The sequence below is a fragment of the Scomber scombrus genome, chromosome 9 (assembly GCF_963691925.1).
Source record: "Scomber scombrus chromosome 9, fScoSco1.1, whole genome shotgun sequence".
NCBI classification, from domain to species: Eukaryota; Metazoa; Chordata; class Actinopteri; order Scombriformes; family Scombridae; genus Scomber; species Scomber scombrus.
Genome location: NC_084978.1, coordinates 14,223,016 through 14,336,022, shown reverse-complemented (window position 1 = coordinate 14,336,022; position 113,007 = coordinate 14,223,016). Strand labels below are relative to the sequence as shown.

Sequence of the window (113,007 nt, the reverse complement as noted above, 5' to 3'; positions counted from 1 at the left end):
TGAACCTCGGCCAATGTGTGGGGTGTCTGTGTGTGGTCATTGCAATAAGGGACAAGCCAGGGGGGCACAGTTGGTCTATCTAGGGGGTCGTGAGTGTCACTTTTAACAACACCCCTGTAATGACAGCTGTCACCACCCAGAACCACAAGACAGATAAACAATCTCTGCCTAAGTAGAGGTTTTTACTCCAAAACACTTTGGGGGGAAAAACAGGAGAAAAATACAGTAATAACTCCCATCATTTTAAAAAGTGCATAATTGTACTGTCTAAAAATATAAAGATTAGTATCATTATTAAAAAAAGATAATAATATATAATTAGTGTTACATCTCCAAGCCAATGTGGGAAATGTGAAGTCATTTACAGTCGGGTCAGATTTAAAGTAATAAAGACAAATGTGGGTTAAGCAACATCCTAACACGTTTGCAACATAACAGACTGCAATTACAAAAAAAAAAAAAAAAGATACTGCAGGAAATGATTCCAAGTGCAGTAATGATTAGTCATGTACAAACACAGCAGAAAAGTTGGTCAAGAGTAATGATAGTAGTTTATTTTCAGTATTTTATCCCAGAAAGCGCCACCAGTTTATTATGTGAAATAGGCGGACAAATTTTTCCGAGTAGGTCTCCCTGCACACACACACGCACTCTCTCTTTAACTCTCTAATTTTTGTCCACATTCCATTAACTTCGCTCTCCCTGGCTATAAATATCCTGCATGTCAGATTGGACGAGAGCGAGAGTTTTAGTCGCTTTATGGAAAAAGAAAAAAAAAAAAAAAGAGGAAAAGATGGGGGTGGTAAGTATAGATAGATGGGGGGTAAATGGGAAAAGGGAGGGAGCAAAGGGGTGGGAGAGCTTGGGGCTTTTGCGGGGGTTTAGTTTAAATGAAACCAGGTGTGTTGTGGGACTAGTAAGAGGGGGCATTGGGTAGGGGGGGGGGGGGGGGGGTGTAATGTGTGTGAATCTGTGAGTTGTTGTTCCGCCTGCGATTTAGATGGATTTGGAATTTTGGTATTTGGGCCGCAGACCAGGAATTTGCATCCTGGGGGGTCAGAGAGAGGGGGTTTGGAGAGTGGAGGATGGCAGTGCAGGGGGCCAGAGGGGGGGTAAGAATGGGCTGTCCCTCTCTCCTCCCTCTCTCCTCCCTCCTCGTCTCGGCCTCTCTCTCTCTCCTTCTCTCTCTCTCTCTCCCTCCCTTTGCATGTGTTCAGCTGTTCCAGCTGTCTCCCCACTCACTCTCTCAGGGTCATGCAGGCAGGAGTTTAAGGGACCACTTCTGTACGCCAACTCAGCCGGGACGACAGCAGTCAGCAGGACACACTGGCCAGAAAGAGACTGAGACTCATCCGGAAAGACTCGTCTGTGAGTACTTTTTTGCCTTTCTTTTATGTCTGACATCAACGTAAGAAAGGATTTGTGCCAAAAAGGGAACTAGTGGATGACTTATTAACTTTGTCAGCACATTAGGAGAAGTTAGGGAGGTGAGATGTACCCTCTTACCTACTTTTCTGGTACAGGCCATACACGTCACAGCTGCACCATTGCTCGGCTCTGCTCTCTCAGCTACACTTGGCTCCTCAGAGGAGCCAAGATAACGTGGCCCACAGTCTGTGTAGTTTGCCTCTTGGCTCTGTGTTTCAGACACTGTAATAGGAGGGTAGACAGGAAGAGAGGCAGTGAGTCACAGGGCATGTATTATTGTACAGTATATTGCAAAATTCTTAACTCTTGTACAACTTTTAAAGTGAGTGTCACAATCTCAGTTTAGTCACTATTGGCTAAACTAAAGAGAAATGTTAACAGCATGTATTCAACAAGAGAAACAGGTGTCAGCTACAAACACACACATCCTGAAACCTGGATGCCATCACATTGCAAGATAGCCCTTTTCATTGCTGTTTGCAGAGTATACTGCTAATAGTTAGCATGTGACAGCTCCAACGTCACTGTAATGACTCCGATGGGATTATAAAAGCAGGAAGGACCACGGATCCCTGAAAACAGCCCATCATCCGGTGCCACACTGTCAGCACACACTAATGCATCACAGCCCTTTTGACACATTAACCGAGGCAGACAGAACAGCAACACCACTGGGAGAGCGCAACAGCTCAGGAGGGATTTGTACAGTTACAGTGTGTGAATTCCTCTTGCAGTCTCACTATCCATCATTGACTGTGGAGCTTCCCTGAACAGGAGTTAAGCTGTGTGTGTGTGTGAGATGGAGACCCCGCTGGTAGTGGATTTGCAGGTTCACTGCCACAACGGCAGCAGAGCGCAGCTGTAGCGCACTGGGCCACCGTGTTCTCAGGCTGCTCCATGCGCAACCGAGCAGAACTACACAAAGCTAGCTATGTATACACTACAAGATATGACGGCGTGTGTGTGTGTGTGGTCTAACTGTGTGTTTTTCCTGGTCCCCATGTGGTCACTTTTAACAGCTGCCTGACATTTTGATTGTTAAACTGTGCTGACTGTGTGAATTTAAAAATGGGTCAATGTGCCGTTACTGAAGCTGAGGCCCATACAGAAATTATGTGAGATTTTAATTATTTTATTGTGAGAGGTATGTGAATACAATACACAACAGGTGTTGGAACAGTATGTTGAGGCTTCAACTGTGATACTGATGTTTCTTTACATCACCAGTCATCCAAACCCAGATGATGAACTTCCGCACTAGGGACACATTGTCTGACATCCTCCTACACAATGAGGAGAGATATGAGAAGTTTAGGGCAGTGGCTGGAGGTTTGGCACCAGCTGTCCTCTTATGCAAACCATGGGGGGTTTCCCAGAACCTGATACTCTGGGAACCACTGTTGTGGCAGGGCATCCCAGCTGAGAACTGGCGCCCACATCCTTGCCACGGGCATTCCAGAGGTCCACCGCCACTTGATCTGCAGTGGCATTCAGCAACACCCACGCATCACTGCTGGCCACACTCAGTAGCCATCGAGTGACTGGACCCTGGACTGATGGTCAGTTTGTTTTTGGGTGGTTTCGGATCACATTTTTGCTGGTTGTAAGTGTCCCCAGAGCCAAGTCAGAGAGGTCACGTACTGCGGCCGTCTGATTGCACGGTGGTATGTGTTACCGTCTGTGCGTACAGGGTGAACGCATGTTTTGCTACTTTTCACCAAACAAGGGTCACAAATGGCCAGTGATGTCACCCATCTAGTATTTGAGGGCATCCAGGTCACTCTGCCGCCTTCTAGTTGTCTCAATGTGAAATACAACAATAAGCACTGCCTGCAAATGTGGCATGATGAATTTATATCTGAGCGTGTGTGCGTGCACGTAGACAGGCAGTGATTATAACTTTCCTGTCATGTATTTTAACTGGAGCTCACTGACTTTGCAAACAACACTCACTTAAACTTTTCTTTTCATTTCTTCAATTGGCCTGCTGTTTCCATGATTTTGGTCTGTGGGAGCTGGAATAGATGATTTGTTTATGTTTAGAGTCAGCTTAAACTCTTATAGCTTCTCTCCAGGAACATTAACTGAAGGATGGTTTTGTCTCTTCTGAGAAAAAGGCCCTAAAAAAACTCAGCACACATAATTTACTATAAAAAAAATACACTACACTGTGCAGAACACTATGACAAAGACAGATGCCCTCATCCATTACAGAGAAATAACAACAACATCTTCAGATGTCACAAATTAATTTGAGGTTTGTCTCAGAGACTGAAGTAGCTGAGCAGCAGATGTAAAAGGTTGTAAAATGTGCAAGCAACAACCAGAATTTATGTGCTCCCACCGACGCTGCTCTGATACACAGTAAACTGAACCTCTGGAGGCAGTGCTCAGCGAGACTATCATTCCAGTGAGTTGTAGTCTGCCAGTCTGAAGACACAGAGGGCTTTCTGTGAGCAGCAGTTAATATGAAAGTATTCCTGTGATGTTGACTTTGTTATTTTCAGCCAAAGGAGGGAGTACGTCACGATGTTTATGTTTTTACCTGGCAGTGGTTCATTCAATTTATTCTTGCTGTGATCAAGGGGGAACTGTTTGGTCGACAAACAGTGAACCAAGTCCAAGAAGCTAACTGTTTGTGTTCTGACTGACTACTTAAAAATTGGCTGCCGCACTTTACTTCAAGTTGATTTATACATTTCAGCTGTGGGAACAGCTTACAGAGCCGAGCCCGAAAGCATAGCACAAGTTTGTTTTGTGTCAACTAAATCAAACTATTTTTTGATTTCTGAGTTTCTAACATGACCTTTTAAATGTTTTTTTTCCACTTTCTTGTCTTTCTCTGAAATACAGATACCACTTGGCTGCTCGGCACATCACAAGTCGGCTGCCTCTCTCATCTTTAAAGCAGCTCTACCTGTCTTATAGCTGTGTGTGTGTTTGTTTGTGTGTGTCTGTGTGTTTGTGTATTTGTGTGCATGTTTTACGTGTGTTCCTGTCCCATCTCCCACCAATTAGTGCATTAGTATGCAGGGTGTTTGTGTGTCAATCTTGTGCGTGTGCATATGTGTGTCTGTGCTCCTCCGCAGTGCTATTTCACAGCCACATACAGAAAGTGACACCTACACGGTAAGGATGGATGAATCTCTCTTCCTCCTTCTCTTTTCCTCTCTCTCCCTTTCTTTTCCTTTGCATTTTCTCTTCTTTGCTTCCTTACCATATATCATACCTGCCATACTAGTTTTTGTGTGTTGAAATGTCGGCCTCAAATCCTCCATCTGGTTTGATATTCCACAGCAATGTTTGCTTTCCAGTCTTTTATGGTAGTGCTAGCTGGGGGTATTTTTGGTTTTAATTCCATGTTTCTCTAGGCCTAGGTTTTCTTTCCATGAAGGTCACAGCACTATTTTTTTCCAGAATAATAATAACCCTTTTTCCAAACAGTGGCCTTAAATCGTTTGAGATTTGTCATTTAGAAGTGACATTTGGCTCTAGGACAGCTGTTTAAAATGTCACACATCCTTTAACAAGCAGCAGACTTTTTGTCTTTCTGGCTCAGCACTGTTACACAAATACAGAGGAAACAAGTTTCCCTATCCTCTGCTCTTTTTTCAAGTCCCACTACTGGGGATTATGTATTATGAATATATTATGCAACTGCTTGGCTCATAAGGGCTGTTCACATCTTTCTTTCCATCATTTTCTCACACTCTCTTCCTCTCTGCTGCTTTTTTGCAGGAATGCACAGATGGGTATCAATGGGACCCTCAGACTGAGCACTGCAAAGGTAAAACACATTTAAACATATTTATGATCCACCTCAACACCTGTTACTTATGGATAGTAACAGCTTTGATCATCCTTCTGCTCTCCGTGGTCTGTCCTGTCTTTTTGATTTGTTCTTAACAAGGACAAACAGTCTGCACTTCATGTTCAGTGTCTAACTATGTGTCTCTGTGTCTCCCATCAGACATAAACGAGTGTGAGACTATTCCAGATGCCTGCAAGGGGGAAATGAAGTGCTTCAACCACTATGGAGGGTACCTGTGCCTTCCTCGCTCTGCGTCAGTCATCCCGGCTCCAGAGGCCCCCATCACGCCCACCGAGGCCTTTAACCCCTGCCCCCTGGGCTACGAGCCGCAGGGAGACAGCTGTGTGGGTGGGTGTCCGGTTTTGTAGGTTTGGGGGTTGAAGGTAGACAGGTGGCCACAGGATGAATGATCATTAAGCATATTTGTGTGTGTGCGTGTGTGTGATTGTGTACATTTATTGTCAGTGGCCACAGATTGTGAGGGACAGGTGGCCGTGGCAGGTGTTGGGACTGGAGGCAGCATGTTGGTGCAATCAGCGTGGGTGTTAGTGAGTATGTGTCCACGGGGGGCAGCCAGACAGTGTAGGAATTTGGAGGATTTCACACGAAGACAGCTGCAGTGTTTTACAAAACCGGACTTGCAGCGAGAAAAGTTACTGGTGCCGGAGGACAGCGGCGAGGTGTTCATCTGCATGAGACAGCAAACATGATTCAACATGATGTGATATTCTCAGCTGTCGGGTGCAAATGAGGGGAACAGAGTCGCCCACCGTCTGCCCTCGAACAGTCACACTGTTGTCATGTTGGATGAGGATTTGTTTGCTCACAATAACCACTTTTTTTTTTTTTGGCATGTTGTGTCCTTGTGTCACATCACCCACAAACACAGATGTCGATGAATGTGAGCGAGACGAACATGACTGTCAGCCCAGCCAGGATTGCGTTAACACACTGGGTGCCTTCAACTGTCAGTGTCCCGATGGTTACCGCAAGGTTGGCACAGAGTGCATTGGTGAGATCATCTTGAGTTATCCTTTAACAAATACAGCTAAGCAGTTTGAGATATACTGTAGCTAATTTGAAAAATGTTTCCTGGGGTGGGATCAGTTATATCCCTTTGCTGACTCTTTCCTCCTCTGCTTCCTCTCAGACATCGATGAGTGCAGGTACAGGTACTGCCAACATCGCTGTGTCAATGTGCCCGGTTCCTTCTCTTGTCAGTGTGAACCCGGTTTTCAGCTGGCAGGAAATAACCGATCTTGCATTGGTGAGTCAACGCCCTCAGATTATGAGACTCAACTGTCACAAAAAACACATTCATTCAGCATTCAACACTCACATCCAAAGTATTTCCATTTGATGGTACTTCTACTCCACTACATTTCAGAGTGAAATAATGTACATTTTACGCCACAAAATGTTTTGGCAGCTATAGTTACTATTTTTTTTGTACAGTCAAATTTTACATGATGCATTTTTGCAGATTAAACTAAGAAATAGGTACAATTAGCTTGTGGAGTTTAAAAGATGTATGCATTTAACAGGAGGGAGTCTAACAAATACACACTATGGACTTGCATTATGGTAATGGTAGGATTCAGAGGTTTTGGATCTTATCAAGAAATCTCTGCTTCTGCTGCATCAATTGGGACCTTACTTTTTAAAAAATGCACCCCTTGTGTCCCCCAACCATATGGCAGTACAATACTAAATCCCTGCAGGACTGCTTCAACATGTTGCTCACTTAATTCTTTAGAAAATGTAATCAAATATTTAGATTATTATACCACTATGAAGGATTCAGCTCTGCATAACAAGTAGTTCCCCCATCGATACTATGGTAATACTTCTGAGCTTGAATGCAGGACTTTTACCTGTTATGGAGTATTTTAACTGTGTGCTATTGCTATTTTTACTTAAGTAAAGGTTCTGAATATGTCATCCTTCTCTGTCCATTCAATCCTCTCAGATGTGAATGAATGTGATATGGGTGCTCCCTGTTCTCAGAGGTGTTATAACACTTATGGCACCTTCCTTTGTCGCTGTGACCCGGGTTATGAGTTGGGGCCTGATGGCTTTGTTTGTAACGGTAAGAGACCTCATTTGATTAATGTGTTCAACAGTCAGTAATACCATGTTTCTTTACTGGGATTAAGCTATGTTTTCTGTTCCCTTTCTACATTTCATGTTGGGCAATTTATAAACCCTGAACATGTCACTTGACAGACATTGATGAGTGCAGCTATTCCAGTTACCTGTGCCAATACCAGTGTGTCAACGAACCGGGAAAGTTCTCCTGTGTGTGCCCAGAAGGATACCAGCTGCTAGGCACAAGACTATGCCAGGGTAAACACACCCGCCTCCATTTCCTTCCACAACTAACACCTTCCTCTTTGTGCTTTCAGAGTCACAAATGCAGCACTAACTTGATCCTTATTACTTCTTTGACAGCAGCTAGACTCATGTACAATCCTTTTTTGTCCCGTTCAATCACACATCATGAGCTGTTTGTCCTCCGCAGATATAAATGAATGTGAAACAGGGGAGCACCAGTGTACTGAGACGCAGACATGTGTGAATATCCACGGACGATACCAGTGTGTGGACACCAACCGGTGCCAAGAGCCTTATGTACAAGTGTCTGAGAAGTGAGTGACATCTCATGAAAGCTTGTGTGTGCTCATACACATAAAAACAACACACTTTTACACACGCACACGCCTTTTCCCAATTACTAAAATATGTATTTGCCATCAGCCCAGAATATAATCAGCCCCTTTACTGAGTATGGTTTAAACTGCAAGATTACTCCAATTACTTTTTCCATGTATGAGTCCAACTTTGCAACCTTTTCTTCTGAACATGTTCCAGTGTAATAAGACAACTGTTACAGTTGTGAACAAGTGTTGGATTGGTCACAGGTTTGGGTCACTATTAACATATCCCAGATGATTTGGTGGTATAAAATGTATTTTGGAGAAACATGAAGGATAAAAAATGGCTACTGTACAATATTTATTCAGATTTGAGGAGAAGAGAACTTTCCGCTTGGTCATGTTACCCCCTCTGCTGGCCGATTTATGTACTGCTGCATGAAAATTAAATCACAGCATTTAAATGTGATGATTATAACTCATTAAAACTCACTGTTAGTTTTACAAAGATTTATCTTGATCATATATGTGCATGTATTATTCAGCTGAACTCTGTGTTATTGCTTTAGCATACATATTGCGATGTTTACATATCAGTTATTGATGCTTTCCTGCACCAAATATCACCCTCTCTGCCAGCCGCTGTGTATGTCCTGTCAACAAACCCGCCTGTAGAGAGCTACCTTTCTCCATTGTCCACCGCTACATGAGCATCACCTCGGAGCGCTCTGTCCCCTCCGACATCTTCCAGATTCAGGCCACCAGCGTCTCACCAGGGGCTTACAACACCTTCCGCATCCGCTCTGGTGACGAAAACGGAGACTTCTACATCAGGGTGAGAAGAGATATGATGTATCACTGACTTTGACATCTTTTATGTTTGAAGTGCACTGACCTTTAGAAACACTTTTATTTAGTGCTACATGATTATATTAGGAAAACATTGTCTATCTATTAAACATTGGTCAGTTATTGGTGGTGTCCACTTAATAAGATGGCAGTTCCTCCCTGACCAAAGTCCTTTAACACATTCCACACATTCATATCAGTGCATCTTTACTAATTCATTTCTCTTACAAAGGTCAAGGAGTTTCTTTTAGCGTTGATTTAGAGTTGCAGGTCAGACTGCATTAAGTTACTCAAAAATTACAAAAACATTGAATTAGCCCGAGTTTCCAAGGAAAGCTTTAGTGTCAAAAGATGCTTTTGTTGGGGCTTTTTGCTAAGAAAAACCAAATCTATGTTTCTGATGTCTTCATAAAACAGTTCAGGTGTGTTCTTTAATGAAGACACATTTAAAATGTTGTTTTCTCTTTGTTTACTACTATGTATAGTCCAACCTTACTGTTAGCTTTAATAATTAGAGACCAACCTCTCTGCTACAGCTTCTCATTGAAGACAGTGTAAATGATACATTATCTTTTTTTAAATAAACTCATATTATATATAGATATAGTCAGCCATGTCTGTATGTACTGCTGATAAAGAGAGGGCTAAACATTTTGTTTAAACCCACTTACATCTGCGCCTATAACAAGACATAAAGTCTGTTACATTTCATAGGAAGCACGGGTTGTGACCTCATTTAGTCGATACAAGTCTGTCTGACTGACTGTATATTAAATATCCTGATGTGAAAATAAGATTTAACTTATGTTAAAATACAGACTTAGCTCGTATTGAAAACAATGAACCTGTCCTTTGTCTTAAAAAATTCTACACACCGACAGTACCACTCAAAGGTTTGGACACATTTTCTCATTGATGTGAATGGGAACGTGTGTCCAAACTTTTGACAGTTTTTTAAAACTTATTCTTACTGAGTAGACCTCCTGTCAGGACTGTGTAGGTTTGTACAGGCTTCGTTTGATTGACATTTCACTCACTGTCCTGCTAAGGAGACCATATCAATCACATTTCCAGGTCTATATTTTTATTCTACTCAACTGGAATATCTTCTCATAATTTACAGTTTCTTATTAACTCCTTATTACAGTGTAGGATATACTGGTCTTTTATGCAGCCCCTCAATTCTGCCTCTGTCTGAAACAGGCCGTTTTTAGCTCTCCTGATGAGCCCAGAAGCTATATAAATAAATAATAGTAGTCAGATTTCACTTCTTTTCCTCATTCTTTACTCAAAATGTAAACTTCTCAAATATATTAATTCATGTTTGGGCCCAAATCCGAGCTGAAATATGAGAGTGGACAACCTGAACAACCACTTAAACAACATTAAATACAAAGGCTACAGAACTTACAGCTGTTTTTAGGCGTAATTGAACAATTTCACGTCATCACGAGGAGGAATTAGAGGTAACTTTACAAACCAGCATTTAGAACAGGTTGAAGCCCTGTTTTTCCTCTCGCAGGGAGCATTTTACCTTCATTCACTTTAAGTTTTGTAACTTTGACCATGTTTAGCATAAATGTCCAACATCATAACAGAATAAAAATAACAGAAAACAAAAAGTATGTTATGTCCCATTTATGTTTGTAGCACATGTTAAGATGGGATAGCCTACACCTTTATCATTCTTACTGTTTGGGTACGCAGGGCTTTCAAAGATTCATGTTATCCACACACACTGACCTTAATTTCCTCTGCAGCAAAAAAATGTGCTCAGTAACATTTCTTTTGTCTTTTCCAGCAAATCAATAATATCAGTGCCATGCTGGTGCTGGCCCGTGCCGTGTCAGGGCCGAGGGAGTACACGTTGGACCTGGAGATGGTGTCCGTAAACCCGCTGCTCACCTATCAGGGCAGCTACCAGACCAGCTCTGCCCTCAGACTCTCCATCTACGTTGGGCCATACACCTTTTAAAGAAGGAGGAGAGGAAGAAGAGTGGAGGGACACAGAGAAAGATGGAGAGAGAGAAACGCAGATGCAAAACAAGTGGTCAATGCAGTTCAACCAGTCACTGTGATGTTACACTCGTAGCTTTTAGTCTTCCAAGACAAGTCACACATTTCTTAAGTGTAAGAATATTCATGCAGCACAGTATACAGATACACAGCTTTAAAATAATTAGTCGAGTCAAATGTGTTCCCTTGTGTTTAATCTGTCCATTTTCACCATTATTTTTTCCACTTTACACATATCTGACAGCCTCATTCTGTGGTCAATGTGTATAAAAAGGGATTGTACTCATTTGTTCAGGGTGATAACAAATCTGTGTGACATGTTTTTTTTATGTCTACCTTCAGATGGAATGATTCACACCCAGCATCACTTCATTAATCAGTTTTTTCTAAACCAATTTTACACCCTTATCTTTCGGTTCCTCTCTGTTTGTCACTTTATTTTTGTCAGTCCCCGTTTCCTGTTGACAGACATGATTCAGTAACCACTCAGTTCAGACCTCAGCATCCACACTCCTCCTTTACCCTCCGCTGTCCATTCCTACGTTCCAGCTCTCCGTCACTGCCGTTTGTAGGTTCGTCACATTGCTGATCGTGTTGTACTTTGTATTTTTTTTTGTCTAAGATTTGAACCCAAATTAAACAATATACCTTTTAAACTGTGTGACTCAGTGAAATTCTTTCATATAGACCTCAGAGGACATGTTGACATGCCAGAATAGGAAAAGCACAGGTGTGAATAATACAAGTAATGCTTCAGTTTCAGGATCCTTTCAGGGTCCTAGTTTTTTGACTATGACAAGGTTAAAATGTTGCAAAAATACCCCAGAATTGAACTACTTTTCTTTGATTTGTGAGTGTAAACTCAATATTTGTGTGTTGCTCGGACAAAACAAACAGGTTGAAGATGTTACTTTGGACTCTGGGAACTTTAAGTGAACATTTTTCCACTGTATTCTGACACTGGGCTAAAATGTACTTTAGCATTTTGATACTTATGTTACATATATTTATTATCTCTGAATTTTCATCCTTAATGTTTATTTTTTATTTTTTTTGTGTCATCTTTTTGTCTCTTAATAGTTTTCTTAAATTCAGCATTTATTGATTTTTTGGGGTTAGTCAATCAAACATTCAACATGGAATAATTCACACTGCCCAGGAATATCAAATCTCCTCCCAGCCTCATTGTCTTGCCTTGCCCAGAAAAAAGAGAGTGTACAGGATTAAGTCTGTGGAAAAAGAACAAAATAATAATAATGGTAAAATGTATCAAATAAAAGTCACAGTGACAGTTTAATAGTAATACTAATAATTAAATACTAATACAGTGTTTTTGTGTCAAAGTGTGTAATTCTTCTTATTTTAATTGGACCTGATATTGTTGATTGCACACTTGTCTTTTATCACAACCTTAAAGGATAGGTTCACAGTTTCTCAAATCTGTCCTAACACAGCAGTCAGGTGCCCAAATGAACACTGATACATGTTTTTTGTTTTTTTTGCTGTAATTGTTCCTCTTGTTCATACTGACCATTAGAAGATCCCTTCATAATGTAACCACAGTGTAAGTGATGGGGGACAAAATCCACAGTCCTCTGTCTGTGCAAAAATGTATTTAAAAATTTACTAAAACTAATTTGAAGCTTCAGTCATTCAAATGAGTCAAATCAAGAGGAAATCTTTCAATGTTACTGTCTTTTTAGTTCCAAATTCCCTCTTTTTGTTACAATCCTTTATACAGCCAAACAGAACTGTCTGTTGAGACTGAATGAGGGAAATGCTTACTAAAAGGACTGTAAGTGTGGAAGATATCCACTTTATTTGACTAACTCAGACAGAACCTTCTAATGATCAGTATGAACAGGAGGAATGATTACAGCAACAAAAAAACAACGTGTCGGTTTTCTTTTGGTATCTCACTTTTGTTTTAAGATAGACCTGAAATAATGTGAACTTGCTATAGCCCTATTTCTATTTATCTATGTCCTGTCCAAAATGACCTCTACATTACTTCGTCCCAAGCTGAACTGCATATTAGTATGACAACAAAGAGACAGAAAGATCACTGACCCATTTTGATTTCTCTCTTCCTCACTAATAATATAAAAATGCTTTACTTCCGTAGTATGAAGGACTAGATTAAATCTTATACTCACATCCTAACATCCTTACATTAGGAAGGGAAGGAAGCAAATGGCCGCAGTTTCAATTAAACAGGACTGAAGCTCTGCAGCTTTCTGATCTATTTCTACTGCTACAGTCTCTCTGCTTGTGTGCTAACTGATTCTCCTGACCCACAAAAAACTGAGGAAAAAGAGAGAGAGAGTGGGAGAAAAAGAGAGAGGGGAAAGCCCTTATTTCACAGTCCACTGCTGTTTGCTCCGCCCAGTCCTACACACAAACACACACAAACACACACACACCTCCCATCTGTCCTCACTGGGGGGTGATGACTCACACACACAGCTCTTGTTTTATGTAATCTGGGCAGACCACTTTCAGCCACCAGGGGGCAGCAAATCACACAGATCTCTTCCAAGCAGTCTAAGAATAGCAACAACCTGAGGAGAGAGTGTTAGTTTTATAATCTGATTGACTAGTGAGCCTACATTTTCTCCAGTTTTTTCCATGAACTCATACACCTGTGGGAGGAAAAAGTGATGGCAACTTTGTTTTACTTTTTGCAAATAAAGTACAACACAGCAACTAAAGCGCATAGATACACTCCAAGCTGTAGTATAGATTTCTTTTCTTGCATAACTTGGCTTCTTGTCAGCGTTTCAAAGACTATGAAGGCGAATGAAAATGACAGAGTCTGGTGACGGTGTTAAAGACTGCAGTAGGGGAGGATGTCTGAGTGGCATAAGTCCCCTGGCATTTCCTGTTGGCGCCCAGACATGAAGAAAACCCTGATTCTGTGTGTTTGCATCCAGTATCATGTGTACGTGTTTGTCTGTGTGTGCCTCTGTGTGTGCAGGGTGTGGGTGTTTACATAGGAGAGCATGTGTTTGAGAGTGGCAGTGCCCACACAGACGAGTGGGAGGAGTGTTTCAGGTGGCAGAGGGCAGTGCTGGAGTGCCTGCATGGGCCTCATTTCTGGCACCTTCGCCCGAGTATGATCTAATTTCTGGGCAAGCCTTGCCCTTGTAGGACGCAGTGGGGGGAATGGCGTGGGACCGGAAGCAGAGAATCGAAGGCCCATGCATGCAGAGCAGAGCAGGGCAGAGTGCACCAACACACCTTTATCACTTTAGAGGACTTTACACTAGTGGAACAAACATGGTGGACAGAAAAAAAACAGAAAACACCTCCTCTTTTCGGTCTCTCAGTTTGAGCCACGCTGCCATGATGGAGGAGCAATCTGTTCCCGATTTATTCTCCTCCTACTGCATTACAAAAGCTCTCCACCCCCCCCCCCCCCCCCCCCCACCCCACCCCACCCCACCTCCCACTACACCACAATGCAGGTATTATTTTTATGAATGGAAGAGTGAGGTGGAGTGTCATTTCCCTCCACCCACACCTACTGAACAGCGAGATTAGTTCATTAACGAAAAGAGCGGGCAGTGGAATCTGTGGGACATCAAAAACAGGCTTGACAATACAAAGAGGGCCAAGTGATTAGGGAGTACAAATTAGTGAGGGCATGAGGCAGGAAATAGCTCTCTCCTCTGGATATTTCATGCAGTATATAAATATATGGAGAGGGTGATAGGAAGGAGAAAACAATTACGCAATGCTATATTAGCACATTAGTGTCCGCCTGAGTTTGTATTCAATGTCTACTGGTTTTTACAGACACTATATTATATACAATGTGTTTATTTTTCATAAACACATTCAGAATCACACAATAGAAAAAAAGGACAACTCAAGCTGCTCTCTAAAGGAAAATGAACAGTTACTAAAATTTATAATTTTTACTGACTGTCTTTAGATTACTAATATTACTAATAGTGTTTGTTGAGGCACTTTTAGTCATGAAGTCCTCCAGGGCAGTGTTTACCAGCCAGGGGTGTCTCTGTACTTGCTGGGGGATCATTTGAAAGACAGTAATGTATATCAACTTAATTAAGCCTACATATTTATATTTAGTGTATTCATTTATGACCAATAAACTACCAGCTACCATGGGCGAAAGCACAGGGTGAGTTAATTTTAATTTTAATACCATTACATTAGAATAAGTTAGAAAGCCAGTTAAAGCCGGTTAAAACTTTAAGCTTTTGCCACTCCAAGTGTTAGAAATAAATGCAAACTTAGTAGTATAAAGCAGTATCAAATAAAAAAGAGACTAAGCTTCAGCATCATCATCTCCAGGATCAAGACTGTGTCCAGGAGTATTTTGTATAGTTAACAATAACATTATTACATACTGTTTAAAATGGATATAAATTGAGCCCATTTGGAACATGATGGGTTGGTGTTGAAGGGGCATTTGAGTTCATGTAACATGGCTGTGGGGACATATCAGAGAAAAATGTCTAATTGTAATTATTATATCTTACTTACTAATGCTAAAAAACATACGTATCTACAGTATAGGCTAATCTAAACAACTGATTAATGCTAACTCCAGCGTAGTTACTGTGACATGCTGATGTTTAATAGGTTTAGTATTCACCACGTTAGCATTGACCACGTTAGCATTATGCTAACTGGCACTTAAGTACAGCTGAGGATGATGGGAGATAGTTTTGCTCGTATTCAGTCATAAAGCAAGGTATTGGACAAATGGAAAATTTGATGCCATTTGAGGAAAAGTCTGGACACCATTAGAATTCGACCTGAGGGTGACATGAATATGGTCATGGTAGCAGATTTGTGAGTCTGTAATGCTCATTGTGAAGAAAACCCAATTGTTAGATAGACTTAAAAAAAAGAAAGAAAAGTAGATTAGAATTTTGACCTGATGATGGCGCAACATGAAACGTCAGGGAAACATACTGTAAGTTTAGGAAGATCATGAATATCTGTGTGAAATTTCCCACTCAGGCTGTGGAGACATTTCACTATAAACCATAACTGTAAAGCTCGTGGTGGTACTAGCTGAAAGAGATTCATCATCTGGGGATCATGAATGTCTATACAACATTGAATGTAAACCCACTGAAAAGTTGTTGAGATATTTCAGTCTGAAAGAGGTGGACCGACCAACATTCCCATCCTCATAGAGCCACGCTGCTCGCATGGATAAAAGGCAGCCGGCATTTACATGTAAATCTACTGGGACTCACATGTTTGACTGTCTAACAGGATGAATAATTTTTCACACGTAATGGATTTTGATTGGATTTTGTATTACTTAGTAATAAATCCTGTGGGTTTAAAAAAAAAAAAAAAATTATGAGCATTTATCAGAGCAGAAGTGACCTTGACAAATCACACAGGAGCTTACATGTGAAATGCTCCCTGAATTGAACTGTAATACAACAGGAGTCGTTTCCTGTTAGCTGTGGAAATAATTAGCTTATCAGTCTGGTCCAATTACAGGTTCAATTGCTGGGTATGTTCATTACCTCGGGTCAGTGTAATCTTCTGCGAACACCCTGGGAATTTAGTGCAGGGCGTCACAGTGAGCAGGATATTGGGTCACATTTCAGTAATTAACAACAAAGTAATTAAAAATATGACTGTTCATGTGTCTGAGAGGATGACTGCACATAAAACATGCACCCTTTTCACTGTCTATGTTAAGATTCAGGTGCCTAGAGAGCACTTCCACAACATTTCTCTCTGACTTTGTCATTCAAACAAACAAAACTGGGGCTGAGACGCTGCATAACACACAAGAGTTGCTGAGACTTCAGGTCCAGATGTTGATCTCTTGTTTCTCTGGAGCCTTGGATGGATTTATATAAGGCTCTAAGCTCGACTCATGCCTACTCTACCTTCAATTTCTTTACTCATTGCGTAAATGTGGTTACCAAGAAACGACAACGTGTTGCTAGGGGTGTGTGGGTGTATAGCTGCAAAGGAACCTATGCTGAAAAGACATTCAGCCCTGAGAAAAAGAACAGAAATGGAAAAACCGAAAGGTATGCGGACGCCAGAGAGCAGAAGCTGGAGTGGCATTTTGTGAATCAGAAAACACAAACTGATTGTGAAACAGATATTTGGTGTGTGACTTTTTTTGCCGAAAGATGTTCTCTCACCGTGGACTCATCAGAGTGATCTCTCATCCTAGTAAAAATATTGATTGTCCGCCAAAAGGTTGTTAGTCAAGTTGCCTAAATAAGCAACGCAGTCACACCCAGGAGCCCTCACATCTGTTCAAAAACCAAGAGGTCAAGAAAGTTACTAAGAAAGTTAAAACCAGGGAAGTCTTGATCACATTTTTGCCACTGATCCTTATTAGAGTCTTTAATATTTATATATTGAGTATCTGCCAGCCAAATCCAATCATTTTTTATTACAGCTGCACAGCATACTGCGGCAACAGTAACGTTTCATTAAAACACAGTAAAATTAGTAAAGCAATTTAAATCAGAACAGCAGAAGACTGTGGCACCACCACACCACATATAGGTGGTGCAAGAAAAGGTGTTATTTATTAATAACATTCTTAATGAAACAGAGGCAAAAATAGAAGAAAAAAAGCAAAATAGAAAAAATCTGCAGGCTCACAGAAAGAAGCCTGCTCCTCTCTTCCTTCGGACAGTGGGTCACATAACCTTATAACAGGTTGTAATCTTGTAAAACAAAAGGGAAACTACACACGCGAGACAAGCTTGTGTTCTTGTCGTTACAAGCTTGCTGATGAATTAATTGATTAACAGAAACGTTAAAAAGTCTGAAAAGTAACGATTTAACACACAAAACAGTGGTGACGTTGTTGAAAAGGGTCTAGAGGAATGAAAGAGGAGTGATCTGTTCTTGCTGTATCTCAGCCTTTCTTTAATGTCTTCCCATATAATTTTTTTATGCTGTGCTGTAATATCTTTGTAGAGGAAAGTCTGTGTAGATCTGAAGCTTTGCACAGGAGTCAGTCAACTAAACACTTAAATTCAGGTGAAGTTTTGAACCAACAGTAGCACCTGAGAGCTGTGGTTCACTTGAAAAAAGTCACCAACGCAGACAGAAAATGACAACAAACATGCATCATCCTAAAATAAGCTGAATTCCCACTGGAGGGTTAACACATAACAAATCACCCACAACAATCAGGCTGCTTAACAGGCAATAAAAAGACTGCAATATTGCAATTTGGTGATATTTCTGAACCTGCTTTTTATAGTCATTTCTAATTTTGTGTTCTGTTAACAAGCCAGTACAATAATAAAAACCAGTGAACGGCTTCCTTCCTAAAAAAAGAAAGAAGGTTAATCTATAACCTGTTACCTGTTTTGCAGCTTGTTGACACCACACAGGTCTTGTTTGTGTAAATGTATTTTTGGAGCGCTATAGATAGAAAGCAGGTTTCAATGTGGGGGGGAAAAAAACTAACAAGCCAAAGCTGACAAGTAGCTTATTGACCCCCATCCATTCATGAATCAGCCCAGGATGAATGAATCTGTAAATTGCTCGGGACAGCAGACACAGAATGGGAGAAATAAAATGAAGTAAAGCCGTAATGTGAAGGATGTCATGTGAGCGGTTTCGAAACACCTGGTCAGTAGTGGTGTATTTTGAGCCCCATTGCACAAGGACAGAGAGGGAAAAGAGGACAAATGGACCAAGTCTAAGAAAAGAACAAGGTACAAACGTGGGTTATTGGTTGGTAATGAAGCCCATTCAGCACATCTGTTCCTCCCTCCACTCTCGCTGTCTCTGTCAGAACATCAACCCACTCTCTGCGTTTATGCAACACCTCGCTACGCTGCTCATCTTGAACATATGTCCGGATGTTATACATTCAGATCAACACTTGAGCTGAACCAAACCCATCCACACGCTCTGTCCGCGTTCTTTGATCTGTGATCGATCTTTTCTCTAAAAATGGGGGTGAGAGTTAATTGAGGGGGAGCGAGACAGAGAGAAACAGGGATGGGGTGGTGGGGGGTAGAAGATAAGGAGGGGGTCTCAATGAAAGATCTGCTGCTCGGAGGTCTCTCATGATGTAACACATCTACATCACGTTACCATGGCAACCCTGCATCAGCACCAATTTACTGTGGGGAGAAAGAGTCAGTGTCTGTGCTGGTATGTTACTGTACAATGCTCTGCATGTGTCCATCACAAAAAGACAATACTTAAAAAAAAATGTAAATACCAACATTAAACACTAAATTAATATTTGCTAGTGACCATGTGCCAAATTGAATATATTGTCTTCTGTTAGTCAGATGTCGCTGCAGTACATGTTTCACCTATAAAAATGAACACAAACACATGTTCTCATACCGATCTTATCCATGTGCACGAACACCTCCAGTCTCACACTGTATAATAAAGCCTCTTGTGGCAGACTCCATCCTTAATAGAAATATCTTGGCTATTTACTGAGTTATTGTCCCTATGTTCTCCTGTGAGTCTAAGTATAATCCAGCGACCTTGGGGAGACAGAGAACTTGAACACAACTAAGAGCACTAGTGAAAAACTTCTGCTCCCTGTTCTGTGCCTTGGCTGCTAAAAATAAACTGGATATTGAAAAGCGAAGAAAAAGGTACAAGGCTACTGGCTCACAAAGCCAAAACCGAGAGAGGGGAGGCAGCGAGTGATGGATAAAGGCAGGAGGTGAAGAGCAGCAGTGTGGGTGGAGCTGTATGTGTGTGTGTGTGTGTGTGTGTGTGTGTGTGTGTGTGTGTGTGTGTGTGGGTGTTTGTATGGCTCATATTCACAGGTTGCGTCTGTCTGTCGATGGATCCATCAGGCTTCAAATCTGACAAAGCGACATGAAGTTAGAAGGTGTCAGAGTGCGAACTGAGCAGCTGATAACATGCATGTTAAACATTATGATTACACGCTGGAACATTTAGTCCAGTTCTTCTACTATGTACATGTGAAAATGACTAACAGCCTTATAACAAAGTCACTGCCATCGGCCACTGTGTCTATTTATCTATTATTTATCTATTTATATTTTACATAGTCCCTTTTCTGCACAAATGATAATAACTGTTTATATTGTTTATCCATATCAACCTATTTTGCACAGTTTTTGTGAGTCTTACCTCTCAGGTTGATCTATTTATCTTGTGTTACTTCTTAAAATGTATATAGTGTATATACTGTACTTGAATACTTAACCTTTACCATCATCAACAGTTCTGGACTAACAGCATCATCACTTTCAGTCACAATAACTTGAATGTTTGTTTTCTTAGATTTAGTTTCATCTTTACATTGGCTTTTGTTGCTATTTATCTCTTGGTTGTGTTGTGCTGCTACGACATCATTTTTCGTCTGAATAAAAAAAGAGTATCAGTCTTTCAACCTGGAAACATGTCTGCATTAATGAATCTTACATTTTCTATACTGCTTATTATTATTATTTAGGTTCATGAGGGGGCTCAGCATGTCCCACAGCAACATTTTGAGTGACAGAAAAGGGAGTCTTTGCTTTTCTCTTCTGAATTACTGGATAATTTAACTTAATCAACACTCTTAAAAAGACAATGATTGCGCCCTCCCCCGGTGAGAGGAGGGCTCAAGTAGAGATTTGTTTATTTTGAAGGGACTCAAGCCAAAAAGGTTGGGAACCACTGACCAAGAGTTTCAAATTCACCGGACATGTGTCTCCAGAGTGTGAGAGGAGCTGAGGCCTGCTGTTTAATTCTTTAACAAGTTCTCAGTCTGAGCATACTGTCACACTGATACTGGACTTCAAGAATCTACAACAAGTAAAGTTGTTCTTAACTCAGTGCCTTTGGGTGTACTATGACCTGGATGACTGACCTCAGACATCTATAGCATGTCAAAAATAAAGGCAAAACCCACCCCAAAATAATCTTAAAACAGAGAGAAAATCTGATAAATATTCAATGAATTTCTTGATTTCTTTGACTTTTCTTTTTTGTCATTGTTCAAAACTGTTAAGTTAAATAAACCTCTTTTAAAATGTGAAAAAGGAGATGTCATAGTCGAATGGTGTTTTTTTGTCCCATTGACTAGTGGCTGAACATCAAGAAGGCAGGACTTATCTAACATATGCTTCTATTTAAATGAACTCTGAGCCATCAATGCACATTTTGGCGACAAACCAGAGGACACCAGTCTGACCCAGCATGTGTATATATATATGATATATAAATGTAGCAACAGCTAACTCAAACATAAGAAAGAAAGAAATCTTGAAAGTGTCACATTTAGTCTCAGTGCAGCAAATCGAATAACAAATGAATTAATCTTAATTAAAGTTTAGCTTCTACATTTCCATTTTTACACAAATAAAATCCAATTTAGATATCAAGTATATATAGATTCTTGAATTGGCTGTTGAAATCTAGTTTTTTTTATTTATATATCTGGTGGTTATTTCACAGGCACAATACACATAAACATTGTTACACAGGGAGAAGCAGTGCAACAGATGTTATGTACTACTTTGGACATCTATCAGAAGCTAATTTACAACCCTAGTTTCTGATTTAAATTCAAGTTAAAACAACTAAACAAACACATTTTTAGAGTGTGTGTGTTTCTTGCATGTATTCATATATTAGCAGGAGTGTGTGTGTATAAGTGTAAGTACACATGTATGCAGTATTTTATCTTTTAGGATGTGCTTATTCAGATTTTATAAACTTAATGTCCAATTCAGATCTCTGTGTTCCCAGTTGTCTGTCTCTACCTCTCTGTGTCCCCAAATTTCTGTCTCTTTTTTTTTTCTCCTCTCAACTCTCCTTTTTACTCCACATCCTCTCTTGCTCCCGCTCGATGCAGGAGTGGGAGGTGTTGCTAGGCAACAGATTAGCTCCTTCCTTTCAAGAAGCAGAGTGCAGACCTTGACTCTCTGGGTGTAAAAATAAATAGAAAGAGAAAAGACTTAGAGAAAAAGGACAAGTAACTTTCACCTCTGGCATGAGAACCACACTTTTTTTTAAGGTTATGTATGTATTTCTTTTGGCTTTTTTTGGCCTTTACCGGACGTGAGGCAGTGAAGGGTCAGATGGGAAACAAGGGGAGAGGAAGATGGGTATGATATGCCATGGGGGTCCCTGGCTGGGTTTGAGCCAAAGATGCTGCTTTATGTGACCTTTGCTGTACTCATTTGGCTACTGGGGCACTTTTTGTTTGTCCCTGAAAGTAAGTCAATACAAACCCCCTCCCCTCCACCCTTTTTACACCCTCATTTCTGGCACTCCTCACCCTGAAGTAGTCCAAAAATAATTCACTTATTTATATCCTGTTTTACATTTGAGACGAACACAGTCTACCACCATCATCATCATCATCATCATCATCATCATCATCATCATCATCATCATCATCATCATCATCATCATCATCATCATCATCATCATCATCATCATCAGTACAATCACTGACATTTTGTTTGTTATAAACTTCCATAACTCACACCATGATGGAGCTGTTGTAGAGACAGATTATCTATCCTCTCTGTTCCCTGTGATGTGATGACTAAGGTTGTGGAGGAACATGCAGCTCGTCCCTCATCCACAGTTTCAGTCGCTGCCAACGGCGACCGGAGCTGTGAAAGTCACACCTGTTGGTGAGCCAGCTGCCCGCGACTGTACGAGTGTTTGTGGACAGAAAGACCCAGAATATTCCTGCCCTTTGTACATCAGCTCAGTGTGTGAGTGAGTGAGTGAGTGAGTGAGTGTATGTGTGTGTGTGTGTGTGTGTGTGTGTGTGTGTGTGTGTGTGTGTGTGTGTGTGTGTGGAGGACAGTGACAGAATGTACGTGTTGAATTACTGAGCAAATGAGAAATGTGACTGAATGTGTTAATGTAAAAAGGTGAGCGAGGTGTGTGAATGAGTGAGTGTTATATGCTTGTAAAGTTCTTTAAGGGCAAATTTATGATCTGGGGTATCAGGCTGTATAAACAAAACTGACTTAACAAAATTTGATTAAATGATAAAGGTATGAACGAGTGAGTGAATATGAGTGAACAAGACAGTGAAGTGACAGAGTGAAGGTATGGATAACAGTGAGTGAATGACTGTTAGAAATGTGAGTAAATGGGCTAGTGAATAAGTGAGTGATTGATCCATTTTTGAGTGAATGAGTTAATGTGTGGGTGAATGAGTCTGGGTGAATAAGTGAATGTATGACTGAACAAGTGAGCAAGTGAAAGAGTGAGATCTGAGTATTAGCGAAAGAGTGAGTGAGTGAGTGAGTGAGTGAGTTAGTTAGTTAATGGATAAAAGAGAAGGCGAGTGAGTGATTTTATATGAAATCTGTGTGAATGAGTGAATGTATTAGTTAAATTGAGATTTAAACAAGTGAGTGAGTGAGTGAGAAAAAGAGTGAATGTATAAAGAAAAAGAATGAGAGAGTTAGGGTGAATGTTTGTGAAAGATTGAGAGTGTGCGAGTGATTGAGCCGGTGAATGAAAGGTAAATGTGCAGATAAGAAAAAAATTAGTGAGGATCTGAATGTGTGTGAGAAAGAGAATGAGGGAGAGAATGAATGTATGACAGTGAAATGGTTGAAGGTGTGAGTTAGTGAGCAAATGAATGTATCCATAAGAGTGAGTGAGCAGATGAGTGACATAGTGAATGTATGATAATAGAAAACAAGTGAGAAACTTAAATGAATGGAAAAAAGTGATGTGTCAGTGCATGAATGAGTGAAAATGGGCGGGGTCAGGGCAGCAGTGACACTGGTCCTTGAATGTGATTGGTTGTTACTCATATAGAATATGATGGTACTACTATGATCTATAACCTTTGATTTTCTTAATACATTTTTCCTGCAAAAGCCTGTCTTAGTCCTTTTCTCTGTGACTAAGTGAACAGGTGAGTGAATGAGTGAGTGATAAAGTGAACAAGTGAGGGAAAAATGGATCCATGAGTGGGAAAATGAGCGAGTGCGTGGCCGAGTTAATGAGCCCGAATAAGTGATGGTGCTAAAGAGGGATTGAAGACTAAATGAGCCTCCACATGAATATTGAGACAAACAGGAGTTTCTGGCACAAAGACGGCCCACTAATTGGATTCATTTGAGTCCATTTGCTGTCAGGGAGATGAGGCACTCATCCCTCCGACCCCTTGCTCTTCACAGATCCGCCTCTCCACAGCCATGTTCTTCTCCGCCACCCACCTATGATACCAACACAGGACCGTCTCATAATGGCAGGGATTATCATGACAACCGCAACAATGGCAGCGCTTGAGACAACAGAGTGTGTGGGACACCGGGACAGCTTAAGTACCTACGAGACTGCTGGGTGGAAAAAAAACAAACAACTTTGAGTGTTTTTCTTCTGGGAGCTCCTGCATAAAGATGTGTGCTATTTTTGCCCAGAGAAAAGTCTGCCAGCGCTGCTTTTCTTAAGGCGTTCTCTGAAAACACTACATCTTGAAGAAAGTGGCGTCTGCTTAGTCACATAAAATCCAATTAAAATGAGACTCACATGTGCAGCAGCACACTGGAGCAGGGTGGAGATGTAAAGCTCAGTTACGCCTCAGTTACATAATAATAAAATGTATATATTTATGTGTTTTGTGAAATCTGGGGAAATGTCAGAACAAACACAAACAGGGATTTCTCCTCTAAAATGACATTAACTTTGGAAAACATCGTCTTGATTTGACTTATTCAGGCTGCTGAAGCCTCAGTTTACACTAACTTCAGATACATTTTGGATTTTTACACAGACTGACTGGATTTTGTCTTACATTGCTTAGTTTGAATGATTACAGTAAGGAAAAACTGTTTCAGTCCTTAAATGGGAACCAGTCTGTAGTTTTAGGACAGATTTGAGAAACTATCCTGAACCAGAAGTTAAGTGTTGTTGTGATTTAACTGCATAAAGCTAGACACATACAGGCACTAATTTCCTTCAAATTTACAACAGCAATTTGGTTTCTTGGCTTCAAAACTGGTTTCTAGAAACCCTGAGTTCATTTTTAATAATTAATAATTATAAATTGTATTTATATAGTGCTTTTTGGGGCACTCAAAGATGCTTTTTAATTCCCAGTTGAACTAATAAACATCTTAGTTAGTTGCCCCCCCCACACCCCCCTTTCAAAAAAAAATCTATTGAACAATGGTGACTGTGTGTGGAAATTTCCAACATTTCCGGCATTAAGCGAACTTCAGGCAGCTTAAATGCCTGCTAGGAAAATATGTATCTCCTTTTTTCATTTGATAGCAAGACAGTGGGGGAGCAAAGTACAACAACACTTAGCACACCTGAGTGAGAGTCAGAAAGTTCAGAAAAACATTCCCGTAAATCGGAAAAAGGATGTAGAGAAAGATCCAATGAATATGTGGTCCAGTAAATAACACAAACCATACACATGACAATCTAACACTGGCATGGTCCTTTAAGGAAAATTAGCGGTTAAATATTGTTGTTTGTCATTTATTTCTTTAATGATGGCCAAAATGAGATGAGGCAACAGACTTAAAGGCCAGTTTATGATGCAGTGGACTTAAATTTGTGGTCTATGTAATTTATTGTCAGTTTGTTTTTTGTTTTTTTTACAAGAAAAGGAAACACTGGAGTGCTGATGTTCAACAGTGTGAACATTTTTACTATTTCTAATGATGTGAAGAAGCAGAAGACTGTGAACAGTTTGTTTCTACGAGCGCAACTTGTGGTGTATAATTCAATAATTTACTGAAGCCAAAGAAGCTGAAATATAAAGAAATCACGGAAAATCTGTGTAATTCTCAGCAGGTGATGGGTGAAAGTTTTTTCAAACAAGAGAAACGAAAGAGGAAATGCCATAATGCAGTGTGGAGCTTTTCCTGAAGAAAATGTCAGGAACCTGAGAGTTTAGTGCTGCGAGAGACAGAAGTGAATTCACAGCAGCAAGTATGAAAGTTAATCCAACATCATTACCCACTCTATACACACATACATGTAATAATCAGCATTTGGGAGTGATTTTAAATGGTGACAAAGTGACGCTAAAATCCCAAGAATGACCCCTGAAGACCAGATTTGATAACATGCAACTGTTCACTGAGACCAGAGTTCCAAAGCAGAGAGAACTTTGTGGAAAGTGAAGTTTAGTTAATATAACTATAGATTAATCTCATGATTAGTTTGTTATCTTAATTAGTTTATTAATCAGTTAGTCAAAATATCTTCAAAAACTTGTCCAAACAGTCCTAAACCAAAATATATTAAGTTCACACAAGAGAAAGTCAATCTGCCACCAAAGAATATTTGCCATTTTTGATAATTACTTATGATGAATGAATGATGAATTTTCTATCATCTATAGTTCTAGCTCTAAGGGAGATGTAGGGTAATCTCTCATATTATTTATTGTCATGCCCTCTAACAATAATCACTATTATCTTTGGAAATAAGAGTCCATGTAAATATTCTCTTGTAACTCTCTTTGACTCTTGTAAGTAATTTAACTTGCTTGTCAAATCATAAGCTATCCTATCTGCATCCGTGTGGTGTTATTGAGACTAACTAAAAATAACCATTTTAGTGTCTGCAATGAACTCAACAGGTATTTTAAATCTCAAGAAAAGCAATGTGAAAGCAGATGTATGAGACACACTGTAGTTTAGTTTTGCTCTTTGGACATCTTCACCTTAGTGCATCACAGTGAACCCCACCTGTGGCTCTTTCACTCTGTAGTTCAGCACCCAGACTCAGTCCATCACATCCAGAAGTAGGAATATTCTCTGGATCTTTGACACCACGCTGGAGCAATATCAAATCAACTCAAAGGTTGTTTGATGCACCTGAAACAAAGAGCTAGACCCAAGTTTAGTCCTTTTTTAGTGTCAGTTAAAAATCCTCTGAGTGGACAGGCTTATGAACGAGTGTGACGCTGCACCCACAATGGCCGAAAGGAAAACTGATGTTGCTGTCTTGACACATTACAGTTTCCGCTTTAGCAACAGACCAGTGTTTAATGTATTTGTCTTTGCTCTAGGGGCACTGCTCTGCCATGCAATGTGCAGCAGAGATGACAAACTCATGTCTCTCATTTCTACAGGACCTGCAGGATGCCAACTAAAGATAATGAAAACTGTACAGATTGATTAAGAGAGCTGAGAGTATTTTTTAGAGGAAGAAAAATGCTATTCAACTGTACTTTCAGGTGCAAATTCATCACTCCCCTCTGATCATCTGGTAACACTCTGGTTGCCTTTGGGTCATTACCAATGATGAAAATACAGCTACAGAAGAGGAAGCAGAGACGGCTGAGTCATCCAATAAGAAAACCAAAGAAATACGACACAAAAACAGCCCACAAGCACCTGAGCAAGAAGCAAAGAAAAAAGATTAGACACAGACGGACTGAAACAAGCAATGCTGAAGGTCTCTAACAAGAAGCAGGATGATTCATCAATGAGTTGCATATTATAAAATGTCAAAGTAAGTAAACAGTGGCCAAAAACTAATCAACATATTTTAATAAATGTGTCCTTGTCCTGTTGATTCTTCCTTCATCAAGTTGAGGTAGAATAGATAATAGATCAGGTTCTGTATCCTTTCAGAAATATTTTGTTGTATTATTTGTTGTATTGTGCACATAAATACTTGTTTCCATCAGTGAAGGGGGGTATCACATTGACTTTAATTCCCTAGAGGCAAGTCTTAATGATGTTGTAGCTTGTAACTTTAATTTCAGCCCCAGAAGGGAGACAAATTCCCCAAAATATGATGTTATGAGACATCTCACACACACACACGGGGGGGGGGGGGGGGGGGGGGGGTGCTTTATAATCATACTGAGTACATGTATGTAAAACAGAACATAGCCTGGATGGGTCTAAAACACTGGAGGGGGGGGGGGGGTGCTTTATAATCATACTGAGTACATGTATGTAAAACAGAACATAGCCTGGGTGGGTCTAAAACACTGGATGTGTCCATAATTCCTAATGGCTGACCTGGACTAGAAGCACTTTGTCTGGGCTGGAGGTACCATTATGTCAATTGATTTTAGTGTGAATTCCTATCTGCAGTTCTTGGACGGGAGGCTGCTTTATTTTTTGGGAGGGGGGGGGGCTCCAATCTAAATCTTTTGGGGATTCAATGTAAAACCTCGCCTAGGGCACAGACAAATTCAGGACCGGCCCTGCTACACATCTGAAGCACATACTACAAATCTATTTCTGGGCTAAGACTGAAATCTCCTTTCTATAAATAGGACGATTGGAGCTAAATGCGGGGGCGCGCCTCGCAGTCCTTGTCTCGGTCACCAGTGAAATCTATTTTTAGCAACAACACGGCTTACCTCACGTGAGACTGGCGACAGGTTTGCAGGTTGCGCAATAGCCCACTGCCCGCTGTGCGCGCGCGTCAAATTATTTATGAATGTCATTCATTAAAATGACTTTACTTTTCATTAAGCTCTTGAAGATCCTCTCTGTAAGTTTGAAAACAGAAAGAGAGATCAAGGTGCACACAGCTCACATATAAACGCCATTTGTTAAACAGTAGACAGCAATATTAAAATGATCATATTTTACAATGGCTGCTGCTTTTTGATGGTCTAATCGAATCAAATCGTCTAATTTGAGGATCATATCAGACTCACTGGTGCCTTACTGGTCAAACTGGTGTACCAGCAAAACTGTCTGGTCGTTTTTTTATGATAACATGCTTTTTATTTATATTTTATTTTATTTTATTTTTTTTTTCTACTGCTATGAATGCATTATCAAAATCAAAACTCACCTCCAAATTAATTCAGTTTGTCTATGAATATATTGTTCTATTGATTGTCATTTCAGTCTACTTCGCATCATATTTAGAAATTAAGACGTTCATAAAATTAGGTTTTCTGAACGGAAAGAAAAAAAATGTAACTGCGGCTAAGGATCGGGAAATGCGCCGAATTCATGTCTGCCAGCCTGAAAAACGGGCAGCTCTCGGAACATTTCTGTATAGGATTATGCAGTCATTATTGTTTTCAACTGCTCAGACCTGATTTCCATTCATAAAAGGCGACGGAGAGACGGAGCGATATGAAACGCCATCCATGTCCGCCTCCTGTAACAGCAGCTCGGTGACTGAGCATTTTGTGTTTAGCAGCTGCTCAATCCATCTCACATGTTTAAGATGTTGACAGTGAATGTGCTCAAAATGAATTGGTGAATCGCACCTAACAAGCACCTGTCGTGTTTACTGACAGGTCCGGGGCAAACAGTGACAGGTAGCCTACCTCGGGTGCCAGACATATAAACACAGAGACCTCTTTCGTATGCAACCCAGTCTTCCCATCCCCCTTCCTGAACCCCTCACCCCCCTCCTCCAATACACCGGAGTCCGGTGACTCCGTTTACGTTTTACGCTTGCTCCACCCCTTACTCGGTTTTGTCCAAATCGGGCTTTTTGCGTCGCCGGAGCTCCCGATTTCATCCCTACGTCATCACCGAGTAGAGGGAAGAGCTGACGTCGAGACAGAGTCACCGAAAGGAGAGGGCACAGGAGAGGGAGGGGGAGTGTTTCACCATTGCAAACACTGATATGAGACATATCTCTCCCCCTTCGGCCCCCCCTTCTTCTCCACCCCCCTCCCTCCGTTTTACGTCGGTGTTGGTGCGTTGGGAGCCCCCCTACTCCGGCGGAGTCCCAGGCTATATAAGGGACCCGCGAGCAGAGTCCCTCAACCAGATTTACGGGTTCCGGACTTCAGTGCGAGAGACGGCTAGCCCAGCCGCCTATTCACCTGCACCTCCAAAGGGGGACAGACATCCAGCAGCCGGCCAAACCTCCAAGCTGGACGCCGTGGCGAAGCTAAAGCAGACGGAGACAGGACAGGAGAAGGTTTTTTAAACCTTGCTCTGGAAGAAAAAGAAAATAGCTGAGATGAAAGTCCAATAACACAACTCAGAGCTTCACCACTTTGACAACCTCTCTTCTAACACACCTCGGAGACAGGGCACCCCGACTTCAGCCGAGGCACGACGTCTTACAACACTCCGCTCGCAACTCTCCAACTCACATCTGGAGGAATTTCCGATAGTTCACCGCAAACAACCGGCCACAATGTACCGCTCAACCAAAGGAGCATCCAAGGCTCGACGGGACCAGATCAACGCTGAGATCCGGAACCTGAAGGACTTGTTGCCCATATCCGAAGCAGATAAAGCGCGGCTCTCATACCTGCACATCATGTCTCTTGCCTGCATGTACACCAGGAAATCCGTCTTTTTTACTCAAGGTAAGCGCGAATGTACTCTGAATAAAACGACCTGTTGATGAATCTCTTGTAGCACTGCTGCAAAGACCGACTGCAGTTCCTCACAGTGGTGGAATCAACAAGTGTTTTACTGACACTGCAGGCAATTGGCTTGATAAAAATGGGATTTTGTGATCAAATACTTAACTATTTGTCGTTAATCATCAACGTAGAAGCTGAAAAATGTGTTTAAATAGCATTATTCGCTGTCCATGGTGCTGAAACGCTTTAGCACCAAAAATCAGCCGCACCGCTGTCCACGGTACTGAAACACTGCAGACACTATTTTTCTACTGCGGGGATCGCGTATAATGTGTTCTTACTTATCAGATCAACCTCTTGTTAACTAATGTGGCGCTTTTGTGTGCTTTCCTTTCGTATTTTTCCTCTAGAAGCGGGAACTGCTGCTGGTGTTGAGGAGAGTGCACAGTTTCTGTCTTTCTACGAACTGTCGGAGTTTATGCAGACGCTGCCGGGGTTTCTGATGCTGCTGACCGGGGAAGGGAAGCTCCTGTACCTGTCAGAGAGCGTCACCGAGCACCTCGGACACTCCATGGTGAGTACACTATTTTGATTTATGCAATATTTCTCAAAGACGTGTTCGAGCTCCACTTTGGGCTTCATAAATAACGTTTTCGTTTGATTTTTTTCAGGTGGATCTTGTGGCACAGGGAGACAGTGTGTATGATATAATCGACACCTCAGACCACTTAATCATGAGGACCAACCTGTCAACCTCTACATCACTTGAAACAGGTAAGATAAAATGATGATATATGAAATTCAAAAGCTTTCAGATATTTTTTTCCCAGGAGTATGAGTTTTAATACATCTCCTCCCACCGTCTTCTTTGCAGATCGTCTCTTCCGCTGTCGTTTCAACACCTCCAAGTCCGTGCGGAGGCAGAGTGCTGGGAACAAGCTGGTTCTGATCCGAGCTCGCTGCCTCATCCCCCCCTTATCCGCTCCTACTGCCGGGTCATACTGGACCTCCAACCCTGTCTGGGTGTGTTTCTGTTCTCCTCTGGAGCCCCACCCGACCCGCACCGGCCCCGGGGCAGAGAGGGAGTCAACCTCTACCCCTCCCCTGACTGACACCAACTTGTTCCTGGCCTGTTTCCACTCGCAGCACGGCCGGGACTTGAGGCTGCAGACTGCCCAGGATAGGTGAGTTCCTACAAATAACGCCCTATCACCCACCTGTTGATTTAATATGAACTGATAATCTGTGTATGTGATAACTAAACGGGTAAAACGTGATCCTGCTAACACATCACCACCCACTCTCCCCTGCAGTGTGAGCGCCTATCTTGGCTTTGATGTGACAGCTTTACGCTCTTGCTCCTGGTACAGCCTCCTCCACCCACAGGATCTGTCACATGCCTCTGCTCAGCATCGCAGCCTATGTAAGTGTACTTTTCTTCAAACGTACCTACCATCACACACCACATTACAACCGTACATGCCCACACATTTACACACATTGTGCCCACAGGCAACATCCACACAGTGAAAAACACTATGATGATTAATAGGATTGCAAAACAAACTGATGCCAACTTGTGCTGTGACTGTTCCTCAACAGTGAGAGAAGGAGGAGAGGGCAGAGCTGAAATGGTGGTGCGTGTGCAAGCTCAAGACCAGTCGTGGGTTTGGCTCTACATGGTGCTCCAGCTGCAGCCTGGAGAATTCCCCATCAGCAGCAACAACTACATCATCAGGTATGTACTGCCTCTTTGAACAGCACAAGACTCATCAATTTGGAAACAAAACACTGATAAACCCCCCCCCCCCCCCCCCCCCCCCCCCCCCCACAAAACTAACTCAATGTTTCTCCTCTTTTTCCTTTCATCTCTTAGTGAGTCTGAGGCTTGGTCAGTGCGTCAGCAGCTCAGCTCAGAGCAGACCCAGCTGACCCTGGTTCTGAGTTCCGGTACCTCCCAACAGGAAAGTCTGAGCCTCCAGTCCCCAGAAACCCTGTCCAGCCCAGACCAGGTCTTCACCCCTGGCAGCAGCGGCCTATCTGCCCAGTCCTTTGACTTCAGTACTGCTGGCTGCAGCGTTGGCTCCTCTGATGAACCAGGAAGCTCTGCTGCTGAAGCCATGAGGCTGGAGGGTGACCCTCGCTCCAGTATCTCCTCTCTGGAGGAAGAAAGCTTATTTCAGCAGCATCCCACTGAAAGCCCCTCAGCTGCCTCCTCTCCCACTCCAGTCACTGTTGAAACAGTAGCAGACTTAGACTTTTTAACCCAGAACATTCTCCTGCCACCCTCCTTCCAGCTCGACCCTCCACTGCCAGCTCTCCCCCTGCCTCTCCCTCCTGTGCCCACCCCACAAGCTCAGCAGAGCAAAGAGTTTGTGTGCACACCACCCTACACACCACAGATCGGTGGGGCTAGCTTCCCATTTGGTGAACCCCTCTTCAGCTTTGACCCCACCGGTACAACCACTCCTCCTCCCTCTGCTACCACAGCAACTGCCACCACCTCCGTGGCCCCCGCAGCTTCCTCCACAGCCCCACCAACTACCGCTTCCAGCCCTTCTCCCCCCACCACCCTGTCTACCAAACTCGCCCTCGCACTACCAAACCTCACCACTGACCTCCTCTTCCCTATTGACCCCTGCAGTGGCTCTCTTTATGAGAAATTGCCCCCTACACCTGACAGCCCTGGAGATGGTGACTGCACAGTGATGACCCTTCCCGAGGTACGGGGTCCTCTGTATGTAGATGTGCCACTAAGGCCCCTCCAGTGTCCCCCTGAGGGCCTCCTCACCCCTGAAGCATCACCTGGTAAACAGCCCTGCCTCTCCTTCTTCTCCCTAGAACGAGAGAGGGAGAAGGAGAGGGCAGAAATCTCCCTCTTAGCTCAGCATATCAGCTCACTGGCAGAGGGATTCTACCTGGATCCACTCTTGTCCAAAGTCTCTCCTTCCTCCATGTCACCCTCATCCTCCCCTCCCTCCCCCTTCCTGTCTCCTGCCATAGAGACCACTGATGTTGATTCAGTCCACATGCTTAGGGAGTTTTATCCCATCAAAGCATGGAGAGGTCTGGACATTCCCATGTTCCTCGATGATGATGACTCTCTGTTTGAAGAGAGCATCCTAGAAACCCTCATCCAAGACGACTTTGCTCCTCCCCAGTCCTCCATCATCTCCTCCCCGTCCCCCTCATCCTCCCCGATGCCCAGTCCCTCCAGCCCAATCTCTCCTCAAACCCCAGTGTACTGGCTCCAACCCTCCCAGTTTGAGGGAGTGGGCCACTTCTGTAGCGTCCAATCGGCGCAATGTAACTCCATGGCTGGGTGCGGGGCGAATGTGGCTGCTGAGGCCGGGGCAATGGCGGAAGGGGAGGGGCTAGCGGAGGAAGCAATGGAGATTGAGGTGGTGTCATCTCCTGTGTCCTCTTGCTCCTCCATCCCAGCTTCCCCTCCCCTCATTCTCACTGCCTCCCAAAGCCCTGCCACCTCCACGCCCATCGCCTCGCCCATGCCCACCGTGTCTTGCACTCAGTCCCTCCTGGAGGAACTGGCCGTTCTGGAACCCATGTTTGGGGCAGGTGCCTCGATCGCCCCTGGCTTAGGGCAACAACCTGAGTTGTATCAACTCCAATGTCATCCATCGCCACAGTGCTTCCATAAAGGTGAGTTGGCCTCTTTTCCCCCTCATTTTTAGTAAATTTTTGTTAAATGAAACGAGAAAACATTTTCTGAAGATGCATTACTTATTTCTTTTCTCTCTCTTTTCCATTTTTTGTCTTTCAGATGGGAGTGGAAGTGTTCCTCCGTTCTAAAATAAGTCTGTGACTTACTTCATTAAGTATGGCATATTGTCATATTTTGTGGAGCCCCTTTTACTGAAAAGTAAAAAATAATTAAGTGTATAAATATACATAATGTATATACAACTTAAGGACTTTAACTCCTACATGTCTCCTAAGAACAAAGATTGGCTTTATATTTTTGTTCAGTCATTAATCTGTATACTACAAAACTGGTGCAACATTTACAAGATGGTGCAACCATATGGACCCATAACTGACTGGGTTTTGAGTCCATGTGGTGTCTTCTCAGCTTCTCTGTAACACAAGCTTCAGATATGATCAGACAGAGAAACCTCTCTGAAATTGTAAAAGCGCTGTTTAACTTCCAGACATGCATTTGTATTCACTCATAGTGAAAAATCAGTTGTGAACAAAAAAATCATTTCTTGCTATTTCAATAGGGAGATGAATTATAGCACTTTTGCCTGACATGCAGCAACGCAAACCCAAACCTCAAATGTATAAGAAGTCAAATGTTTACAGATTTTTTAGATCCTTAAGATGACCTGTATCTATCAGTACATCAAAATAAGAAAGATTTCAAGATTCCTTGCTAAGAACTCTTCTATCCAGTCTTCAGAGTCACTTCAGCTCTGATTTGGTTGCATTCCTTTCTCACAGCCTTAAAGGCGACATACAATCTCATGAATAGTATTCAATTTAAAATTTCAGATACTTTGAGCTTTGAGTTTGCGGCTTCAAAACCTTTAACATTCCATATTTATCTCTCCATCTAAAATCTTGTGTATCAATGTGATGTGCAAAAAAACTAAAAGAAAAAAAGAAAAAAAAACATGTAAAGAGATCCTGGCATGTGATGATCTCATGAATGTTGAAGGTGTCCATTGCTTTACGAGATGCAACACCAATCAAGAGATTGTCTGGAAGTTTGCCGGAGCTCTGATCATGCCACAAATCCACTGCTACGTTGTACTGTACATTAGACTCTGAATGTGGGCTCTTCAGGTCACTCCAGGCCTGAGGGCAGTCAGCTGGATATTCTTGCAGCATCAATATTTGCAATGCTGGCAGCTTATAGCGGCTCCTGTGTGCCTGAAACGGTCCTGACCTGCTGAACTCTGAACTCTTTATCCATGTCCATTCAACATGGACAGTTACATCGTTGCTCCACTGGAGTGCGGTGCAATGAGGCACAATTGACTATGTGAATGAGTGATTCTTCTTTTTTGAGAGGGGTTAGAATACAAAAGTTTTGTTTTAAAAAATGAAAATAGGGATGGGGTGCTATTTCTATTCAGTTACCAAGCGACACGGGTTGAGAATGGTACTATTCCCATGGTGTCGACATGCTCACGTAGAGTTGTCTACGGTCAAGTAAAGGATTGATTCCTACGTTCTAGCTATTAAAGGCTAAGTTAATATACATGTGTAAAATTATATTATTGTACGTGTGATATTTGAAAAAGATGTTAATGCATATGCATTATGTCTGTGGATATAGGCACATGTTATTTTCAGAAAGGTTGTACACATTTGTACATTTGTATGAAACTGTTATTGGTCTGTATATATATGACAGAGATTTTTATTGCATTTGATGGACTATATTCAAAACATCTTACTTACTGCAGAATGGACATTGTGGACCAGTGTTCTATTGTGTTGCTTATAAGTGTATTTGGTTGTCATACAAATGCATTTATATTAAAGTGCACTTAATGCGGCTGATGCATTTGTGTCGTCATAGTCAGGCCCCCCTGTTCCTCCCTCGACCTCATCATCATCATCATCATCATCATCATCATCATCATCATCATCATCATCATCATCATCATCATCATCATCATCATCATCATCATCCCACCATCCCTGCCTCTTTTCCTCCCTCCCATACACTCTCCTCCATTTCTTCCCCTGGAGCGAGTTTCGCTCAGCAACAGCACTGACGCACACACATGACGAGACAGAATGAGACACTATCTGACTCAGACTGACGCACACACTTGGCGTCGAGGTTTTTTTGCGTGCGAGCATGCGCACGCACAGGCACACAAAGATAGCCTCCCACTTATGATGATGCACACACACACGCACACACATGATAGTAGGCATATGACCCCCCCAGCACCTCTTTACAAATCACTGTTTCCCACATTCACTCCATGTACCTGCGACTCTATCAGCACTCAGTGTGGTGTAAGACTCCATATATAGGCATTCCTGCTCAAGAGCTCTTACTGAAACAGCCTCCCATCTATTCTCAGCCTCCATTCAGAAGGCTCAGAGAGGGGAGGGCTGGAGAGAGAGAGGAGACAAAGAAAGAGCAAGAGAAGGCTAAAATTAGAGGTACAGTAAAGAGGGATGTGGGACAAATTGATACTCTGTCCCCACAGGATGGACGGGCTGGACCAAATCAAAACAACATCAAAACACACACATAACCCATCTTCTGTCAATCATGATAGATAAAAGATATATTGGTTTTATGGACTGAGGTCTATAGTATCTTTTTAGCCAAAACTATTGCATAGTCATCACCTGTGCCACAGAACAGATATTTAATCATTCATATCTGAAGAGGCAAAACCCTCAAAATGATACCGTTTCTCTGCAAGTGAACATTTTGTTCCATCCCTGCTGCAGTGTCTGAGCTGGAATGAAGATGAGCAGTGGAGGGAGTGATACATAGCTGACTGCTGCTATCTGCTGGCTAAGAGAAGCACTGCAGCACAAAGGGGCATTTGTTGTGTAAGAAGCCATGTTAGGAAAAGGGCAGCCATAAGGACATTCTTCTGAATTTTATCTTAGCTTGACCAAATAAAATTCAGCATCTAATAAAGATAAAATTGGCTCTATTTGAGGTGTACATGAAGGTACAGTCTGTGTAGGGCTGGGAGATATGATTAAACTCATTAATATCATCATATTAGCAGGAGCATTTTATAGCAGTATCAGTATCATGATATGGAAAATGAAATATAAAAAATTCAATAAATAAATAATAAATTCAAATATAAAATAATCTTGCTGTTCCAGGACATGAACCGTGTTTCATTGAGGATTGCTGTTGATTATTGATATTAGAGCTGCAACAAATAGTTCAATTAATCAATTAGCTGCCAACTATTACATCAGTCAACAACTGTTTTGACAATCAATTAATCATTTTGAGTCATTTTGAAGAAAAAAAAGGCCAACATTATCTGATTCCACCTTCTCCAACAAATATAGTATCATATTAATTAATTATTTCTGGTATCTGTCCTCTGTGACAGTAAACTGAATATGTGGACAAAAAAAAGAAGACATTTAAGGATGTCAGCTTGGATTTTGGGCATTTAATAAATAAACAACTAATGGATTAAGAGAAAATAATTGACAGATTAATTGATAATGAAAATAATCATTAATTGCAGCCATAATTGATATTATCGATTAATCTGTCAATTTATTTACTAATTGTCCTAACTCAAATGTAATAAATTGCTAAAAATAATCCAAGCTGACCTCTCCAAACTGATCATTTTGTCTGACCAATGGTCCAAAACCAAACGACATACAATTTCAAATGATGGCAACACAAATTCTCACATTTGATGAGCTATAACCAACAAGCGGTTGGTAATTTTTACTTAATAAATGACTCATTGGTAATCAATTACACAATTATTCTAACTCAAGCTATATTTTGTATGTCTTACAAAAGACCAAAGTTGAAAAGTGTCAGTTCACTGGATCTATTTTATGGACCGAAAAAGACAATGCTAATTTTTTTTTCCCTCATGAAGACCCGGTGAAATTGAAACTTTGCCTTTTTCACTCAGCAAGACTTTGGGAGCTACAATCCAGTTTGTGGACAATCCTTTTTTCTCCCATTTGTTTCCTGCCTAACAATGAACTAAAAATATGGTATGGGATCTGTTACACTGATAACCTGTTAATTATATTATGGCTTGGCATCATGAATCTGAGCAGAAGTTTTTTTTAGAATAACGTGTTATGATTCCACCAAAAATACATTAGTGATACTACTGAATTATCACGCAGCCCTAACCTATGTGATGAATGCTTTATATTCCAGATTGATGTATGATGTGCAGAAAACCATCTGCCAAAGCTGACAAACAGCCAAATTGCTTCAATAAGTGTTAATAATAGATAACAACATCAAAGAGGCTGAAAGTACAAATCCTTCCAAGACAGAGAAATTACAGTTTCATTAGCTTGGCTCGGTGGAAATGAAACGCTCAGGATCATAAATATTTTCAAAATGTTAGTGGTTGTTTTTGCTGCCAAGATGCAGGGTGTGATGTAAAATTGTTATTCAAATGTCTGAAAATGCTGAAAGCACAAATTGATTCAGAAAAACAAAGACTGACAGGAAAATTCACAGTTTTTCCAATGGATTGTTTATTAGATCCGGCGTACACAACATTAACAGTGTATTGTTACGAATGTAGTACACGTATAAAGTCAATATAAATAGGAATGAGGGGTTCAGTACTGGATTTTGCAGGTCTTCACCTTTTCTTGCCCGTTGCAGGTCTTCACCTTTTCTTGCCCGTTGCAGCTGCCGCTGCAGCAGCTACTGCTGCTGCTGCATCAGCTTTCAACTTCTCTTCTCTCTGCTCCATGAAGACTTTGTACTCATCAGCTGAGAGGCTGAAGAGGAAGATGGGAAAGAAAGAAAATCAGGATAATCAGCTACTCAAATTGTCTGACTTACCATTACAGGAAAATCTAACAAACAACAACACATTAACAATGTTTGAAATTTTCACTCCTGGGAAATTTTGCTGTTCAATATTGACTAAGATCCTGTGTAGATATGATGATATTTATAGCAGAAATTTCAACTTGACAGCAGAAAATCCTTCAGCTGTAGCTGTCTGAAAGTTGAAATTTAAACATCATTTTTTGGCATCAGTCTCCCAGAATCAAAGAGCAATAGTTTCTTTCTGGACTCACCGCGGTGCGGCAGTGTTCAACAACTATCCAGGGACAAATTCATTGTAAAAGAGGCAGAGATTCCAATTTCTCCACTAACAGTACTCTCAATAAATCATAATGCACTGAAGCTGCAACATGTGTTAACTTTTAAGTAATGTGGAGAGAGGGATTCTGGGGAAAGTACAATATGATTAACTGAAGTATGAACTGAAGGAGCAGGTTGAGGGAGTGTGGTTCTGCTCGAATACTAAACTATAGCAGTTCAGGGGAAAAAATAACTGAACATCACCAATGATAAATAGTAAAAGTGTGAGCGTAAACACAGTTGGATCTGTAAGTTCACAGAGTGTAAGCAGGGGGATGTTACAGCTGTAATAAAATATAATACAATATAATATAAACTGCAATGTAATACACAAGACGTATAACCCCTGTGAAACATAATGTAAAACCTTAGTTGACACCATGTTAGATAGCTGCTGATTCTTATATTTGTAAAGTAATATTTGTTTTTTTTGCACTTTTTGCTTTTATTGGATTGTTCAAATACATTTTTAAGACAGTTCAGTTGCAGTTCTTGGTGTTGTTGTTCTGGACTGCTTGTTAATGTCAGTGTTTATATTTATGTATATTTATTTATGTATAAGAGGAGGGGCGTGCAAAACAATAAATATAATATGATGCAATCGGTTACATCTGCATTACATACTTAACAGTCAAACATACAAACAAAGGTATCAAAGCAGCTAATCACATTAGACACAACAACTAAAATTCGGACCATACATATTAATATAAATTTAGATACATTTAGAAATTCTACTATTACAATAATTATTCATTTTCAGTTTTCTTTGACACTGTCAGAGAGGTGGTGGTGTACGGTGCTACAGTGTGTATATATACAGTATATAATGTATGTATACATGCACTGTATAATGACTGTGTCTGGCAATGTACTGTGCATTGGTTGGGGAAATATTGCAAATAAATGTATAATTTGCAAAATGATATTACAATGCAGTACCTTACTTTTTGGTATTGTGGAAATTAACATAGTATCACAGTAATTAATATTCTCTTCTATAATCAGAGCAAAAATGAGTTTTTAATTTTCACATAGGTTGATTTTATTCCAGGGCTTCTGTATCCATTTAAATCTAATTATACTGTATAATGCAGCTGTTCACATTGTGTCCAATCACTCACTTTTTGTGATTGTATCTGACCTCTAGTGGCCGTTCAGGGTAGAACAGTGCTACAGATGACACTGAACCAGCATCATTCAAATGCAACACCACAGGACTGTATGAGTTTTTGAAACCATGTGTCCTTGCTCCTTTGAAGAGCTTCATGCATAATGATACCAACAGTCTACTTGCATCAGCAGCTTCTCACACTACTGTGTTTATGACCGTGAGCACAGGAGCAGGACTTACTCGTGGACAATCTTGATACCCAGCGACTGGGCCGAGCCGATGATGCTTTTGACGACAGTCTCGAGGGAGGCATTTCTCATTTTGAAGCAATCGTCCTGGGCTTTCACCTGGGCTATTTCATACACCGTTCTCACTGAAACCATCCCCGCTGTCTCGTGACCTTCACACACACAAAAAAGAGACAGTACAGTATGAATGAAGCAAATGCAAAATTCAATAAACGCACACAAGGAAAAGTTTGACACAAAAGAAGACAAAGCAGCAGTATGTGGGTGTGTTGTAGAAGATGCAGGGCTGGTATTAGGAGTCAATGACTGAATCGAGGCTGGAGAAACTATAGATCAGAGCATAAAAGTGGGAAATCCATAATTCTCTTTCCTTAACGCACCACTGTTGCCACTTCCTTCCTCTGCTCCAGTGCTCTCGCATGTCATGAATATAACATCAATCAGAGCAAAGCTCAAGACTGAGCTGATGGAGAGGTGTGTGTCTGTTACATGATGGGCTCAGTGGGTGAAAATTGGGAGTGAGAGCAGATACAATCATCTCACCTGACTTTCCAGCCCCTTTCTCAATGCCCGCCGCTTGCTTAAGGAAGTAAGACACTGTGGGCTGGCCGATCTTCAGGTCATAAGTTCTGTCAGGCTGCAGAGACAAAAAAGAATTTAAATTATATGTATGAAAATGTTACCGCAGTGTCCTCAGTGGTAGCCAAGAACCTGTCCATGACTCCTGATGATGACAGAAATTACACACAGATCTTCAAACAAAATGAAACCATAATTTACTGAATAAAAGCACAGTCATGGGTCTTTACTTTAAGGTAAAAATCTGACAAATTTCTGTATGTTCCTAACTGAACTAGGAACCTTGGACCTAAAATCCACAAAAATTGAGCTTTTGTAAAAGCACTTTGAGAGAAATCCAGTGACTAAGCCCCTGAAAATCCTTTATTTCTGTAATAATACAAGCTTCCAGGTTTCTCTTAATTCAACCAGCCTGATGTGAGAACTATTGAAGAACACAAAGTTACAGAACGCCTTGAAAGTCACTCTAAATGTATAGATGGAGCAGAAACACGCATCTCTAATGCTGAGGATCTGAACACTGAATTACAGGCAAGACAAGTCAACAGCTGCAAAAAAGAACACTGTACAGCTTAATGCAAAGTTAATCGACATGGAAGGACGCAGACACAGGGTTAATATTAGATTTCATAGATTAAGTGAGAAGATGAAGGGTGATGATCCAGTGCGCTACTTTGAATCATAGCTTCGTTCCTGTAAATGGAGACTAAACGAGGCATTATTAAGATTGACTGGGTGCAACGCAGGTTTGAAAGACTCGGGTGGTTGTTATCAAGCTTCATAAATGTACTGACAAAGCTAATGTCTTGGCCACAGAAAAGGCAAAGAATGAGCTTTATTTAAAATAAAAGCAAGTTAATATTCTCATCAGATCTACCAGAGTGAAGTTTGCAAGCAGCTGATTGAGAGGAATATATGCTTCTCCATACAGTACCCTGCTATTCTTGGACTGAAAAGATACACAAATTCAGATCCCCCAAAGATGTTGAAAATCTCCTGGATAAGACGGACTAAACTTGAACGCTGAATGGTATGATGTGCAGTATATTTCCCTCTTACAGCCTTTTACATGAGCAAAGAAAATGTCAGAAAACTTGTACGAACACTTATGGATACTTGGACTTGTGAAAGTGTGGCTATTAGCCTATTGTTATTTATTTATTTTTTAAGACTGCACATTTCGTGAATAGGCGGCAGATCTATTTGGCCTAACCCTTGATTGGATCCCAGTTAAATGAGTAGCAGGGGATGGAGTTACATAAAATTGATTAGGAGTTGAGAGGGAAAGTCTGGTGATTGGTTTAACCCTTTTTGGTGAGAATAGCCTTTTGTTTGTTCCTTTTTTCTACTTTTTCAGGCTTCCCCTTGTTAAACTTCTCTTGGTATTACATATACTAGGTTACATTTTTTTTTTACCTCTTTTTGTCACTAAATGCTGGTGTGTGTATTATGAGTTTACATGTGTGTCTCACAACGGCCATTTGCAATGCATTTCATATTCTACCCTGCATGAGACACAAATGACTTTTTTTTAATACTAAAGCAATTATTGATTAAATGATTGTATTATATAATTGTATTATTGTGATTAAAATCAAAGTTACTTCACTTAATGTAAGGTTGTATATAAAGCATAAAGAGGTTCTTTGTTAAAAAAGATATTACTCAAATTTCCCTACTTCAAGAGACACACTTGAATGATTCAGAACACCCGAAGCTATAAAAATAGCTGGTCTGGTCGAGTAGCTATCTTCTCTTTTTCTTCAAAAAGAAAAGGTGCGGCCATATTAATACATAAAAGTCTGCCTCTCAAAATAGAAATCATTGTAGAGGATGAAAAGGGCTTTGTTTGCATTTCTGTTTTTTAAATTTTATTTGAGAAGCACTTTAGTTTTGGTTGGGTTATTTTAGGAGGCGACTACAACTGTGTCTTGAATCCTGTAGTTGATTATTTCCTTACTTCTAGTATCATATTGGACAGAACTGGGAGCCCTACAATTGGCTCTAGTACACAAAGCGACCACTCACCTATTTTTATTAACTTTTCTCCACCATACAGAGACCCTTTCAAGAGGCACTGGCAGCTGAATCCGTCTCTCTTGAGTAATGATACTTTCTATACTTATCTTAACGAGCAATTTACGAGAAAGCAAAAGATAGAGACGGTGACGGTGACCCATCCATGGAATGGGAAGCTGCCAAAGCATTTATCAGAGATTCTATTATATCTTTTGTGGCTGAAAAGAAGAGGGAGGAACTGGCAACTCAGCTCAAGCTTGAATTTGAATTAAAAGCCCCAGAAGCACAAATTAAAGTGAGGCCGACTAAAGCGCTCTGCAGGCATGTAGAAGCCACACGGTCAGCGATGAATCAACTTCTTAATCAAAAGAAAAAAGAAATTTGAGGGCATTATTTTTTGTACAATGCAGATTATTAAGAAATTACAGTATACAAGCGCCTGTTGTAAAGATATGGATAAAGTAGATACCTTTTTTAACATAAATTACCATTTACCAATTACACCTGAAACCGGAAACAAGACGCTTGGGGTAAATATACAGTATCTGGTCTTATGATGAGAATGTATGTTGACTCTTTCAAAAAAAACAGGCAACCTCAAACCTTAACAGTGGCTGATATCCCTTTGATACCATCCAATTTAAGTAGCTTTTATAGGCCTGTCAGCCTCATTAATGTTGACCGAATTGAGCAGACTATTCCTAAAGTCGTAAAGCCAGATCAAACAGGCTTTCTTAAGCAAGGAAGGTCTAATCAACATAATACATCAAGTTGAAGTAGCCTCAACAAAAAATATTGTTATCTCTCTCAATGCTGAAAAAGCATTCAATAAGTTTGAATGGAATCACTTATTTGCAGTGCTGAACAAGTTTGGGTTTATTAAGTGGATTTGGCTTTTGCACCCTGCACCATGAGCAAGGATTATTGTGAATGGAGTACGCTCACAGGATTTTCTTCAGGGGAGAGAGGAACAAGTCAAGGCTGTCCCCCTCTCCCCACTACCGTTTGCCTTGACTATTGAACCACTTGCAGAAGCCATAACTGCTCATGATGATGATGAGGGTATTAACCTGGGCAAAAGCATTTACAAAATTGCAATATAAGCAGATGATATCTTATTTGTATCAAGCCCAGAAAAATCTATAAATGCTATTCTGAAGATTATACATGTATTTTAGCTCTTTTTCAGGTTATAAGATAAACCTTCACCTTGGTTTATCTGGGCTTGTACGAGGACACTGCTAGTCTTATAAAAACTAAATTTAAGTTGTCTCTCAGTGGTTTATCTTGTCTTGGCATATTTGTCTGCCCTAATGTATGTGCACTGCACAAATTAAATATGAATCCTCTCTTAAAAGTTGTGAAGGCAGACTTGGAACGCTGGGTTAATCTCCCTATTTCTTGGATGGTAGGATAAGCTTAATTAGAATGAATATATTACCACATATTCTTTATCCAACACAGATGATACCGCTTTATATGGATAAGAAAACAGGGAAAGAGGCAGAATTTTGTCGATGTTCATATGAAGAGAGAGAAAGGCAGGACAGATTTACAGTTCTGCAATTACCCAAAATGTCTGATGGGCTTGCATTACCAAATATTCTGTTTCATAACAGTGCAAATCATGCCAAAATTGCTGCACAGCGGCTTAATGAGTACTTGGAAATAACTGATAGTTGTGATAGCTGCTGCTGCTGTACTTCTTTTACTATGCTAAGTCTCCTCACAAAGGATATCACTGAAGCACCAGCAGCTATTACTCAAAACTCTTTGATAAGTAGTACTATACGTTCCTGGCACGATATTATGAAATGCCAGGGTAGAAATAACAAGATGTCTTTCCTCACCCTTATAATACAAAATTCTGAATTTTTCACCAGGTATAGATTGCACTGTGTTTAATTGGTGGCACCGTAAAGGCATTAGGATTATTCATGATGCCATTTCATCAGACTCAGACTAAATATTGAATACTTTTATAACATTTTTTGAGAGGAACTTGGGAATATGTTTTGACCTGTGGCGGCTCAGTGGTTGGGCACTAACTGGGCACAGTAAATAGCCCACATGCTTGTTTTGTGGTCTGTAGAGACTCAGGCCTACAGGGAGTGAAGTCATTGCTGATGTAGCAAACCCATTTTGTTTTTGTGCTTGCTGTTTCTCGTTTTGTCCACCAGAGGGCAGCTTGCATATTGCCGAACAAAACAAAGCCATTTGACTAGGAATGATTGAGCTAAAGGTAAAACATTAAAAGTTTAAGGTAAACAAAGGAAAATAAGGTAACAAAGCAGAAACGGCAACTTAATGATATAAATGTTGAAGGCTGAGTGTATTTAGCAACCCCCCGATCATTAACCATTTATTATGGACAGAAGTGGAAACCGAAATGTGACTGCTTTGTTTCTTTGTTTTGTCAGTTCTCACGTATGCTACAGCTGAAGCTGAGCAAAAGGAGAAAAAAAATCTCTCTTAAAGCGCCGGCACGACTACAATACATAAACCAAAAGGCGGTGCACAGCAAAACAAAAATGAATAACTATAAGCCTGCACCCAAACTCATAAGATACTCAGCACAGAATGAGGATGAAATCTATACTGTATGAATAAAATCTCTTGTTGCAGATGAGTTACTGTATCTGATCATTTAGACATATGAAGTTGGATTATTTTCCAAAAAATACCCAATGTTGTGTCATAGGGTTCAGTGGGATGGAGTATAAGAGAAAGCCTGATATTGTATGTCCAAAACAAAAACAAGTCAGGCCATTTATTACAAATGATAGACGACTGGACTGACTTTGCTCAAGGTTTCCCAGCATGAAACATCAATCAATTCAGTATTTCTGAGAGCTATTTAAGGTTTTTTTTTTCTCATTTTGCTAAAAAAACCAAAACAATGGCATTGGCACATAATGGTGGTTAATATCTGTGATAGTTATTCTTTGTTTGAATAAACAAAAGCAGTCTCATGGTCATAGCACCACCACATTGTTATGAGTGTTAGTATTATTACAAAAAAAGGAATAAGACCAATATGTGTCTGCTTTACACCATTTTTTCATTGGGATCTTTCACAAAAAAGTGTGCCTTGAATTTTCTGAGAATTTTTTTCCTTTTCTTGTAGTATTTCTTCTGCCCCATAAATCAGGAGCACCTGGTTTATGTTTCATCCCTCCCAGATCCAAGAAGTGCAATTTTTTATACCTCGAGCCTAATTCCTTACAGTGTTGGCTGTCAGTTTCTGTAGTAGTGACTGTACCATTGTGTTTTATTGAAGCTTAGATAGTTTTGTGACTCGACTCTAAACAAAAAAATTGTTTATCATTTTGTGGGCAGTGCAACAATCTGTTAAAACAAAACAGACATACTATCACCCGCTAATGTAGTTTTGGTGAACGCTGAGGCAAATAGCTGTCTATGAACACAGCAGATACAAATAAACATTAGCATTCATTTGGAGTCGTGTTTCTGGCCACCTGGCAAATTTAAGTTCTACATGCACTCTGCTTTTAGCTGCGTCTTTGATCTCCAGAAACTCTGGAGGGAAATGTTTAGCTAGTGCTGGGCAGCATAGAGTTGGTTTATCTGCAGTGTTCAAAAAGATGTTTATCAGACGTTGAATGAATAAAAACAGTAAATTTGCCAGCTGGAAAACTAAAACAAAGAGCTGTCATATGCTACAATGCTTACAGAGCGGAGGGAAATGCAGAGGTGGATAATAGTTTTTCAATTTGTCACTTTAAAGAAGACCGACCAAATAATATGAACACATTAGAAAATATTTTAACTGTATTTTGACGAAACCATTCACGTTAAGTGTTCACATTATTTTGTCCAACTTCTGTGTGTTCAGCTGTGTGCTGCTGCACATCTGCTCTCCAGCCTCATTCCCTCGCCCTCTCCATCCTCCCCTCAGGGCCAAATAAAAAATAATCTCTTCAGCCTTGCCGACTTATTCTGACCCTTTTATTTAATTTAGATTCATTCTCTGGCCAAACACCTTTATTAACTAAAATCTGACATATCGATCCAATCAATAAATCATCTGAAGAAGGTTTTCTTTGGATCATCTGTTTCCTATCACATGAAAAACAAACAAAAAACCATGGAAATAAACTGCAGGCTGAGCTCAGAAGGGACTACAGCGCAGGTGATTTGTCATCAGAGTCACGTTATCTAACAGAGGTGACCTTTCGACAAGGCAACAGAATTTTTTCTCTATCTATGAAAAGCTTTTGGTTGTAAAGGTCCAATGAGTAGCTGTTGTTTTTCTCCTTCTGTTTAGAAGATCAAACACATTTAGTGCATCAGCCTTTTTCTGACAGGCAAAATGAGAAAGAAAAACTGACACTGAAAAACAATTATTGGAGAATATATGAAATTAACAGTTTGGTATTTTGGGAAATACGCTTATTCACATAAATTTATAAATATTGATGATAACAGTAAACAGTGTGTGACAGCAAAGCTATGTTTTGTAGTGTCATAATGTAATAAAAATGGCAATGGAACATACATTTCCAAACACAGTTCAGGTATGGCTCCATCGGCCGAATGAGCACATCTGCCTAATCAAAGTCGACTGGACATCGCACTGACACAGGGAGCGTACGCTTGAATTCGGTCGTGCTTCACCGGAACATTTGCAGGATGGACGTGTAATGTGACTGGACCTTTACCGGCTGTTCAGTTAATTCCTCAACAATAGTGATTATCTGATTAGCTTAGCATCAGTAACAAGACAAGGTCTGTCAACAAGACAACAAGCTTTCTTCTGAACCAACTCTGGTTCAGACCAATGCACGATTTTTGTGATTTTCAAATCCAGCTGTCTGGCCAGGTAAGACGATGATAGACGGATGGTTCATTCAATCACCTGCCAAGTAATTTCTGAAAGTGCACATCCTTTCCAAACAGTTTCTCAAATGGTTCTGTGTAACAAACCATCTGGCATGTTAGGATAGAACCGGTGTGCATTAGGCTTTAGTAAGAGTGACACTGTTCATTAAAATAATCTAGCTGGCTGCACTTACGTTTTTTGTCTTTCCAAAACCTTTAACTCCAGCTGCAAATGTTAGCATATCCGGCTAACTAGCTTGCTACCTACAGTAGTAACCAAGTGTTCCTGTCAAGGCAAGAGTTAACTGACTACTACTATCATTAACTGACTACAATAGCTTGTGGGGTTATAGGTTATATTAAGATCGAGATTAAATTAAAAAATGCCTTTGAAAGCCTTTTAGATCACATCCCCTGTCATACTGTGCATTTAACAAAATGTGATAAAAAAAATACAACAAAGTCTATTTCTTTGTATTCTTATATCAAAGTCCAATCATGTTTTCTTCCTGTAAAACAAAGTATGAAGTGTGCATAGGCTTGAACCAGCCAATTTCAACCAATATCATGACATCCACCCATCAATCAATCTTCAACTTTTAGGGGCACAGAGCTAAGAGTCATTATGATGCATCTACTTTCAATGTTCAAATCAAATTCCTCCCAATGTTATGTATCAACTGTCTAACCTGTGTCACTCGGAAATACATCACGATATGGAAGTTAGATACTCTCAAAATGCCGTTTCACTTTGACTTTTAGAAAGTCCTGCTAAACATGGCTCTGTTACTAGTTATACACTGCAACACAAGAACAAGGCAGTTTCTTTATTTCCTCGTCTCCTTCACAGATCATCACCAGATGAAGACAGACTTTTGTTAATTTCATACATATAACTCAGGTGACTGAAGCCTGCAGCTCTGCTCAGTATGAAATATTACTGTTTTAGTATGGATTACACAACAAGATACAATCTTGTTGAAACAATGATGTTAATTAGTGAGCTTCAGATGTGTTGGAAGATGTATTTTTTAACTTTGGAGAGAGCCAGGCGGGCTGTTTTCCCCTCTAGCGTCCATTCTTTATGCTAAGATAAGCTAATCACCTCCCGGCTTCAGCCCCATAGTTAATCACAGACATGGCAGTGGTATTGATCTTTTCATCTCAATCTCAGCAAGTGTATTTCTCTAAATGTTGAGCTGTTTCTTCACAGTGAGATGAGAGGCGTTGTGAGAGGCGCTAAAAGCTACTGATGAGGCGGAGGTGAAAGGCATAAGAAACAGAAACAGCCATCTCAGATGCAGGAACATGTTGCACGCCCACATTAAACATCACATACAAAGTATTTAGAGTACAGTGTGAACAGAACAAGCGCTACACTGCAAACCACCAGCAGATGGCACTGATCGGCAGCAGCGAGGCCCCGTGATGTGATGGCAGAGCTGTTGCTGGATATTGCATGTCAAAATAAATTCATGCTTTTTACAGGATTAGACTTCCACTCCTTACATCACAAACCTCATTACAACACACATTTATTCAGCTCAAAGGATACAACTCCTGATTTGAGACAACGCACAAACTGGTGGTGGTGGGGTAGTCAAACAATTTGTGGTTGTGTTAAAAAAAGCCAAAGTAATGGGTAATTCACATCTCTGGAATACACTTAATGCTTCTTGACTCTTAGTTCCTCTGGGTATTGCTTCATTAATGAATACAAATGGAAAGGCTTACTTTAATGGTAGAGTATGAATAATGGAAGTGCTCTGGTAATGTTATGCAGCTGGTGGAATTAACCACAGTAGTGGGAGAGAGGGGTACTAAGTGTGAAAGGTCATGAATGGGTTAGAGAGACCCACACAAACGCAGACGCACCTTCACGTTGATCTTGACTGTGAGCGGAATGCCCTCCTTCAGCTCCTTCGTTTTCTCATTGAAGTCCTTGCAGAATTGTCCAATGGGGATTCCTCTCTAGATGGGAAAAGAGAAAATAAACACGGAAAAAATGAAGCATGGATTTATTTAAAATGTATGAGGAGTCTGAGCTCGCAAACATTTCAACTGAACGTCACTCGTGTCACACCGTGCTGTCAGAATACAGATGCCTGGGCAGCTGTCAGTCAATCAATCATAGAGCTTCAGAGAGATCTGACTATATTTGCACACATGAACGGCTCGGGGAATGGGCGTCTGACGGGATGTTAGTGTGACTAGCAGGAGTGTGCTTATGTGCCATAACATTTGGGTGGAGATATTTTTATACTTCATGTTAGTTTTTCTTGTTATATTCACACTGAAATGCATCTGTGTGAGTGCAGTTTTCTGTTGTTCCAGACAAAAGTGTTTGTGTGTGTCTGTCACTCGAGCTATGACTGAATGCATGTTTGTGCCCAGAGCCAGAGAAACCCAGTGATGAATGAGCCTCCCATTTTCCAGCTCCTGCGAGGCCAACCAGAGCGAAAGCAAAATGGATGGGTGACATTAAGTCAACACCCGGCCAACACTGCTCCTTTGCACCATTCCTCTTTGGAGATGAATTCAGTGGCAAAGACTAATAAAGAATCTAATTATTACTGCTGAAATTTACACTGACCTTCACCCGCCATCCTTCCCGAAGGCAACACACTGATTGAAATGTTCATTTCTGAAATGAGGGAATGAAAAAAAGAGCTTTTATACACATTTTAATGGACTCATGAGCTTCTATTGCTCCACGACGGAGCACACTGAGCAGAGCACAGCCCTCTGATTCAAATAATGGATCTGATGAAGAGTCAGTCATCCTGAGACGTTCTCCGATGACAGAACGGGGAAGACATTTATTTGAACTTAACGGAGCATAAAGTTCTCTGAACATTTCCACTAAAGGCCTCAAAAGCACCTGATGAATGCTAATCAGTCGCTGGATCTGCACAACACCACCACTTCATTAGTGTCTGAAATGCGACTCATTACTCACTGGAGATGTGCGTCCGCTGACACAATAACAACAAACAGATTGAAATTTCGGCACGTCATACAAGTCGACGCAGGTTATTGTTTCAGAGCTGATGGGTGCAATTTGAATTACAATATCCTACTAATGAAATGAAACGCAGCTACGTCCCTGGAGCCCTCACTAGGCTCTACCTCTTCCCTCCTCTCTCGTGCTTATTAATAGTAATCCCATGTCAACCTCACTACCTTCTACCCATGGCCTTCCCTCCCACCACTTCCCATAAAACAACACAGCAAGGGTAAACAAGCAGGGAGGGAGCGCTGAAAGAAAGTCTAATTAAATATGGATTAATATAAAGGCTGTGATGTTGGTCATGAGTCAAAGCAAACCCTCGGGCTCTGTCTCACACATTCAATTCCCGTTCCTTTCCTTCTGTTCAGCCCATGTCGGATAATGATCTCTCCCACCGACTCAGACGGCCCTTTCATGCCAAACAATATATTGAAAGGGCCTTCCTGACCAGGCAGAGATAATGCCTGATGCTTATAAAATGTGCTTAAGCACGGACAGCGAGACATTATGCAGACAGAGGAGCGACTCTGCTAAAGATAGACAGAGGCAAAGACTTCACAGGGCCTCCCTGACCAGACAGTCCTTTGCTGCTAATAGGGCTTAAACAAACAATGAAAAAAGACTAAAGAGTGGCAAATAAGAGAAAGACTAGCCTGAGGAGGAGACACAGCCCACTTGGGGACGGCACACAGTTTGCCCTAAGCTCTACACACAATTAAATAAGCACCAGAGACAGGTAATCATATTTTAATTAAGCTGTTCCACAAGAGTTCAGGCATCTCAACTTCTGAAGATGACAGTGTGAGCAAGTTTTATTTTGGCCTCTGGCTATTTAATAGTTTAACTGCAGTAATAACAGCGATTGGACCATGTTGGTAATTGCAATCAGAGTCCTTAAATGTGGTGGAGGGCTGGCGTGCCATGAAAGCAAGGTTCAAGGTTGGTTCCTCCAACTTCCCATGACATTTATCAGAGAGAGGAGGAGTGGAACAGTAACATTCATGCCCCGGCCAAATCGCTAACCCTGCTCACTGGATCTGAGCATCTAATCATCCTCGAGTCCGAGCTGCTGGATAAATCCTCTCTCCTTCACCATGACTGATTAGAGCCGGGCGCTCTCCAGTATAAAATGGCTGCAGCCCATCACCCCAGGCGGGGCCTTCCACACTGCTTGTGGACGAGGACATTCAGCCGCACATCTTCAAAGACTTCTGAGATCCTGGGCACCAGGATTAAACGCTAATCTACGAAGATATTGCTCGCCGTCAAAAACCAGCAGCGACAGTGGTGAGTAATTGCTATATGATCCATTCAAGATCAGCGCAGCAGAGTCTTATTACTCATAATTATGGGAGCAATTAGGCATTTGCAATTAAAATCTGAGAAATGTCCATTTGATTTGACCCTTCCACCATATTCTCTGCAGTCTTTTTTGACACTCCCTCCGTGTTAATGTGATTGGCTTTTCAGCTTCAGTAACCCTTTTTAACAAGATGTAGCACTGGTGTGGCGTGTGTGTGTGTGTGTGCGTGCGTGTGTGTGTGGAGGGGAGGAAACTTGATGGGAGGAGAGGAGCGACAAGAATGGGAAAGAGCGAGAGAGAGACAGCTGAGGTGTATTAAAGTTGTCAGAATGCGGGCAATGATCGTGGTCAATATTTGAACAATGAGAAGGAGGTCTGTTTGACCGAGGTGAATGACGGGAGAGAAGTAAAGTGAGGGCCACAGGAGGTCCTCATGAATATGGGCGAGTGTGTGTGTATGTTTATGTATGAATACTTCAGCCTCATTTCAATCTTGTTTCAATCTGACAAGACTATCAGCTGAAGAGTGGGTATGTGTGCATATTTTAGCTGCCAGGGACTGCTGACGGTGAGGAAGTATTCGTTGTGTGTGGCCGCAGGTGTCTCTGCATCTGAGAGAAAAGGGGGAAAAAAAGAAAGAGAAAATAAGGAGGAGGAGGTGGAGAGAGAGGAATAGATGGAGGGAGAGTAGGTCAAGAGAAGTGTTGTGCTTATGGAAGCGTGGCAAACATGGAGATAAAGGACAAAGACGTAAGGATAAGGCCTTGGGGCAGGAGGCAGGATTAATTGCCCCTGGCACACAAGGCCACTGGATAGATTGCCCCGGGCGGTTGACACGAAGGAGGGCTGTGATGCGGCGACGAAGGTGTTACAGTGGAGAGAGAGTGGTGGGAGGCGAGGTTAATTAAACTCTTCAGTGTGAAACACTCTCATTCATTACCTTCATTACCTTGTTCATTTAATCTGCTCCCGTGTTGGCATTTTATCACATTCAGCCTTATTGTGGCGTCATACAGCTGATTAGGTTTCATGTTGAACGCCCTCAGCTACAGCCCGCCAGCCCTTGAAAGGGGTAACTGAGAGTGCCCACCGCCGGAAAAGCTGAACAGCGGGTCAGTTTAGGCACTACCGCACACAGCAAAGAGCACAGAATAAATTGAGTTCACGCTGGACGTGCATTTTACTTGATTTTCCACTCTGGAATGACTGGATTAGTCTTAAAAGTGGAAAATGAAAACGATTTTCACCCCCAGGCTCCAGTGAATTGTGCTGAGGCCAATACACAGCCCTGAATAAAAGAACTGAGGAGTGCTGCTCAAACAGGCATGAGTGCAGAACTGACGGAGCGAACCACTCATCTTCAGAACGACAAAAACAAGCCAAAACTTCTCAACACAGTTTCTGCTGTCTGGGAGTTTGCTTAAAATAGACACAGTCTTCATGGTTTGTCTGTACCTGGCCCGAAAAGAAAATGTCCTGTTTGAGGGCATGGTGAAAGTGAGCAGGTGACAGAGGAACAAAATGGATTGCATCACGACAAAACATTCGATTTTCAACTCCATTAGGTCCCCCTCAGAGTCTTGACAGTGTTGTGCTTTTCGCCACTTCACATGATTAATCACGTGTGGAGGCTGCAGCAGAAACACAGGAGCCTGAACTGCAGGCAGCTGAGGCTCCACGCTGGAGACGACTGAAGAATCACACTATTCGCTGACAAGTGGAGGACAGACAAAGAAAGAGAGCCAGTGGTTGGAGCAGCCTGGAAACAACATACTCTGCAACATCAACTGTTAGCAATATTTTAACCAAGCTTTGCTGAGTAAGTTTGTAATAGAGTCAGAGGGATGATGGTACATTTCGCCTACTAAAGGTGGTGTTTAATTCATGGCTCAGACTCCGAGATGACACAGAGAGCACGGACGGAGAGGAGGAAGGTTAAGCGATTGAATCCTCCATGTTAGCCGTGTTTGTGGAGGTCAGCCTTGGAGCATGGTGCACTGTTGACGCCTTTAGCATTCTTAGACTTTCTGTAACCCAAAGTGTCCTTCCAAACTTCCCCAATCATGTCCGAAGCAAAAAACTGATGACTGCACAATACCGTGGACAGCTTGCCCGACTGGCTGCCCCTCGCCCTCCTCTGCTATTCTCGCTGTCCATTTTTCCTGCCTTGCCCCCCCTTCCTCCTCCATCCTGAATGTGAGCCAATGTGCAGAGTGACCTTCAACCACACCCACAGGGAACAAAAAAAAGAAAGAAAGAAGAGGAGATAGAAGCAGGAAGGAGGATAGAATGGGATAAACATGAGGAAACAAGTGATGAAGAACAAAAAAAAGCCCCACGCTGAAGTGAGGAAAATGGAAAATCTCTCTTCTCTTGGAAGTCAGCGGAGCGCATAGCTGAATCTGACAAGAAAGATGACTCTTCATCCCCTTTCTCACCAGTCTGATTAAACCTCTCACTCTAAAATGAACCCGGCACACTGAGAGCCACAGAATAAAGGGAGTCGAGCCTTTGCAAAAGCCACAGACGGGAAACCCTACAGATACACTTGAAGGAGCAGGACCTTGTGGACAAGGTGATGCTACCGTATGAAATTCATTAAAAAAAACGCATCTACTCCTGCTCCTCACAAAGAAACCAAAATTAAATTCTTGAACAGGGTAAAGCAGTCAGCCCCTCTTTCAAACAGTTTCCAAAAATGATTTATTTTTGACGAGATCTGTCTCAGAAATTCCCAATCCTTCTGTTTAAGTATGCGGTAAGCCGGCTGTAATGAGTTAATCTACAACAGAGGGATGATTTCCTTGTGTGACTAAGACACTAAGTAGACAGAAGGAGGACTAATTAAAGTTGTAACATCTGCCTTCTGAGCTCTGAATGTGTCTACAGACTACAAGCATCTTTCGCTCCACTTCCTTTGCTCTTAATCCAAGCGAAGTAATTGACAAAACATCTATTTTTATTGTTTATTTATGTTTTGGGTAAGGGGCCGGCAAACTAAGAGTTTCTTCTCCTTTGCTCCGTTTCGGTTACGGCATGTGTCATCTGAGTTCTGATTGTGAATTGCTTTTTTTCCCTCCCTTTTCTGGAGCCATGCATTACCATGAGCTGCACACATAAATAATGAATGACTAATGAATAAATAGCCTAAAGGTATCAAGCCTGCTCCCAAACAATGCAACTAATCTTCTGCAAGAGGAATCATCATGATTACCATAACCAATGAGTATACTGTAACTGGGTGCTCTCAAATATTCATAGCATCTTCCACCTAAACTTCCACAGCTGATGGAGGAGGAGAGAGTGAGGAGGGTGGGAGGTCTGTACTGGAGCACGTAACCTGCTTACAAATTAACACCATTGCCAAAGTCGGACTGGGCGCCAGAGAGTGAGTGAGTTTCCCCTCGGTCTCCTCTCGCTGTTGCACGGCTCTGCCTCCTCTCTCATGAGCCATCTTCTTGGTCTGCGGGCTCCACTTGAAGCATTTCGCGTCGTCTTCTTTTCTTCTGCTCCACTTCTGACCGACTTCGCAGCTGCTCCTCACAGCCGGAGCCCGACCGAGCAGCAGCAGCGGCAGCAGCTCTGCACGACTCCCTGCCCCGCTGCTGTGTTAAAAGATAAACCGACAAACTGCAGACCCGGACACTGCGGGAAGTGACAGATTCAGATCCAGATCGAGCCCCTGCAATACCCGCGGAGCCATCAGGCCAGCCAGCCAGCCAGCCGAGGGACGGAGATATCTGCCATGCGAGATCTGCACACAGGAGCAAATCCTCATAAGTCAGAGCCGGTTTTATTTTTGTTCCATACAAACTCGGGTCTGCTCGGCGTGGCAGTGGCAGCCTAAAGAAGCCTTCTCATGGAGCCTGACTGTACTCTAACACCCGGACTGGAACAATAAGACTTTATCACCCAGCCCTGCTCATCAGCGGCGATAAAAGAGACTTTATCGACAGCGCTTCTACTTGACAAAAAAAAGAGAGAGCGCTGTAAATCGAGCCTGGAGGATCGAGCCCGAGTGCAAGACGAATGGTTTGGGTAACTAAAGCTTCACTTTTACTACCAGCCATGCACGATTAAACCTACACTACCTGCTGTTAATAGGCCAGTTATGAAACAGGTGTTGCAGAGAAACAGCTTAATAAAGACTGTTAAAATTGCCGGAAGATGCAAGACGTCGCAAAACAGCACTGCATGCTGGGCAGCTGATGATAACCAAATTTCAAGGGGGGGAAAAAAACTCTCGCCTCCGGCAACACTTGGGCTACTACCTGATAAATCAACAGATGTTTTAGTCATGTGGATTTAGGTCTGGAGAGAGGATTTATTCGGCAATGCATTATCAGGGATTGCACTGCCTGCTTCTCTGTTAATTACTTAGTTTAATGGCATAGGTGTTATCCTGGTGTCCTTGGTGACTGGGTGCCACCTGTGATAACTTGTGAAGGATCTTGTTTAAGAGGTGAGGTCTTTGATAGAATCTGGAGCTGTCTGTGTGGAGATAAACTGTGGGTGTAGACAAATTCATCTTTGCTCTACACGGATTTGGTCCACCTGGAAATCACCCCATATTTATTCTAGAGAACAAATGCAAGTGCCCCCCCCCCCCTTTTGGATGATTACTTAGATGCTAGTGCACATGGCTCCCCCCTCCACGTGCACTAGTGTCACAGTGGATGAAACAAAAAAAAAAGGATTTTCAATGCAAAAAGAGAAGACACGTTCAAAGACGGACACACATATTTCACCTGCACACTATCACATGCCATCGCTCATGCTTATAGCGAAATAGGTTGCCTCACCTTGTCACTAGCGGTGTCACTTCCCAGACAGGGGGAATGATGAATTTGGTCATTATTGATAAGCTGAGTGGACACACGGTGCTACCATCCTGGTGTCTCACTCAGAACAGAATAAATTACACCGCGATGACAGGGGAGTCAAAACACAAACACAAGCTGACAGGAAGACTTCCAGGGTGAAATTTAAGGTGCAGGTGGAATAACTTAAAAGAGGCACGACCTCGAGAAAGGGGGGGGGGGGGGGGGGGCCCAAGCTGCAACAGTGGTTGTAAACTTCTCAATCCGGTTTGTTACCCCGAGAAAAAAAAACTACATTTAAATTCCAATATCCTCTCAATCTGTGGCTCATTGAATTCATTTCATTTTGATGGAATGCTGATCAAGTTGCAGTGTGCAGGGAGACAAAAGGCTTCATAGACAATCAGATATTACGAATGCTGGCATGATCCACGGCTGTCCTCCCACCATGCCTCCGAGCGGATTAATCAGTTTAGATCATTGCTTTCCTCATCTCTTTGATTCATCTATTTCAGTGCAAACCTCTAATGCTTGTGATATTTCAATATCGCCAGTGTTGAATACATTTGGATTCATCCAGGCCAAGCAGGCTCATGAAATGCATATCTTCATGTAAGTGGGTGGAAGTCACTTTGTATCCACATTTGAGTCTTTTCCTCTTCATCACTTTCACCCACTCTCCCCTTGAGCTTATTTATGAACTATTACCATCATGCAGTAACACTTTATTAAGCATGTAGAAAGCCAAAGGGCCTATTAATCTTTCACTTGCAGTCTTACACTCATTCTCCCCCTCTCTCCATCTCCCTCTCTCTCTCACACGAACACACACACACACACACTTTCTCAAACCCCTTTTTTACCCAGTGGAGTTCCTCAGCCCTTTTGAATGATTCAGACAGCACTGAGGAGATGGCATAGCTCCTGTTAGTCTACCAGTGAGGGAAGTGATGTGTCTTCCATCGGAAACATATCAATACACATTTTTCACTGGCAGACTTTTCTCAGAGCCTGCAATCATGCTGACAATCTCTTGCTCAATCACGCTCAACTGTTGCCATTACGACACATTTGAGCTGGCAATGATTTTGTATTATAATGTTATCGATCTAGTTGAGGTGTTGACACCCCCGGGTGGGTGCTGAGCAGATAACAGTGGTGTGTGCTGCGCTTTTCAGCTAAATACGACAAAGAGACGTTGGTTCGATTACACTGTAAACTCAATGATCATTTCTCACGCTGAGATCAATACTGAGGTTTATACTGTCCGCCACTGAGATATGAGCTGCAACAAAATTAGCACTGCCTGCATGCACTCACCCAAACATACACAGTGTGTACACAAAGACACGAGTCAAATACATCTCTGAACAAATAGCAAGTTATCAATATTCATCTGCAATGAGAGGGGAATTTGCGATGATTAAAGACTGCAGCACAGTATGAGAATAAACATAGCACACTATAGAGGCAAAGAAAAGGCTTTGACAGGGCACCTAGCTGCGCCTCAGCGCAATTAATTAATAATAGATAAGGTGAGTACAAACCCCCCCCCAGAAACAACAACAATAAACAGAAAAAAGTAATAGCAGAGAGTGTGGGAATATCTCAGAATCAGAAAGGAATGTTAGGACCTTTATGGAAAATGAAGACTATTTAATTCTAAGAGCCGCAGAGTAAAAAACCCAATTTAACAGGCTTCTCAGCTTGAGCAACCAGGGTAGATGTAACTCTGGCCAAAGATGAAGGGCACTCACTGCTTACTAGGCACCAAATGTCTTTAACCATGACAACAAGCATTAAACTATTTTACATTTGGTTTTGAATTAATGCTGTAAAAAAGAAAAAAATATGTTCTTTACCCTCAAATGTATCTGCTATTTGGGGACAGATGGCAGTGTGAGGAGCGATGTGAGCAGAGTTTGAATTCTGTCGAACAGCAACAGATTTCTCACTGTGCATGTGTGCATGTCTCTTTCAGGCATGGTGCCCACGCCCCAGGTGTGCGTATCAACCCTGGTCACGGTGAGCACGATGGCAGTGGTGGACCTCTACCTGCTGGAGCAGAGCATGCTGGGGGCTCGTGGCATCCCCGGACCCAGTGCGTGGCAGTGTGCGGCAGTGTTGCTAGGAGACGTGGGCTTCCTTCTCGCGCTGCGTTTCGTGTCAGCTGGGGTGGTGTCAGAGGCGCGGTCGCCACGTCGCGGCTTTGCCAACGCGCTCTGGTTCCTGTTCCTGTCCCTGCTCCAGCTCAAGCTCTTCTTCGTCTGTCATAACTACAGGCAGGAGCGTCGGCCACCCGACCCGCTGGCCAGGAAAACCCTGACGCTGCTGCTGTCCATCTGCCTGCCTTCCCTGTTTCTGATCCTGACAGGAGCTGACCACATGACGCCGCAGCGTAGGAAGCAGGAGGTACGAGGCCGGCTCCTGTGGGTGGTGGTGGACCTGCTGGATGTGCTGGACCTGCAGGCGGGGCTGTGGGAAGCCCAAGGAGGCGGCACAGTGGCAACAGCGGGCACCGCTGAGCAGAAGCTTCCCATTTGGGCTGAGGGCCTGGTCTTCTTTTACTGCTACGCCCTCCTGCTGCTGCTGCCGTGTGTTGCCCTCACAGAGCTGGGGGCCACCGGACTTCCAGGGCAGAGGGGGCCCCGTAAAGAGGCTTTGTATCCTTGGCTCAGCTTGATCACCATCAACATCTTCACCCTGGCCCTGAGGGGCACAGGCATGCTGTGGTACAGGGACCCTAGAGTCTCCACTGTGTTCCTGGGGAAGAACCTACTGGCTCTGGCTGTGAAGCTGAGCTCAGCCTGGGAAAGACACAAGCAGGAGCGCAGTGCTGGGGGATCTGGGGCCGTGGCTGGAGCAGAACCAGCAGACTCAACCGTGCCAAGCCAGAGCTCAGAGCAGGGAGAGGGCCAGGCTCAGGGCAAAGCTCCTCCCTCGCACTATCACACACTGTCTCGCTCCCAAAGCCATACTCTCTCCCACGTCAGCCTGGAGCCCACAGAGACGCCCTTAGGACCCTCTTTCATCTCCCATGAACTCTAGAGAGTTTCACAAACTCTGACCAAGCAAGCATGCACAAACACATGCACACACACTCAAAACACGGACATGCCAAGCCAGTATCACATCCAAGCAGATATCAGTGATGGGTATAATGCAGTGATGTGGAAATGCATTTGGCAAGCTTGGCTTTCTGCACATTTTGTTGTGCTACGAATAACTCTGAATGCATTGCTGTGATTTGGGGGTGTGTGTTTTTTTGAATTGGACACTGAACACATCTTTCAGAATGTTAAGAATATTCCAGAAATGTATTTTGAAGTCTAGTAGTGTTAATTTCCTTGTTAAATCTTGGCACAATTGCTCTAACTGCCACATATTTGTTGAATTCTGTCCTTCACACATCATCTTGAGTTTTTTTTTTTAAAGTTCTGATTGCTTGCTGCTTATCGGACACCGCTCCATGTACAGTATCTGTGTAGGGATAAGGAACAGTGCTTTGGTTCACTTTTTTCTCAAATCTGAGTAACAGTACATTTTCTTCCTTACATTCTCCTGACTTTAAATATTGAAAATTTCAAGGACGACCTTTAGTCACTTTACAGGGAACTTTAAAGAAGAAAGGTTTCATAAAATGTAGAGGAGAGATGATTTATTTTTTTCCTTGAGTACCCTAGACCCATGATTCATAAGCCATCTACCAATAAAACCCACACATTTCACTGTGCCCCAGTATTTCAGTGCAGAGTCTGGTCTTTTCATTCGAGATATTCATTCTAACCAAAGGCAACATTGGCTGATATCACTTATTTGCCTGTCAGAAAATGTTAATCCGAGGAATCAGTCATTGTGGTGTATGGTTAGAGTGAAAACCTGCAGACTCATGAGCCTGATAATCGGCCAACCCTAGACCACGCATCAAACTCCTTTTCAGATATGACAGAAATGTTATTTAATATAAATAAAGAACTGGATATTAAGTTTATTTAGTCTGCTTTTAAAATATGTATGCTGACCATACACATACACTTCAGTTTCACTTTTGCTGTTGATGTTTCTATCCAATAGAGATTTACCACAACAAAATGTGCATAACTCAAGAAGCCAACTGTTTGTGTTTGTATAAATAAGATCTTTCAATGGTAGGGCTTAAAGGACAGGTTCACAATTTTTCACCTCTGTGTAAAATAATAGTCACATGTCTAGATTGAACACTGACATGTTTTTCTCTCTGTACTCATTCCTCCTTTTTATACTGACCATTCAAAGATCCCTTCATGATGCAACTTCAATGTAAGTGATGGGGACAAAATTCTCCTTTTGGGCAAAAATGAATTTTCAAAAGTTCATCTGAAGCTAATATGAAGCTTCAGATGAACCCATCCAAATTAGTCAAATCAAGTAGCTATATTTTAACGCAACAGTCCTTTTAGTGCCAGAGTCCTTTCTTTTGTTATTATATTTCCACTGCAGCTCAACAGGGAAACGCTGTCGAAGGAGACACAAAGAGGGAATGTGATGCGAAGAGACTGTGAAAGACATACATTTTATTTGACCAACTCAGATTGCTGAAGTTTCTATTAAATTCTGATAAACTTTTTGCTCAAAATGAGGACTTTGGATTTTGGCCCCATTTGTAAGTAGTTTTTCTAATGGTTGAGGAGAAATTATAGCAAGCAAAACCTGCTTCAATGTTCATATTGGCACCTGGCTGTTTCAAAAAAAAGACTTCAAAATTGTGAACCTATACTATAAAGATTGGCAATAAGCATTTTGCATCATCTCAATCCTGTTCTAACAAAAACTATAAGTCTATTTTACTATACTGTTTACAATGACAGAATACCAATGTAAGTAATCCCTTTAAACTCATTTAAAATTCATGTTTTGCCGTCTTCAATTGTCTGTAACTGTCTCAAAGTCTCTGTCAGTCATTTTCAAGAAGAAGAGAAAAAAAACTGTCCTGTCGAGCCCTCAAATGTCTTTTTTCCACTTTAGGTGGAACTTTTTTACTCACTCACTCCATTTGAATAATGGATGAAGCCTTTCATCCACAAAGTTATCAATCGGTGGGTGCTGCAATATGTGGGCGTCATGAGATTATGGGTTAGAGCAGCAGGTGTAGAGGATGTACAGTACAGTCAAGTGCCTTGTTTCCCCATGGAGCTACCAGCCTCTGAGGTGCACACGTTATGTGTACCGTGTGAAACTTGGACATACGCCATGTGTATACTGTCACGTTATTCCACAGCTGTTGTCAGTTCCACGACCAGGACAGAGTGCAACCTAATAAAGTGTTTCATACTCGCACAGTGTTGACAGTTCATTGGCTATTACATACGAGCATTATTGACAGCCTGTCATCCACATAAAGGAAAAAAGCAAGAGGAATCAGTGCAAATGATTCAAAGCCAAGAGGCCTTAGGGACAAATAACTGCCTCATACTTGCAAAACTTCCCCCGTATTAAAAGTCAATCAACCCCAATTTTGCAGTCTCAGAAAATTGCATGTTTTTTATGTTTTTCTGAAGCTGGGACTGGTGAAGTGAATGGAAGCCCCCCCACACACACATTCAAGCCAGAAAAAGCATGCTCTTTGCTTCACAGAGCGGCACTCTGACGAGAGGCCGTCATTTATCACAATTATGCCGGCGGCCCCATCAGCTTGGATCCTCTCGCAGTAATCCTTGAGTGTGCTGTCGTGTTGTCTGCTTCTAATGCTGAAAGAGAGAGACGTCTTGATGCGATGGGTTGTGCGTGTCAAGAGTTGTAGTAAGTGTGTGTGATGTGTTTCAGAGTGAACTGGCTCTTTGCTCCCAGCGGCTCTGAATGCATCCGTCGGCCTCGCCTCTGAACTTTAATGGTCATATTAATTGAAATTGAGGCTATTTGTTGAGATGTGAGAGTTTATTCTCACTGCTTTACGCTTGATGTACAGACGATATTTACTAAGGGTGTAACGGTTCATGTATACATCTCAAAGAGGTTTGGTTCGGTGCGCGACTCCTCAGTTGGGTATGATCTGTGAGCCAAACAATTATTGTAAAATAGTTGAATAATCTACTTACTTTAACGTGTGGAACAATAATTTTAGTACTTGAGTTCCACCTTTGGCAGTGCACCACTTAGCTTAGCTATAGCATGTTCATAGATGTTTTAGCCGGCTTAGCTAAGTTAGCCTGATCACCCTGGTTACCAGTACTCATGTAATGCCACTGTCAAAGTATTGCGTCTCCCTCGTCCCCCTCCTTTTTCTGCAAGGGTCGGCTTTGAGTGAAGCTGTTTGGAACAATTGTAAACACGTTTACGTGAATGTCGGACAATTCGTCATGAAAACCAGTTCTGAGTGACCATAAATCAGCTGACAGCAGGTGTCCTGAAACAGAAAAAAATTGTTTACTTTTTCCACTGCAGCACAACTCAGTAAATGTTTCAACCAATGAGGTATTATTGGATGATTACATTTTTCAAATGATAGGACCAAAATGTTATTTAATTATTATTTTTTCTCCTGTACTGAACCATGATTCCAAAACTGAAATACATACTGAACCGTGAATGTTACCATTAGACCACAAATCTTTATGGGGTGTATTAGCACTCATGTACACACTCAGCCACAAAATTAATTCACTTACAGTTTCTGCGGGGAATTCCTCTCTGGTTCAGAGAGACTTTTAAGGAAAATCACAGAGAGATAACCAGTGTAGCAGACAGCATCCAACTCTCGCCCACTCATTTTCTTTCATCTCCCCCTCCTGCGCTCTACATTTAATAAATAAATAACTAAATAAATAATAATAATAATACATTTAATTTGTACTGCACTTTTCATTCATAGTGAAATTTCAAGAACACAAACTCCCTGTTGGGCAACTTCTCATATTTCTATTATACTAAAAGGAATGACTGCATAGGCAGCCGGCTCGGTAAATGACTACCTCCTAGAATTTGTTACACCTGTTAAGCTCAATATACAGTGCTCAGCATTTTTCCCTCAGCACACCCCGACTCCTATAACCTGCTCCTGAAGAAAAGTGCATCATGCTCTCCCATTTTGTTTCTTATTTTGCCACTCTCTCCGGCGCCCTCTATTCATTCCTTCCATTCGCATGTGCTAATTTCAATCTAGCCTGTAATTATACTCATGTACCGAAGCTTTCAGTTTCCCTTTTTTTGTCTCCTGTTCCTTTTTTTAAATTTCTCATTTGTTTAGATTTGCCCCGCAGCAGACAGGCAGCCTACCTCTCTCTCTGCACTTTCCCTGTCAAGGGTGGTTAGTCAAAGGCGAGGAAAAAACAGAGAGGGAGAGGCTGGCTAAGATTAAAGGGTCAGGGCCACTGCCTAAAGCAGAGTGGCTGCCGACTGCCATTTATTTACCGCTTGCTACTCACTGTGAGCTTGATGGAGCACAGGAGCCAAGAGAGACAAACGCACACAACACGCTGCCTGACAACAATGACATCCCAAACAGTTCAAAAGGAGGCACCTTTAGACAAACATATGGCTTTGCTTTGCTTGGTTGAGCACTTGGTTACAACCCATCTCACCTCATTAACCCTGATGCAGCGACAGCTACAGCTACAGTATGCCTACCAGCTCACACCTGCCTAGTCTACAAGAGAGAGCCACATTTAACAGACAGATGTCTAAATCATTCATCATAGCGCACACCATCAGCACTGCAGCCTTCAGAGAGAACTTCAAAGTATATCCTATAAGAAATGAATGATGCAAAAGACTTTGGAGACAAATGCATACTGATAGTGGTCTCAGATGTTTGGGGTGACATCAGCCGAGCACAGGAGATCAGTGAGCCTGATGCTTAAAAAAAATGAAATAATGAAGAACAAGGGTTGAAATGATCGTCTGATTAATTGGTTAGTCGATTGACAGAAAATTGCCAACTATTTTCAGCGTTTCCCATAAAAAAAATTTCAAGCCTGGCGGTACGCTCATAAAAACCCTAAACAGATGCGCAGATACCCCTGCCCAATATGCCCCTCTTGCTTTTCCTACTTCTGTCCCTCTCCCTTTTTCTCCCTTCTGTATTTTTGCAGAAAAGCTTTAATATATTTTGGTTGTATATCCCTCGCATTAGAGCCTTTTCTCTTTTTAGGCGGTGCCATGCTCATGTTAGCTAACCTGCTTCCAACACGTTCACACACTCGCTATGTAGTGATTTAAAGGCACTCACAGCAGTTGTACTCCCATTGCATCACAAGTTTCCCAGGCAACAACACAGAGATTGTGACAGAGGTTGTGTTTGGGTCCTTTTCGGACTCACAAACACAAATGGTCGTTAAATCTTGTGTTATTTTTGGTATTACAAAAAAATATATTTTTGGCTTGGCAGAGGTTCTCGTTAGCCTGGCAGCGCACTAGGCCTGTACAATTATTGGGGAAATGCTGATTTTGATAATCGCTTAAGCTGTTTATCAAACCCAAATGCCAAAACATTTGCTGGTTCCAGCTTCTCAAATGTGGGGATTTACTGTCTTTTACATTGTTGTTAACAAATGATCTTTGAATTTGGACAGACAGCCTGACAGAAAATTCAGCTTTCAATACAGTACTGTAGGGAGGACAGGTCTGTTTTGTTTTTGAATTAAACTCGACAAAACCTTTCTTTAATTTCACACAGGGATGTGGAGGTGAGTGTCTCACATAACTGGCCTTTCATCTTTCACAGTTTCTCAGTGGGGGTGACAGGATGACGCTGGCCAGACCAGCCCTGGGCTCTCAAAACCCTTTGAGAGACAGATGATCTGACAAGATAACGAAGTAACAGCAGGATGTGAAGACACTAAAATGATTTCTTGGGTTATTTTAGATGGAAACAACACTGAATACATACACACTCTTCTCCTCTCACCCCCCCTCTCTGTCACACAAACACACATACATAAAAACACACACACACAAATGCATCACATGTCCGGGGACCCCTGCCGTTTGCTGTCAGAACAAAGGGACTATAAAAACATGGACATCGAATGCAGTTTTAGATTTTTGTCTGAGGACAATCAATGTTGTATGTGAGTATCTGTGTATATCACAATAATACATTTCAATTTGTCATGTAATCAGATTGGTGTCAAACTCTGAGCATCTGTTTTGTGTGTGGGAAATCGTCTTAACACCTGGCTAGTCATGAATTTATGCTGAAATACGTGCTACGGTTAGACTAAAATTTTCCTGAATAGTTTATGTAATCACCATAAAGATTATGTTTAGAATCACAAATGTTTGACGATAGTGATGGTTTGAAGTATGCGAATAGTGCATGTCAAACAACTGAATTAATTTCCAAATCAGAAATTATGAGCTGCCATTTTAGAAGCATTTTCTAAACCAGTCTTCGCTAGCTGATGAAAGGGCTAGACACATTGTCTTTAGTCAGGCTGGTCTTCATCTGGGTTCACAAAACTTTGTTCTAGTTTATCTCAGTTTGCTTGTTTTTTTTAGACGTCTTTTCTATTCTTCTCGTTTCCTCACCTAGACTGTACGTGCAATTTATTGTTATTATTCTATTTGTCTTTTTATATCTTGCACCATAAGTCCCATGTTTTTATAGCATTTTTAAAGTTCTGTTGACCAGTCAATGGAGTCACTCGTAAGACTATTTGACTATTCGAGTAGTTTGTGTCGCCAAAAAGTTTGATTTGACACTTAGCCACAAAATGACCAGGCATCAACCGAGACCATAATACCGGCCCACATCTGACTACCGGCCTACATCTGACTGCTTCAAGTGAACCATAATAGCAACACATCGGCCTGGACTTCTGCCCGTCTGCCATGGAGTGACACTGCTAGACTAGCTTATGGGCTCACTGTCAGGCACCTCGTTCGTTTGGCGTCCAACTGCACCTGCGGAGTTGCCTAGGAGCGTAGTCGGCACCGAAAGATTAACAGCAGAGTCCTCGCTGGGAAACCGCATAAGTGGACACAGGCTTGCACACCAACTTCAAAACCAACTGAAACGGACTCATCTCTACACAACTCTTCAACAAGTAGACAAAACCAACAGCTTTCTGGTGATAGGAGTTGATGCTAAATAGAAATAATTCCCTCAGAGAAGTGATCATTTCCCCTGATTTCTCACTGTTCTTTGATAACTTTATTGGAAAGAATCACAGTAATGAGACTAAATACCACCACAATGCAAAAAACCTCACCTTTAGCTCTGATACTTTGAGATATTAAGAACAACCAAAAATATCACATGTGCCCACTGATACTGACTCATCTGTACTCATGTCACTGTGACAATGTTTTATATGATGTGAGACACAGAGGATTAGTTGCTATTGTTTGTTGATTTTTTTTTTTTTTTACATCTATTGTAAGCTTCTTAAAGACGACCTCCACCAATTTCACACATTAGAGTATCTACAAGTCTTAGGAAGCACGACTGCAAATGTGAAAAAAATTGTAAGAAGTCTTTTGTGGCTCCAGAGGGAGCTGCGGAAAATCTGATGAATTGCCTCAAGTGATCGTTTGGGGATGAAAACTACAAGTTTGAAAATGGAAAAAATCAGTTGGTTTGGGGTTAGAAATAAGTGAGGTTACCAGACCTCTGTAACTGGCTCCCTAATCTCTGCTTGAGGCTGGAAGCTCAAGGCTACATTAGTAATATATGTATCTACGACCAAACTGTTAGCGGTCAAATTGCATTCTGGGTAATGTAGCTGCCAGGTTTGTGTTGCAATATCTCAGGTTCTGTAGCATCGATTTTCATTCTTTTTGTTAAAACTGTCTCCAGTGAATGCAACAATGCTGTAGGCCTGCGATGTTAAATCAATGGAGTACTTGTTAAAAATATGATTTTGCAACATAAAATGCACATAAAATATTACAGGTGCACAGTGTTTTCTCTTATGAAAAGTGGAACATTTTTTATTTGATTGATGTCTAGACGTTCATGAGAGAGGGTGTGCCACCAATGTGCCAAACAGAAAAACTCAATGACCTTTATAGTGGATCATGACAATCCAAGCAAGATATTTCATTCTTAGCTTCGGCTCGGAGGGAACTCTGGGGCCTCTGGGGCAGCAGAGTGGGAGGAAGATTTAGTTGCTCCTTAAATGTGATCTGTGAAAAACTTTAAATCAATTATACATCTAACTGGTAAACAGTTCAGAGATGGTAAAATTGGGTTATTACAGTCTCTTCACTTGGCAGCAGTTAAAATCCTGACTGCTGCATTTTTGAGTAGGAATAAAAGATGCAGAACTGGGTTGAGATTAAAGCTCAGATTCTCCTTTTTACTGGATGTTTCTCAACTGTACAAATCAGTACTGTACTACTCACTGTATTTGTATTTCAAAAGTTGCTGTTAAACCTCAATCTGATCAGGTCCTTACCACCATCTGTGTGCCTGCGAGATTCTTTATTAAACTTATATTAAGTGAATTGTTGGACACCAACTCCTGAGCAAAATATCTGGTTATGTTCACCAGCTGGTCGATAACCATGTCTGCTCTCTGGGAGCAGGGCTGCTTGTGAACAGTCGGCTTGTTCGGATTTTTTGGCTGAAAACAGCTGCCTGCTGCATCTGGAGACAAGCGTGAAAACATAAAGCTGCGGGCTGTAAAACCAAAACAATAAGTTAAAAGACTCTATGAAGCTCTGTAGAGCCAAGAGGAACTGCAGGGTGTTATCTCTGTGGATTTGTCACTACAGGCAAAAATATTGATCATAGCAACCTTAAGGCAGGTCTCCTCGGCTGTTTCTGATGTGAAAAACTCTGGTTTGCAAAGGTAAAATTGAGTGTCATAGATGAGACGCCCACATTACCTTAATAAATGATGCAGTATGTGAAGTGAGGGATCGACCGACACTAAAACTGAGCTGGAGAGGACGGAGAGATTGAATCACTTTAACTTAAACTAGACGAGAACAAAGAATTGGACAGGGAGGAAATGTTCAGACCGACTGAAACAAAGATGTACTGAAAATTATGTTAAAAAAACAGCAGAGGAATGTGTTTAAAATGAGTTAAAACTGCAGTAATTTTGAGCAATAAATCTAGTAAAGTCTGAGTCTGGCGTTTGATCAAGTTCCCAGTGATGAACATATTTTATGTTTTAGTTTATGTTGTGCAGCTGGTGACAGCAAAGCACATTATTTTCAAAAGGACCCTGAAATGATGGCACTGGGTGTCAGATGAGAGAAATATGAGAGTCTGACATCATTTGAGTCCTTTCTGACACCAACATTTGTTCTCTTTCTGATACCATTAAACACATGCAATGTAGCTCTCTTTTCTTCTTTCACTTGTGTTGTTCTCTTGTCATTAAGTCACAGAGATGGATTAACTGTGAGGATGGACGTGGTTTCCAAGCATGCAATGGCATCCAAGCCTAATGAGCACTGTCCATTAAAGAGGCTAATTATATCATTTGTATACAATATACTTGTGTGATTTAGATTAAAGTGCAGACAGTCAGCATATAACTCCTTCAAATACCAGAGGATGATTTTATTTACAACAAAAAATAATTCAGCCTCTGTTATGTTTATTCCTCCTGTACTGTTCATTCCTCGATGCTTGAGCACTGCTGAGTTATTTTATTATTGTGCCAGCCAATACATATATTTTTCTAGTTGGAATTGGCATCAGTGATGAAAAAGTTGTGTGGTGCATCCCCGAGCAATAAAAAACAAAAACAAGACAGCCTCAGCTGTCTCTGTGGAGCAATTGAAGCAGGAGAAAGTATACAGAATTTAAGACAAAACCTTCACAGGTGCATTCCCATTTCATCCGCCAGCTCTTTTAAAAGAGTGAGGCTAATGCATATAGACAGCTATTGTGGATGAAGGTGCTGATGTCTCTGGCTTGGAAACAGCGAGAAAATAGTTGCAGACTGAGGCAGAGTGTGGCACCCACCTGCACAATGGAGCTGTGCGACTAGAATAAGAATGGATGAGAATATGAATAGAGCTATGGGAGGAGACGGAGGAGGTGATGAGGATGTACAGAGAGGTGACTGAGGGGGAGAGAGGCAACTGTGTGTTCGGCAAAGTGACAAAAGGGAAGGATCGGGTTGTCTCGCAGTTAATGAGAGCTGTGTGCAGGAGGACGGCAGATAAAATGAAGCCGTGCTCCTGCAATTACGTTAATACTGCTGATTAGCTGAGGCGAACAGATGGAACAAGAAGTGGAATCGTAAAGTAATTTTACCTGCCCCAGGATGGGCCCCAGTGGGGGACCAGGAGCTGCTTGTCCTGACCTCACTATGGCCCGGATTACACCGCTTACATCCAATTTCTTCACAGCCTTGGCTGCCTTGGTGATCTTTGACATCCTGGTCTGTGTGGAAAGCCTTAAATCTGCCTCGAAGTAAACAAAGAATCCATCCACTGAAAAAGCAGAAGAAAAAACAAACAAATTAGCCTTTCAAGCATACACAACTGCAACAAATCATTTACACGCTGGGCTCATTAAATGATCATACACCCAAGTCGATACCGATACCCACAGGCGAAAACCGTGCCTTTCCATTGCAGCGGGCGAGTAATTAAAAAAATCTTTGCCTTCGATCGGCTCAGTGAGAGCCACTTTCCTGGAGGTGTTGCAGTGTGGATCAGCAGTGAAGCGAGATGCTCGCCGTGTTGAGGAGCGTGAGAACTGGCAGGATTTAAACTTCTTTCAAAAAAAATAGCAGGGCGCATGCCAAAATGCTTCACCTCTGTCTCAGATGTGTCACTTCTAAACTCCCTGTGCTGCTGCTGAGCTTCTTCCCCATCAGAAGAAGCCAAGTGTCGAGGGCGGAGGAGGGCTAAGTGACAATACTAATACACAGAGGAAAGGGTAGAAGTGTCATTCTTGTATATGAACACAAAGAGGGGTCGTCTTTTTCATTCCACCTTAAAATGCATTTGCCAAATAAGAAAATCAATTAGTGGATTGTGGAGAATGGCCTGAACTCCTGGGCTTTCTCTGGGGAGGCAGAGCACCTAAAAGCAGGCCTATAATCCTCTGCTGGAATAAAAGTGATACTGACACAGCTTTAAAAAAAAGAAGCAGGCACAAAAAAAAAAGATCAATGACTGGAGCCAAGGGACAAATAGAAGTTTTTAGGTTGAGCCTTGTGATTCGGGGGAACGCTGCATTCAATAAAAATAAGTACTTGAGGGGAGAGAAGAGGTCTAGCAATGATTCCTTGTAGGCAACAGAGGGTATCCAATTAGATCAACAGAAGAGACAGTACCAAAAAGATATATGGGACCTCATGCTGCTTCAGAGCAACAAACCAAGAAAAGTTGCGATTCTATCTGGGCTGCTGATTATCCAGCGGCCGTTAAAGTACAACCACCATGAGGCAATATTTGTAAGGGCATTAAGGTGATCCGCATACTGCAGAAAGGGAAAGAGACCCAAATAGAGTCCATTTAGTTTGAATTCCCTCAATAGTCGTCTTTACAATGTAACTCGAGCACGCTGCTACTTTTCAGAGGTCAATTTCACACTAGTCTCCTAATGTGCTCAGCTACTTCATTGTAGAAAAATTGTGTTGCAGTTCAGATCAATTTTGGAGCCAGTTAGAGACTGCAGAGACTAGTATGCATTGAATCTGAATGAGAACACCCTCCACAGTTATCAAACGATGACAGGAACACTCATGAATCCTTAACCGGCAAACTGCAGAAAAAATAACTAAAACAGCAGTTTGAGCGGAGGAAAAAAAAAAAAAAAAAAAAAGGCTACAAAAAAAAAAGTATCACCCAATAAAACAAAATTTTGTGGACACAGAAAGGTGAGGCTTAACTGGCGTTTCGTGACTGGGGGAGCAAAACAATTAGGTCCAGCATCAAATGTTGGGTTTAATTCCAATTTGGGGCAAAGGGAGTAACACTTCTGAGAGTGGGGGGAAATGACAACGTCATGCTTTAATGCACCGCAACTCCAGTCTCTGTTGGAGTATGAATAATAAAACTGCAGTTCCCTCGCAAAATGAAATCACTCATCACAAGGCAGAGCTACAGAAGAATTGACCTACATAAGGCATCGCAACTGCACTCACAGTAGGTTTGAACACAGCTGAATTTACACTAGATTCAAGGAGTAAAGCAGAATTAAACTGTAAAGCAGCAGAAACGTGGTGCGAGGCTGTACAATAAGCCCCAATCAGAGCTGGGTTAATGTTTTTGCTACGAATAATCAAATCAAAGACGCAGTAATTCGAAAAGGAACAGACACAATTTTGAGCTGCTTTTTAGGCTGAATATTACATTCCTACGGCAATTACTGGCAACAGCGGCGTCAATAACAAGAGAGCACAGAGAAAAAGCAATTTGTCCGGGCCTGCGTAAAAGCACTTTGTTAAAAATGTGCTTGATGAATGGTGTGCCACAAAGCCAGCATTTAAATTACTGACTAATAGGACGAAGGTGAGATGAGCTAAAAGGGAGCAAAAACTACTGCCGATGTCGGTCAGTTCTCCAAAATGCTGTCTTTCCTTTTCCTGACATTTCAAGATCTCGCCCTCACAAATATTCACTCAGGATTTGGTTTGAAGTATTAAACCATTCTTGTATTGTAGGTTAATGAATTGTTTCTCGCCCCCAAGATCCAAGCAACTTATTCCTTGGTCACTTTGTCTAGGAAACTGAGGAAAAGAAAAAAATTCTCTCTCTAGCCGACTGTCAGACAAGCATCAGGGCTGGTAACAAAACATCGCTGACAGAGGTAAACATGTCAATAAAAAGTCAGCACACAGGAGAAAAAGCAGGAGGATCCGCCCCGTCACCATTATGTGCAGGTTTCAATGAACTGTTGTGAAAGATAATCTGAAATTAGACTCCTGGTGTAAAACCTCATTAGTTTTTTTTTATTATCACCTTTTCATTATAATGTGTCAGAAATGTCTCACTGTTTTCACAGAGCGGTAAGAGCGGGTTTCTGTGAGTTCTTTGAGTTTCAGCATAATTAAAACTGACTGCACTTCAAGGATAAAGCTGACTTTGATTAAAGAAATTAATCAGTTTTCTATTAAAAAAACTCGGGCTTAATTGCACCGGTGAAGCCCACCGCTGTTTGTTGTTTAGGCTATTAGTCTCTCTTTTAGTCTTCATTAAGGAGACAAACAGAACAGCAGGCAACATCAATGATGCCTCTAAGTCTGTTATTTCTTACTGACAAGTCAAGGTTGGAGGTATCCGTCTTAGAAAAAACGAAAGAAAAGATCTTTGAGAGATTGCTTTGGTTTAAAAGTCCAAGACCTTCTTCAATATTATAAATGATCCGGACATTGGAGGAACGAGGAGAAGGTCATGTCTTCTTTTTATATCTTTCACGTCTTTTTACTGCAGTCTGATGAAATAAAAATCTGAATACTAATTGATTTCTCAGTGGGATCAGGCCTGTGACAACACAAATTCTGGTCTGGTTCAATAACCTTTGTTACACATTATCTGCTTTCTCTTCTTTTTATCTCTGCTAATTTAAAATCGAGTTAAGTAAAGTCAGTGAAGGGAGATTTTTCTGATACTGCAGATTCTGTGTTGCCACATGCAGCATCAGACATTATTATCCTATTCCAGAGACACTCTGACAAAGACTCATGATGGTAACGTGTAAAGGCTTTGTTTTCTTTACACTATATTTCTATCAGAGCATGTTTATGTAGTTGGTTTATGTTTCTCTACGGCTGGTTGCCGGCCAATCATAAACCACATTTGTAGGTTTGGGGGTCTTATACTTGCCCAGGTTTAATACTAACATGGTTTAATGTTCCTTTATGTCCTGTAGTGTCAGGAAATGGAAAATGTTACCTCAGTGCATCAAAAAGACAAACAACTGAGATTAAGTGAAAGGGATTAGAGCTGCAACAATTTAGCGATAGGCAGGAAAATATAATAATATAATATATATGTCATTTTGATAAACGATTAAACGTTTCAGTCATTTTTAAAGTAAAAATGTCAAACAAGTTCCAGCTCACCATTTGTGAGGGTTTGCTGCTTTTTTTCATCTTATGTTACTATAAATTCAATATCTGGGGATGTTTTTGTGTTTTGGTCCAACAAAAAAGACAATTTGATGTCAACTAGAGCTGTTCATTCTTTTTTCAATGTAATAGTGGTCAATTAACTTTTCACAGCTTTTGGTCATTCTATAGACCAAATGATAAATCAAGATTATAATCAGCAGATCAATAATGAAAGTCATCATTAGTTGCAGCTCTAACTGGGATGTAAAGTTATCAGTCCAGTTTTAACTATTTTGTATGAAATATTTTGTACAAGTGATGACAAATTGTGATGGTTTGTAGCACTGATGCCATGACTGGACTCTTGCATCTTTACTCTCTTGTCTAATATTTTTGTAGTTGTTTGTGATTTCATGTTTTTCTTATTTCTTAATTAAGGATCTATTGATTCAATGTTTTCTCCCAAGATATGATCTGGTTCCTCAACTAAGGATTTCTGCAGATATCAACTCCTGATGGCTTTCTCTCATGTTTAAAGGACACGTTCACAATTGTTCAAGTCTGGTGCCCATATGAACACTGAAAGAGGTTTTCTTCACTGTAATCGTTCCTCCTGTTCATACTGACTATTGAAAGATCCCCTTCAAATCTGCTTCAATGTAAGTGATGGGCGGCCGAAATCCACAGTCCTCATTTTTTTCAAAAATATTTAAAAGGTTTATCAGAAGCTAATATGAGGCTTTGGCCGTCTGAGCTCGTTAAATCAAATTGAAGGTTATTTTCTTCTTAAAACGAAATTCCCTGTCTATATTTCCCCTAGACAGTGTTTCCCTGTTGAGCTGTGGTTGAAGGATTGTAGAAAAAGAGAATCTGGCACTAAAAAGACTAAAGTTGAAAGATATCTACTTGATTTGACAAATTTGGACAGCTGAAGCTTCAAATTAGTTTCAGATAAACCCTTTAAGAGATTGTTTCACTTCAGGAGGACTGTGGATTTGTTTTTTTCTTTCTGAAATATGTGAATGACTATAGCAAGAAAAAAAAAAGCTTCAAGGTTCATTTGGGCTTTTGAATGTTGTTTTAAGACAGACGTAAAAACTCATGTTGTCAAATAAACTACAAACCATTTATTCTAGATTTGTTTTTTATTTGTTACCTGATGCAACATCCTATTCAACTGTTCCCTTTGTGATGTGGAATCATCTTATCTACAGCTTGTGGCCATTTCCAGCACTAATTAAGCAGTTTAAGCCTGTCATTTCAGTTGTTTCAAATTTACTAAAGCACACTTATGTCCCATCCTGTGGTAGATTTCACATGTGCAATCCATTAACTGATAAATGTTTCCTCTCCCTAGGGCTAAAGCATTCTTATTCAAGTCTCATCACTCAGTAACAACAGTAAAACCCATTTCTTATTCTGCCTCTTTAAACAGATAAAACCTGTCAGGACTCATCTCCAAACAGAAACTGTGATTTGTATTCTTTGAAATGACAAAGAAATCAGTCTCTCTTATCTTCTTAACACAGTAAAACCAGGTCAGTTTTATTCAACTCTTAGTTTGGCAGTCCATCTAGTGGCAGAGTTCACCTTTACATTTGACACAAGACATTAAGCTGGGAGATTAATTCACAATAAATTAGCGATGCAGTAAAGACTTCTCCACTAGATGTCCTTGCCACCAAATGACTTAAAGAGGAAGAAAGACTCTGGAGACAAGCTGATGTCCCCAGATACTAATAGAAAAAAAGAGCACGCAACTAACACAATTATAAAAGCAATTTTGGTTTCTGCCCATCTTTGCAAAAAGGTTTGAATATCATTAAAGCCACAATAAATGATGGGCATCCTTGAATGCATAAGATAACAAAATCCTCTGTAAACAGCACAATAAACAGCACAGCAGGAGTCTTCACTGACAGCAGGGACCTCTGAGAGGCTGTATCTGCTTAAAATGACACCATGTTATGAATTAGGAGCCACAGATGAATTGTAATCAACAAACTAAATGCGGTGACCAAACAGAACAAATGTACCGGGCTGTGATCATTCACCGAGCCACAGGAGAGACGTTCGCTATGATTAAGAAAAAACATCAGATATGAAGTTATAGAGAGGCAGTCATATGCCAGAGCTGTTCCACTACATTAGTATTCATCCCATCGAACTTCAGTCCTGGAGCTATTGATCGCTGAACGCCTGGTGCTGAAGGCCAGTCAAATAAAACGAAGAACTCAAGACGAGTCTGAATGATCCCCCAAGACTGGAAAATGGAACTAGCACGACCTGGTGTGACCCAGATCTGAACCTGCAGGTGTCGTCTCTTTAAGCTCTTAGATAATCTGTGCATATCAGAAATCTAACTAATCATCACGTCCACAGTAATGGGAATGGACTAATTCTACATCAAATAATATGATGTAAAACCAAATCTCATTAGCACTAAACTACAAAATAAGCAGCAAGAACTGAATCATATCATCAAGTAATCAGTTTGCAATTTCCTTGGAAAAAATAGATTCTGATAAACGGTATCATTTTAAATTCAAATCACATTTAGCTGAGTTTATTACTCTGCAGACACACGTTTAATCTGAGCCAAAATATTCATCCAAACTGGAGAGGAGAGGCTTCCAGTGTTCAGCATGTTTTAGATTTAAAAGTATTAGACGTCTTATTTTAATCTTCACATAACATTCAATTGATCCATCTTCCTTCACATGTGCAGCTGCAACAATTAATCCATCGACAGGAAATTAATCAGCAACTATTATCAGCTTCCACCTTCTTAAATGCCAGGATTTTATGGATTTTTTTGGTGTTTTATATGACTGCCAACTGAATAATTTAGGGTGGTAGACATTTGAAGAAGTTGTAATGTGTGAAGTTTAACAGGCATTTTTCATGATTATCTGACATTTTATTAACTTGATGCAGCAGATGGTTTGTAAAACAGAACCATGGGAAAAGTTGTCCTTGGAAACTGTTCAGAAAAGGGCAGCCACGTTCAAAAAATACTTGGCAAGTAATTGCATGAACCATCTGTCTATCACAATCTATCATCCAATCAGATCAACGAACCATGTGATGTAGCAGGAGAGTGTCAAATAGAAAACAAAACAACAAGCTGCAATCTGGGGAACTTTGAAAGCTAGCAAGCAAGTCAGTGTAGCGAGCGATGCAGTTATATAAATAATCTCCAGTTCTGATATAACTGATGCTAAAGCTGCATCTATGCTAACCTTTTCAGGCGCCGCCATTGTTGTTTTCAAACTACTTCTTGCTGTCTTCACACCTAAACCACACCTGTAGCTGCCAGGAGTTCCTCACATGATGCCGATTGGTCACTTGAAGCCTGACAAGATGGATTCTCGTTAGTCTTTCAAAACCAGCTGCCTCGCAAGGTAAACATTTTGTAGACTAAACAATTCATTTGATTTACTGATTAATCGATAATGAAAACAATCGTTAGTTGGCACTTCACAGGTTGATGTTGAGAGCTGAATGTTAAGAAAATGTAAAGTGATGGTGACAGTGTTCCTGAACATCATCAAACATCTTTTGGTGAATCTGTACTGCAGTTTCTTCAGTTCCAACACAGATATACGATATCTATGATGAGATGACATTGACCGATATATTGGCCCAGCTGATTGATCAATTGAGCTCTAGTGCTTATTAAAACATTCTATATCTATTCATTAGTAAGTGGCCCCACAGTCTACATTTTTTGTTTGTTTTTTGGTCTGAGGGCAGTTTTCTGGGCTTGGACCCAATTAATCTCAATGCTACAAAAATTGGAGCTTCAAACTATATTTTCATCATCAATCAATTAGTTCATCCATTTATCGATTGACTGTTTAGTGTATAAAACGTTAGAGAACAGTGAAACATATCACAGTGTTTCAGGGGCCAGATTACATCTTCAAATTGCTTGTTTTCTCTGACCATCACTCCGAAACCCAAAGATGTTAGGTTTACTATAATGTCATACAAATGGAAGCAATTAATCCTAATATTTGATAAGCTGAAACCATCAAATGTTTGGTATTTTTGCTTGAAAAAGTACTTAAATGCCTAATTGATTATCAGAATAGTTGCAGACTCACTTTCTGATGACTAATTAATTTATTAAAAAACTTATCGTTTCAGCTAATTTGATAAGATGCCAAAACATTCATCAGAGCTGCAGGGTAAAGGTTTTCTGTTCTCAGCAGGTTTTCCAGCCTTCATTATGCAAAGTGTAATTTCAATCTTCACATACAGAACACTCCACATATCTGCTGTTATCATCGCCTGATATAAAAGACATATCCTCATAGTTTTGTGTACATTTGATCCGCTGCGGTTTTTAATGGTCTGGTAAGGCTGGTGTGTAACATCAGTTCACTTGTTTTCTAGCTGTTGTGCAGCCACATGCAAAAATAAAACACTTAATGAGGCCAGTGGCTGTCCTCTGCACTGTTTTAACACTGTTGTGTGAGAAGTTGACTGCTGCTGCAGCAGCACGTACGCGCCCATCACTGCAGCCAAGGTTCAAACCAGAACCTTGTAGCTGAATAATGATGACTACCAGTCCAAACTCCCTGCATGCATTATCTCCGACTGCCTGTGATCAAATCCCAGGGAGGCCGTTTTCTTTGCCTGCTCGCCTGAATTACATTTCCCCTCCTCCTCATCATGTTTGAATGGCACGACAGAATAAGTTGCAAACTGCCTGCACTCGGAATAAATCTAAAAAGCAACAAGCGGCGACAATGAAGGATCGGCGGCCCGGTTGGGTGCTGGGGAAATACTTTTTCAAAAAAAGTAAAAACAGCATTCAGCTCAGATCATCTTCTGATATATTTTGCAGACAGGCAGCTTATTTTATATGCTGTGGATACAACGCTGTCAGGTTTCTTCTCATATACAGTAAGAGCACAGTTCACATCAAACTCAAACCACTGACTGGAGTGTCAATAAATAGGCTAAAGTTAGACTGAAGGCTCAACTTTTGTGTGAATCAGACTTTATTGTCTGACAGACTTTATTGTCTGATTCACACAAAATCAGACTTTATTGTCTGATTCACACAAGGATGGGTTAAGTCAAAGATCCTGAAACATTTCTATGGTGTCAATGGACAAAAAAAAAACAAAAACAGAAACGCATTTTTAGAAGAGGATATGAGGGTGATCTGACTCGTACCATTGTCAGGTTTCCCTATAGTGAGGATAATATTCAGCCGCAGCATGCACATAATCAATGTGAGGGGACTGGGAGGAGAAACAGCAATGCAGGCACAGATTTAGATGATTAAATCCTCGGGGGAAGCACCACAGCCGACACTTGGATACACAAGACTCTGACATTATAACACTCACTCTTCAGAATTACAGCTCCGATACTGCAAGCCAAGTGTGACTGCAGCCAGAGTGTGACACAGTCAGTGCTCTGAACCCTGGAGACATTTGTTCCTGTGGGGCTGCAGCTGGATCACTGGTTTCCAGTCTGAAGCTAATATTAGATCCTGATTATACAGCAAGAGATGTGCAGAGTCACTGAGATTGATCGCCTTTAAAAAAACTACAAAACATTATGAGCTGGAATGTATTTGTAATTTATGCTCTATAAAAATTGAAACTGTGCAGGCATAAATTAATGTGGGATTACCAGCTGGGCAAAGTGGCCATTTGCCCCAGACCAACAGACCTCCAGGGGCCCTAAAATCTCCAGGTTCACTGTGTGCCAGTTGCTTTTTGGTAATTTGATGACTTTCGCATTTGCAAAACTTAAGTGCCCTTTATTATGTCCATGTCAATGTAAAGAGGCTCTGTGTCAAAACTGAGCTCAAACACTTGTATTATATTGTTTTAAATCTTGCTTTAATGGGGCAGAAACCTGATTAAAGATGTGGTTCATCAAATTATAGAGACCCTGGGGTCAGGTAGTATTCCACTTCAGGAGTTAATGGATAGATCAATACATCAAAATAAATAAAATGAAGCTGCCATCGTGAGCTGTGTTCACTACTCCTGATGTAAAATTAGAGGCAACAAGATCCCAACAACATACATCACCAGATAAACCAATAGCTCCCAACACGGGGTCCTAAAGTTACTGCATGATTAGTAGAAGAATTAAGAAAAAAAGTAAATTCACCTACATACATTTTTCCTCTAATAATCAAAACCATTAGCCCACTTTTCAATGTTCAAATCTAAAATTCCTCCCACTTTTCACTTTGAAATACGTCACAATACGGAAGTTAGAAACTCTCAAAATGCTGTTTCATCTGGACAATAACTTAAAACTTGTTTCTCATTCACCTTTTAAGACAACATATAATGGCATATTAGAGTGTATATGGGTGAAGGGTCCACATGACCTTTTTACTTTTCAGATGAAAATTTGACACAATGGATAATATAACGCACTTTTAAAACACAACACATTGTTAAAGATGAAACCAGTGGTTTCCAATCTTTTTGTCTTTTGATGTCTTACAAAAAGCAGTGTGGAGTCGGGTTCATATTTCAGATGTCTGTGAGTTGTTAACAACTCCACCAAATAGTGATTTTTCCCTCTAATCTTCAATGGTTTAATTTAAATAAATGTTCAAATTATCCAATATGTCACCAAAAATCAAAATTTATGAAAAAGTGCAAAAACTGAAAACAGATTGGTGTATCTGAACTTTGTTTTTTCTTCTAGGTTGGGAAACACTGGACTAAACTGCATATAAGGTTGTTTAAACTATCTTCACCTTCAGCAGCTACAACAATAACACACTGCTAACAGACTGTGACTGTTTCCTTGGATATACCGTTGAAATTAGGGCTGCAGCTATCGATTATTTGTGTAATTGATTATTCTATCCATTATTTCATCGATTAATCGAATAAATTATTTTGCCTTATTAAATAGCAAAAGTAAAGATGAGAAAAAGGACAAAAAAGACATGTCTCTGAAAATGAACAATCAAGTGGGTTTTAATCTAAAACTAAACCCACTTATTGCATTTAACTTCAGTACCTTCTGAAACAAATAAATGAAAATAATAATGACATATGACATACTTAAGATTTATAACTTAGACAAAGGCTATTTGGTCTGAATATTCAATTGTTTTAATCAAAACTAAACCCATTTATTGCATTTAACTTCAATGCCCTCTGAAACAAATGCATGAACTTACTTACTTTTAGTGTGACTGATTTTAATTTTTGCATCATTAGGCTAACATACAATTAAATGCACTAGATTTCCCCGCTCCTCCTACCTCAGGTTTTCAGTGTAGAGACCTGAGATCAACCTCCCTGCTCCTGTCCTCATTTCCTACTGCTGACTGACTGGCTGACTGAGATCTTCTCAGCAGGGAGAAACTGATAGTTCACTAACTAGAACAACAAGCTTAATGATCCACACGGTGACGTTATGAAAAGAAGACATGACGGGCAAATAAACGATAGAAAACCGATCGGTGTGTGTGTGTGTGTGTGTGTGTGTGTGTGTGTGTGTGTGTGTGTGTGTGTGTGTGTGTGTGTGTGCGCACGCGCCCCCGACTAGATGCCGCACACACTTTGTAGTTTCCACTCTAGTAAACTGCTCTGCGACATAGCGAGTGACGCGAAGTGCGTCAGTTATAACCATCCGTGTAAAACACAAGCAGAGCAGGTCAAATAAACGAGTGAAATGAATTAAACAAAGCTTCGATTCATGAAAAACTGCCTTGATCATTTTTTGTAATCGAATTATTCGAATAATTCGAGTAATCGTTTCAGCCCTAGTTGAAATTATCAAACCCCATGATTAAGAACAAGAGTGACATAATGTGTATCTACATCTTTAAAGATCCTCTCCAGATGTGTTATAATGTACATAAAATACTGTACTCTGAATATAATTGGAGTCTGATATGGTTCAATTATTTTGTGTAAAACCGTAAACTGACATCTCGTCTGTCTCCATTAAAAATTCCAGAGTCAGTAAATATGTTTCATCTCAAAAGTTTAACAGCTGGATTCAAGACGTCTCCTCCACTGTGAAGTCTCAGTGTTTGTGCATTGCAGACTTGAAGTCAAGTTTCCACATCACACTGTTGTGAGGATTGGACCAGGTTTGGCTGCAAAACTAGGTGTGATGTCACAAACCCTGTAGGCCCACCCCTTAAAATGGGATTTTCAGTGAAATAATAATGTTGTTTTGTAAAATCATGTCAATATTTATTATGTGCTCAATTTAACTAATGTGCTTTTGGTAATAATGATATTTTGTAACCATTGTTAAGTAGAAAAGTCTGACCAGGGACAGAAAGGGGCAACAAATTAGCCTTGGCTAGATATCCTGTAAGTAACACATCTATATCATGTTATCATAACTTGTTACAGTGGGTTTTTCATTGTCCCTGACAAGTAAACTACAAAAATGGGCACAGAGAAACTTGAAGGTGAAAACAGCCTTCTAGTGTCAAACCGCACATACATCAATCTGCACAGTGAAGCTCAAACATGAAACTGAAGGAACAAGAAGTGAAGCACATTGTTAAGTAGGGGTGGACTTTAAAATCCCGCCTGATAAATGTTAAACGTGATAAACAGCAGCTCAACACACAGCAGTCACATTGAACATCAGAGGAAGCTGCAATCACATGAGCGCCATAAACACACCGAGCATCCACACACACTGCCTCAGACTGTCACACCAGTACAAAGAGCATCGTGTTAAACTAAAAAGAAATTAAATAAAGCACATAAACCACGTACCTGTCAACTGTCCTGTACCTTCACGCCGTCGGCAGCTCTCTTCTGGGCGCAGACATGTTGGATAACTGAACACAGCGGCCTGCGTGCTGCATATAATCTGCACGCTGCCCCCTGCTGGTGTGGAGGACAAAGAGCTGCAGGACCTGACAGGAAACCGAGACCTGATGTTGCTCATGAGTACTGAAGTGGTTCCCAACCTCTTTGGTTAATGAGCCCATAAAATAAAGCAAAGTCATATATTGTATTGTAATGAAAGAGGACTTATCTGGTTTTATTCTTAATAACTGTTAAAGGCGATAAGGAGATAAAATACAATAAATAACAACACATAAAACAAACATTTGAGGAAAGTTTGGAGGAAAAAAACAACAACAACAAATTTGTGTGTCAGACTTTTTTTTCTTTCTTTTTTCCTGTCCTGTCCAGTCCTATCATCTCACAACCCTTTAGATAATCCACTGATCCTTCATGAGGGTCCTGACCCCCAGGTAGGGAACCACTGACTTACCTTCACTGTTTTTAAAGTCTATTTCTTTAACATGTTCTTTATTGGCTTTTTACACTGCAAAATGTAAGTAAATATATATGCTATTCACATAATGTATACATCCAAACCACCATATGCTGTCCATTTTAGATAGGCATATCATGTAATTTCCCTCTCTTCCACAAAAACACTTTCCAGCTCATCAGATATAGAAAGAGGTTTTACTTTAGATAAACTTTTGTCCTCCATCACTAACATCATTATAAGTGCATTATGATGGGATCTTCTAATGGTCAGTATGAACAAGAGGAATGATTACAGCAATAAAACATGTTTCATTGTTCATTTGAGCATTTCACTGTTCTTTTAATAAAGGCTAAGAAGTTGTGAATCCATTCTTTAATTAATATAACCTTTAATTCTGAAACTGTCTATTTGATTTTGCTCTTAATTCTGCTCCCATTATTCCCACGGTTTTAGAGAAGCCTTTTACATGCAGTAGCTTACAAAATAATCACACCACAAGGTCCATGCAGTAGGTGCTCTGGTGCTTTCATTCAAATCACACCACCTTCATCTGTAGGTGGAGTTGCCATGGTAATGTACCATCACCCACCACTTTATTAGGAACATCTGTGCAATGTAATGCAACCCAATATAACTGCACTGCCATAAATTGTACTTTATGTTTATTATTGAGGTCATAATGGCGGTGGTGCTGTACTGGAGTGCATTGTATTGAAAAGTGTTCTTAATATTTTTCCTCCCTCATTCATGTTAATAGAGTGGACAAAATATTATAAACACTTTTCAGTATAATGCTCTAATATAGCAGATCCTTATTTATGGCATTAGTGCTGGTGAGTTTATGTGCAAATGCAAATTTCCATTCTGTCTGTTTTCTACACTTGCCCCCAATTTTTCACTCCACTGAGCACTTAAAGGACAGCAACACATATTCACATATATGTTACATTATTTCATTTAGTGACATATTGAAACCCAAGACTCTATGTTCTTTATGGCTTCATTATTAAAACTGAATTATTTTGAACACGTGGTGCATCTTTTTAAATACATTTCCCCAAAATATTGCCTGACATATTTGGCATCTATGGACACTTATAATATCCAAATAATATTCTGTAGCTGTGAAAATAATCCCACCACATGGTCCATTTGGGAGCTTTCAATCACTTCACATGATCTTCAGCAAAGGATTCATTGTGCTTGAAGAATTTCTTCTCTAAGGAGCACCTTCAAGGATGTCAGGATCATGTTGGTCTAAAATCTGAGGTTCAAAGTTCACTCTTCACCTTGGAAACAACAGATAACAAAATCTTACAACAAGGTCAGGTTTGTTGCTACTGTGGAGCTTTTGATCACATCACATGAGCTTCAAGGTGAAGAGTGAACTTAGGACATCTTATAGGCCAACATGAAATGTGAGCATCTGCTGATGAAGACCATGTGATGTAAGTACCAGAACAGCTGCTAAATAGACCTTATGGTGAGATTGTTCTGAGAAATGTCAGTGGGTCAGTTGCTGTGGGTTTGAGCTAAATTTAGACAACTAAAATTATTTATTGAAGACTGAATTGATCCAGAGACTGAATTCTCTACTGTACTTACTGTAAATATTTGCATCATAAGCTTGTAAATCTGAATTCATGTTTACAAGTCATCACCTTAGGCTGGATCATAATCCGTCTTATACTTCTGGAAATGAAAGTGTTTTATTTAGTGTGATGTTACTTGGCTTCAGGTACTGAAGTGAACAAAAAATGAATTAATGTTGTTGCACTGCGAGATAATCTCCCTCCTGTGACCTGGACCAGAATAATCCTCTAATTAATTCTGTTACACTTCCATAATGAAATTGCGCCAGCATTTCCATTAAGTGTTATAGAAAAAACGGCCACAGTTGTTGGTTATGGTTGATTGTTTTTTTTAGCTGAACTGCAAAGCATGACAAATTGCTCAGTCTTTCATCTGAATCAGCACTGTTTTTGACAGCACAAAAAAAAAAATCTGAAGCAATACGAGCCAGATTTGATGCAGATATTTGGTTCAAAGCTGAGGAATTTTCTGCACGTTTGATGTAATCTGATAGAAAAATGGGACGTGAAAGCATATTACCCAGACACTTTTTATTATAATTATTTGAATACATCTCGCTCTCCCCTTACAGGATTTCTCTGAGTGGATTAACTAGTTCAACTCATCTTTCCCCAAATATTGTTTCAGAGCGAATAAGCTGCGGACATCAGTAACCAATTTATTTGACTTTCAATCTACCTTTATGCAAAGACTTTCACAGTGTCTAAACTCAACTTAAATACACCAAGACAAAAATATGACTGAAATATATTTATTAAAATATTTAAATTGGCATACATTCAAAGTATTTACATTATTTCAAGTTTCCTTTGACAGCATGTTTTGATATACGAGTCGAATCAACCAGAATACAAACTCACCTTACACAGTGCTCGAAGTGACAAAATATTTTAGGAAATTCAAATTCATTAACATGAAATTGTGTAGGGTGAAACTCAAACTGTAATATAAAATCATTGTTTACTTTCTCCTTCGAGTTAAACAATAAAGAGGTTTCAAAAGGCAGCTCCCACAAAATTAGTTTCTGATTTAATAAACACAAATACATTTATCACACTGACAGTGAACAAAATACTGTAAAAATCAGAGGAAAAAATTCACAGCATGTCTGATAGGTTTGAGGTAAAAACAACATAAAAGGGTGTTTGACATTGATAAAGTAATGGTCAAACACATTTAAAGGCATTTAAAGACAGACATTCAATAAATAATTTCATGTTCTAAAATGTCAAAAAAAGTACCATGAGAAACACAAGCAGGATCACAGATCACAGTTTCACAGATCAGGTGCTGGAGTTGGTCATTTTCTGTAGGGCAGCAGCGCTCACATTTAGGGAATGCTCATTGGGAAAAAATTCACGAAACAGGAATGACAGGAGCATCTGTCAAAAAACATCAGCAACATAATCAGAACAAGATTTTGACACAATATTAAACAAAACGTGCAAATTAGGTATAATTAGCAAAGGTTTGGATACTCACATAGACCAGCATTTTGTTTTCTTCACTGTTCTGCAAAAGATTAAAAACAGACTCCATATCCGTCTTCTTGAGGACAAGATAGTTTGAATCTATGGAAAGAACATAAAAATATGTTTCAGATGCATCATCGACAACAACAACAATAATATTTCCTGTTAAAGCTCGGGGAAGTGCCGCCTACATTTAGCATTAATGAGGTGGTGCGCTCGATCCCTGGCCTCATTTTTGTCCTCGTCTGTGCGAGGAGGTCGAGGAGGTGCTGCTGCTGGTGACTCTGGCCACAGCTTGTCACGCAGAGTGTCGATGTATGCGGCCATCTGTGCTTCTGTTGGGTTGATCTTGTCTAAGAAAGTGTTCACTTTCCTGGAGAGATATACAGCTCAGTCACTCATAGAACAAATAAATGAATATATGTATGAATGTGTGAATGTTTTGTGGCACCAAACTTACTTTTTTAAGATCGGCATGAACGGTTTCAAAATGGCATCAAAAATGTTTATAAGAATGGAGTTTCCTGTAAAGAAAAGAAGAGTATTAGATTTGCCTTCGAGCACTTCTACAAAGGACCATTTTTTTGTGCATGTTTTAGCTTTTTTGTCACAAATGATACATTTCTACCTAAAGGTGCATTCATTATTATTTGAAATACAACAAAACATTAAATGTTCAAACATAAAACCAAACTAAAACTAGAAGAGGCAACAAAGACTTGCAGAGCTACAGGGTTGAATTCTCTGATTCCTTTCACATGAAGCCTTTCCATTCTATGTTAGTCTAAAATATTGATTAAAGTACATTTAACATTTTCTCCAGATATTTAGAATTGTTAAATGCATTTTCCTTCCTTCAGTGAGCCAATGGTTTTAGCTTTAAAAAAAAAGAAAGTAAAAATTAAATGTCAGAAGTTTGAAGTTTACTTGAAAAGTTCAAAGTTAATGTTCCCCATTGGCAAAACATTTGTAAACCAAGCATTGAAATCCAGTTACCTTTGACTAAGCAGTCCAAACAACCTACAACCTGTATGATTAAGAATTTATGTAATGGAACCGTTATTGTTTGATTACTTATTTATTTTTACTTTTTGACAGCATGGCTTGTGAATACAAAGCAGCCAAATGTCAAGACTGGATTATCGGAGCTTGTCAAAAGTCCATGAATGCAAAAGGTCTAATAAAAACAACCATGCTTACACCTAAAAATAACTCCTGATGATTAATAAAGAAGACCAAATGTTCACTGCAAGAATTATGTTCAAAAATTATGAAAAAATGCAATGATGAATCTAAAAAGATCCAGTATGCTTTGAAAAATGTTGGCAGTCAAGTACCAATTTCGAATAAATGGACAGCTAACAACAGTCTGTACACTCTTAATGCACTGAAAAACATCAGCTGACTATAAACAGTGAACCAACCAGATATTTCTTTCAGCAGATCAAATATGGCTTTGGTCGTCTCTAGCTGCTCCCTGTTGTTCTGAAACTGGGAGTCCTCCCCTCTTGTCACAGTGCCCTGGTCCTTCCCTTTAGGTTTGAGAGATCCACCTTTGGAACATATCTTCTCCTTTTTATGGGACTTTGTACTGAAATGAAGCCATGACGGGCTTTCTGCGCCCTCCCCATGTAAGCCTCCGTTTTGGCTGCAGTGTGGCGTGCAACCTGAAAGAGGATGGTCTTCATCATTGGCATTTCTTGTCAAGACCAGAGACTCTTGTGACCTGGATCGGGTCAGTCCTCTGAAAATCATTTTAAAGTGAGAGGTTAAGGGATTATCAGAGTCTTGAGAGCAGCTTTCACTTGAGTCTAAGCCTGCGACAGATTTCTTTTCGGTTTCTGTCTCTTCTTCTGCTTCCTCATGCAGATCTGAATGAGACTTGCATTGGGAGATAAGAATTGTTGGCACTGTCACACCAGTAGCATCACTTCCCTTTTCAGTTGAGGCACTTGGGTTTTCTAAAGGCTGAGGTGGATATGCTGGTCGTGGAGATGGCACTATGATTTCTTTCTGGGCTTCTGTCTGAGGGCTCGAGTTCTGTAAAGCAAAAACAGAAAAACAAGCTCTGACAGCTGACTCTGAGGCTCTGACCTTTATGGTGCAGCATGGCAGACACCGACAACAAACAAATATGACTTTTGAAAAGGGCACTCTACTGATTTTGCACATGATGTTCAGTTTACTCGTAATGGAGTATTATACAGCCTGCGAAAACAGCTGCATAATGTCGTCTGTGACTCTGAAGAGAGATTTCTGAAGTCTGACACTGTGTCTTAGCAGCAAGCGAGCGTCTGACTATCATCACTAACATCAAATGCTTTCTATCCACTTCTGTTATGTCATGTAAACAAACCACGTACCTATCAGCAGAGCAAACAAGATGAGACTGGAGACATAACCATTCAAGTAAAAGATGGGTGATGACTATCCTAGCCTACATTTACTTTTTAAACAGAAAATATGTTTTATATTGTGATATTTAGAAGTTTCTTTATTGGAAATTACAAACCATATAGCCAACATCTCTAAGTGTCCAAAGATGCCAAAAGCTCCATGGCAATCTCCCTCCAGCCAGCTGCTATGTTATTTAGGTTTTTAAAATGAAATGAGAAGTTGTCATGGAGATAACTCATCTGACAAAAGTTCAGCTCCAAAACGCAGTGCTGAATCTAATCGCAATGTCTGCTCTATTTAAAGAAAAAGGCTTCCTTTGAAGTCTGTGTATCTTGGTGCGACAATATCACAGCATCCTGTTCCATTTAACATTATTATCTTATCTTTAATATCACAATCCAAATCAAATCCATAATGTTTACTACTCTTATGGAGCGAAAGATTTGGTGAGCAGTCTTACAGAGAATAGATGCATGGAAAAGGACAAACTGGTTTGTAATTAAGGATTTAAAATTCACTTGTCACTCCTGTTGATTAACAGGGCTCAACAGGCAGACATACTGCTCCAACAAAAACATATCTAAATGTAGCTGCAGTTGGAGCATTTATTCTCTGAGAAATATCCTAAGCTGAACACACATTGCACTGACATTCACAGCTTACATTATACTCCTAACTTCATATTCTGCTCCAGTCTTTCTCGACCACACAACCTACAAACCTCCCCTTTTCCCATGGCAATGCATTGCAAAGGTGAAAGATGGAAATTAATGTTGAACTGAATGTAGCTGCATGTATGAATAGCGAAAATCACTAGCAGTGCCTAGTGCCTGAAAGGATATCCCAGTAATTTACTGGGGGCTATGTGTGACGGAGACTTTAAGGTGATATACTTCTATAATACATTTCTTCTTGTCAACAAAGCAAATGAAAAGACCAAAAACAACCATGTGCTTTCAACTCTAAATATAAAAATTAGTCCAATACATAATTTAAGTTTTGAAAAAAGGCTCACTTATTGTTTGAAACAGCTGGGTACTGTAGTTTCTAGCAAACATAACTTAACAGTGTCTTTGTTGGGACATTATTGTAGGCTTTGAATTATTACGCATTAGGTCCTCTAGTGAGTATTTACATTTACATGCCATCCACTGCAAGTGTGGCTCACTAAAATGTTTTTCTTATAATCTTCTATAATAATAATAACAACAACAATAATAATAATAATAATAATAACAACAACAACGGAAGTCTATGGCACAGAGGAATAAGCTAAATGAGGCTTGGGCTTGTTGCTTGGATCAGTTCATTGTTGATTTTGAGTTTTTGGTCAGACTTGTTGACAATAAGAAAGATTGAAAATTACCACTTTACCTCATCTTCTTCTTGTCCTGGAGTCAGGAAGTAAGCCAAGCCGCTCAGAAGCCCCCACACGCCTCCACAATGTTCCTCTTCATTCAGCAGTTTCTCCAGTGGGCAGAGGAACTGAAAAACCGGTTGTGTGTGGCCCATCAGATTATCAGACATTAATTCCTGAAAACAAAACAAACAAAATGTTGAGCCATGATGCATTTCAACTGTATCTGTCAGCACATCTGAGTTTCTCTTGTGTCTTTCACCTTCAGGAAGTGCTCCACTGACAGTCTTGCTTTTTCTTTGACCTCATCGTTGATCTCTGACTCATCCACCACCAAGACTGAGGGCAGGTTGGTCGAGTCCTGAAAAATTAGTGTTTTATTACAAGACAGCTTCAAATCTTAATAGCACTTGGTATAAATTAAAAAAAAAAAACAGTACTCCATTTGAATGCATTTAAATTTGTGATACAGATAAGTCACATTCAATGTCATGATTTGTTTTCATTACAAAGCTTCAAAGAAACATTTCTAGTTACATTCTTTAATCTAGACAATTTCTCCCTTATATCTATATAATTAAACATACTCATGCATGCATGTTGACATTTCTGCAGGAAGTTCATACTGCAGGAAAGAAATGTGGAAAATGTGATGCAAATCTATAGTATGAAAGGTATTTCCAGATAATGGGTCACCGCCCTTAGTTGATGGCAAGTACAGAGTCATTGTTTTGCTGTGTAGTATTGTAGTACTTTAAATTGTAGCCCCATTGTCCACACTTTCCCCATTTCAACTCCTGAGAACCTCAGATGTATTAAAATAGACATTTTTTAATTAATGTCATGTTGCCAAAAAGCATATAGAAGAAAACATCTTGACCAGATTAGATTGAATTTACCTTAAGAAGAATTTATTGCAGTGAATTGATTACGTAAAAGCAGGAATACTTAACACATTTAACACAAGCAAAACAAGCAAAACAGGTATCTGGCTGCCCTTTACCTGCCATCTGTTGCGGAAATATATGATGTCCATGTAAGACTTTCTGATGTCCCACTGGAGGTTCTCAGGGCTGTCCTTTTCCTCTAGGTGAACAGTAAAGATCAGCTCCTCAGTACCCCAGTCAGCCTACAACATAGTCAAATCCGACTTCAAACACCAAGCTCAAACATTAACATACCGTCCAAGGACAAGCTTTTACAGAGCCTCAGCAGGCATATTACAGGCCTCCAGGACATTCCACTCTTTCACTGATATTTATAACTCACATGAGGGATGCTGACAAGCCAGCAGCCGACGCACCACATCTCGTACGACAGCTTGAATTCCATCATGTCCTGTTGGACGCTTGTCAAGTACTTCTCCAGATCCTTGTCCTCCTAATGAGTGTTTGGCCAAAAAGCAACAATGAATCTGTCATGCTTCACAAACTGTCGCCTTCAGTTTAATATACTGTGTTATCTGCAGGGGCCTCACCCCGTCAGAGTCCTGCTGGCTGTGAACCGAGCCCTCTCTGCTACTGACATCATCCTCGTCCACGTTGCACATTAACCTCATAACCAGCTTCTGCTCCATACCTTTCATCTTCTTCTTCTTGGCTTTCTTGGTCTTCATCTTGTCTACAAATTTTGACCATCCCTCTTTTAATTTGTTGCCTGAAAAGTACGACAGTCACATATCAAAAAGTGAGATAATTTCACAGTTTATGTTCTGTCGTTGCGGTTCTACCTTATTTTACCATCTTTTGTACACATTTTTTTCCTTCAGATGCAAGTAGAATATATGGAGAGAACAACAATTAATTCCACCTTAATCTTGACTTAAATGACTGTTTGACTGGACTTCTGCATAACTTTATGCATCACTATAATGAGGATATGGGGGAGAAAACTTTGCTGGATAAAATGTACACTTGATTAAGCATGCAGGCAAAGTAAACGTGATTAGCAATCAAACTTTCAACGCTATGATGTAGGTGATGGCCTGATAATTATTAAATATTCCATCAGAGTTTGAAAATTCTTACAGATTATGACAAATTAAGTTTTTTTTGCAGAATTTACAATGCAATCATTAGAGAAAATATGCATATTTATTACATCAGATGGTTCATTATCAAGGCATAATCAATTCTTATTCAGTCATCATTACCGTCGAATTGTTTGCAATACAAATAGACGCTAGTTGCTTGAAGACAGCAAAGAAATCATTTAGCATTCAGCTTGTCGTTTGTGTAATTAGTCGTCTGGACCAACAAACAAAGGAAACGGAGTAATTATGCGCCGAAATGCAGTCTGGTAAAAACCATAATGTCACATAGATGAGAACACGTTGCTATTCATCAACCTGTTGTAGAAGACGTTCTGCAAACACAGGCCTCTACTCTTTAAACACATAATAACTATTCCATCTGCCTCTCTGAAATCTCCATCATCCTCATCCGAAGCCATTTTTCAATCAAAAGTGAAAGGCAGGGTAATCACATCTATTGTTCTTAGAGGTTTAAGTGCCAAAGGGCTTTTGGATTACATCAGCATATTTCAACAGCTCACTCAGAAAAACAAACAAAAAAACAACTCACTTTTCCTTTTGCCCTGGATGCTGATGATGGTTGAACTTCCTGCTTCCTCAAAGCTCCTAGAAATCCCCAAAGAAAAATATAAAGAAATAAAGAAAAAAAACAGTCAGCAAACAAAACCAGGTCAGTTCCAATTTCAAACACAGAAGGTGGCCGATACAGTCATTGCTTTGAGGCTCTCTATGACTGGGTGAAGCTGGCGGGGCGCAAAAGATGACAGCTACTCACACTTCACTGCCCTCGCCCTCCTGTGAAGCCAGAGAGGCTCGTTCCGGGTCTGATGCGCACAGCTCCTCCACAGAGCCTTTTGGGGTCACGCTGTCGAGCTGGCTCACCACCAGCTGGTTCAGGTTGTCGGGATCGGACAGCCATGTCACCAAATGCCCCAGCCCTGAAGAAAAACAACCAACACTGTGACTATAAACACACTGAAATCCTGAGGCTAGATTTTCACATCCAACACTAATCAATGGATTCTAATTAAATCCTCTTAACAAAGCTGCACCGTCATTAATAGTTCCACAATTTAAACAAGAAAAAGAATAGTTCAACATTTTGGGAAATACCTTAATTTCCTTTGTTGCTTAGAGTTAACAGTAGCTGGTTAATTTAGCTGAATATATTTAAAGCCTGGAAGCAGGAGGAAACAGCGGGGCTGGCTCTGTCCAACACCTCTAAAACTCCCAGCCAAGAAAGAAACAGCCTGGCACACAACCAGACAATTACATAAATAATATAACAACTTGTGAAGTTGTTCTTTTGTACTGAAGTGGTTTTGATGTTTACTTGAAGTTTGTTGCATTTACTCTAATCTAATTTGTGGTGATGTAATTTTAAATTTCAGGATTTCATTGTTTGGTTTTAGGTCTGTTTTCTTGGCAACATGTTGGAAACAACTGATTTCCTTTTCACATGTCATCCACTGGATTTTAAATGTCTGTAATCATAAATAAATCTTGTTTGGATTAAACAAGCAAGATATAATGCCTTAATTAGTGAGCTTCAGAGAAGCTGCTAACAGATTTGTCAGGCTAATTGTTTCCCTGTTTCCAGTCTTTATGTTAAGTTAACCATCTCCTGGCTCCAACTTCACATTTATCACACAGATATGAACGTGATATTGATCTTCTCATCCAACTGCAAGCATGAAACTGAATAACCATATTTTCCAAAATGTGAAACAATTTGAAACATTTCTTTTCACTTCTAATGTTTCCAGTAGTTAAAAATAGCTAGTGCAAATCTTGTAAAATATGCAGCCAAGCAATCATGTTGCCGAAAGTCATCAAGAATAATAATTGAAATTGATAGAAACATTATCCTATTATTAGTAGTGTATTGTCAGTTTCCTGTTTGCTGCAATAAACAGCCTTTATAAAACTGCTAACTGTTCCCAATTATTTAATAACACTTGTCAGAAATTAGCTGTTTTGGGCCAACAAAATAAGAAACAGACTTGACTTGGAGATAATTCTTTAATTAACGCCATTTATTCTAACTGAGCAATATGCATAATTGCAAACCCTACTGCACAGTAAGACCCTCAAGAGATAAAACATGTTATCTGTTACTAAAAAAAACCATAAAAGGGAATTGGCAAATCACTGTGGAAGGATCCTTCCTTTTATGTAACCCAAAATTCATGTCCTGAGCTCAACAGTGCCACCGACAATAAAGGATTACACACAATTCACACTTGAAAAAGAAGTCACGGGAGGCTTAGTCCTTATGTAAAACTGGTTTCCTGCAGAGAGAGAGAATTAAATGCTTTCTTACCCTTTAAGGCAACAATCTCGTTTAAGGCACAGCGGTTGACTTCGTGGCCCCAGAGAGATTTGGAGAAAAGGTTACGTACCAGGGCATCAGAAAACTCTCTGAGGACTGCCATCTCCTCCACTCTGGAGCTGAATAGGACCTCTCTGTGACAGAAAATACAACAGGGGAGGCAATGAAGACGAAAATCCAACGATTAATAAGTATTAAACTGGATCAAAGATGTTTATCACCACAGGTCTGATAATCGCTTGATCTAAATCTTCTGTCTGAATTAGATGCACTTCCCTTGAAACATCACTTATCAAAAGGAAACAACATGAGGATGTCACTGCAGGTATGATCCAATAAAAGTATGGTAAATTATTCACAGGCGATAAAAAATAGAGGAATTTATAGAGTTCAGACACATTTTTGAGAGTAAAGAGTAGCTGAAGCAGCAGCAGTAAAAACTGTGAGTCATTTAAAAAGGAGGAAGGTGTAAAGTCTCACCTGTCAGAGTGCCTCGCATTATGCAAGTGCTGTGTCAAAACGCGAATGGAGCCCACGACCGCCTGGCAAACATCAAAGTCTTTGGCTCGTTCAATGATTCGGTCGATTACGAAGTCGATCTCCTTGCTGAGCACCTGGTGCAGAGGCTGGCGCTCACAGGGCTCAGGGACGACGTACCAAGGCAGAACCAGCTGAGCGTAGGCACACTCAAACACTATGAAGAGCACCCGCAGCACAAAAGAAAATTCATATTAACACTGAGCTGCCACACACACCTCCTCAACATCCAATCAGGGACTTTCAAGCTACTTTGGTGTTTTTATTTCACTTCTGATGTCTGGTGCAGAAATCCTGTTGAAATTTGTTCATTTTAAGCTAAACACAAATATTCATTCCAGGTTTTTCCTTGAGATATACTTGTTTTTGATGAGATTAATACGAGTCTTAACAGCTCATACATTTGAATATGAGAGCTATATTTAGAACTGAAAACATTTAAGGCCTCTTAATTCCACAAGTTTTCAAGGTTTGCAAGAACCTTGAGCAATTTTAAATGAAACTCCATGATAGTATTAAAATCAATTTAAAAAAAACCCAAACACCCATATTCTCAGTCAAAGCGGAAATCTTATTATACAAAACCAATATAATTGACACAAAAAAACAGAAGCAAAGCGAGTACATCTGATAATGAGATATGAAAAGCAGATATAAAGATACTTCCTCTTTTACATATCGCAGTCATATGCAACCCATCTGTTGAAATGGTTTGTTTTTTCTCCTTTCTGTCCTTAAAGCCCCTCCTTACTTTATGTAACATGATCTCCAGCTGCAGCTGTGTCTGCAAAACTGACCTCCATTTTAACTGTGTCAAGTAAAAACATTGCTAACATTTGCTGACAAGGACACCAAGAACACCCTGAAGAGGTCAAAAACAGAAACTTGATTTTACTATCCATCATTGACTTAAATATTCATGCAAAGTATTTCTACCCTGCAAAGACAAATTAAACACAGCAAAGAAAAACAACTGTCCTTCTTTGTTAAACACGCCTCACCTTGCTGTAGAGACCTCTTGACATGTGGATATTGTGACTGCAGTGCTTCATCGTGCCCGTTACCTTCATCATCAGTCAAGTCATAAGACAAATGCTCTGCAATTGTTTTCTGGAAAACAGAAAACTATGAGTGCATTTAAATGTGTGTGCGTTATGATCAGGTTTTCTAGAGTATCCCATTATGTGTTACGTATGTAAACACTTTATCCTGGTTTTGAGAAACCTAGATATGCTACCTGGAGCACTCCAATAGAAACCAGGAAACGGTTGCATGTAAACACCTGATCCAGGTTCCTAAACATTCTTTGTTGGTACAGAAATGAGCGGCTGAGATGATGAGAAATCATGATATAACTGGACAAAGATCTTTAGAAACCTTCTTATGTTCCATTTGAACATCAGATCCAGAATAAGGTCAAAACCAGGATACTTGTGTGCATGTAAAAGCACTCTATGAGCCAACTATTGTGAACTCTAGGCCAGTGGCTCTCAATGTCAGACCCCCAGGGGTCCTTGAGAGGGCTCCAGGGGGTCCCCAGTAAAAAGGAGAATGATCTTCACTTCATATTTTCACTAATTAGTGTCAGTTTAGGAAAAACACGTTTTTCTTGCCGAAAATACACTGCATCCTACCCAACACCTACCATATGACCTTCCACCCCAAAAAAAGCACCTCGGGCAATGACTGATAATATTTCAAACATTTCAGGTATTTATGCAACTTGACTGTAAACATGGCAAACGAGTTAAATAACTGACCGACATACTGATAAGGAGTTTAAAGACATCACCACTACTTGAACATGCTTAATGTTTAGAAATGTCTCAGTGGTTAACGTGTGTAAGGTAGAAAAGTTGTTTAAAGTGGTAGCATATAATCAACAAATGTATAACTTAATTCACATGTTTAATTATAACCTCATTAAACGATGACACGCAACTAAACGCATCCGTTTCCTGCAAGAAAAACACCGTGCAGTGCCATAGTGCAACATTCATTACCTGGTTTTCTATCGTCTCTTCGTCAGTTTGAGTGCTGCTCTCTCGCCCACTGTTCGAGAATAACAGCGGAGTAGAAAAACAAAGGAAGAAGCATAAAAAGTACTGTGTGACTGTGCTACTACAGTCTGAAAAATACCAAACCAAGCCAAGGGTTATGGCGATGGAGAGGCGCCATAGATACATCTTCTTTTCTTAAAACGCACTCTTTCTGCTCCTATCTCCTACTTTAAGCCGATAAGTGTTGCACATTGCCGGAGCCGATTTGTTCAGCCTCATCTTTACCGACAAGAAGACGCTATTTCCCTTCACAGAGGAAACTCAAACAGCGGAAAAAGATGAACTTTAATACACTGGTTGAGGCGGAGCTGTGATTAGCTGCAGGCGCTGCTCGCTGCTGCTGTTGATTATGACAGGATGCCATCTACAGGTTCCAGCTTTACCTGACAGCAAGGACCCATCCATCCATCCACCTATCTATCTATCTATCTATCTATCTATCTATCTATCTATCTATCTATCTATCTATCTATCTATCTATCTATCTATCTATCTATCTATCTATCTATCTATCTATCTATCTATCTATCGTATAAATTCAACATGTTGATGAAGACCTTTGTCATTAAAAAATTGAGCATGTTTTTTTTAATCTTACAGTTGAAGTTCAGATTTAATTCGTGTATTTCTGGATTTTTACTTCAGAGATAATGCTTGTAAAATATCTAAAAGTGTGTAGGCTGCTTGTTTAGTTCATGAAGGCCTGAGGCTATTGACTCTCAGACTAACGAGTAACATTTTATTTACAGATTTAATTTCTCAACCATAGCCATGATCACACGTATCCACAAGAGAGGTAATTAAAATGAATAGATAAATAATTAATTTACACACAGAAATCTTCTATCTTGTAAATGATGAAAGCTCTTATGATGATGTTAATGAAAAATATGCAGCAGTGTGTGAAAGCAGAAATGGTTTACAGGTCACTGGAGTTCCTCTGTACTGATATTATGTTAGTATTGGCTCTAAATGTTATCAGTACTATAATATTATATATTATGTTATTATTATATTAATTATATTATCTTCTATTATATTAATTATACTTACATGTTCAAGGATGGCACTTGCCAGTTGTAACCACATGGTGGCGCCAACGCTTTTTCTTTAACTCGATGCAGATCACAACAGAAAGCCAAACAGACCTTCATTTTTTTACAATAGGCATGACGCTAGGCCGTAATATGGTCCAGATGTGTGGTTCACATTCACATTTAATAACGAAACTCCGGAAATAGCTATATAAATTATGGGGTAAATACATGCCTGATGAGAAAACATTCAAACTGACTAAAAGACTTTCAGACAGACAGACATGTCTCAGTGACATACAAACTTCCATACAATATAACTATATAACTAAAGAATAGATACCATTTAAAAAAATAATAATAATGATGCAAATATTAAAAATAATACCAACATTTAACTGGAGCAGCTTTAATGTGACATATAGATTATCCAACTGTGTGTTTTTTCTTCATGAATGGAAATGCTGAGGTCATGACCCAGCTGAGCCATGACGTAATTTAGTCAAACAGATGAAATTATGCAACAGCCAGGCTGACAGGAGGCTTTTAGTGACCCAGTGTGAAGGGGAGCATCAGTGATCCGTACATCTCAGTGTAGATACGCTCACTGACTTCCTTTCCTTTTTTAAGATAAAGCTAAAGCTTCTTAACCTGAAACACAAGGATGAAACAGCATGTTTTCATTTCCAAAAGTGGAAAATGTAATTCAACTGAAGTTTGGGTTGGCTTTGTTTTTGTTGTTGCAATTTTTAAAATATTTCATCATGTTGATTTGAAAATTACAGTTTCAGTGTCTTTTTGTCTGGCTCTGCAGTCGTCTGAAAGGGCTACAAGGGGAAAGGCAAATTCATTTATAAATAAATCTCTTAACACTGAGATACATTAATGAATTCAGACACACAGCTGCCATCACTCCTGCCTGCTGGCAACGTCTGTGTGGTCTGTGACAACTTAAATGTGTAGACTGCACTTGTCTGACTTGTTGCCCATGTAACCTAAAAGAGGAATGACGTATCTAAAGCCACACGGACAGACAGTGTGTAAATGGCTGTGATCCCTGTTGCTTCTTATTCACTAATCCCCGTTAAAGTTGTAATGGGGCAGCAATGGAGAGGCTCGTTGAATTGAGGATTAACTGTGCTACCTGCTGAGACGGGCGTCTGTGGGTGAACCGGTCAAAACAGTATTAAAACTGATTTCTCCGGGTCAGGGGTCCCGTCCAAGACCATGAATACTAAAAGGACGATTAGACGACGCCAAGCTGAGTAAACCGTGTAATCTGATAGTGTTGCTAAAATGAGGGCTCCACTTGAGAACACTCTGAGATGAGTGTCCAAGACACACCGATTGTGTCTGAAAGCTACATCCTACTTACCATGCAGTGCCACACAATGATCCCACTGTATAATACATCAGCTGCAGACATGCACTTTATCTGCATTTGATTTATTTAGAGCAGATGTTCAAGCTAACTTGAGCAACACATTGATTTGTACTGCCACTGATCATTGGCTGTTTTTTTGGGGGGGTTTTTGGAGGGGGCGGTGGCGGTTTGGAAGTGATTGATTTACTTTGAAACAATTTTTAATGATCCTTAACTGAAGAGCCTAATGGAAAAAATTACAAGACCGAAAGAGTTTCAGAGACAGAATGAAACTTTTGATAAACTGTGAGAGTGAATAATAGTTCAAAGTTGGACCTTAGTTTAACTTATTTCCATAGAGTCAATTATGTAGTCACAGTTTCAATAAGAGTAATTACAGCTGAAGTGATTGGTGAATAGCACATGGAAGATTTCTGTGATGTTCAAGGTCTGCGGCTGACAGCGAACCTCTAATTAACTTGACTTTTACATCATCAATAAGAACGTGTCAAACAGCCGCCACTTAATTGAAACACAGTCTCCTCATTTATTTAACCCTGAAATGGGAAGATTATGTTACTTCCCCAGGGGGGAAGCAGCTCTTTAACTGGTCAAAAGGCTGATGGTTAATTAAAGCTGCCAACCTGCCAATTGACAGTGTAGTGCAGTGATATCAAATGGTCAGAGTCCAAACAGTCAGCAAGTCAGATGTCAAATACGGGAGAAACTTAGTGTAGAGTTTTTGATAGCCTACTATAAACACATACTTGTCATTTGAGATGCAACAATAAGTTCAATAGCAACTATCAACAATTGGCAACTATTTTGATAATCAAATAATCGTTTTAGACATTTTTAAAAAAAATGACGTTTGCACTCCTAAACTTCTCAGATGCTTTGATTAGTAAATAAAGTCAATAGCTTTGGGTTTTGGACTGCCTATCGCACAAAACAAGACCTCTGAAGAAAGTGAAATTATAACAATCATGTTTCACTTTTTTTCTGCCATTTTATATACACCGAACAATTAATCAATCAACTCAGGAAATGAGCAGATTAACTGATAATGAAAATAATTGGTACTCACGGCTTTACTTGCCACAACTGTCCCCATATTTGGTAAGGTAGCACAAGATTATAATAAAGATTACAATTGGCTCTTACAGAATGGGAAGTAGATACCCTGTTTAGAGGCATAGAAGGACACCATGCCCTGTCCTGCGTAAGCAACAATCATGTGATTCTTTGCAGCTAGAAAGATCATGTATCAAGTGGTGGCAGTAGCAACACCCACCTGACTCCCAACTAGGATGTTGTCTACGTCAGCCTCTCTTTTGCTTTACTGGGATAATTTATGAGATTATGAAATTACGTTTTTACGGTTTAATTGACATATCACTTGGCTGTGCCAGGGAATGTCTGGAACAGGTGTGTAATACAGACTACTCAATGGTCAAACAGCTCAAGGTTAAAGTCCTCAGTCACACCAGTTGGAGTCAGAAGAGGTTTGGCAGAAGATAAAAGTATATTTAGTCGGTTGGAATAATCTACCTCACTTGAGGTAATCCTGGCGCTTTCTCTGCAGCAGCAAGTAATGTGTGCAAATGTTCTGCTGAACTACCAGTATCTGTCAAATAAACTAGCAGACTTCCTTGCAAATAGGCCTGTGTATCACTTTTCTGCAAGCGTCTTGGATGAAATATTGTCAGTGGGTCAACTTTCTCGGTTGATTTTGGCTAATCACCAACCACAATCTGGGAGACCTCTGCAGTTCTAAGCTTACATTTCACTCACGAAGTTGGCAAACAGCTTCCCAAAGCAACACGACTGAGAACATGAGGCTGCCAGGACACTTGGTCACACACCGTCTGCAATAGTACCCTTCATACAAGGCATTAGATTTCAAAACCAGGCAGGAGTTTCAATCAGTAGGTTGCCTTTATTTCTCTTTATCTGGCAAGGTTCCTGTGTTCAGGGAATGACATTCAGGTGAGGGGCAAAACAAAAAAATATGGGCCAAGAGAGGAGTGCAGAACAGATTCCCCCGGTACAACTAGTAGAAAATACTAGTTGGTCCCTATAAATATATAATCGCAGCATTTCAGTCCATCCAAATGTACAAGATATGTTACAGTTTAAACTTCAAAACATGAACAGTGGACATAAAAACTATTTAGATTACTTTCTTAAGCTCATCGTACAAGACAAGCACAAAAGCACCACCCATGCCTCTCAGCACGTTAGACCACGCGCCCTTGAAGAAAGCCTTGCCTCCCTCATCACGGGTGATCTTCTTCCAGCAGTCAATGGTGCCGCTGTACATGATGTCCGCTAAAGAGAAAGAAAAAAAAAACAACAGCAAAGAAATCAAACCGCCATTCTAGCAATGCATTGGCATAACCTGATAGTGATATTTTGTATTTGTTACCTCCTTTGCGTCCAGACTGCATCATCATACGACGACGGACAGTATCGAAGGGGTAGGACACAAGACCAGCGACTGCAGTCACAGACTGAGCAATCATCCAGCTGACAAAAATGTGTGTGTTCTTGGGGTCTGGAAGCATGCCTAGAAAAGAAGCGTCAATCAGGAGTTTAGTGAAGGTCTCAAGTCATGGAAGTCCACTGAGAAGAGGCAAGTAACTTGGCAATGCAAGATAATGAAAACTCACCCTTTGCTGTGTCATAGACACCAAAGTAAGCAGCTCTGTAGATGATAATGCCCTGGACCGACACACTGAAGCCCTGGTACAGACCCTTGATGCCATCGGACTTGGAGATCTTCACTAAGCAGTCTCCCAGGCCTTTGAACTCACGCCCTGCTCCGGCTTTTCCCACATCAGCAGCCAGACGTGTTCTGGCGAAGTCAAGGGGGTACACTAAACAGAGTGACGTGGCTCCGGCGGCGCCACCAGAGGCCAAGTTACCTGCGAAGTATCTCCAGAACTGCTTGTGCTTGTCCACGCCGTCAAGGAAAACCTTCTTGTATTTGTCCTTGAAAGCAAAGTTGAGGGCCTGAGTGGGGAAGTATCGGATGACGTTGGCTAGGTTCCCTCTCCAGAACGAGAGGAAGCCCTGCTCTTTGGGGATACGGACGATACAATCCATGATGCCCTTGTACTGCTGGTCAACTGCGATTTGTTTGCTGGCATGTTGCACCTGTCATTAAAGCACAAACATTGCAGTACATTATAGACCAACATTAGCAACCATTACATGAAGGCTAGGTGAAGGCAGAGAACGCAGTTTGACTTAGCTGTAGTGTAAATTAACTTTTACCTTTCACTTGTTCAACTTTTAAAAACTTGTGTAATTCAATACAAATCCCCATGATTCTCATGCGTCTGTCTGACAGGCACATTTGCATCCATGTGCCAGAGTACTCTCTGACGGCATCCATTCAACTATTCACACCCTTTCCTCCCTCCTCCTGCTGCTGCTGCTGCTGAGCCCAGGCCCAATGCAGCAGTGAGAGCCATGCTGCAAACCTTGCTGTGACCTTGTCTGTTAAGTTTTGAAGCCTAACTAAGAGGTGTCATGGAGGATGAGTACTTTTGATACTCAGAAACACAGTGGATAGTCATGCCTATCCACTTAAGTAACTGTATTATTGCTGGGGAAGACTGCAGCTTTTATTACGTAATAGGTCTGATACAGCTCAGATATGCTCATTCCTCATCTGTCCCTGCAGCAGTCTGATACAGCTTCTCTCATTTACTACAGACCTGTTTAAGAACTGCACAATGCAGTATCTTTACATCATTTCGACCACGGCATCTCTTTAACTAACTAAACTGTTGTTTATAAAGCCCTCCATCCTTAGAAACTGCCACATTAACAAGAAAACGTCGCAAATTAACCAACATGTTTCCTGTTTGTGTTGCAGAGGAATTACTTGCAAGTGTCATTCAATGCCAAGTGCGTGCAAAGCAAGAAATTGTTTTGTTAAAAGTCCCACTCACCTGAAGAAGGAGCTTGACTCTCTCAATGGGGGCAACAGCTGTTTTGGAGATGGCAGCGGCAATACCACCAGCCAAGAAGTCCTTGGCGAAGGAAATAGCTGTGTCACTCATCTTCTGATGTTATCAGTCGCCGTCCCGTCACTCTATCGGAGGGGTTTGCCGGTTGAGTTGAACTGGCCGAAGCCAATCTAGAAGTGAGGGGATTTAAGGAGGCTGAGCGCGAGAAAAAACGCGAACTTCGACTGTCGCTTTCCATTGGTAGGGTGCGGGAGGAGTGGGCGGGGCTGACTGATGCCCTCTGATTCAGATTTGGTGCTCTTCCTCATCAGTCAAATAAGTCACAGCACAATATCTGTCCCACAAGCACACTGTTTCACCAACTTCTTGTCCCGTTGAGATATTCTGTCTTAATCACATCTCACAACAAAGCTCAGAGTTGAGTTGAGGTCATGTCAAATGTCAGTCTGAAGCAGCTGAGGTCTTCAATGCCTCTGTTATGGTGTGTAAAGGTCATCCCATCTGTTAATGTCCTTTGGTTGTCACTCAGTTTCCCACAGTATGGAGGAGGACATGATTGAATCAGCTGACTGATTCCACACAAAGCAAGTGTCAGCAAACTAAAGCCAGACAGAACCAGTTGTGCAAAGTAACTGAGTACATTTACTCAAATACTGTACTTAAGTGCAATTTTAAGGTACTTGTACTTTGTTTGAGTATTTTCATTTGATGTTACTGATGTCCTACATTTAAAAAAAAATATATATATTTCTTTCTACTCCACTACATTTATTTGACAGTATTAGTTACTTTTCAGATGAAAATTTGACACAATGGATAATATAACAAGCTTTTAAAATACAACACATTGTTAAAGATTAAACCAGTGGTTTCCAAGCTTTAGGCTGTGACCTCAACTACAAAGAAGTGTGTAGTCAGGGTCACATTTCAGATGTCAATGAGTTGTTAACAGCTCCACCAAATAGTGATTTTTCCCTCTAAATTTCTCACATGGTTTAATTTCAATAAATGTTCAAATGATCCAATATGTCACCAAAAATTCGAGAAAAAAATCCAAAAACTGAAAACAGATTTGTTTATTAGAGCTTTCTTTTTTTTCTCTTTCCTCTCCTAATAATCGTCTCACGACCCCTCAGATTTATCTGATGACCCTTTGGATGGGCCTGACCCCTAGGTTGGGAACCACTGGACTAAACTATCTAACTGTATATAAAGTAGTGTAAACTAGCTCCACCTCCAGCAGCTACAACAGTAACAAGCTGCTCTAACACTGATGCTTTAGTTATAATAATATAATGATGTCATATTTAATAATATATCAGTCAGAGAGACCAAAATACTACTTTTACTGCAATACCTTAACTACATTTTGCTGCTCATACTTGTGTACTTTTACTTAATTTGGATTAAGTAAAGGACCTTTTACCTGTATTGGTAGTTTTACTTAAGTAAAGGATATGAATACTTCTTCCACCACTTCACAGAACAAAATCTTAGAAATATACTAGAAGTTTTCACAAGACATAATCATATTAATTACAGATCCATTAAACTAATTTCAAAGTGAAGATATTAAGTTGTAGGTTATAGTTACTACTCTGACCAATGACATTGATGCAAATGTCAAAAACTAGAAACAAAAAGCCACTTTCTATTCTGAACCTACACCAAAGAAAGTGGGCTAGAGGATGTGGTTTATTTTAATTTAATATCAGATTATCATATATATTAAACCTACGTACCATACAAAAGTACACTTAACAAATAGAAAGTGTCAATAAAAAGAACCATTTTAATGTTTCATGCACCTTTCTCCCATCAAAATCAACTTTGCTTTTTTATACATTAAAAATAGAATCTATCACACAAATTTGCATATTATACAACAATATTACACATTCATGATGCTCAAATTTTAGTTCAAGACATGAAAGAGCCTTTTCAGCCTACTGCATGTGAATACACTGTGGTACTACATGATTGTTGCTATAACTGAATAAGCCCCAAAATAAGTAAGTAACGCTCAAGGCACATAATATTAAGTTAAAGACAATCATGGAAATACATTATGGTCGAGTGAACAAACCATTTTACAATACTGTCAGATAAAATAACAGTGTTCTGAAAGAGGTAGGCCGTTGCTGCCACAAGACACAGTGAATATGTGTTAATTGGTGTAATGGAGATATAACACTGGGAAAACAATGTTATGTAATTGTTACTTGACTCTAAAGTCCAACAAATGTTTCTTGTTATTTGGACTTTGTCGGTCAAGTGAGTGCAAGATTTGATGCTTTTCACGAGACATCATCTCATTTGAAGTTTCACCAGCGGTTTCCAAAAGACGACTCCCCTGACCCAAAGTTCCTGTTTCTCAAGTAACGCTTCACCTCTTGCAGCTCGTTCGGCCCTAGGCTCTGGTCGACCCCCGGAGTAAGTTTGTAGCTCAGAGGTGAGATGATGTACCCGTTGCGGTAAAGGCAAACCTGCTTACACATCTCAAAGCAGGTGAAGAGAAGGCCAAAGTAGGGAACAATCTGTGAAGGAATGACAAAAGGTTAAAAAAAAAAAATTAAAAAAAAAAAAAATAGCTTTGACTCTATTCCACATTCAATGAGCTTTATTTTAATTCAGATTTCACTAAAAGGCTGCTCCTATAAAACGGCTAACAGCCATCATGACATTAGCTGCTGAAATTGGAGAGTGGAGCATGCTGTTCCAGAGACAGACTCTGCCCACCTTACCCGTAATATTCCTGCTATGAATTACACACTGAACATTGTTTTCCATGCCCCCCCCCCCCTTTTTCGTAGGCCATGGGTTACAATTCTTTGACAGTCATACTCGAAAGAGCACGTGCAGTTATTTCAGTTCCTATTAATTGTCTGCAGTGCAAGATAAAGTAGGCCTGCTTTAGCCATGTGAATGATAGAGGGTGTAAGTGTGACTGAGTTAATAAATAAACAGGAATTATACTGCATGGTGGATTGTTCACAGACACTGTACCTTTATTGTGTTGGCGGTAAGACCGTTCCAGAGTGAGAGGACGCCCTTGTTTCTGACCACTTGTATGAAACAGTCGACCACTCCATTGAAATGGACATCAACTCCACCAAAATGGGGGAGATGGGCACTCTGCGCCTGAGGAAAGAATGAAAGTGAAAATGAATGACAGTGATAACACGTGTCTATAAAGTGATGTGATCATGAAGTCTATTTGCAAAAGTCTTATGGATTATTGTAATTCTCTGCATGCGAGTTTGGATCAGTTGTATCTTCGTCATCTGCAGTTAGTTCAAAATTCAGCCGCTCGTCTTCTAACTAGTGAAAGAAAGTGTGATCATATAACGGCAGTATTGGCCTCTCTCTACTGGCTTCCTGTCCGTTTTGGGATTGATTTTAAATTTTTATTGCTACTTTATAAGATTTTAATGGTCTGGCACCACTTTATAAAGCAGAACTCCTGCATCATCATTCTCCATTTAGAGCACTAAGGTCGACCAACCAGATACTCTTGGATGTTCTGAGATCCAGGGTCAAAAATAGAGATGACCGAGCCTTTGCCTCTACCCCATATCTCTAGAGGAGCTTACCTGTTCATATAAGAACTGCTCAGACGTGAGAAACTTTTGAGTCACTGCTGAAGACCCACCTCTTCTCGTTGACTTTCAATTCTTGTTCTTATATTGTGCGTGTCTTTTATTATTATTATGTCTACTATTTTCTTTTATTCTATTTTTTAAATTTGTTTATAATTGATTTATTTTGGCATTTTAAGCTTACACTTTGGTAAACTTTGTTTGTTTTAAATTTGCTATACAAAGACAGTTTGATTTGAGCTGTAGTGCACTAAAGGAAAACTAACATTCCTGTCTCTATTTAGAAACACTTTATGACAATTTAGCACCTGATTAACTCTCACTCTCTCTCTCTGTGTGTGTGTGTGTGTGTGTGTGTGTGTGTGTGTGTGTGTTTGATTGTGGTGGGGAGTGTATTTGCTGATCTAATCAACTTCTCTTTTCAACTTTTACTAACTTTTTAAGACATGTACAGCAACTGACCTGACCAAAACTACAAATATTTAATTTCTTTACAAACAACAATAATATCTTATCAAATAAAGGGACAACAGCAAATTAGAATAAACACAATTATGCCCCTTTGAAGTGGGGAAAAAAACTGTTAAAATCAGCCATGCAGGAGATTATTATGAGGAAGAGGAAGCGTTTTAGCAGTGATAAGAAATGTGTTAATTAAGTTGTGCATTAAAAAGCTGATAAGACTCTGTGTCCTGTTAACCACACCACAACCCTACAGCCTGACTGCCATGTGACAGAGATGTATCTTTAGAAGTTTCAAGGTTCCCAAAGGGAGCATGCATCCACAAGGCTTTTAGGCTGTTCAAACATCTTATTTTGTAGATAAAACATGAAGCTAACTAGTGAGTTAAACAGTACTTTGCCTGAATCATTACCCTAAGCTTCTGCAAACACAGTAACTAGTGTCCCGATCATCTATTCTCTGCATGACGTTTAATGTTTAGTTATTTTCACGACAGAGACAATAGCAGAAATGATGTAACTTGTATGTTTGTTGTAAGGCAATGTAATGGTTTCGTGAACTGGACATTTAAAGCTCTCTCCTCGCTTGCTCTCTGATAGTAACTGTCTATCTTTAGAGAACTTATCTATAGCTTCTGCAGGCCCGGGACACATTCAACATTCCCAGCTGCTGTTGCACCTTGTGGTAGCTAATAATAGGCAAATAAAACCGGATGTAGTATTCTGTCCTTTGCTGAACTATTGTTCCCCAAGTGTCCTTCCAAACATACAGAATATATGTGAAACGTGACGTAAAAACTAAACCTGCAGACTAAGCATGTTTACATGTGACCATCATGTTTTTATAAAGCGTGTGGAAAATATCCTGACTCTTTAAATGTTCACAGGCTTAATGATTTTTGAAGGATAACAGGAAAAACTTACTACAAATACTATTCTGATGGATTTGATCAAGAAATAAAACTTTCCATGCTCCAAAACATGAGTGACCAAGTGAAGCCATCATTTAAGTACCTCCATACTGCCCCCTTGTGGATTAAATGTGGAAATAGAGCAAGCACTGTAGACTTGTTTATGTGTTTATGTGTAAAATTGTTCAGGTAAGAACAATTTTTAAAAAATTGATGATTTGGTCAAACTGAAAAATCTGTCAAATTATCTTCAGCATTATTCCTACGATGTTGAATACAATCACATTGAAATATTGCTAGGATATTTTTCTTTAAAAAGGCCACAATAACACAACTATACAGATATCTAAGTTCAACCAAGCGTTTAAAGCCAATCAATTGACTAAGTGATGAACAGTTTTGATGTCTTCTATATTGATTATTTGTATATTTATTTATTTTCCTATTTGAACTGCAGACATTCTTTATATCTTCTTGTGGATAGTGTATGTGTTTGGCAATGCTTTGCACTTGCTATTTGTATTTGTGGCATCTTGTTGTTTTCTGTCTGTAATTTTTAACCATGACTTTTAGAAAAAGTTCTGCTGAAACAATTTCTGAAAGCCAACATGGAATTTACCTGCATCTTCCGTTTCACAGTTTCAAAAGGGTAGGAGAGTGTTTGAGCCACTCCTGCTGCAAGACAACCATTAATGAAGTTCTGGAGGGAGGAGAAGCGAGAAGGAGGCTCCTGCCACAGCTTGTCCAAGTTCATGTAGACTGCATAGCATCCGATAGAAAACGGAAATGCACCTGCAAGTTACAGTTAAATGTACTATTAATGGAATTTGTACAGAAAACGATGTGTGGGCTGGAGATGAAAAGCCCTGTAAGTAGATACAGAAATGCTTTTAATAGTGGGTGGATATTAATATTTTGGTCACTCGCCCAACAGAACTTGACTGTTAGCTCATAAGGCTGCATTAAAACTTTTTTTTTTTTTTTAAAGCAGAGCTCCTCTTAACAGCATTAATGTTTGATATCTTCACATTAACACATTTGTATGAATATGCATACGCACCCAAGACAGTGAGGGAAAAGCCCCTATAGAGAGCAAGCAGCCCTTCACTTCTGGAGATCTTTGAGAGAGTGTGAATGACGCCGACGTATGTGGGCTCTCTGCAGTTCTGAACAATGAGCCTGGTCTCTGCCACCTCCAGAGGATACGTGACCAGGGCAGCAGCAACACCTGCCAGTCCACCGGCAAATATGGCCCTCCACTGAGAGATGAAGCCCAGTTCATCCATGTGAAGGTGGACTATCCTGCACACACAGAGGAGGGAAAAAAACAAAAACACTTAACTGAAGGGAAAGCATTGATTAGACAGTGAACTCCTCTCTTATTTGTCTGGGTAATTTGATGGCATTGTTTGACAGATGTGAGCTTTAAGTGCACACATGCTGTTTTTGTTTTATGTTTACTTTGTTGTAGGGCTGCAAGTAACCATTATTTTCATTATTGATTAATTTGTCAATTAATTGATTAGTTGTTTGGTCTATAAAATGTCTGCTTTTGTCTTGACCAACAGTCCACAACACAAAAATATTGTGTTTACTATCACAGAAACCTGAAAATATTCACATTTGAGAAGCTGGAACCGTAGATTTTTCATAATTAAAGACTCCAAGTGAATAATCGATTATCAAAAATAGTTTGTTATTAATTCAAAATTTGGCAATTTATCGATTAATCATTGCAGCTCTCGTTTGTTGTTTTCAAAGCTAATGTAAATCTGCGTGTCCACAAAAAGGAACCCCTACCTGCATATTTATTTTTTGGTTAAATATAGAGTTGAAAAGAATAGTTGATAAATAAATTCCTCCAGAAAATTAACTGCAAACCATTTCAATCATGAATTTATTAATCATTAAAATAATGTAGCATTAACAATAGCTGGTTCCAGCATCACAAATGTAAGGATATGTCACTTTTCTCTGTTTGACATCACTGTAAATTAAATATATTTGAGTTTGGGATTGTTGGTTGGACAGAAAGAAGAATTTGAAGATGCCAACTTTGCATTTTGCTATTTTCCCGCATTTTATAGACTGTGTTCATCAAAAACAAAACAAAAAAAGACTGCAAAGTGAAGACAATCACACTTACTGGCAGCCCTGTTTTAATGAATGTATTAATGATATCACTGTGAAGTAAGATCAATATTATGAAGTCTGCACCAGAAAGCCAATGTAAACCTCAGGCCATGTGTGAGGAAAAGTACATTGTGTACTGTACAACCCCCTCAGGGTGGGGGGTGTTTACATTAACATGTGTCCGTCCGCCCTGAAACGTGACAGGGTGTCTCGTGACTCAGGTAGCTTCCGCCTACACACGGCAGACTGTATTTACGGCTATTCGGATTACTCGCTGACAGTATGTTTACTTATCAGCCATGCTGTGGGCACTGCGGTATGTTTTGTCCTGTAGTAACCTGATAGGAGGTGAAAGGTGCTGTGCCCTCAGTTCAGCTTCGCAGGCAGCACTTCCTCTCATGACCAGTATGAATGTTTTCTTCTTCCACAGGACTGTCTACATCCAGTCATTATAGCAATCAATGACACATAATTTAAGTATAATATATAAATGTATATATTAGTGATGAAAAACTAATCATTAATTAATGTGCTGATTTTTTTTTTTAACAATTAGGCTAATAAACTGTCAGCGATGTCCAGAGAATATCTAGAATGCCTTCTATAATTTCCCACCCATGTTATCATCTTCAAATTGCTTATATTGTTCAACCAACAGGCCAAATTCAATCTTATGCAATCAAGGACATCTGTGCAGGAAGGAGGCCCAGCTAGAAGGAGCAAAGCCAGTTTACCAGCTAGACCGTTTTATTTCATCCCATGGAGGTAAGATATTGTGGATAGGACTACATTTTAAATATAATTTTAAAATGATAAGGTCCTTACTACAAGATGGCACATCATCACTTGATTTTAAAAGATTATTTCTTTAAAAAGTGCTGTTTCAGCTGTGAATGTTGAGACTGTACTTACAAACGATCAACAAATCGTTTTATCTATAAAATAATGAAATATCCATTACATTCTCTAATAGACCAAAGGTGATGCATTTAAATGTCTTGTTTTGTCCATCCAAAGATAATTTCCCACACATTTTACCAATTGAATGCAAGAACGTATTTTTTTGTAACATTTATGCTAAGAAACATGAAATTATTATGAAATTAACCAAAAGGTTTTGATTAATTTTCAGTCAACTGAGTAATTGATAGACTAATCTTGTCAGCACTGATATGAGAAGCTATGGAGAGAAGTGAGGAACCTGTGAGACAACTCTCAGGGCGAAAGCAAACCTTTTAACTTTGAACATCGACAGAGAAAATGACGCCCTCTCATTGGCTGAAAAAAAGAAGGCACAGTAAAAGAGGAAGTACATATTTAGCAGCATGAATGAAAATAAACACTGTATTTAAACGCACTATTTACTTTATTTTAACATTTCAAACAATGTTATGGTGTATTTTGATGTTCTCGCTGATGAATTTGATGTGTGTTACTCACATACAGTCTATGGTTACTCACTACTCATCACACTAACTTGATTAATCAACGTCAGCTGACCAAGTTGGCTGACAAACAAATAACAACAGCACAAATAATGCACAAAACACGGATGACAAAACCACCAGAGATCGTATTAACTAACCACAAAGTGATAGTCAAATTTACTTACTTTTTATATGTTGTCAGGTGGACTGCAGAGTAAGGAAACAACCGGAGACAAGAAACGAGATTCCCCTTCCAAAATCCTTTAAGCCTTTCATTTTGGTAGATGAGAAGAAAACTTTGCCAAAAACCCCGTTTAGAGTGAAAAGTGCCCACCTGACTTTTAATTTTCACCACCTCCAAAGGCGACGTGACGGTTTTGCTGAAAATTCCGGCGAAACCGACGCACAAAAAGCTTTGAGACCTCGTCAGTCTGTCGTCCGTTTTAACAGAGGCCATCCTGGTTCTGGCTTTCCTCGAAACACTCTGGTTAACGGGGGGATTTCGGCTCTCTCAGAGGCAAAGGATAGGATTTGTTTTGAACAGGTTAGACATCTAAATATGGAGACCCAGGAGATAAATCCGCCTCCTGTCCAGACCAGCGGTGTAATGTGATCCGACACGTCAGTGGTGGAGCTGAAGAGACCTCACAGCAACACCAGGGGTCGCCCTTTGACCAGTTGTTAAAACCTGAAGCCTTTTTCTTTTGTTGTCTCCTTTTCCTTTACTATTGCTTATAATAAAATATAAATACAAATATAGGGGGCAAACATACAAATATACAATAAAGCAATAAAATACTGATTTGTTTTTGCTTTACTGATGTGGAGTATTTAGATCAGTAACATCATAAAAAGTACATTTTGATAGTCACAGCTGCATGGATATAAATGCAAAGCAGGTTCAGAGATAACAGTGGAGGAAATGAAACCTGTCAATCATTCTTAGGTGTTTTTCTAGTATATATATATAAAAAGAGAAGTTGTTGCATTAAACCCAACCATTCTCAGCTGACCCCCTACATAGAAACCACATAGTTATCTAGGGATGAGTTGAATGTCTTCTGCCATAGGTGGCGCAATAGTCCACTTTTTTGGGTGATTTATTGGTAATTGGGGTAGATGAAGTCCCAGAACATAACACTCAAGTATGCTCGTGGTAAAATGAAAAGTATAAATGTGAAGTCTGGTGGCTTATTGTGTGTGTTAGTTACTTAGCATTAAGATCCATGTACAGTAAAATGTGTTTTTCATTTATTCTCTTTAAAAGGAGATTATTATTTAACCAGGATGGTCTCCTGACAGTCAACTTGTCCTTTCATAGAAGTCTTGGTGAAAATGACGAGTATAGTTATGCACC

At 40.4% G+C, this 113,007-nt stretch overlaps 7 protein-coding genes across 7 annotated transcripts; 3 read left to right on the top strand and 4 right to left on the bottom strand.

Moving 5' to 3' along the window:
* The first annotated feature begins 1,217 nt into the window (after nucleotides 1-1,217).
* On the top strand, nucleotides 1,218-11,393 carry efemp2a (EGF containing fibulin extracellular matrix protein 2a). The gene is made up of 11 exons (XM_062425382.1): nucleotides 1,218-1,368; nucleotides 4,282-4,557; nucleotides 5,167-5,215; nucleotides 5,399-5,587; nucleotides 6,129-6,251; nucleotides 6,390-6,506; nucleotides 7,209-7,328; nucleotides 7,466-7,585; nucleotides 7,761-7,887; nucleotides 8,533-8,728; nucleotides 10,544-11,393. The coding sequence occupies exons 2-11, from the start codon at nucleotides 4,456-4,458 to the stop codon at nucleotides 10,715-10,717; spliced, it is 1,317 nt and encodes a 438-aa protein (XP_062281366.1). The 5' UTR covers nucleotides 1,218-1,368; nucleotides 4,282-4,455; the 3' UTR covers nucleotides 10,718-11,393.
* An 18,415-nt stretch (nucleotides 11,394-29,808) lies between these two features.
* On the top strand, nucleotides 29,809-33,793 carry npas4a (neuronal PAS domain protein 4a). Its single transcript, XM_062426017.1, has 8 exons — nucleotides 29,809-29,983; nucleotides 30,394-30,557; nucleotides 30,655-30,757; nucleotides 30,858-31,167; nucleotides 31,297-31,406; nucleotides 31,586-31,721; nucleotides 31,860-33,643; nucleotides 33,765-33,793. Exons 1-8 carry the CDS (start codon nucleotides 29,809-29,811, stop codon nucleotides 33,791-33,793), a joined length of 2,811 nt encoding a protein of 936 aa, XP_062282001.1.
* A 4,383-nt stretch (nucleotides 33,794-38,176) lies between these two features.
* mrpl11 (mitochondrial ribosomal protein L11) lies at nucleotides 38,177-82,509 on the bottom strand. Its single transcript, XM_062425782.1, has 6 exons — nucleotides 82,448-82,509; nucleotides 69,950-70,128; nucleotides 49,497-49,592; nucleotides 40,725-40,818; nucleotides 40,174-40,333; nucleotides 38,177-38,446 (listed from the first exon to the last, which is right to left on the bottom strand). The coding sequence occupies exons 2-6, from the start codon at nucleotides 70,070-70,072 to the stop codon at nucleotides 38,332-38,334; spliced, it is 588 nt and encodes a 195-aa protein (XP_062281766.1). The 5' UTR covers nucleotides 70,073-70,128; nucleotides 82,448-82,509; the 3' UTR covers nucleotides 38,177-38,331.
* tmem265 (transmembrane protein 265) lies at nucleotides 58,738-59,802 on the top strand. Its single transcript, XM_062426022.1, has one exon. The coding sequence runs from the start codon at nucleotides 58,738-58,740 to the stop codon at nucleotides 59,800-59,802; it is 1,065 nt and encodes a 354-aa protein (XP_062282006.1).
* Nucleotides 82,510-85,237: 2,728 nt separating the features above from the next.
* On the bottom strand, nucleotides 85,238-95,984 carry si:rp71-46j2.7 (uncharacterized). The gene is made up of 16 exons (XM_062425215.1): nucleotides 95,919-95,984; nucleotides 95,683-95,791; nucleotides 94,625-94,838; nucleotides 94,136-94,278; nucleotides 92,588-92,750; nucleotides 92,363-92,418; nucleotides 91,258-91,436; nucleotides 91,050-91,160; nucleotides 90,784-90,909; nucleotides 90,043-90,141; nucleotides 89,798-89,956; nucleotides 87,451-88,066; nucleotides 86,487-86,550; nucleotides 86,218-86,399; nucleotides 86,037-86,125; nucleotides 85,238-85,936 (listed from the first exon to the last, which is right to left on the bottom strand). The coding sequence occupies exons 1-16, from the start codon at nucleotides 95,982-95,984 to the stop codon at nucleotides 85,838-85,840; spliced, it is 2,475 nt and encodes an 824-aa protein (XP_062281199.1). The 3' UTR covers nucleotides 85,238-85,837.
* Nucleotides 95,985-101,063: 5,079 nt separating this feature from the next.
* On the bottom strand, nucleotides 101,064-103,268 carry slc25a5 (solute carrier family 25 member 5). Its single transcript, XM_062425363.1, has 4 exons — nucleotides 103,101-103,268; nucleotides 101,811-102,297; nucleotides 101,567-101,707; nucleotides 101,064-101,469 (listed from the first exon to the last, which is right to left on the bottom strand). Exons 1-4 carry the CDS (start codon nucleotides 103,209-103,211, stop codon nucleotides 101,312-101,314), a joined length of 897 nt encoding a protein of 298 aa, XP_062281347.1. The 5' UTR covers nucleotides 103,212-103,268; the 3' UTR covers nucleotides 101,064-101,311.
* A 1,619-nt stretch (nucleotides 103,269-104,887) lies between these two features.
* Nucleotides 104,888-112,173, bottom strand: slc25a43 (solute carrier family 25 member 43). The gene is made up of 5 exons (XM_062425715.1): nucleotides 111,836-112,173; nucleotides 109,151-109,392; nucleotides 108,710-108,882; nucleotides 106,125-106,259; nucleotides 104,888-105,655 (listed from the first exon to the last, which is right to left on the bottom strand). The coding sequence occupies exons 1-5, from the start codon at nucleotides 112,105-112,107 to the stop codon at nucleotides 105,443-105,445; spliced, it is 1,035 nt and encodes a 344-aa protein (XP_062281699.1). The 5' UTR covers nucleotides 112,108-112,173; the 3' UTR covers nucleotides 104,888-105,442.
* Nucleotides 112,174-113,007: the final 834 nt, after the last annotated feature.

What these genes read in the sequence shown, in the direction of transcription:
- si:rp71-46j2.7 (XM_062425215.1), bottom strand. Translation starts at nt 95,984, where the DNA reads ATGTTTAGGAACCTGGATCAGGTGTTTACATGCAACCGTTTCCTGGTT. An exon ending in CAGGACAAGAAGAAGATGAG is followed by an intron (nt 88,067 to 89,797) that starts GTAAAGTGGTAA and finishes TTTGCTTTACAG; the next exon opens with AACTCGAGCCCTCAGACAGA. An exon ending in CCACCTCATTAATGCTAAAT is followed by an intron (nt 86,126 to 86,217) that starts GTAGGCGGCACT and finishes TTCTTTCCATAG; the next exon opens with ATTCAAACTATCTTGTCCTC.
- mrpl11 (XM_062425782.1), bottom strand. Translation starts at nt 70,072, where the DNA reads ATGTCAAAGATCACCAAGGCAGCCAAGGCTGTGAAGAAATTGGATGTA. An exon ending in GAAAGGGGCTGGAAAGTCAG is followed by an intron (nt 40,334 to 40,724) that starts GTGAGATGATTG and finishes GTGTGTGTGAAG; the next exon opens with GTCACGAGACAGCGGGGATG. An exon ending in GGTATCAAGATTGTCCACGA is followed by an intron (nt 38,447 to 40,173) that starts GTAAGTCCTGCT and finishes CTTCCTCTTCAG; the next exon opens with CCTCTCAGCTGATGAGTACA.
- tmem265 (XM_062426022.1), top strand. Translation starts at nt 58,738, where the DNA reads ATGGTGCCCACGCCCCAGGTGTGCGTATCAACCCTGGTCACGGTGAGC.
- slc25a43 (XM_062425715.1), bottom strand. Translation starts at nt 112,107, where the DNA reads ATGGCCTCTGTTAAAACGGACGACAGACTGACGAGGTCTCAAAGCTTT. An exon ending in CTGTGAAACGGAAGATGCAG is followed by an intron (nt 106,260 to 108,709) that starts GTAAATTCCATG and finishes TTCTTTCCTCAG; the next exon opens with GCGCAGAGTGCCCATCTCCC. An exon ending in TTACCGCCAACACAATAAAG is followed by an intron (nt 105,656 to 106,124) that starts GTACAGTGTCTG and finishes ATTCCTTCACAG; the next exon opens with ATTGTTCCCTACTTTGGCCT.
- npas4a (XM_062426017.1), top strand. Translation starts at nt 29,809, where the DNA reads ATGTACCGCTCAACCAAAGGAGCATCCAAGGCTCGACGGGACCAGATC. An exon ending in ATCCGTCTTTTTTACTCAAG is followed by an intron (nt 29,984 to 30,393) that starts GTAAGCGCGAAT and finishes TTTTTCCTCTAG; the next exon opens with AAGCGGGAACTGCTGCTGGT. An exon ending in AGCAACAACTACATCATCAG is followed by an intron (nt 31,722 to 31,859) that starts GTATGTACTGCC and finishes TTCATCTCTTAG; the next exon opens with TGAGTCTGAGGCTTGGTCAG.
- slc25a5 (XM_062425363.1), bottom strand. Translation starts at nt 103,211, where the DNA reads ATGAGTGACACAGCTATTTCCTTCGCCAAGGACTTCTTGGCTGGTGGT. An exon ending in TGTCTATGACACAGCAAAGG is followed by an intron (nt 101,708 to 101,810) that starts GTGAGTTTTCAT and finishes CTTCTTTTCTAG; the next exon opens with GCATGCTTCCAGACCCCAAG. An exon ending in GCAGTCTGGACGCAAAGGAG is followed by an intron (nt 101,470 to 101,566) that starts GTAACAAATACA and finishes CTTTCTCTTTAG; the next exon opens with CGGACATCATGTACAGCGGC.
- efemp2a (XM_062425382.1), top strand. Translation starts at nt 4,456, where the DNA reads ATGCAGGGTGTTTGTGTGTCAATCTTGTGCGTGTGCATATGTGTGTCT. An exon ending in TATGTACAAGTGTCTGAGAA is followed by an intron (nt 7,888 to 8,532) that starts GTGAGTGACATC and finishes CCTCTCTGCCAG; the next exon opens with CCGCTGTGTATGTCCTGTCA. An exon ending in ACGGAGACTTCTACATCAGG is followed by an intron (nt 8,729 to 10,543) that starts GTGAGAAGAGAT and finishes TGTCTTTTCCAG; the next exon opens with CAAATCAATAATATCAGTGC.